We start from the raw sequence: 131,450 nt of genomic DNA, 5'->3' as shown, positions 1-131,450 counted from the left end.
TTGTGTTTGACTGACATCCTTGATTTTCCGCACCCCAGGTGGGAGGCGGTAGCCCAGGCCACAGCTCCTCCATCCTGCAGCTGTGACATGGACCTGATATCACGTAAGACCTCCCCACCAAACGGGGGGAGAGTTCTGGGTCCACCAAAGCCTAGACCTGCACTGTCCTCTAGTTCAGTGGTCCCCAACCTTTTTTGGGCCACGGACCGGTTTAATGTCAGAAAATATTTTCACAGACCGGCCTTTAGGGTGGGTGGATAAATGTATCACATGACCGAGACAAGTGTCAAGAGTGAGACTTAGATGGATTTAACAGAGGGAATCTGGTCATTTTAAAAAAATAAAACATCGTTCAGACTTAAATATAAATACAACAGAAATAATGTAAGTTATTTATTCTTTCTCTGTGGACCGGTACCAAATGGCCCATGGACCGGTACCAGTCCGCGACCCAGGGGTTGGGGACCACTGCTCTAGTTGGTGCCACGGTGCCCCTTATTAAGAGCAAGCAAAGGTCCCTGCTGCCCCCGACACACACAAGGCCATGCACACAGTCCCAGCCCCACCCCCGGTCAGCACCAGCCTCACCCACCCATCTCTGCATGTTCTCACCTTCTCATAAGTCGCTCTTGATGACGCTCCTACCATGTGCCAGACACTGCGACGATCTGAGGACACAGAGCAGGGGACAGGACAGATAGGGTCCTGGCCCTCGCTGAGGTGATATAGTAGAAGGGAGCCACTCACAGAGCAGACAGAAGCTGGGACCGAATGGTCTCCCCTTAGCCAGGTGGTCAAGGAGGGCTTCTCAGAGGAGGAGATGTTTAAGGGGGCCTGCCACAGGGGAGGCTGAGGAGGCGGCCAAGGCAGCCTGGGGCGGGGGGAGTTTTAGGCAGAGGGAAAGCAGTAACATAACCCTGAGGCAGGAACCTCTTCCAACCCCGGGGACCCAGGACGGGGCCAGGAAAGGAGGCAGCGCTGACCGACCGTGGCTGTGCCCACTGAGACGTCTCCAGGGGCTCACTAGTGGCACTTGTGCCACCCTTGTCTCCAGTAACAGGCTCGTCACAAGGTGAGCCAGGTGGGGAGCCTGAGTTTAGGGCACACAGACCCTTTTGGTGTCGAGAAAGTCAGGTTAATCCGACAAGGGAGGACCAGGTTGTCGGAAAAGCCCAGGGACAGTAGAACTTGAAGCCGGGCTGGGTCCAAGGACTCCGAACCTGTCCCCTAAGTCTCTGTTCCTCACTTTCACTTTCTCTGTTCCACTTCCCCTTCCCCGGCTTTGCCGTCTCTATCCTCCTGGGGACGGGGACGGGGACTGGGACGGGGACGGGGACGGGATGGCTGCAGCAGCCCCGGGCTCCCGGCTCCCTTCTCTGCAACCCCACAGGACCCCCTCCAGGGTTCTCATGAAGACTCACGTGCGGGAAATGCAGGAAACACCATGTGTCCCTTCCCGAGGAGCCTGGGCAGACAGCCCCCCCGCCCCACAGAGCAGCAAACACGACCAGCCCGCCCAGCCGACAGCAGAAATCGGTCTTCACGTAGTGTTCTGTAATCTGCTTTGTAAATTGAACATACTTTTGCTTTTAGAGCAGGCTTAGGTTCACAGCAAAAACTGAGGGAAAGCTGCCAGGATTTCACATTTAACCCCTCCCCCCTCTCCCCCGCCACACACAGCCTCCCCCATTGCCAACATCCCCCCCAGAGTGGTCCATGTGATGAGCCTGCACTGAGACATGGTTACCACCCAGACTCCACGGTTTCCATGGGGGTTCGTCCTTGCTGTTGTATCCACCATTTACACGGATCTAAGCACAAAAACTGAGTCTGATTAAACTCTCTCTCACTATACCATGAGCCCGTGACACATACTATTCTTCCCTGTTGTTGTTATTGGTGTCATCGCATCCTAATGTACGTGCCCTGGTTGTCTGAACCGTCCTGTAATGTTTCAAACCGTCCTTACTTTGAGGCAACAACCCCAGCAAACGCCTGACCCAACATCTCTTTTTGTATTTGCACACTCCTAAGGTAGTTTCTGACAGCGATATTTCTGAGTCAGGATCAAACAGCTTTAATGATTTTGATAATATTTCTCTCTCTCTCTCTCTCTCTCTCTCTCTCTCTCTCTCTCTCTCTCTCTCTCTCTCTCCACAGAGGCTAGTCTAACTAACCCACCAGCTTCAGTATGGCCATTCCCTCCAAACGTCCCTAACACTGGATGTTAACATTTTACAACCATCCTCCCATATGACCGATGAGAAGTGGTATCCACGGTTTAATGTGCGTTTCCTCCTTCCCAGTGAGTATGGGCATGGTTCACAGGCTGGTCATTTCTGTCGTACTTAAGGTGATAAAAATGTTTCTTTTTTTCCCTTTCCACCGGGCGCTTCTGCAGGGAGGCGGCCCCCGGGGAGGATCTAATCCTGCAATTTAAAAAGCGACCAGCAGATGGCGCTGCCGCACCGGAGGCTCTTCAAGCATCGCGCCGGCTGTGGCGGAGCCAAGGACCGAAACGGGAGGGGAATTGAGCATTTCCCGAAAAAGAAAAAGAAAAAAAGAAAAAAAAGACTTTGAAAAGCCGTTCAAAGGGGTTTGAAATAATGCTAGAAATAAAAAACAACAAAAAAGCTTTGGTGGGAAAGCGCTGATGTTTCGCTGACTGCTTAACCGCCCCACCCTGCCCCGCCACCACCAGTGTTGGTTGGGGTCCCAGGGAACCCCGTTTGGGGTTCAGGACTTCAGCGCCCGGCTCTCTGCTCCCCCAGCCTCTTCCCGCAGCCCCGAGGCCCCAGAGAGGGAAGGAGGCCTCACCTGGGCACCGCCACGGGCCCTCCACCGCCTCGGGCGGCAACCAGAAGGAGGCCAGTGAAACCCGCAACCCTAACAAAATAGGGCGCGCAAAAATAGTCAAGGGGGTGTGCAAAAATAGTCAAGGGAGCATGCAAAAATAGTCAAGGGGGCGTGCAGAGGCTCAGCCTCTGCACATTGTGGCCAGCTGGCTGGGGGGGGGGTTCAGGGGCTGGGGGAGGGTTTGATGGAACCTCCCTCGTTATGGGCGAGTGGCCCTTATTCCAAAGGAAAGGGGACTGGACGCCCCCAGAGCCCCCACCACATCGCTTTTCCGGAGGGAGGCTTTGGGTGCCACGCTCCTCCCTGGACCTCACCCCACGTCCAGCCGTTTGAGGACCCAGGTGGAGCTGGGGGTTTCCCATCCCTCTGCTCACTGGATGGGGGGTGGGGGAGGACCCCAGGGCCGCCCACCTGGACTTCTCATCACCATTTGGTACCAGGGCCCCCGCCAGACTGCACACTGTTGTTAAACTGTGAGCTGGGAGAGGAAGGGGGAGGGGGGGAGGGGAAAGAACAGAGAAATATCGCTTGCTTGGGAGAGTGTGAATTTGTACCACCACTTAGGAAAACCATGGGGCACCCGTAGCACCCTAAAAGCACAACCTCTCTCTGCATCCTCTCGCCTGTGCCAAGGAGGGGTCTGTTTTCTCCTAATCTCACCCGGGCAGGTGGGTCCACAGTGCACGCCTGTGCCGCCAGGTGAGTGACTGGCACCAGGCCTTGACTCGATCTGTGAATCCTTTTACTTCAGCCTCCAAGTATGCCTTGGCCCCCAGCCCTTCCCTGTGCCCCCCAAGTCCACCCTGGCCTCAGCACCATGAGCTCTCCCCTTCACGACTCTAACCACCACGCGGGTCTCCCCCGTGGGAGGTTCGCTGACCACCCGGCTTTTCCAAACGAGAAATGGGCCATCCCACCGCCCAGCTCAGAGCTCCCAGGCTGTCCGCTAGCTCGTTCTTACGGGGGGAACCCCACCCTCCTGCCCTCCCCACTCCCCTCCCCTGCACAGCCTCCTGATCCTCAGAACCACCGACCTCTTGCCCTTGGTACTTAGAAGAGTGGCCAGCAGGACCAGGGTCCTGGGTGCTTGTACAGGACACCACGCCTGGAAGGGCTGCACTCTTGGGTTAATGCTCTAGGGTCACCATCTTGAAACTCACAATCCTTTCTGAACCGAGGTGGGTCCCTCATTCTCCGTTTTGTCCCAGGCCTGGTGAGTAGCCAGTCCTGGTGCCTGGCTGAGAGAAGGCACGCAGCAAATGATTACTGAATGTTCTGCAGCACCCCTGGAGGGTGGCGGGAGGCAGACCCTGTGCCCTGCCCTCCCCTCAAATCTCCTTCTGAGAAGCTGGGTGAGGACCCAACCCAAGCTGCTGCAGGGGGGCGGAAAGGGGAGACTGCTGGGGCAGGTGGGGTGGGGAGAGAGAAACCGGAGGAGCCCATGATTCACCACCGATCAGAGTCCGGACCTCCCATTTCCCCCACCAAGTCCCCTTGGAGACGCCCTCCCCAACCACAGGACTCCTCGGCTGGCCCGCTAAAAAACCCAAGAGGCAGGTGACTCCTGGCCACCCTCTGACCAGCCAGTCTGGAGACTGGAAACCGTGCTTCTGCTTTGAACGCCGCCACGGGCTGCTCTCCCACCTGCGCGCTACAAACCTTCACAGGCCGAGCTTTAAATACTCCTCCTTTTGCTGTGATCAAAGGACTTGCTTGTTCCCCTGATAGGTGACAAGAGATGTCAGAGAAACTAATGAGAGTGTGACTGCCGCCCCTCCTTTCTCCTGGAGGAGGGAGGCTCGCAGGGCATCTGGGCTGGGTGGCCTTTATGCTTTGGGGTGGGGGGGGTGCGGAGGTGAGGGTGGAGGCTACGGGCAGGGGTGGGGACACTTCCAGGCAGGCTGAGAATTGACGCCAGGAGCCAGCACAGGTTGTGTGGGCCTCCCAGCATGCATTTCCTCTTCTTCTGGGCAGAGCACCCCAGTTTTGCCTTAGGAGTGAGCACCCTCCCTCCACCCTCATCCGGTTCAGGAGGGTGTTGACTCCAGCCCCCGCGAGGGGCTGCGCGTGTGACTCAGTCCCGGCAGAGTGGTATCTGCTAGCCTCCTGGCCCCAGCAATTGGTTGCCAGGTGGGCATGCGAGCCCAGCAGAACCACTGAGAACCAATCTCGGGGCTGGAAGATGGAGCAGACCCCTCATCACAGTTCTCCAGGCCCTGATTTCTGTGCCCCCCCCCCACTTTGTGACAACACCACCAATCCCTGCTGATTCACCCACTGAGTTCAGCCAGCTCTCACCCTTGAACGAACCTCGGTTTTCTCATCTGTGCAATGGGACAATGAGAGACTAACAGAAGCCATCCAGTAACAATGAGAATAGTGAGTCTCAGATCGGTGAAGCTTCGCAGCGGTGGGTACTTAAGAGCCAGGATTCGAACACCATCAGCCCGATTCCATTGTTCCAGCCCCTCTTCTTCTCCCCTCCGTCCCCTCTTCCCCGAGTGAGTGGCCTCTTGCTTTCCCTCAACCTTTTAAGCTTTCTATAAGAAGGAGAAGGTTGGAGAGCCCAACTTCCAGGCACAGCCAAGGTCACCCAGGCCTGGCTTGGAGCCAAGTTAGTAACCCCCAAAGACAACTTGAGCCACCCCAGCCAGACCTCCGAGGCATCCCAGAGCCGGCTCGGCTCCTGGCTCAGGTTGTCCCGGAAGGGCCAGCATCTCCCCCTCCCCGCACACACACCCAGGATGTGGGCAGGGTCCTCTGCAAGGACCAGCATCTCCCCCCTCCCCTGCACACACACACCCAGGATGTGAGAGGGGTCCTCTGCAAGCCCCCCACCCCCACCGCCCGCCCGTTCTCCAGAATTAGATGTGGTTGAAAAGCTTACCATGGGAGCAGCAAGGCCACCACGAGAAACCTGATCCCGAGTCGCTGATTGAAACCAGGAGGGGGCTTTAATCAGCCCGAGCCATATGCTATTTAACCGGAGATGAAAGTGGTAACGATAAGCGTCGTCTTGGAAAGGATGTCGTGAGAGGAAGAGCACAACAGAAGTGACATCTTTCATCATCACAGCAGCCCCTCGCTACACCCTCGTTAGGGGCTTTGAGGACCATCTGGGCCCCGTCTCTATCAGGCAGGGGTGTCATTGTGCTTGACGGCGGCTCAGCGCCCACGCCACGCTCAACTTCTCAATATACAATTAATGCCTATTAATTATAGTTTTCAAACCAGCCAAATGATCCTTCATTAACTTAATCGCCTCTTCTGTTTTATCAGGAAATTGTATTCTCTCTCCTCATAATTCCTGCATCTGAAGCCGCCCGTTGGCAAGCGTCACGTGATGCCCCCGGCTGAGTGCTCACGGGACGGCCTGCCTGTCCTCGGGCCATCCTGACGCGCCCCCACCCCTTCCTCACCGCTACCCCACCTTCCACCATGAGGTGGGAAGCCACCCCTGGCCTCCGGAGCATCCACGGGGTGTCTGAGTGGGCGTGGGGGCCAGAGGATGGTGGTGGAGGAGAGGCTGGGCCAGCTGCCAGCCTTGGAAACTGGTCCAGCCGGACCCCAGGTCAGATGGAACTGGATCTAATCCATGTGGGGGGTGGGGACGGAGGGGATACGGCGGTCAGTGCCTCTGACGTCCCTTGGAACTGTGTGCAGCAGCCCTGGGGACCCTGCCAGTCACGCTGGCCAGAGACTTCTGGGATCAGGGACCCCAGCGCAGAGATAAGGACACCGAGACCCACAGAGGGGAAACGATTTCCTCACGACCGTGGAGCAGGTGGGCGGCCACGCTGGGGCTCAAGCTCAGCTTGTCTAACGCCTCAAGACTGGGCGTCACCCCGAGTGCGCGTGTGTGTGACGGACGGCAACCTCGTCCCGCGGATCGTCACCTTCCTCACTCGCTTAGTGTGGGGGGTGCTCTCCTAACCCCATTGCCTCCGGGCTTGGCCATGTGACCTGCTTCCACCTGTGGGATGGGAGCGAGTGTGACGCCCACCACAGCCCGTTTCGTGGGAGGTCAGGAGATGCTCAGGGGAGGGAGGGAGGAAGGCAAGGAAGAGAGGTGGACAGACAGAGACAGGAGGATTGAATGCCGCATGGCACAAGCTTTGCAACCCGATTAGGTCAAATATCTTAAAGACATTATTAAATAAGCTCCCTGTCATCTGTAAAATGGACGTGATAGGAAGCCTGCCTCGTGAAGTCACTGTGAGGATCAAACAGGCAGTGCCGTGCCTGAAGGGCAGGGTGCCCGCCGTGGGAGCTCAGCTCCGTGGCATCGCAGAGGGCCCGGCGCAAGGAGGAGACTGCTTCCTCCCCGGTCCCCATGGTTCCCATGCCCGCCGGGACTCGGTGAAAGCCCCACAGCAGCTTTCTGTAAACCGAATGCGTCTCTGCAGCTCTGCCTCCTCCGCTCCGTGGTCTCCACAGCCTTCTTTTCAGCCCTATTATTGCATCTCGTTCATGCCGTAAGGGTGGTGTACCGCCATGCAGAGGAGACAGAGGGCAGTTGTGCTGGAGTGGCGGGGCACGCAGTAGGCACAGGAGGGACACCTGCCCCGGACTGGGGGGTCAGGGAGGGCTTCCTGGAGGAGCCGGTCTTGTAGGAGTCAGGCAGATGCATGCAGACCCAGTCTCAGCTGTGGCTTCCAGGGACAGTCCAGCGAGCACAGACTCGCCTCGCCCTAGCAGAATCACAACTCACACTGTCCCTGGTCTTCCTGCAAAATCTCAGGGCCATCCCCAGTCCTGCAGGGGCCCGACTGCCAGCTCCTGGCCCGGAAGTGAGGAGACGTCAGCGACCCTGGGAAAGTACCCCTGAGGCACACCTGGGGCCCCTGAACACGTTTCAGCCTGGAGTGCTCAGTACGCACCCCAAGAGGTCCCCTGCCTCCAAGCTTGGCCACACACACGTTAGTTGTCACCTTCCATCTCAGTCTCCTGCTCTACCAAAACACCATCTTCCCCGTGCCCTTGTCTCGGGCCCCACCACGGGGGACCCCGGCTAAGACCAGGAGGGGCGAGCACAGGCAATGCAGGATCTCTGGGACGGAAGGGGAAACAGAGCTCCCCCCCATTGTCCAAGGACCACGAGGAGGTGCAGAGTGGCAGGGCAGGTGTGGGGGGGATTACAGGGGTGAGGGGGAAGCAGGCAGGGGCTGCTCACCGGGGACCTGGTCTGTGGGGCTGGGAGTTGGCCCTCGCCCCGAGGATGACAGCAGGACGGTGGTGGTGTGGTCAGCCTGGCATCTGGAAAAGCACTTTCTGTCTGCAGTGTGGGAACCGATGGGAAGGACCAAGGCCGGGAGAGAAGCCGACCAGGCCAGGGGACAGCTGATAGCTCTCCACCGCTCAGGGCAGCTGGGACAGAGGGACAGGGGAGAGGTGAACTCTCTTCAGGAGGCAGAACCGCCAAATTCCCGGTAATTGGAGTCGAGGTGAGGGAGAACAGGGAGGTAAGGGGGCCAGCCAGCCTTCCGGCCTGGGCTACCTGGGACATTGTTTGGCTATTTACTTAGCCCAGAACAAATTTGGGGTTGGATGCCAAGTTTCGGCAGTGGAGGGCGGGGAGAGGCATGTAGTTAGAGCTCCTTGTCAGCAGCAACCTAGAGAGGGCCCCTGTGGCCATGGCAGTGGCTGAGACCCCAGGAAGATAGTCCCTGGAGAAGACAAGGGAGCCAGAACCACGACGGAAGCAATGCCACCATCTTGAAAACTTCCCGTTTTGAAATGCTTACACATTCACAGGAAGCGGGTGCAGCGAGGTCCCATGTGTCCAGCCTCCATATTGCAATTTTTACAGGGAGGCGCTTAGGCAAAGCGGCCGCTCAAAGTGCAAAACCTGATGAGGCTGGTGTCAGGAGAGCGACGTCCCTCACGCTTTAGCTCAGCTGTAAGTGAGAGCGGTTTGGACGACTGAGAAGTTGATTTCCTTTTTCCATCTCATAGTCTAAATACAAGTATCCAGGTCTGGAATAGAATCCCTGTCCCTCTACATCTTCAGAGACAAAGGTTTCTGTATCGCCATCTCTAGGGTACTCGTCCTGGTCCTCATAGTCCAAAATGGTGGCTAGAATTCCAGCCATCACATCTGCATTCCAGGCAGGAGAATAGAAGAAGGGATGGAGGAAAAAAAATGGGGGGGGGGGGCAATGGGAATAAACAAACTATTTTTTAAGGACTATTCCCAAGAGCTGCCACATAACACTTCTTACTGACCAGACTTGAGCCACAAAATTTAGGAGTTTGAGAACTGTTGTCTTTCTTCTTGAACTCAAAACTGGAGGTGCCAGCACCAAGAAGAAAGGGAGAATGGATATCGGGGAGCAACTAGCAGCCTGGATGAAGAATCCAAGGGCCGGGGAGTGTTTTGGAAAGGAGGATGTGGTCACCATCATAGAACACAGCCAAGAAGTCAAGAAAGGGAGTTACTGGGGGGAGGGAGGACATGGGAGGGAGGGAGGGAGAGAGTTGGGGGAGGGGGAGGGGCACAGAGAACTAGATAGAGGGTGACGGAGGACAATCTGACTTTGGGCGAGGGGTTTGCAACATAATTTGATGACAAAATAACCTAGACATGTTTTCTTTGAATATATGTACCCTGATTTATTAATGTCATCCCATTACCATTAATAAAAATTTATTAAAAAAAAAAAAAAGAAAGGGAGTTACTGAAATGCACGTTGGACGGAGGTACAAAAAAAAAAAAAAAAAAAAAAAGGTCAATAGCAACTTGGTAATATTAGTAACAATGGTCCTTCTGACCCCAGAGCCCTTGATCCTGAACTCTCTACTTTTTCCAGAGTTGGCCTTTGTCAAGTGGGAGGGGCAGAGCCCCAGAGGCGATGGAGAGGAGAGTATCCCACCCAGAGTGGTGGAAACGCAGGCCCCGGGCTGTCCGAGCAAGCGGAAGTGGCGAGGAGGGGTGAGTGGCGAGGAGGGGTGAGGGCGCGAGCAAGCAGAAGCGGCGAAGAGGGGTGAGGGCGGGGCATGTTGGGGAGAACCACGAGGGGGACTGTGAGCAGGACAGGAGTGAGGACAGAGGGAGGGGACAGGCTGAGACTAGACCAAAAATAACAATTAACAGAGATAGCCTCCTGCTTCTCTAGATTGGTTGAAGGTAAGGAGTAGGAAGAAGAGGCGGGAAGGAGAGGGGAGAAATAAAAAAAGAACAAAAAGGAGGGAAACCTCTCCTTGGTAATGCCTGCCCGACGAACTTGACAAGCTCACCCACTCATACTGGGTTCTGTTGTAAATGTTAAAACCAAACTGGAAGCTGGAAAACGGAGACTGGCTTGGACTCATTGCGTCGGCACAGAAGGGATATTGGGGTCCACCCCAAGGAGCCACACGTCCCTGTCTCCCCTTCCCGTCTGAATCGTCCACTGGAGACGTGGGAGGCAGTGAAGAGACAGAGTGGGTTAGCCCTCGTTCACTCATTCACTCATCCATTCATTCATTCGACAAGCACATCCTGAGTGTCTACTCTCTTTGCTGCAAGGAGTTCAGGGGCTGCTTGCTGGGGGTGGGGTGGGGGAGACAGGGAAGGCACAGAGGGCTGAGTGTGGGGCAGGGATGCCGGGTGGCAGAGGCCGAACCAAACCCAGGATCCCCCGGTCCAGTTGTTCTGCCATCTAGAATTCTCACACACACACACACACACACACACACACTCTCTCTCTCTCTCTCTCTCTCTCTCTCTCACACACACACACACACACACACACACACACACACACACACACCCGGCAGCCCCTCACCAGCCAGGGTCACGCCCACAGAGATTTCCTGAAGTTCCCCAGGCCTCTGGGCTCCATCCAACCCCTAAAGCACTCCAGGACATTGCCTGGAGGAAGCAGGCTCTGGGCTGACAATGTCCGTTTGTCTTGTCTTTTCCTTTCAGGGAGAGGGATCCTAGAAAGAGGGGGCCATGTCCCCAGGGCTGACCCCACAGCCTGGCCTGGCCCATGGCGCCGGTCACCACCACCACCACACCCCGCCCCCAGTCCCAGCCCCACACCTGCCTCATGGAGCTCCGCCCCCTCCTCTGCCTGGCCGGGGTCTCAGCCCCCACACCTGCCTCGTGGAGCTCCGCCCCCTCCTCTGCCTGGCCGGGGTCTCAGCCCCCACACCTGCCTCGTGGAGCTCCGCCCCCTCCTCTGCCTGCCTCTCCTGTCCATTTCTTATTTCATAAAAATCAATTTCTGTCCCGCTTGTGTCGTGTACATAAAAGACGATGGCGTCAATTACCCTCCGTTCTCTCTCTCCCCTTCTCTCTTTCTCTTCCTTGTCTTTTTTGGAAACCTCTTTGTAGGGGGAAAAAAATCTCGTATTTCAGCAATTTGCATTATCCACACACGCAGCTTTGAAGTTCTAAGTTATGGTAAGAAAAGGACCCACTTATCTGCCCATAAAAAATGTTCAAAGCTTATAAATTCCCTGAAACAGATGTACATTATCATTGGATTTGCCTTTCTTTTTGCTAGAGCATGCCTAATAGAGCTTCGCCGCCCCCTACCCCCCCCCCCCGCCCCCGCCCCTGTGAGCATCTTGTCTCCGCAGAAGCCCGCCCCCCACTGGGCCAGCCCGACTTCAAAGGTCCCAGGCTGTCTGTAAGAAGCAAAGCACAAAGTGGGAACACAGGGGTCTTTTAAATCCCCCCCGTTTAAGTCAATATCATGCCGGCCTTCTTCCCTTCTCCTGGCGGAGGGTCGTTCCCTCGGCCGTCCTAACTTTCTGCCTCCGCGAGCACAAGTCCAGCCAATTCAGGGAGGAAATGGAGGCCTCGCTCGCTCTCTGGCTCTCTGCCGTCGCCCTTTTCCCTTTCCAACTTGACTTTCTTCCCTTCCACCCACGTAAGAAGAATGGTATTCAGCTGCGGGCAAGGTATTCCTGACCCTCCTCGTGTTCTGAGCACTTCTAAGGATAGGAACAGCACAAGCAACTTGTGTTCAAAGGACCACCACTGGGAGCCCCCTCTCCAGGTTACTGTTTCCAATCCCTTCTCCACTAAGTGGCCAGACGGTCGTCATGTCCTGTCCTACTTGCCCTGCTGACCCTCTAACGTCTTGATGTTTCTCTAGAGTAATGAGTAAACTCTCCAGCATGTACCCCCCCCCAACCAGGCTCTGCTCACCTGGGCTCCCCTCCTTGCTGTCCATGTTCACGGGCCTCCATCAGTTCAGCCCTCCCGCCTCAGGACCTTTGCACGAGCTGTTTCCTCTAGCTTTTCACCTGGCTAATTCCTCCTCATCCTTGAGGTCTCCACCTAAACACAGCTTCCTGGAGAGGCTCTCCAAACCCCAATCTCAATCATGTCCTCCCTGTTACCCCCTCACACGTGTAACTATTTTGTGACAGCTGTCCCCTCACTGGGCTAAACGCTCTGTGGAGGGAGGGGGGGAGAATGGCTGTCTTGCTTAGTCCTGAGCACGGTCCCTGACATACGGCGAATGATCGGCAAATATTTGAAAGTATGGACGGCTCGAGGGATCTGAAGATGAACCTGGGACAGGTGTGGTCCAGGGAAAGGCTAGCGGGGTCTGAGCATGACCTCTTAGGGCAGTGAGTACCAGGCTAGGTCACCCTTTGCTCTTCCCAAGCCTTGAGCAAACTGCATTTGGGCAGCTCCCTGTCTCCAGGGACTGCTCAGACCCCAGAGACTGACTTGCAGTAACTAAGTGGCATAGCAAGGCTGAATGAGACACTCCAATCCTTTCTCCGCAAGGAAGGAAAGAAGAAGGAGGGAGGGAGGGAGGAGAGGTCATATGGACCACTCTAGAATATTCTGGCCAGGAATTCCTGAGCCAAATCACAATCAGATGCTGCTTTTTGAGGAGTCAGCGGAAATGGGGTCAGGTGACTTCGGTTAAGATGGCCAGGGGCCTCTCTCCATCTGGGAAGGATCTGGTCAGGGGACTGAGCCACGCAGAGTCACCCGGGTCCTGGACTGTGCTGGGAGCCCACAAGGCCAAGGCCAAGGGCACATCCCCTTTCCTCCACGCCCACGCCCCCGCCCCCACCCCCACCCCAGTGCATCCCCGGCACATTCCTGGTTCTCAGCCTGTCCAGATGCTTCTGGTCGTCACGAACCCCGTCCATGGAGCTGTGCCGAGTGCCGACAGCAGGCCGCGTGCCAGATCTGGCTCAGGGCCGGGTGGGAGGCCAGGAATTCACGTCGTTTAGTCGCTCAGCAGATAGTACTCGAGCACCTATCTGTGCTGAGCCTTTGGGATTACAAAATAATCTTTGGTGACCGCGTTAGGGCTTTGGTGGAAACAGATGTTCACCGAGCCATCAGAGGCACAAACAAGTAGTACATACAGGCAATCCTGATTAGTCACAGATTATTTATGGATTCGCCTGCTCACGCAAATGTGTTTGGAACCCCCCCCCCCCATCAATGCTCACGGCACGTCCGTGGTCATTGGGAGTCATGTGCATGGCAGCGGAAATTCTGAGCCACTTGATGTGCGTGTTCCCAGCTCCACTCTCCCTCTCTTACACCTTAACACACATACCCCATAAGATAGGGCCCCTGAGCTTCCACCCAGTTCACAAGGCTCAGCCCGCTGAGTTCTCAGCCTGTGGTCTATGGGCCCAGCCGAAACCTCACTTCCTGGGGTGGAGAGCCTGTGAGAAGCACTGGTCCCTGCTTCCACCTGCAGACCCACCTAATCTCACTCTCTGGGGGTAAGCCTGGGTACCTGCATTTAAGCTGCTCCCTGGGAGAGTCTTGGGACTCCTGAAGTTAGAGATTTCCTCAAAGGGCCCTCTGAGGTCACCTGGGGGAAACTCAAAGCTCTGGGTCCTCTCAGCCTGGCTGCCCAGGAAATCACCTGGGTGCCTGATGCATCACAATGCCTGGGCCACAGGCCAGACCAGTGAATCAGTGTCATTCAGAGGTGAGGCCCCGGTACAATCTTCCCAGGTGCTTCCGAAGCACTCAGAGGATGAGAGTTATTGCTCAGACGTCCCCCAGCCTCCCCACCACCAGACGGCTGTACGCCAGAGTCGTGTCTGGAGGGTCTCAGGTCCAGGTAGAGACTCTTGTCTCTGCCAAGTCCGTGGACTGAATACACCGGGATTCTCCCATGTTGTGGGGAGAGGGTGGAGAGAAGAGGGCATCCATGGGCTGGCAGTCAGCTGGTAGCAGGGGGTCTAGGCCAGTCTCTGCCATGTCCTCCCCAGGGTCACCTTCTGCACACCCACCCTCACCCTCCTTTCTCATGCTAAAGGAAGATGCTGGAGCAGAAAGGCCCTTTGCAGGGCAGTACACGACCCAGTAAAATGACTCAGGGACACGAGCCCCGGAGGACTCGGGTTCCATGGTCTGGCGGGAGAAGCTAACAAGACCAGGAGCCAGATCAGAGCCCCAAATAAGGGCGCGGCTGCAGGAAGTGACAAAACCTCCCTGACTAGGGAAGTGTGCCCTGGACACAAGACTTAGAAGTCAACCAAGCTTCTGGGTGAACCATCTGTATCAACCGTAAAACGCAGACACAGGCACGCGCGCACACACAGCAGGAGAAGCGGTGATGCTGGGGCTGATCCCACGAGCCTTGGGGACAAAGACAGGGGCTGGGTGGGCAGGGGCTGGGGCTGAACCGGAGCCGGGGCAAAGCCGCCTCAGGTCTGCAGAGCCGGCAGCGCCCCGGAAGCTGCTGGGTGGCAGGCAGCCCGACCTGCAGTGGCGGGGGGCGGGGGTGTCACAGCCCGCCGGCACGAAGCACACTTCAGGGCCCCTGTCATTCCCCCGAGCACTGACAGGTCTCGCGGAAGCCGGGTTATTAGTGCCGACGTCTGACAGAAATGGTTCTTGAGGTGCAGGCGGCCCTCCCCCTACTCCTGCCCCTGGAGGAAACCTTCCCTCTGGCCCAGTAATGATCTGACATCTAGACGCGGAGAAAAGAGGTGGGGGGGGGGGCAAAAGAAACAGCTCCTGGCTCTTTCCTGTGCCAAGATGTGTAATTGGCATGGCTGGGCGGGAAAGGCACCTCCCAGGCCCCCCAGGAGAGGAGAGCGGGCTCAGGCAGCTGCAAACCTCAGCCCGCTGGCTGTCTTCACACCGGGGACATCCTCAGTGCCCGCTGACAGGACAGCCAGGGCTTGTGTGCACGTGGGTAGGAGGCAGAAGCCCAGTCTCCCTGGAACTCCTCGGGGAGCCCCAGAGGAACCAGGAACCTCAGGGCACCCGGGCCAGGAAAACAGCAATAGCTCGTCTAGAATGGGGCAGGGGTGGGGTCGGAAAATTTGCAAAACGAGATCAGTCACTCACCCCAGCCTGCAGGAAACTGTGCTCACAGCCTCACCAAGGAGCATGATTGACTCCTGGCGGTCCCTCCTCCTCCCTCTTTTTTCTCTTCTTTCCTCAACTTCTAATTATTTGGTGCCACTCCTTCTAGAGGTCGTTTACAATAGCGTCAAAACTGAAATGCAAGAGCAAGACTGCATGCTCTTGAAGTCAGCAGTTCTGCATTGCTGCTCTCTGTCTCCTGCTGGTGGGCACCAAGGGCTGGCCGCGCACAAGGCCCCTCGTGGCCTAGGGGGAGACCCCCACGCCTGAGCAGCTGTTAGAGAGGAAGGGGCGGGCTACAGGACCCAGGGCGGTAGGTCTCCAAAGACACTAGGTAGCAGAGGCAAAGGGCCTCTGAGTGAACACTGTGCTACTCTTTGGGTAAAAATGAAAGGGGGGGGGGATGGGAGGGGGCGGATAGGGAAGTAACTGCAAATGTTTTCTCTCTTAAAAATAGATCTGAGCCTGACCAGGCGGTGGCGCAGTGGATAGAGCATCGAACTGGGATGCGGAAGGACCCAGGTTCGAGACCCCGGGGTTGCCAGCTTGAGCGCGGGCTCATCTGGCTTGAGCAAAAAAGCTCACTAGCATGGACCCAAGGTCACTGGCTCGAGCGGGGGGTTACTCAGTCTGCTGAAGGCCCGCGGTCAAGTCACATATGAGAGAGCAATCAATGAACAACTACGGTGTCGCAATGAAAAACTGATGATTGATGCTTCTCATCTCTCTCTGTTCCTGTCTGTCTGGCCCTATCTATCCCTCTATCTGACTCTCTCTCTGTCCCTGTAAAAAACTTAAAACTTAAAAAAAAAATAGATCTGAAATAAGTATTGCAAAATGTTAGCATTTGTAAACTCTGGAAAACTCACAGTTACTGTGAAACCATTTTGTTTTCAAATTGTGTTTGAAAGTATTTTTTAAATGAACCATGCACTGGGGGGGGGGGGGGGGTAGGGAGAGACGGACAGGCGGAGCCCAGAGGAGTTTTAGTATTTCGTGAGAATACTCTGTACGATATATATGAAGATAGGTACAAGTCATTACACATCTGTCCAAACCCACGGAATGTTCAACACCAAGAACGAACCCCAAGGCAGACTATGGACTCTGGGTGGTTACGATGTGTCAATGTAGGTTCATTCTTAGGGGAAAAAAAATGTACTATTCTAGGGAGTGATACTGATGGTTGGGGAGCTGAGGCATGTGTGGGCGCGGGGAGGTACATGGAGAATTTTGTACCTTCCTCCAATTTTTTTTTTTTTTTTTGCATTTTTCTGAAGCTGGAAACAGGGAGAGACAGTCAGACAGACTCCCGCATGCGCCCGACCGGGATCCACCCGGCACACCCACCATGGGGCGACGCTCTGCCCACCAGGGGGCGATGCTCTGCCCATCCTGGGCATCGCCATATTGCGACCAGAGCCACTCTAGCGCCTGAGGCAGAGGCCACAGAGCCATCCCCAGCGCCCAGGACATCCTTGCTCCAATGGAGCCTTGGCTGCGGGAGGGGAAGAGAGAGAGAGGAAAGCGCGGCGGAGGGGTGGAGAAGCAAATGGGCGCTTCTCCTGTGTGCCCTGGCCGGGAATCGAACCCGGGTCCTCCGCACGCTAGGCCGACGCTCTACCGCTGAGCCAACCGGCCAGGGCCCTTCCTCCAATTTTGTTGTAAATCTAAGACTGCTCTGAAAAAGAAAATAAAGTCCTTTTAAAAAAATTAAGAAAATTTCAATGGGGAGATGCCGGATATCAATGCGTGTATTCTTGTAAATAATGGCAGCTAACACTTCTAGAATGCACTCAAGGGCCAGGCAGTTTTAGCTCCTTGAATTCTCACCGTAACTCTGTGGCGTAGGTCTTTTACGATCCCCGTCTGCAAAGGGGAAACTGAGGCTGGAGAAGTACAGTAAACCACGTGAAACAGAGCACTGAGGGAGGAAGTCAGGATTCAAACCCCGGGCAGCCTGGTCCCACAGCCTGTGTTCCCAGCCACCAGGCCATCCTGAGTGACCCCAGAGAGTGCCCTCAAGGTACGGTAAGGGGTGCACACCTTTTTGTACTGTTTGCGTCCTTGACAAGTTCAGGTTACTATTTTTCAAAATGATTTTTAAAAACAAATCCCAGTTACCAAAAAGTAGACTTCTTATAGGCATGAGGGGCTGGGGGAGGTAACATAGGACCACCTCTCAGAGGCTGAGGAAATGCTCTGAAGCCACCAGGCCACAGAGAGTTTCCCTGTGTGGACCTAATTCCTGGTTTGTTTCCATGGTTGCAGCAATTCTGGGTCTCGGCTATTGGGCACCAATAGCTTCTATCTACTCAGCATCCCTCCTCTCCTTTCAGATGCAGACCCCGCCCCCCTTGCCACAGGTTGCCCATGTGACCCCAGTTGGCTATGATGATTGGTCCAAGGAGAGGTACCAGCTCTGAGCCCAGCCAATCAGAATCTTCCCCTGGGTTTCCCTTAGTGCAAGATCATTTCCTACTTGGTTGTGTAGCCCATGGAACCAGTAGCCCCCACAGTATGGGTTGGGAGGCCTCCCTTCTCCTTCCCTGCCTTGGTTACATTCCCATCAGTTTGAGTTGGATGCTGATTGTCAGAAGCTCAGATTCAGTGGTTAACCTTCAGTGGTTAAGAGACCATGGAGAAGACTAGAATCCCAGCTCTGCCACATGCTGTGTGACCTCAAGTGAGTTACTCAACCTCTCTGAGCCCAACATGCTTCCTGAACTTCCACTGGCTGCCTCGTAGGGCTGTCCTGAGGGTTAACTGTATTAATCCAGTCCCAGGCACACTGGTCACTAATGCAATATAGTGACAACTATTTTCAAAGACAACTCCTTACCAACCACACCAAACCCTAACCACAGGCTCTGGAAAAGGGGATGGCAGCTGGGAGACCATGCCACAGAAAGGCAGGCAACTGGAGTCAGTCTTCCTTCTTGGGTCCCTCCAAACTCACTCTCCTCCCTGCCCTGGAAGAATGGCCACTTGGGTGACTGTCAACAATGCTCCTGCCCTCAAGCTCCTGGTGGCTTCAGCCAATGAGGTCCCAACAGCAGGATGCAGGGCAGGCAGGAAAGTGACGCCAGAATTCCGTGTCCCTGCAGGGTCCCCAAAGGCTGGCTGCATCCCTACACTGAACGTCACTAACTGGTCCCCCTCCCCCCGCCCATCTCTGATCTCTGAGGATGCCTCCCCTCCCCCTCCATGGCAGGGCTGGGACACCCCAAAGCTCGCCCAGGATTCTGTACACCTTCAGGAGGCTTTGCCCACATGTTGTAGCAATTCCCTTTATTAAACGTTCCTCAAATTACACAATGGGAGCTGTGTCCCCGAGCAGTGAGCAGTCCTTTCCCTGGCCTCTCCAGCCCTCATCAGACAAAAGTCCGCTCTGCAGAGGACACTATGCCAGAGTCCAGCTCTGCCCACTGTCCCATTCCCCACTACCACCAAACTTCTCTGCTCCAGCAGGCCTGTCCAAGTCTGTCAAGACCCCAAACCACAGAAAGGACCCCTGATAACAGACAAGCGACCCTTCGCATCTGATGGACGGTGGCTCCAACAGGAGGCACGCGGGGCCACATCTGGGCTCAGGAGATGTTCAGAGAAGCAAACCACTGACTTCGGCACACCAGAAAAGGTACCTGAGAGTGTATATTTATAGAAAGATACATAGAAATGGACAGATGGCATCTAGCTATAGATACAGAAAGCTGTGAAGTTAGAACCACGTTGGTACGTATGTATCTGCCAAGGGTAGAACGCGAGGTTTCCACATCTTCCGTCACAACCAACACCGCACCACTGCCCGGCCTTGGAAAACCACGCTGGTGTCTGCGGCTGGCTCCCTCTCCCGAGGATTCCCAAACCGAGAAGTCTGGTTTCGGGGGCAGTCCTTAAATGTGTGTATCTTTCTAAAGAAGCGAGGAGAAAGGAGGGAAAGAAGTGTATTTCCACGTTGTGCACGGCAGAAGAGACGGGACTGGTTGTGGGCCAGGACGTGAGCCCACCGGAAAGGCATGAAGGATAACTCCAGAAAGGACAGCTAAGGTTTCTAGGTTGGGACATAGAAACACCACAGCCAGGAAGGTCGCACGCGCCTGCAGTCCGCTGAAATCCTTGTAGCACGTTACAATCAGTGAAGGGCAAAATAAAAATCAGAATAATACTAAGAGGTAGCAGCTGTTTATCTTCTCGGAGATTTCGAGGGTCTCTGGAAGCCGGGCCAGAAAAAGATATTCTCCTGGAAGAGATGGGGCGGAGCAGAGTTCTGGCCCAGGGGCTCCTGGGGAAATGGGGCGGGTGGGGGGGGGAGGCGGGTGGGGAGGGCTGGGAAGGGTGTGGGCCTGCGTGGAAACCACAGCTGGGAACCCGAGGGAGCCTCTGCCACCTCCAGGCCACTTCCAAACCCGGAGTCACTTCCTGGGTAAGGGATGCAGTCCCCACAACATATAAATAAAAGTTTAAGTCTGTGTTTCCATATATCATCTACATGGAGGCTAGCTGAATATTAGTGGAGTAACAATAATTATTAATAACAATAATCATCATAATAACAATAATTAATAGAATAATAATGCCTTGGGGACGTGGGGGCGGGGTCCTTCATATGGCGGGGCGGGGCTCCGGGAGGGCCCTATGTCTGGTAGAAGTGGTGATAATGGTGGTGGTGCTCGTGGTGGTGGTGGTGCTCGTGTCTCTGGACCGCCTGGCCGGCCTGGCTGTCGTACACCACCACGGCGGGCAGCTCCCTCACGTGGTCCCGCCCCACGACGGTGCTGCCCACGGCCAGGGGCGCCTGCAGGCCCCGGCATGCCTGCGGGCCCTCCTTGGCTCGGTGCTTGTGCTTCTTGTGCCCGAGGGGCGCCAGGGTGGGGAGGAGGGCTGGGCTGGCAGCCAGGTGGGCGGATGGGGACACCGAGGGGACGGTGGGTCCCAGAGGGGGCTTGCTTCTTGCCCCTCTGGCCAGGTGGCCCACACCCATGCTCCTGCCCTGGGCCTTGGGGGACCTCACAAAGTGCTTGCTCCCATCCTGGGCGCCCCGGAGCCGCTGCTGGGCTTCGGAGACCTTGGCGAACGGGGTGTCAAGGCAGTGGAAGGAGGCTAGGTCCGCGCCTTGGGGCTTTCGGTGTGGGACGTGCATGGCTTCTGGCTCCTGGGAGCGAGACCGCGTGGGGTTGGCAGTGCGGGGGGGCAGCTCTGACTTCTGGGCCACTGATGAGGAGCCTAGGGACCGATGCGACAGGTAGTTAAGGAACATCTACTACGGGCGGTGCTGCGCTCCTCCCCAGAAATCACCCCACCCCCCGTTCGCCAAGACGGACAGAGGCCAGCTGTGCTTTATCAGAGTGTCCCCTGCTCCCCCCACCTCCCCCCGGCCCTGGAGGAAACTGCTCTGGAATGGAACTTTGCTATCTGCTAAGTGGGAAGAACTATTTGTTGGGTCTTCACAAACAATTCTCCTTCCTAGAGAGAGTGACGAGAGAGGGAGACGGACACAGATGACTGTGTGAGGTGGAGGCACGAAGACCTGCAGACATCTTTCCTCGGCTTCCAGAGCTGACCCACAGGGAGCCACACCGAGGAGGGGGTGGAGAGGGCGCGGGGGTGGAGTCCCGTGAGCTCCGTCGTCAGTTATCTGAGCAAGAGCTAGGATGTCAGAGCTGACCAGGACAGAGGGCTCTTCGCTCAGGGGAGTGGGGGGCCCTCATGGGGAGAGACAGCTGAGAGAGGAGGGCAGGGGGAGGGGGCTGGGGGCTGGCACGGGACTGCCCGTCTCCATTGTGTTCTGAGATACTTTTTGATCCAGTTCACTGTGTGCATGTTCCTTTAATATTTTTTTAATGTTTTTAATGTCATCTCGTCCAATGACATCTTTAAGCTGTCCTGTCCAAGCTATGTCCTTCCCCCAGCCCAGGCGGGATGGTGACCACGACCCGCCTGACCAAACAGCCGGTCTGGCCACGCACCCCCTCTCCCCGCCTTACCAGGCCCAAACTGGGACGTGTAGTTTTCTATCCCAGCGAGATCTAAGTAGTGGTTTCTCCTCTCGATGTTCTCATCCACGCAGTGGTGGTAGCAGCCGGGCTGCTCCAGACGGCTGTCACCCTGGAACCTATCACGAGAAGGAGACTCAGTGGGGGTGCCCTGGCCCCAGGTGAGCAGCTCCACACCCCCCTGGGAAGCCACCGGACAAATCCTCTGGACCCTTTGTTGATGTCTTTCTGGGTCTTGGGAAGGTGTGAAGGAGAAAGGGAGGGGTCATCTCGGTACCCTGTGCCTCCATTCCTTCCATCCCTTCTCATCAATGGAGCTAGACTCCTGCCTGGCCCCCCTGGGCCTTCTGGGAGGCCTAGAGGAGGCGTTTGCTTTGAACAGGCCCAAAGCAAGGGACAGGGGTGACTGGTCAAAACTTAAGTATGCCCCAAAGGCAGGCTTCAAACCATGTGTGCCTGCTGTGGACAAGTGACCCTGTGCCTGCCTGGTTCCCCAGAGGGTGTGCGCAGTAGAAGCCCCCAAGACCGTGGAGTTGAGGTTAGCAGACTCTATATCCTGCTCCTAAGCCCAGAGCAGGCCTTCCTGGGTGTGCGTGTGTGTGCACGTGTGTGTGTTTGCGTACATAGTGGGCGGGGCAAAAGGCACTGCCAGAGGCCACCTTTCCTCCCGTGGGGGGTGAGGTGGTGGGGAGCGGGGATTCCCGGTCCCCTGCCCCTGCCCCTGCCCTTCCAGGCCTCCATGATCTGCCCACCCCCTCCCTGTCACCCCGTCACCCCAGCACAGCCCCCCATACTTGCAGCCAGCCTGGGTCCCTCCGACTGTTAGCCCCCTGCACACATCACGCTGCGTCCCTGCTTCTCTGTCCCCTACGCTGCTGCTTTTCAGAAGTCCAGGCAGAACTCCCATTTACAGCCCAGGCAGCGGCGCAGCAGGTGTCTCAGAGAGCACTGCTACTCTGTATCACTGTTTGCTTGTTTAAAAAGCCTCCTTCTTCCCTCCCTCCCTCCCTCCCTCCCTCCCTCCCTTCCTTCCTTGAAGTTAAAGCAGTGACACCAGGTGAAAGGTAACTGCAGCCTTACATCCCTTACCCACAATTCCAAAGTCCCCAAAGCCTGAAAACAAAGGTTTTTCATAACCCTTTGGGCAGCCACGCCTGCCCTCAACAATGACACGGTAGCTACAGTCTTTATTTATGTCACTTAGTGTGCATAGTCGCACATCTCCCTGCACAAACACCGGTGTGTTAAGTCCTGGGGTGCCACCCAGACTCCAAACATAACAACATGTAACAGATACACTATGTGCTCTTTTGCAAACCCAACACATGCTGAAGTCCAAAACATATCTAGCCTAAAGCGTTTGACTAAAGCAGGGGTAGTCAACCTTTTTATACCTACCGCCCACTCTTGTATCTCTGTTAGCAGTAAAATTTTCTAACCGGCCACTGGTCCCACAGTCGTGGTGATTTATAAAGTAGGGAAGTAACTTTATTTTATAAAATTTATAAAGCAGAGTTACAGCAAGTTAAAGCATATAATAATAATTATTTACCAAGTACTTTATGTTGGATTTTCGCTAAGTTTGGCAGAATAAATCTTTATAAAACAACTTACTATAGTTAAATCTATCTTTTTATTTATACTTTGGTTGCTCCGCTACCGTCCACCATGAAAGCTGGAACACCCACTGGTGGGCGGTAGGGACCAGGTTGACTACCACTGGGCTAAAGCAATGTAGACCTCTTTTTAGTTTTGTTTCTTTCAATCGACTTTTTTTTTAATTGAAATTTGGGAGCCTGTCTCCAGCCATCACTGTCTCCTGAAGAGAGCACAGGTGGGAGCCTCCTGCTCAGAGTCCCTCAGGCACAGGTACACAGCTGATGGTTAACGGGCCGCAGGTGCCCCGGCTGCCCCCCCCCCACCCGCACCCGCCGTACCTGAGGGGGGCTCGTTGCTTCTTCTCCCAGCTCCGCAGCTCCTCGATGGGCTTGGTCTCTGCTCGCGGCCTGGTGCTCTGCAGGTCTGAGCCCCGCCCCCCAAACAGACCAGTGAGCAGCTCGATCCTGTGCCCGCGGGCCCCTCCGACCTGCCCGGTGCCCAGCCCTTGAGAGCTGGCCCTAGCAGCTGCCCAGAGCCAGGACTAGATCGAGGGGGTCTCACAGTTACCTGTCCTGCTCACCTCCTCCCCACGCTCCTCAGGTGGGCTTCAAGACCCAGCCCGCCCCGCCCCGCCACACCCAGGCCTCTGCCACAGCTGCCTGGTACAGGTATGCCCACCCCGCGCCCTGCTCACTTGGGGGCCTTCTATCCGGAATCCCTTCTCGCCCAAATCCTACTCCTTCAAGGACCGACGCCAACCCCACCTGTCCACAAAGGAGCCCCCGAGAAAGCACCTGGGACCCCCCGCCCCTCACCGGGGTGATTGAGAAGGATGCTCTTCTTGCCCTGGCTGCCGTCGGGGGCCACAGTGAGCTTCACCCGCAGAGTCTTGCTGGACGTCGGGGAGTGGTTGACGGAGGAATCGACCACCTCATAGATGGTGTGCAGCAGGCTGGTGATGTCCTGGGGGTGGGGAGGGAAGCAGAAACAGCCGGCGGCTTCAGCCACAGAGCGGGCACAACAGGAGTCAGAGGGCCCACCGAGGCCGGGGCCTCTGGTTCCCCTAAGCCGAGCGCAGGAAGAAACGTGGATGTGGAGTTTTCGTTTGGGAGGGGATCTTAGGAGCAGGGAGCGTGAGGGGGAAGAGACCCGGACAACCTGAATGAGCAGGTCACAGTCGCAGCAGGGCCCTTGCAGGGGGCTCGCCTTGGATAAACCGCACCCCTTGGGGGTTGAGAGCCGCCCTGGGGTGCCCCATGGGCTGTCCAGTGAAGGCCGAGCCACCCTTCAGGCACCAGGGAAAGCTCTTAGAAGAGAATCTATTCTGTGAGAACTTGACCAAGTCTGGTGTTCCCTCTGGGCCTCGGCTACCCCTCCGCCCTCCACCAGGCCGTGGTCTCCAATCCATGTTCCACGAGCATCGCAGAGACTCTGACTAGGGGTGGGGGTGGGTGGGCCGGGGTCCCCTCCTAGGTCTCCCTTTGCTCTGGGCATATGCAAGGTCATTGTCTGAGGGGACGCTTCCTGCTTGACGTCATGTGGGAAATCTCAGGGAAAAGGTTTTGCTCTCCATCGGTGGCGGCCACGGATGGTCAATTATCTGCTCACGGCCACCGATGGTCACTTATCTGCCCAGTGACTCTTCCTGAACACACAGAGGCTCAGTCCTCCCTTCATCCCCCACCCACAAGCGCTTTAGGCAGAGGTGACGCCAGGCACCGGTACAGCCAGGCAGGTGTGTGCCCCGGCCCCGCCCACAGCAGGTGGCCCCCACCCACCTCAGCTGACTTGCCTGTGACAATGCGGCTGAGAGGCAGCTCCAGTCTCCGGTTAAATCTCCAGAACCTTTGATACTGAGCATCTAATTTATTTTTTAATCCCTCCCCCCCCCCGCCCCTGGCAACCTCTATTCTACCTTCTGTCTCTGTGTTACCTGACTCCTGTAAGTACCTTACAGAAGCAGAATCACACGGTATTTATCTTCTTATGACTGGCTTCTATCACTTAGCACGATGTCCTCAAGGCTCACCGTGCTGTCGCCTGGTTCAGAACCTCCTTCCTTTTCAAGGCTGACTAATATTCCACTTCGGGCACAGACCACATTTGGTTCCCCATTCATCTGTTGACGGACACCGGGGTTGCTTCCACTTTGGGGCCATTGTGAATAATGCTGCCATGAACATGGGTGTACAAGCATCTTTTCAAGATTTTCCATTTGGGGGGAAGGATGTGTACCGAGCGGAGGAATGGCTGGACCCCGTGTGGACGCTGCGTTTAACATTTGGAGGAACGTTCATACCGTTTTCCACAGCAGGTGCGCCATTGTACATCCCTACCCACAGTGCACCGGGGCTCCAGCCTTGCCGCCTCCTCACGCCCATTGTACGTCCCTACCCACAGTGCACCGGGGCTCCAGCCTCGCCGCTTCCTCACGCCCATTGTACGTCCCTACCCACAGTGCACCGGGGCTCCAGCCTTGCCGCTTCCTCACGCCCACTGTACGTCCCTACCCACAGTGCACTGGGGCTCCAGCCTTGCCGCTTCCTCACGCCCACTGTACGTCCCTACCCACAGTGCACCGGGGCTCCAGCCTTGCCGCTTCCTCTCGCCCACTGTACATCCCTACCCACAGTGCACCGGGGCTCCAGCCTTGCCGCTTCCTCACGCCCATTGTACGTCCCTACCCACAGTGCACCGGGGCTCCAGCCTTGCCACTTCCTCACGCCCACTGTACATCCCTACCCACAGTGCACCGGGGCTCCAGCCTTGCTGCTTCCTCACGCCCATTGTACGTCCCTACCCACAGTGCACCGGGGCTCCAGCCTTGCCGCCTCCTCACGCCCATTGTACGTCCCTACCCACAGTGCACCGGGGCTCCAGCCTCGCCGCTTCCTCACGCCCATTGTACGTCCCTACCCACAGTGCACCGGGGCTCCAGCCTTGCCGCTTCCTCACGCCCACTGTACGTCCCTACCCACAGTGCACCGGGGCTCCAGCCTTGCCGCTTCCTCACGCCCACTGTACGTCCCTACCCACAGTGCACCGGGGCTCCAGCCTTGCCGCTTCCTCTCGCCCACTGTACATCCCTACCCACAGTGCACCGGGGCTCCAGCCTTGCTGCTTCCTCACGCCCATTGTACGTCCCTACCCACAGTGCACCGGGGCTCCAGCCTTGCCACTTCCTCACGCCCACTGTACATCCCTACCCACAGTGCACCGGGGCTCCAGCCTTGCTGCTTCCTCACGCCCATTGTACGTCCCTACCCACAGTGCACCGGGGCTCCAGCCTTGCCACTTCCTCACGCCCACTGTACGTCCCTACCCACAGTGCACCGGGGCTCCAGCCTTGCCGCTTCCTCAAACACTCTCGGTATTTTCCGTTTGTCTTGAGAGTAGCCATCGTCCTGAGGGTGAGGTGGGATCTCGTCCTGGCTTGCCTTGACTGGCGTTTCTCTAATGATCAGTGACCTTGCTTTTCGTGTGCTTATTGGCCAGCCGTATAGCTTCTTTGGAGAAATGTTTATTCAAGTCCTCTGCCCATTTTTGATAAAATTATTTTTTTTTAATGCTAATTTTAGGAGTTCTCGATACACAGCAATGCTGGATATTAAACCTTGATCTGCTATCTAACTTGCTAATACTGTGTCCCGTTCCACAAGCTGCCCCTTCCTCTGCTGCACAGAGGTTTTAGGTCGGGTGTAGTCCCACTTACCTACTGTTACTTTTGTTCCCTGTGCTAATTTAATTTTTAACAAAATCCTCGGGGTGGGCGTGCTGGGCCAGAACGTCTCGGGGACAGACTGGGATTGCAGAGACTGCCCGTTTGCACTCGACCTCAGCCAAAAGGCCGAGAAGCGATAGGGGCTTCCCGTTTGAGATCCCGGGTCTCGCCCCTGACTTGCTGGCTCACTCAGTGATCCCAGCCCCTCTGGGAAGCCCACCAAGGACCCCTCTTCTCCCTCTGCCTTCTCCAGAGCTGCTCCGTCCAGCCACATTCGTTCCCCCCTCACCATCTCAGAAAAGCCCATGAAGGAGGTGGCTTTACCTCCATTCTACAGATGGGGAAACTGAGGTCCACCATCACCATCCCCCAAGCATTGTCCACCAGGCCCAGGACCCTGGTGTGTGATCCCAGAGGGTCCCCGGCTTATTCAGGGTCCAGAAACAAGCATGCCTTGGTCATCCCCAGCTGGAAAGTCGAGGCGGCTGGCTGCACGGGGCCTGGCACAAACGCACAGCAGCCTATGAGCGTTGACCGCACGGATTAAGGCTTGATGGATAAACAGGAGCTTCCTTCCGAGTTAGGAAGCGGGCCTGGCCTCCAGCTCCGGGCTGTGGTTGCAGATGGGAGCCCGCCAGAGAGCACGGAGGGGGACCAGTATCTACAGCCAGATCGGAGGAGTGGCTTTGGGGCTAAAAAAGAGACGGGGTAAACACCAGGCTGGGTCCTCCCCAGACAGGAAGCCAACCTCCTCGCTGCCCGGCAGGAGAAAGACACGGTCCCGTGAAGGTCTCTCCGGGGCTGGCCTGCACCCTCTGTGGAAACCGTCACCTCCCTCTGCTATGCCTCCCGTCACCGTCACCGAGCGGCCAAAGGGCACAGGACGCACAGTCAGAATGCTGCGCCTGCCCACAAGGCGTTGAGGTGGGGGGCCGACCTGTCCATGGCCAGCACTAGAACGGCAGCCACCAGGGGCCCCGTCATGCCAGCTGCCCGCCGGGGTGTCAGAAGACCGGGCCATGCCACCACACCCCTGAGGAGCCCAGCCCTGCCCAGCCCAGCTCGTGACCCAGGTTTCAGGCCTGTGAGGATAACTACACCACGGCTGCTGGTCCCGGACCAGCTCAGTGACCCAGGTTTCAGGCCTGTGAGGATAACTACACCACGGCTGCTGGTCCCGGACCAGCTCAGTGACCCAGGTTTCAGGCCTGTGAGGATAACTACACCACGGCTGCTGGTCCCGGACCAGCTCAGTGACCCAGGTTTCAGGCCTGTGAGGATAACTACACCACGGCTGCTGGTCCCGGACCAGCTCAGTGACCCAGGTTTCAGGCCTGTGAGGATAACTACACCACGGCTGCTGGTCCCAGCCCAGCTCCTTGCTCTGGAGAAACAGTCCCCCCTCACCCGAAGCAGTGCAACTGGAGGGGACTTGGGCGTCCCCTAAACCAGTCCCTGCGCCTCCATGGGGTCCAAACCAGGAAGTGTGTCCACTACTTCCCAGTGCCTGGGCCCCTCCGGGGGGGGGGCTTGGCTGGCTCAGCACGCACCCCCTTCCCTAACAACGGAGCCTCAATCTGACTCTGAGCGAAGCCCACCTGCGGCCCTCCTCCGGCCAGTGTGGCTGGTGTATCAGATGACTGCCCCGGGCTCCACAATGAGCACAGGGACCATGGACCGGGAAGCAGCCCCTGAAAGCATCACACACCCCGTGGCAAAAATGACTGGTTCGGGGCCAATCAGAGCCAGTGCATTTCGGTCCTAGAACTCGTGTGGACGTTCTGAATTTGGGAAGCCGCTGAAAGGATGGGGTGTAGATTAAAACGGTCGGCCGTCATCTCGTGACCACCACGGGGAAAGCCTGCCCTATAATAAAGGGCATATAATAATAAAGGAAATGGGACCATGATGACCACTCGTCCTGAAGACACTGAGGCCCTGGATCCAGCCATGCCTGAAGCCACTGCCCTAGGACCAAGTTTCCCTTCCAGGAGCCATTATGTTCTGTGTAGTTCGTGCTGAGATCCTGTCACTTACATCCCAAGACTCCTGAGTGACAAGTCTCTCATAGCTTCTGCCTCCCCTACCTGGTTCTAACGTCCCCCCAACACAGCCACAGGAAGGGGCAGTCTTTCTCCGCCCCGGTTCCCCCTCTGGGAGCTGCTCCTGCGCTGTGCGCAGAGGGGGAGAGACGCATCCCGGAACCAGGGCAGGGAGAGAAGACAGCAGAGCTTCCGTGCTCTCTGGGATCAGCCCTGAAGCTCGCATGCCAGGGAGCTGGGGGTGGGGTGGGGGTGCGGTGGGCTGGGACCAGCCATGCTCATCTCAGACCTCCACACAGCTCTGTGTGGGTCCCGCACCTGCACACCAGGGCCCCTGGGAAGGGAGAGCTGTCAGAGGGGGGCAGGGAGGAAAAGAAACATGGAGGCAGAAGGAGTGATACCAGGGGCCCAGGGCAGGAGGGCGGCAGCGGCCATCCGCAGTGGCTCAGGCCACATCCCTGGTTCCACCAGACCTCCGCGGGTTCCCAGATGGCTCGCCCGGGTCCCCAGGGTCCCCACGCCAGCTCCTGGGCTGCGCCCTGTCTCTCCCAGTAAGTGGCCGTGGCACCAGTGTCCCCCAGCTTGGCACACGGCACACAGCTCCGCCCCCGTGTCACCTCCCCCTTGAGGTTTCCTTGGCACCCCGTCCATCTGTCATCCTGCTCTGTTATTTCCTCCCCTGCACACGTCACACCTTACAATTTTCCTGTAATTGCTGGGATCTGCCTCCCTCGTCAGACGGTCAAGGCCGCAGGCCAGGAACTGCCAGCGCCACCCCCGCTGCGCCCTCACACCCAGCGCGTGGCAGGTGCACGCCGTAGGTGCTCAGGGTGCGGGCGCGGGCACAGGCACGGAGAAGGGGCGAGGGGACCGCAGGGAGGAGGGGTGTGGGAGGAGGGCTGAGTGGAGAGAGAGGACGCGGCAGGGAAGGGAGGGGAGGAAGGACAGGCCATGAGCGCAGCCTTCGCAGGGCCCTCGGGCGGTGCCCAGCCCTGTATCAGCGCAGGGAGGCCTTTGTGTGCTCCCCCGCCCCAGCTCCTGGGCAGACTGGCTGAGGTGGGATGTGGCCTGGGTGGTCCCAGCTGCGCCCTGGAGCTCTGCACCCAGGAAGGAAGCAGGACAGGACGTGCTGGCGCCCAGGGTCCTCCTCAGGGCTCTGCCCCTGCCTGCTGCCCTCCTCTCTGTCACCTCCCCCGCTGTTCAGACAGCTCGGGACACCCCGCCAGCCCCCCCCCCCATTCCCAGCAGCCTTGTTTCCACCACGCCCACAGCCCCGCTGCTCCTGGTATGTTCGCCCTGACGGACAGACTCACTCCAGCAGAAGGGGATGGGCACCGGAACCAAGCAAACGACCAATGTCCCTGTACCCACCCTGTACCCAAGGGCAGGGCCAGCGGCCAGAGTACTCACCTCGCGGGTGACCTTCCCGTTGTTGTCAAAGTCATACAGGGTGAAGGTCCACTCCTGGCGGCTGTCCTCCTCCACGGACACGTCACACTGTAGCTCCTGGACACAGACAGACAACATACGGGCATGGCTGGCCCCCTGGGGGCTGGAGCACCTGGCAGCCAGGCTGTGGGGCTGCCACCTCCCCACTGCAGAGTAATGACAAGTCATGAGTGCCCGGGAGAGAGGCCAGGCAAGCAGGGAAGGCTTGGCCCGGGGCGAGGTGCCCGCAGGGGTGCCCGCCAGTCTCTGGGTCCTCCCAGGAGAAGGAGACACGGCAGGCGGGGTGAGAGAGCACTCTGTGGCCTCAGAGTCTCGGACCAGGAACTGAAAGCTACGCTGCACATGTGTGCACGCACAAGCATGTCTGCACACATGCACCCACATGTACTCACATGCACTCTTGTGTGTGTACGCACATCCACATGTATACACATATATGCACACGTGTCCACGTACCTGCACGTGCGTGCACCCACACAGACACACACATGCACGCCTGCCTTCATGCATGCACACACACGGCACAGTTCAGCTGGGAAGCTGTGCAGCGACTCCCAGGTCAGGGGGGCTGCCTAGGCTGAAGGCACGTCCGGAGCTGGCCCGCCTGTGGCCTCCACAGCCGCATGTCCACTACCCTGGGCGTGTCTTCTCTGTGTCTCCGTTTCCTCTTGTGTAAATTATGGAAAATGACAGTATCACTCTCACAAAATTGTTGGGAGCATTAACTGCCCCTCCTCCCCTCAGTCCCCTCGGTCCCCTCAGTGGGAGACAGTCCCCAACCTCTCACCTCAGCTCCTGGCCTGTGCACCCCGGGCAGCCCTGACAGAGGGCCAGGGATCGCAGGCCCAGGGTGGTACCCCAGCCTCCTCTCTCCTCCGGGAGACAAACCTAAGGGCACTGTGCGCGACTCTGGGAGGGACCCCAGAGGGACTGGGCCCCAGCAGCCCTGATGGAGGGCCAGGGATCACAGACCCAGGGTGGGTGGTGAGCCAGGGTGGTACCCCAGCCTCCTCTCTCCTCCGGGAGACAAACCTAAGGGCACTGTGCGCGACTCTGGGAGGGACCCCAGAGGGACTGGGCCCCAGCAGCCCTGGCTGGGACCCCCACATTAACCCTTTCCTGGCTTCCCTCCTTCCCTGCTCCCTGGGACACTCCACGTCCTCATCCCGGGGTCTGCTTTGGGGGAACCGGAAACCAGTGTGGAAACTGGTTTGCACATAGAAACGTCCCATTAACGGTAGCAGCTGCTATTGTCTTTGTAATAGTTCATATAACAGTACTTATATGATTGCTCCGACAACCCCAGGTGTCCAGCCGCAGGGACCCTGAGCTGGGAAGAGGTAAGCTCTGTCACTGGCGGGAAGTCGGCAGGGGCCAGCTGAACACCACACAGAGAGTTCTAGGAAGGACGGCTGTTTGGGGAAAGAGAGTCCACAAGTGGCCCTTAAGACTCACAAGATTCTGTGAAAATAAGCAAAGATGCTCCCAGACTGTCCTGTTCCATGTCTTGCTTGAACTGGCATGGTGAGAGGGGTGGTACCTGGCCTGGGGACGCTGGCAAAAGAGTGACTGAGCACAGTGTCCCTGCCCCCAGCCACTGCAGCTCAAAGCCAGCTCCCTCCAGCAGTTTTGGGCAGCCCATGCTGAGTTCAAAGTCGGCCTTCCCTCAGCTGTGCACATCCGTCTGATACCTGCCAAGTGCCCGCTCTGCTGAGGAACCGTTTCAGGAAGCACGGCACTCAGCCCCCACACACCTGTGTGCACGCACACACATGTACACCCAGTGCACGCACACATGCATGCCTGTGGGCAGGCACACACATGCAGTCGTGCACAGACACTCACACCTGCACACACCTGCACACCCAGTGCACACAGACTCACATGCCTGCCTGCCTGCATGCACACCTAGTGTGTACACACATGCATGTCTGCACACACGTGCTCATACACAGACACACATGCACACACCTACATGCATGCACTCCCAGTGCACACAAACTCACATGCATGCACACCTAGTGTGCACACACAGTCACATATGCATGCCTGCATACACGTGTGTTCATGCACAGGCACTCACGCATGCACACACCTGCATGCACACACATACACTCATACACATGCATGTGCACAGGCACTCACACACATGACCCCTCCACTTCACTCCAAAGACAGCTCGGGTTTGAAGTTCAGAAACACGGGCTGAGTAACAGTCCCAACCTCCCACCTCTGTCTTGAGCATCTGCCCCCCACACGGGGACTTCTCTGGTCAGCCCTCCTCAAGGACCAAAGGCAGTTCCCGGCGGCCAGCCGGCCTCTGTCCAGAACCAGACCCACCCGAGCCTGCAAGGAAGCAGACGGCCAGGCCAGGGCATTCCCTCTTCTGTCCCTGTGGGAGGTGAGCGGCCTTCACACCTGGCCAGGCCTCGCCTTCCGCCTTGAGAAGCACCCCCGAGAAGGGAAGTTCCTTCTCTGCAGGCCCAGCTCCAGGAGAGGACACTTACTTCAAACTTCAGCTGCTTCTTGGAGCCCGGGCAGGACTCACTCGGCTTCTCCACCCTCTTCTCCTCTCCGCTGGCCAGCCCGTCCGTCTTCTCGGGAGGCAGGGCGACTGCGGGGGGAGGCGTGTGGGCACCCGTGAGGAGAGCCCTGGGCCCCCCATGTGCAGACGTGGGGCTGTGGGGCCGACGCACTCACTGCGGCTTTGTTCCGGGGCCCCGGAGCGGAGGACCGCTGGGTGCCGGGCCCCTTCCTGTCCTGCCCTTGTTTTCTGGAAACAAAGTCACTCTGCCCTCTGGGGCTGTCTGGGCTGCTCCGGGAGGGACCGTCCCTCCCAGGGTGCGTCCATGCCGGCCACCCAGGCCTCCACTCTGTTCTCCGCCCCAACACTAAGCCCACAGGAGCAGACGGTGGTCACCCAGGGATGTCAGGTGGATGGGGGCAGAGGGTGACCTGGGGCCCCGTGGATCATGGCCACAGTCTCTCTGCCCTGCATGCTGACATGTGTCCTCCTCAAAGATGCCACCTGTGTGGGCCCAGCATGCAGCCTGTTCACCGGTAGACAGATGACCAGAGGCAGCGGCAGGACGCCGTTCGACGGGTTTGGTAAAGCGCACACCAGCACACGCATGAACACGCATGAACACGCATGAACATGCACCCAATGTTATCTTCAGGAACAAGCTAGCCCTGTGCCTTTCATTCGGCCTCTGCTCACCTAGGTGGTTCAGCCCTCTGCCAAAGGTCATGGTCCTTTGTGTGTCCTTCCAGGAGCAGTGGGGAGGGCAGGCCTGAGAGCCCACGACCTAAGGACCCTACTGGCCTGTGTATACCCCCGGGAGGGACCAGGAGGGCAGTCCAGGGTAGCAGCCGTCGTCCCTGACCTGGATCCCAGCCCGCAAGGTTTCATTAAACCTTCGCCCTCCTGCCCAGCGCGTGTCTGCCCGAGGAAGGGGACGCGGGGGCACCTGGGGACGTGCTTTTCTAGAGCACGTGCAGGGCTCGTGTCATTAGACTCGCCCAGCTGCCCAGGGACAGAGACTCTGTGGTCCTGTTTTACCCCTCACAGCGCCAGGCCCAACAGCGCTAACTGGACACCGGGTGTCTGTGGACAGCAGTCCTCCCTGCAACCCTGGGAGCCAGTTACGATGATTAGCTCCACTTTCCAGATGGGGAAACTGAGGCACGGACAGGCTAAGTGCTTTGCGAATACACAGCAGGGCAAGCAATGTGGCTCATGTTCGGAGGCCCCTCCATGCTGTTCCTGGTTTGGTCCAGGAGGCCTGGGGCCCCTTGGCCACTGTGAGCAGAAGCGACACTGAGGTCAGGTTCTGAGCCTCCCTGCATGACCTGAGACCCAGGGCGGGTCATGGAACCTCTCTGGACGGCTCAGCTCCCCCAGCTGTACAATAGGGATGATAACAGTCCCATCCCCGGAGAAATCTAAGGTGGATTCGATGAGCTGTGACCGACCTTAGGGCCCAGGGCCCAGCACCTAGGGTCCCAGCCATTTGTCAGGGGAGTGATGTCCCCTCCCGTGTAATCTTTGAGGAATCAGCATAATTGGTAGCTAAGTGTTCTCAAAAGATAAAAGGATACAAAAGCATCATTTCAACAACCAGGGAGCCCAGGGCAGGAAGCAGGACAAGGAAGGAGGGGCTAAAGATAAGGGAGCCCCCGGTCACCAGTCCTGCAAAACGGGGACAGGAAGGCCATGGTGGCACTGATGTGACCAGCTTCATCTACAGCTCCCCCTTCCCCACCCAGGCTGGGCCGGGAACCGGGGAGGCCATGCCCAGGTGCCTTCTCCCTGCTCTGCCCAACCAGCAGGATGCAGGGGGCCCCCAGCTCGCAATGCCCCCCTCCCCAGCCAGGTAGCAACTCCCCAGAGCTGTCAGGGGCTCCGACGAGGGACCCCAAGGGCAGCGCACTGGGCATCCTCATGTTCAGAGTCATTAGGGAAGGTCACTGATACCGACCCCTTCTGGGAGAGGGGATCCAACCGAGCTTTTTCCTCCCTGCCCCTCCTCAGTGGCCAGGAGCTGTCCCCTGCCAGTGACACGGTGAGCCTGGGGAAGTCAGGTGGGCAATAGGCCCATGACTGAAGGACAGCCAAGCATACAGCCTGGACCACCATGACTCCTCCAGGTCAAGTCCCCCGGGGTCCTGCTGGGCCAGCGCTGCCCCCATCCCGGGACACGGCCACTTCTACCAGGCCACGAAGCAGCAGGCACTACTGTCCCCCCGTATAAGAGAAGGCAAGACGGTTCAGAGGCTCGTCCGAGGAAGTTGGGAGTGTCCCGCCCTGTCCTCGCCCTAAGGGAAGCTCTGAGCTCTAGACGCACCCAGCATCTCCAACAGGCACAGCTGAGCTCGGCAGGAGGGTCCAGGTGGAGAGGGCACAACTGGCCTCGTGTCCCGACCCCGCCGCTAACCCGGGCAACGTGGGGCCAGGCCCTCGGCTTGGCTGGGTCTCAGTCTCTTCATCTGTAACTTGGGGATGAAGCGGTCGCTCCCTCCCAGGGCTACAGGGAGGGGCAGGGAGTAAAGTGCCCGCTGAGCCCCGTGGCCTGCATACAGTAAGCGCTCAATAAATACATTCCGCCTTCGCAAAAGAGGGTCCCAGCTGAGAGCTCAGATCCAGACGAGCCCCCCACCCCAACACCGCCCCGCGGGAGACACCACCATGCTATCGTGACCTACAGCATCCTGTGTTCAACCTCCCACACTCCAGAGGGCGGGGATGGAGGGGGGGGGACTGTTGCAGAGGAGAGAAAGAAAAAGAAGAAAAACAAAAACCAGCCCCATCTTCAAAGCTGCTGCCTCCCTCCGCAGAGGTCCTGGCTGGAGATGTAAGCCGGCCAGGCTTATCGAAACCAAACTTCAAGTTCAAAGGGAAGTTATCAGAAAACCACCTTCAGGTTCAATGTTGCCTTTCAAGTTCCACTTGATAAAACCCGAAGAAAAGAAACCTCTGTCCCTGCTCTCTCCTTCTCTGGAGCCCCCTCCTCCCCACTGAACAGAAACAGCCTGTCACCCAGCGGGGCCCTTCCTGCCTCTCCCCCTCTCTCCTCTCCCAGGGAGGGGAGATACCGCCCACCTCTCGGCCTCTTCCTATGTCTTCTTCGAAGATCAGGGCGGTCTCTGGACTGTCCGCCCTTCATCAGCTGGTCCCTGACCCCATCCAGCTCAGAAAACCACCCAGACACCCACTGAAGGGGGCGGGGTGCTTCCCAGCATGGGGTAGAGGCAGGGTGGGTGGTAAGACTAGAGCCATCCCGACGTGGGGCCCTGGGGGCCAGGAATGAGGACAGTCGGCACCTCATTGCCCCCCACCCCAAGGCAGCCTTTAACCCTCTCACTGTTCCCTGAACAACAGCCAGAAGGGGTATCAGAGAGCTGACCAGAAAGCCTCACAGACCCCAACGCAGAGGGCTGGGGCAGGGGCGGGGCTCAGTGGCTGTGCTTCCACAGACCCCAATGCAGAGGGCTGGGGCAGGGGCGGGGCTCAGTGGCTGTGCTTCCACAGACCCCAATGCAGAGGGCTGGGGCAGGGGCGGGGCTCAGTGGCTGTGCTTCCACAGACCCCAACGCAGAGGGCTGGGGCAGGGGCGGGGCTCAGTGGCTGTGCTTCCACAGACCCCAACGCAGAGGGCTGGGGCAGGGGCGGGGCTCAGTGGCTGTGCTTCCACAGACCCCAATGCAGAGGGCTGGGGCAGGGGCGGGGCTCAGTGGCTGTGCTTCCACAGACCCCAATGCAGAGGGCTGGGGCAGGGGCGGGGCTCAGTGGCTGTGCTTCCACAGACCCCAACGCAGAGGGCTGGGGCAGGGGCGGGGCTGAGTGGCTGTGCTTCCACAGACCCCAACGCAGAGGGCTGGGGCAGGGGCGGGGCTCAGTGGCTGTGCTTCCACAGACCCCAATGCAGAGGGCTGGGGCAGGGGTGGGGCTGAGTGGCTGTGCTTCCACAGACCCCAATGCAGAGGGCTGGGGCAGGGGCGGGACTCAGTGGCTGTGCTTCCACAGACCCCAATGCAGAGGGCTGGGGCAGGGGTGGGGCTGAGTGGCTGTGCTTCCACAGACCCCAACGCAGAGGGCTGGGGCAGGGGCGGGGCTCAGTGGCTGTGCTTCCACAGACCCCAATGCAGAGGGCTGGGGCAGGGGTGGGGCTGAGTGGCTGTGCTTCCACAGACCCCAATGCAGAGGGCTGGGGCAGGGGCGGGACTCAGTGGCTGTGCTTCCACAGCCATAGTGGACCCTCTGGAACCAATCGACGCCAAACCAGCACCTGCTCCCAGCCTTCCCTGTGCAGAACAGATCCTCATCCCTCCATCCATCCCTCCCTCCTTCCCTCTATCCAGCCACCCATTGCTGTGCTCATGGGTGGGCTGGAGAAGGCAGCATGGTGCCCACTGCAGGTCGCTGGGGTCCCGCCTCAGGACAGAACGGTACCGTTATCGAGATGGCCTTTGGCACCAGATTCCAGGCCCTTTCTCCGTCTCTCACTCCCGTCCAGCCCAGTCATTTGTTCTCCTGGAGATGATGTCTGGGTGCGGGGGCATCACTGCAGGGCACTCTGATCCCTCCTCAGTGGCGAGTCACAGCCACTGTGCCAGGAGACACCGCTCATGCGGACGAGGAAGGGGAGCAGGGAGTGCAGGAGAGAAAGAGAGCAGGACAGAGCAGGAGAGCTGGGCACCTGCGAGGGACCACACCGCAAGAAGGCAAACACACCCTCTGTCAGCCAGCGCCAGCCCACCTGTGCGTTTCCTGTGGGGGTTTTTTTTTAAATAAAAGTCTTACTGGGACAGCGTCGCGCTGACGCACTGTGAACGGCAGCTTCACTCGACAACGGGCAGAGTTCAGTAGTCGCAACAGAGACAGGAGGGTCCCCAGAGCCCAGAGTACGTGCTCCCCTGGCCCCTCACGGGAAAGTCTGTGAACTGCACTTGAGGTACACGCAGCCCTCAGCCCTGCACCGGGGCACCCTGACCGGCGGGGTGCGGGCTGGGGTCCGCCACACGCAGCCCTCGGCCCCGCACCGGGGCACCCTGACCGGCGGGGTGCAGGCTGGGGTCCACCACACGCAGCCCTCGGCCCCGCACCGGGGCACCCTGACCGGCGGGGTGCGGGCTGGGGTCCGCCACACGCAGCCCTCGGCCCCGCACCGGGGCACCCTGACCGGCGGGGTGCGGGCTGGGGTCCACCTGCCGCTCCCTCTCACCTCTCGTCTGGGAACCCTCCGGCAGTCCACAGCCTGCCCATCATCCACTCCGCTTTCCTAAACCCCTTCTCAGCTCAAAGGAGTCGGGGGGGGGGGCAGGGGGTGGAGCGCCTTCTCTTTGTAAACGCCCCCCCCACCCCTGTCCCTGCTCACGGCCTGGCCCCCGGGAGCCGGCTGGCTGTCTTGACCAGAGGATGGCTCTCCCCACATGAGCGCCAGCCTGGCATGGCTCCGCCCCCAGCAACTGCCAGATTAAATGCATTACTTGACCATCTTCACCCGGCTCCCTTTGATGTCCCCTTCTCAAGCTTCCAAATACCTTTTGGAGGGAGATCAGACAGCATTAAACAGAATTACTAATTAATTAAGCAAAGTTAAATTTTAAACACTGTTTGTTGTGTTAGCCAAAAGCCTGAACAGAACAGACTTTATTCCTCTGCTGAGATCAAAGACAGTCTCTTCCCTCTCCCCTCCCCCACTTAAAAAAAAAAAAAGGGAGGGGGTGGGGAGGAAAAGAGAGAGAGAGAGAGAGAAGAGAGTGCTTGCGGAACAGTGGGGACAGCAAGGACAGAGCTGAGTGGAGGCGACATGACTCCTGGTCTAGACTCCAGTTCCCCCCCCCACCCGAGGGCCCAACAGGAGGAGGCATCCTGGGCTCATGTGGGCCAACGGCAGGCTGGGCAGAGCCACGGTCACTTTCTCGGGACTGTTTACCCTGGCAAAGAGCAGGGACTCAGGCAGCAGGATGGCACGGCCCACCCAGCACGAGCCCCCGACAGCTGGCGCCATCCAAACAGCAGAAGGAGGGCTGACATAAAACAGACCCGCCTGCCTCACCCTCCCTCCCAAGCAGGGGGAGCACCTCAGGGCTCTTCCCCCCTCCCCAGAGTCACTCGGGGTCCCTGGGAGACCGGCTGTGAGAAGCAGGCTGGGCACTGTACAACTAACTCTTAGGCGGCGGCGTGCCCGTGCGGGCAGCAGAGGACTGTGTGTGGCATGTGACACTTCTTGGATAGATGGAGGAAAAGGTACCTTGGGGAGAGTCCTCTTTTTTTCTAACGTGCACCAAAGTATCTGTTGCTTGCAGAATGCTGTCCCAACCCACTCCATCCGGCACCTTATTCCGTGCCATCCTGCTTGGGCTCCTCTGATGGCTTCGCAGGGAGCCTGCCACGATGCACGCTTCCTGAGAGCTGGGGCCCTGCAGGCCTGGCCCCGGGCCACCCTCTATGGATGGCATATACCGTCCGCGCACAGAGCAGACGGCACGCCAGGGTGCACCGGGCTACACCAAACCCCACGGGTGAACTTGAGGGCCGTGTAACAAAACACCACGAACTCTGCTTTGATTGAGCTGGGGACCGGGGCAGGGGACTGAAAAGGGGGAGATTAGCCCTGAATCCTCAGGGACTTAGGCTAAAATCCAAACCCTGGACGGTACCCAGCAGACGCCCGCTCACGGGAACACAACCCGGAAAGGCCCGGTGGATGTTCAACTCCGGAAGACGAGAGGCATCTGAAGGGACGGCCAGGATGACATCGGCCCCACCCGAGGCCAGACGCGGAGAGGACACTCAGAGGCATGGCAGACACCTCCGTCAGCCCAGTGCCCTGGCCAGCGGTCCGTTACCACGTTGAGATTGAACACCGGCCACAAGTCCCTCGCTGGATGGCGACACCGGCCCTCACGCCGTAACATACCCACCACCCTTTCTCAGCGGTGCACGTACAGACGTACAGACGGACAGAGGTGGGCCGCGAATAGTTTCGTCTCGGGGTTGGCTCACCAGGTCGTTTCTGACTCCCCAAACCGCACCCCCCCACAGCAGCTGTTAGAGGGGAGGCAGATGAATTTTAATATTAGCCTATGCCAAATATAATTAGGCGGGTTAATCTGCTGCGCTTAAAAAGAGAAAGCTATCGTGTGTGCATTCCAGACCAAATGGTTTCTTGCGTTTACGGGAGGCTCTCTCCGGGGAGCGCGGGTCCCAGAGGCGCACGGATCCGCCCAGCAGTGGGTGGTGTGGGGGTGCCGAGAGGTGAGGTGGGGGGGACACACACATTCCTTCATGAACTCCTCTCTTAGTAACACCGCGCAGGGCAGGGCGGGATACTGCTTGTGTTTAGCAATGGAGGAGGGCGCTAAGCTTAGAAAGCAAACTCAATCAAGCCCATTTCCCTTCTGAAAAGGACCGACTGGCCTCTCAGCCCCGTCCCCTCCCCCACCAGAACCGCTGCCATCGTTGGACCCCGCCATGCCCTGGCGCGGTGACCCCCGCCAAGAACACTTTTTCTGTCTCTCCAACTCCTGCTCATCCTTCCCGTCCTGTCCTCAGCATAGGCCTCCCCGCCTCTGGGGAGCGTCCCTGCACGTCCTGGGGACACCGTTCTTCACCATCCACTGAATCCTCCTCCTGTGGCCCGGAGAGACCGCCCAGGGCCTGTTCCACTCGGGAGACAGTTCACCACCGTCAGCAAAACGAAACGAGTATGGCAGGACTAGGAGCTGACCCCCGGAAGGGGTAGAAACAGAAGAACTAACACCCCATTTTCTCCATTCCCCCGACCCTGGTCTCTCCGTCCTCGTTACACCGCAGCCGTTGACACCTGCTCCCGCCTGTCCTGCCACCATGCTCCTGAGCATAGCATCCAGGCTTCCTCCAGTGGGAGGCAGCCTCACCCCCCAACCCCCGTGGTCCACGGGGGACAATGCCACTCTGGCTTCAGGGGCTCACTCGGTACCCAGACCCGACCCAGAGAGGTCACGGTCAAGCGAATGGGCTGAGCTTCTGGACCCTGCACGTGCACAGGCCCCTTCCAACAGGTGCTCACATGGCTGTTTCTATGACACTTTCGAAATCAGGTATTTTATCCTCAATCCGTTCAGATCGCCATGTCTCTTTCTATTCTGACCACCCATACCTCCCCCTGACGTCCTGTGTGACGTTGGAGTGGCGCCTCTGGAATCCAGCGAAGGGGAGGGTGAGCTGAGAATGTGTGTTTTTAGGTTTCGTGTATATATATATACACAGTTTGCCGTTATAAAAGAATCGTGTGTCCTTTTTCTTGAGGAAGGCGCCCCCCGCCACCTCCCCAGGACTGGATGAGCTGTGGGTACCATAAAGTGTACAGTAGATGCAGCTTGGTCAGAAAAGTGAGCATCACACTCCTGCAAGAAGTATTGAACTCGGCAGCTCTCCCGGGTGGTGGCGGAGCTCCTAGGACGTGAGTGCCCAGAGCTGGGTGGTCACCTTTGCCACCTTCGGGGAGGGGGGTGGATGAGGGCGGGGGGGGCGCTCACAGAGGATGGAGGGAGAGATGTCAGGGAGGGACAGAGAGCCAGTGAGCGAGTGCAGCATGCGTGCGTGCGTGCGTGCGGGACGTGGCTGGAGCTCCCCACAGCCCGCAGCCCTTCTCAGGGACAGTCTACCCCAGGAGTTTTCAATTTCATGAACCAAAGCTTGAGCGAATTTGGGTAAAAGAGACACCCGAAATAACCGAAAGAAGCCAAAATGAACACTCCATCCCTCCATCCCTGAGTGGAGAGCACCCTCTGCTTCTCAGGAAAAGCCACCACCACTAAAACAGCGACGTACCCCATGCAGGGTGCGCTGTGCTGACTTCCGGCCACGCCCACCCCGGACGGCTGCCCGCCCGTCCGTCCTGAGACCAGCGATGCCCGCGGCGTCTCTCCCCCCTCCCCCGTCCTCTGCCTCCCCATGCAGGGTACGCTGTGCTGACTTCCAACCACGCCCACCCACCCAGGATGGCCGCCCACCCATCCTAAGACCAGCGATGCCCGCGGCGTCTCTCCCCCGTCCTCTGCCTCCCCGGGCTGCATTTTACCAAAAGTAGATTTTATTTACTATAGAAATATAGAAAGAAGAAAGGAAAAAAGAGGGGCGCGGGACACCTGTCCCAACAAATAGCCCTTCAGCCATTTTTTCTCATCAGAGCCTAATGCTGACGACCACGCTACTTGATGGTTCAAATAGGACGGAGATGAAATATCTGTTCAAGGGGGGAGGGGGAAACACTGGGAGAGGGACAGGGCGGGGGGCGGGGCAGGAAAAAAGTCTTCTTTGGGCTAAAAATACCATGTCCCTTCCACTTTCCTCTGTCTCCGCCCAAGTTACAACATGTGATGAAATTCAACTTTTAAAATCTAACCCCGAGCGACCCGAAACTACTAAAGCCTCCTGGGTATCTGACACAAGTCAGGATCTGCGCTGTTCCAGCTGGGTTTTTATGGAGAACAGACTTGAGGGGAACTGCTGTCACCGCTGAAGCCGGGCTTCTGGGACTGCAGAGGAGTGGGGTCCGGCAGGACAGGCTCTGAGCTGAGGGAGAGGAGCAGCGGGGACAGCCCACCCGCCCTCCCTGGGGGGCCGCCAGCTGCTCTCCAGTGAATTCCCTTCCTCTCAGACTCCCAGGGACCACCGGTCGGCCCCTCTGACGGGCCAGCCTTGCCCAGGGGTCATGTGAAGCCAAGGACAAGACCTATCTATGTATCTATCTATCATCTATCTACTATCTATCGATCTATCTAATCTATCTATCATCTATCTACTATCTATCTATCTATCTATCACAGTGGTTCTCAACCTTTCTAATGCTGTGACCCCGCAATACAGTTCCTCATGTTGCGGTGACCCCAAACCAAAAAATAATTTTGCTGGCTACTTCATAACTGTAATTTTGCTACAGTTATGATTCGGAATGTAAATAACTGATATGCATTATGTATTTTCCGATGGCTTTAGGTGACCCTGCCGGGGTTCAACCGCTGATCTATCATCTATCTACTATCTATTGATCTATCTATCATCTATCTACTATCTATCAATCTATCTATCTATCATCTATCTACTATCTATCTATCTAATCTATCATCTATCTATCATCTATCTACTATTTATCTATCAATCATCTATCTACTATTTATCTATCTATCATCTATCTATCATTGATCTACTATCAATCATCTATCTACTATCTATCAATCATCTATTTATCTACTATCTATCTATCATCTATCTACTATCTATCTATCATCTATCTACTATCTATCTATCATCTATTTATCTACTATCTATCATCTATCTACTATCTATATATTATCTATCTATCTATCATCTATCTACTATCTACTATCTATCACCTATCTATCACCTATCTATCTATCTATCTATCTACTATCTATCATCTATCTATCTATCTATCTATCATCTATCTATCTATCTACTATCTATCATCTATCTACTATCTATCACCTATCTATCTATCTATCTACTATCTATCATCTATCTATCTATCTATCTATCTATCTATCATCTATCATCTATCTACTATCTATCATCTATCTATCTATCTATCTACTATCTATATATTATCTATCTATCTATCTATCTACTATCATCTATCTATCATCTATCTATCTATCACCTATCTATCTATCTATCTATCTATCATCTATCTATCTACTATCTATCTACTATCTATCACCTATCTATCACCTATCTATCTACCATCTATCTACTATCTATCACCTATCTATCTACTATCTATCTATCTATCTATCTATCTATCTATCTATCTACTATCTATCATGTATCTATCATCTATCTCTCTGTCTCTCCCAGCTGCTCCCTGAACTCCAGACTCAGCGACCACCTGCCTACTCAGCATCTCTACTTAAATGTCCAACAGTCGTCTGGACCCCAACATGTCCAAAAACAAAAGCCTGGACTGTCACTTGTGAAAAAGTCCACATTAAGGAGCTCAGAAACTGCCAGCGCCATTTTCTGAGCTCCTTAATTAAGCTAAGCGTCTAAAGTGCATCCAAGAGCCCTTTCTCTCCCTCCCTCCCTCCCTCCCTCCCTCCTCCTCCTCCTCCTCCTCCTCCTTCTCACCTGCTCCCCACCCCCCACATCCACCACGACTGCCTCCTTGCAGGGAATCTGCATCTCAGCTAAAATGTCACCTCCACAGAGAGGCGCTGTCACACCGACCCGGCACGGGGCCGGCCTTCTTCGCAGAGTGCCACTGCTAGAAACACGCGTGCTGGCTCCCTGGCTTCTTCACCCCTACCTGCCTCCCCCAGTGACCGCCCTGACACCTACCTGCCTTGTTCGCGGCCCCACGCGCTCAGCAGATGCTGGCCCAACACTCGCGGGACGAGCCCCTGGAGGCCTGAGTTCTGCCCTCGGTCTGCTGTCCGCCTTGGACAGGTGACATCCCCTCTCCGGCCTCAGCTTGCCGACTACCAGGAAGGGTAGGAATGGCCCTTGGAGGGCTCCTGAGCTCCGAGAGAATGGCGGACACCTCACACCTAGGTGGCTGGATCAACTGGCCTGGGCCCGCGGGGAAGACACAGGACCAGCCCGGGGGGGCCTGAGGGAGAGGGTCATCTGACCTCAGTGACTTCATGGTGTTGACTTCATTCTCCTAGTGAGTATTTATTGAGCACTTACGTCATGACAGACCCTGGGCCACACACTGGGAGTCTGACACACTCAGAGATTCTTTCCAATAGGATTAGAGAAGCGTTGGAAACAGGCCTTGGTTGGCCTGGACCAGTGCGTGATCGTAAACACCGGTCAGCCCCGTGTCAAGAAAGATGGACCATGAAATGACCTGAGTCACGACAGCTCACTCACGCTGGGCACCTTCTCTGGGCTCCTGTGGATGACCTCACCATCTTCACAGGAACCCCGAGGAGGAAGTGCCCCCAGTGAGGACACTGAAGCACAGAGAGGTCAAGCAGCTCACCCAAGGTCACAAAGCACATCACAGAAAAGCCAGGCTGGAACTAGGGTCCAACTCACAGGTCCCCAGAAAGTCAGAATAAAGTGGGGGGCTCTGCTGGGGGAGGCAGTGTTCGGGGCCCCTGCACTTTGGGACGGGCCCCCCGTCTCAGTCCCAACACGACTGCCCGGCTTGGTGGGACCAGTTCCTGCAGATACGTCCCCCCTCGGGGACTGGGGAGGCAGAGATGCCACAGTCCCTGACACGGCCCAGCCCAGGCTGGGAGGTGAGAAGCGGCTAGACCCCCAGGGAGAGGGGCTGTCTAACACCAGGGGGCTAGAGGGCTCCTTTCTGAACGAGACCACACGCTGGACTGGGCTCTATGAAGTCAGCTTCCTACAGAAAATGCCAAGCGGGGTGCACCCGGCCTGCTTTCAGCCCCACGGGAGAGGTGGGGAGACAAGGACGGGCACCTGGGGGTGCTGAGGTGCGTGGGCAGAGGCCGAGGGTGAAGCCAGGAGTGAGCGAGAGGCCGGGCAGGGCTGGGACAGCACTGGGGGGCGGGGACCCACGGACAGGTCTTTCCCTCGGATGGGCACAGACCCAGCACGTCCAGGCGGCTGCTCAGCGTGGCACGGGGCTGCCCAGCGGGCCGGGCACCAATCTTCCCGTCAGCTCCCGCTGGGGAGGCTGGGACATCCGGTGGGTGCTGGAGTGAAGCCTGGGGCTGACCGGCTCCCATCCTCACTGCCCCTTGCTGGGTCAGCGGAGGGAAACTTCCTCTCCCCTTCTCCCCACTCAAGCCACGCGGCCCGCCCCCGCCACGCCCGGCCAGCTCTGAGCTCAGGACTTTTTGATGTTGACTTCGTTTTCGCCACAGTTCAAAAGGAGCTGGGCCGCCGCTGCCCTCCGCAGGCCTCAGCCTTCATCCCCGGCCCGCACGCTCCCAGCTGGCCAGTTAAGGCGGCTAAGACGCCGGATTAGGGCCGGCTTTACATAACAACGCATCCCTCTCCGGGGATGGTTAAAAGACTTCTTTTTATCTTTACGCCTCAGATGGCCTTTCCCCCCTCCCTTAAACAGCCCTCCAGCCCGCCAAGAGGCAATGAACTTGGCCAACAGGAAGACAAAGAGGAGATTCAGGACCCGCTGGCTCTCCCCCCCGCCGGCTGGCTCTCCCTGGCCCGCGCACAGAGGGAGGGACGCCCGCACACCCCCACCCCCGCCTCCGGGCCAGGTGGACGCTCCCCCGAGGCCGGGACTCACGGCACCTGTGCTCACCAGCCCGGCGGCGCCATGGCCTGCCGGTTATGGCCACCACGTCCCCCGGCCAGAGAGCCACCGACCATCACTGGGCCCGGCCTCCCCTGGGCAGGCAGGGCCAGACTGGAGCCAGAGCCGCCACTCTTACTGTTTTATTGACTTATTAGTTTCACTTTTTAATTCTCTTGTTAGCCTTTCCTTTCAGGAGGAATATATGGTTACATTCTTGTAAAAGTTAAAACGTTAATTACAGTTAACAGAACAGCCCTCTTGGGCCGCTCCTTCCAATTTTAGGCTCCTCTGCCCGTGTCCAGGAGCCACCGTGTCTGTCTGTCTAGACCTCTAGCCACACAATAATACACATTAGTGGTCTGTACACACACACGCACACACACACACACACACACACTCACACTCACACAGAAACCGTGTTGCCTGGTGCCGTTTTGACATAACAGAGAACATGCTATCTATAACGCAGCGTACCTTCCTGCAACCTACCCCGAATGCTCTATGTTTTGTGCTTCTCTGTCAGCTTTTGATTGAAGAAAGGGGCTGAGCAACTTGACCACCAACAGCCTAGTTGTCCAACCGCCCCCCCTCCCCTCGCATTAGGAAACTGAGGCAGGCTAGTGCCTCCCAATCCCCTCCCCTGGACGGTGCTGCCACGGATGTGCCTGAACGGCGTCGATGACTGGCAAGGTGCCCAGGCTGCCCTCCAAGCCGGACGTGCAGCCGGCGGCGGGCTGAGGGTCAGACCGAGTGCCACCAAGCTCACACCCTGTTTCACTCAGGAGCTGGGACCCTCGGGCACCTCACGTTGATCCCTCCTCTGTCACCCAGTGTGTGTAAGAACCGACCCCACAGCGGTTCACCCTCCCTGGAAGGTGCCTGCATCCTCTTAGCAACCACCGAGTCCAGCTCCAGGTCCCCCGCTCATGATGTCGGAGGCGGAGGAGGGGCCCCGGGATGGGGGGTAGGGAGGACGGAGGGGGAAGGGACAGGACCTGGCCCGGATCCCGAGTCGCTGCAGGAGCTGGGAGGGAGCCGGGTGGCCGGGTTCCTGGGCCAGGGTCCCTTCTGCTTCCCGGCATCAGGCTCGTGATCCGAACCCAGACACTGAACAGAGCGAACGCCCCTTTCAGAGGGAGGTGGATTCCGGGGGCCGGCCATTTCACGCCGGTGTGGTGAGGAGCAGACGTGTCGTTTAAAGTCAGTTCCATGGTTTCAGACGGAGCCTCAACAGACAGAGAGGTGCCACGTTTTGGACATTCACCCGGGACCCCATAAAGGATGGGTAGCCACAAAGCCAGACGGAGAGATGGATGATAGCTGGAGGGTGGTTAAGTGGATTAAGGGATGACCGAGGAGGGATAAGTGGATAGACAGAGTGAACAGGTGGGTGGTTGGACGGATAGTAACGGGTGATAGATGGAATGGACAGAGAAACGGACGTACAACACAACGGGCTTGCTAGTAAGTTACCCCGTGAATGAACAAGTGAAGAGATAAGTGGAATACTGCTGCAGCCCGGGTCATCCACGTCCGAGGCCACCTCCGTCCCCAGGGCCTGCATTCTGCTGGCCTTTGCCTGACTCCCCAGATCTCCCCTAGGCTCCAAGTCCCGTCCACAGAGTCCAGGATGACCACTGAGGCTGGGGGCAGCCCCTAAGCACAGCCGCCAGATCCACAGGCACACACGGTCCAGGAAAACAGCCCCCAGCCTGGACAAGGCTGTCTGTCCATGAGACTCCCCCACCCTGGATGCAGGACCCGCTCACACCTGAGCAAAGCTTGATAGATACCCGGTCCCCGGCCCGCGGGGTCCGTGACCGAGTGCGTCTCCTACAACCGTGCTCCTCAGAGTGCCGTGGGCCTGCATGTCCCCCGGAGCCTCGGGAAGTGCAGGCTGGACTCGGGGGCCTGGGACTGGCCCTTTGTAATAGCTCTCAGGCCAGAGGTGCCCACTGCTCTCAGGTGGCCTTTCAGAAGCTGCTGGGACTGTCTGCTCTCCTCTCAAGACCCCCCCAGGCCTAGAGACCCCTGGGCCCCCAGCCTTCCTGCCAGCTGCCTGACCTTCCCCGCACAGAGGGCCTCACTGGCGTAAGGCGGCCTCAGTCCAGCGGGTCTCCCCTCTGAGTCCGTGTAAGAAGCGGAAACGCCATCCCGTTCGGCAAACGCCTGCAGGTGCCGTCGGCTCCTTGCGCCAACTCGGGGAGCCCCTGGCGAACGGCCCTCACTCCCTCTCTGCAAACGTGGAAGAAAGGCCCAGAAAGGCCCGTGGCCCAAAGTCAAGGGAGCGTGCCAGGCTGGCGGCTGCTCCGCAAGTGTCCTAGTTCTTTCTCCGACACGGAGCTGCCCCTTGAAGAAATTCCCCTTGAAGGAAGACGATGTGACGGGGGTGTGTGGGTGCCACACGCTTGTGCTCCAGGGCAGTGAATGAACAAGGGGGACACATACCAGCTACCTTAGGGAGTGCTTACTACATGCCTGAGACTGTGTGTGTGTACGCGATGGGGCACATGAGTAGCCATGGTGACCGCCTCCCAGTAGAGAAGCTACGGTCAACCTGTCCAAGGTCCCCCGGCTGATACAGAGCCAGGCTGGGAGGTGAACCCAGGTGGCCTGGCTCCACTCAGCGTGCACCGTGGAAGCCACCCTCCCCCCCTGCCCCTCAGCCCTGCCCACCCTCCTGGAGGACAGGCCTGTCCTCCTCCTGGTCTGCAGGTTTCCCGGAGGGCACGCAGGGCATGCGGCAGACCAGACGGCCCCTTCCCCACCTCCTTGCCCTTCTGGGAAGAAAGTAACGGGTTCCGGTACCTTCTAGTCGAAAGTCTTCCTCTTCCTCCTCGCTGAGCGTCTCTCTGAAGACCTCACCCATGAGCTCCTAGAGGAAGACAGGACAGGGACGGTAAGGATGCATGGGATCAGGTAGGCACCTGGCACGGGGGCAGAAGAGGAGGCATCGCCAACCTGTGCCTGGCTGCTTGCAGGAGAGCAGGGAGCCTGTTCTGATGGCTCTGAGGGGGGCTTGGGCCACCTGAAGTCGGGCCCGTCACCCTCGGGAAGTTGGATTAGCACACTGCTTTCTAGGAGGTGAGTTTTCTCAGCCTCCAACCCCCATAACTCACCACACAGGGCCACACTTCCCCCTCCGAAAGTGAGTTCCACCCTCCACCCCGGAAAAAGCCAAAGACAGATCGTCTACCCCTCTGAGCAGACCAACGGGCCTGCCCCGGGGGCCTCGAGGCAAGAGCTCACTGGGGGTCCTTCCTCCACAGACGGGGCCAGGCGGGCAGTCTCGGCGGTTTAGACAGAGAGGCTGGTGCCCTCCAGGGCGGCTGCTCCCACCCTGAGCGTGAATCCAGACTCACTAATCACGCCCACATCTCCTGGACACACACATCTCCTGGTCACTAGCCCGATGCCTGCACACACCTTGCCTGGTCCCCTTGTGTGAGCTAGCGATGTCTGTCTGGTGTCTCATCCCAGAGGGCAGAGTGGCTCCCCCCCCCCCCCACCCCGCCTCGGCCAGGTCAGGCTGCCTTGGGGGGCAGGGGGCTGTCGGGTTGGCTGGGGAGCTGACTGAGTCAACAGGCTGGGAAATTTCTGGGCTGTCCACCAAGGTCCCTTCTCTTTGACCGCCAGCTCAGCTGGATGACTCCAGACCAGAGGCTAAGACGAGCTGTCAAGCTGTCTTCTGTATGTGTTGGTTTTCTGCCAAGAAGAGTTCTATGATCAAAAAAAGATGATTTTAAACAAAGCCGAACAAGGTCCCTTCCTGCAGGACCGGCTATGGCAACGGACACTGTGACTGCCCAAACAGTGCGGTAGCTCGCGCCACATTCCTCGAACCCAGAGAGACCACGGGGTCTTATTTCTCAGAAGCACGGCGTGGGACCCGCGTCCCAGGAAGCCACCCGGAGACACGCCCCTCTCTGCGGGCAGCCGTGAGTGCTGGGGGGAGGGGAGGCCGCCCTGCTTTACCTCTCCTGATGCCCACAGCGACACCGTGGCCGAGTTCTCAAACCACAAAATGACAAGCGGTATAAAAACAACAACAACAACAACAAAAAACTCGCAGTTGTCACCGTCTCTTTCTGGGGGAAAATTAAAAAAAGTAATATGGAGAAGGGAAAGGACCCTGTTCTAGAAAAATTATGCACCTCGGCCGCTTAAAAGAAAAGCTGCTGTTCCTCTTAACAACAACAAAACATTCATTACATTAAAATGGCCAAACTGCTTTGTATCCTCCCCTGGCCACAGCTGGGAGTGACTCTCCCGTTCTTGTTTGTTTTCAAGACACACAGTGGACGCTGAGGGTCAGAGCTGGTCTGACCCTCCTCCTTTCGAGTCCTTCTGGGGCGTGGCAGTGGCATCCTTCACGGCGGCTGAAAGGTGGTCCTTCCGCCTCCTGCTGTCCCCACGACCTCCACAGCGGGCTGTGTGGGATTCCTCGCGTCAGTCACGGCAGCTCCTCTCTCCTCCGCCGCCGCCAATTATTAAAATCACCGAACATTTCCTGGGCTTGTAAACTGGCTGTTTGTGTTAACAGAGCGGGAGTTGACAGGGGAGCCGGCAGACGGTGACAGGTGAGGGACACGCTCAGGGGGCATCATTAGATGGCTGGGACGCCCGAGCAGCCAATTAGAGCGACTCTTTCATGCCAGAGGAATACGCATAGCGCCTCTGCGGAAAGGCGGGCGGGCGGGCGGCACTGCCTCCCGGGAGCAGGGGGCTGTCTTCAAGGGAACCACAGACGTCCAGGTGCTGAGGTTTTTCCGGAGAGCGGGATGCCGAGCCTGACCTTGGCTGCCGCCACACCGCCCCCCACACGGCCGGCAGGGTCTGCTGTTAACTGGCACACTTGGAGGAGTTGAAAGACTCCGGATGTCACCACCGACAAGGCAGCCGCCTCGGACCCCGTAATGATGCTTCGCGGTGCGTGTGACGCACCCCTAAGGCATCACCCCTGATGACAGCTTCCGAACTCTCCGGGCAGAACCGTCCGCTGGGAGGACCAAGCTCTCGGACATTGTGAAAACAGGGTCCCGCACGTTCTGGCAAGTTCTGGGGTCGGTCTCGTCCTGCTAAAGCTAAACCATGCTCTGTTCCCTGTAACACTTCAAAAGCCCCTCAGTACCCCGGTCTATCGACACACTGCAGAAAATTCATTTCGACCACGGAGCCGGATGGCCCAGGGCCGGTGCAGAGCCGCGTCTGCGGGCCTCACGCTCTGAACCGTGAGGCCAGAGGCCCTGGGGGATGTTGAACCAGACCCAGGCTCATGTCCGGCTCTGCTGCCTCCCTCGGCCCTGGACCTGGGGCCAGCCACCGCCTCCTCAGAACCTCAGTCCGCTGGTCTGCTAAATGGGCACAGTGATAAACCACAACAACAGTACACAACAGCTGACACCTCCTGTGCGTCTCCTCTGCGCCAGTCACCGGGCTAGGCGCCTTCTCTACATATGAAGTCCTGTAACTGTCACCTGGCTCTGCTCTCGATCCATGTCTCAAGGAATCAGTGCTCATAAAAATGTTTCACAAATTGTCAAGTGACCGGTGTAATTGTTATTAGGTGTGTTTGGTTTTTCTTTTCCCTACAAAGAAAGTGCCCTCTACCCTCAAAGACCAGATGAGACAGGAAAATAATGCTCATGACAGCCACTCACGTCACTTACACCAAGCTCTCACGGCCCCCTCACCAGACCCTCCAGAGAAAGGGGTTCCCACTAGCTCTGTGTTTAAATGAGAAGGCTTCAAGAGGCCAGGTGGCAGGCTCTGGGTCCCCAGCAATGAGGGGCAGGACCACGATTCATCCAGCTCCCCTGATGCCTGAGCACAGAGGTGGCCAAGGGCCCTGGCACTGGCCAGGGACCAAGGATCACACTTCAAGAAGTGCAAGAAAACTAACCAGCCTGGCCAGTAGTTCTGGTGGGTCAGGGACCATGCCGTCCCTCCATCCAAAGAGTCTCAAAGGTCCCCACAGCCCTTACCCACCAGGTGTGGGGACCTGGCAGAGCCCAGACCTGCCTTCCTCCAGCACTGCCCTCCTCTGCCCCACACGGGGCCCCAGGAGGAGAGGCCAGCTCCTCTGGGCGCTGAGTGTACAGCCAGCACCAGCCCGGGCCCACAATCACAGGCGCAATGCCTTATAAGGCCTCCGGGGACGTGAAACCACATCAAAGCAGGGCCTTGGGGAGCGGGCCCGAGTTCAGTTGGGGTTTTTCCTCTTTGTCTCTGCGACTTCATACCCCTGAGCTTAATGCCTCCCCCTCCCACCCTGCCTGCCCCAGCCATTCTCTGTCAATCTCTCTGTGCTCTAAGAGCTAACAGATGTTGGTGGCACGGGTTTCAAAGCAAACTCCTGGTACCCACAGAACCCGGCACAACGGAAGAGATTCCCAGGAATGCGCAGGGCTGGGACCGGCCGGCCGGCCGGGAAGCGGAGGCTGGGAGGCAGGACCCGGCCACCCTGAAATCCTTCTGTCCAAGCAGCCTGCCCTGGAAACCTCCCCAGGACATTCCTGGCGCGCTCTCTCTTCCCGGCACGCTGTCCGGAGCAGCCCGGCCTGTAGCCCGGGGAACCGGCACCGCCGCGGGCAGCCCTCGCTGGGAGCAAGCCTCCGCTGTCGGGGCAGGGTGCTCCGTTACCAGAACCCACCAGAGCCAAGGGACAGTGGACGCCCGGCTCAACCCCGCTGACCTCCACCTTGCTCCTTGGTAAAAGGGGGGGTGTAGGTGTCAGAGACAAAATGCCGAGCAGGGTGTCAGACAGACGCAAAGATGGGGACACGGAGGAGGAGCCTCCGTCCCCTCCCCGCAGGGCCCGACTTTGCCCCGTGCTCAGGACACTCTTGCGCTCATCCCTGCAAAATGCCTAACGTCCTGTGGTTGGACGTCTCGGTGTCCACGCTGGTCCCACACTCACACGTGTGCACCAGGGAGGCACATTCAAGTTCAGAGATGCTGAGGGCAACGCTGTTCCTAGAAGCCAAGGGTCCGAAACGGGCCGAACGCCCGTCAGAGGAAACCGCCGCGTCCACAGGGAGGAACGCCACGCAGCGGTTCCAAAGAACCGGGCAGATCCGTGCACACCGACACGCAGAGCGCACGCCACACGGAAGACGGAATGGGAGCTGCTGCGTGAACATCAAAGAAAACCTCAAACACAGGCCTGGACCGTGAGATCACCCACCTGTGTTCGCGAGAGTCACGGTCGCCCCCCAGCAGGGGAGGGACGTGGGTGGGGATGGGGGTCGGAAACTTCAGCCTTACCAGAGCTGTTCTAATTTTAAGGATGAGTACAGTCATGGGACACTTGGGTCATGAAAACCTAATTTAACAAAATCGCACACAATGATCCACTTTACAGAAGAGGGTCCGGAGGCTCAGCCAGGGGACCGAGGGACTGGTGCGAGGGGACAGGGTGCTCTGTTACCAGAACCCACCGGAGCCAAGGGACAGTGGACGCCCGGCTCAACCCCGCTGACCCCCACCTTGCTCCTTGGTGCGAGGTCACTTCAGGAGAGAAGGCAGAGAAAGCGGCCTGGCTGGGTTAGCGCCTTCTGAGCCTGGGTTCCTTGGCTCTGGAACGGGGCGGTGGGCCCTGATGATGCCCGTGGTCCCCTTGAGTACTGAGCTGAGCCTCCAGACCCCCGCCCAGCCCTGCTCCGGGGCGAGGGTGGGAGGGAAGCCAGGGTCTCTCTGGGCCTCAATGTCCCTGCTGCCAACCTCTAACCTGGGCACCTTGGCTATTTCTGTCCCCCACCCTCTACCCCCAGGGCTTTCTCTGGCTTCTAGAACCCACTCGACCCACCAGCAGGGCAGCAAAAAGTTCGGTAATCACCCACTCGACCCCAGTCCATGTCACATGCAAGCCAGTGCTGCCCAGGCAATCACAGAGAAGGGGGAAGAGGAGGCTGGTGACCGTACTGGGAAGGAGTCCTGTGGGCCCCGGCTCCAGGGACAGGCCGGGAGGGGCTGGGGACCCCCTCCTCCCCAAGGAGGGGAGGGAAACAGACTCACTCCCCCCACTGCCAGCAGAACCTAGACCTCAAGGGGAAAACACATCTCTTTTCTCTGAGGAGCAGGAAGTCAGGCAGAACCCTCGGCCACTCCCCTGAGGACACCGCAGCCTCCCATGGACGCATGTCACCCAGTGGGTCTGTGGGTTCTGCCTGCACAGCACCTGTCCCTGGGCCGCAGCTAAACCAACTGGGGCTGTGCCCCGGGGCCCTTATCCCGGAAGCTGGCAGGACAGAAATCGTCTCTGGTGCCAAGGCTGCGTCTAACCCAGCTGCTGGGGTCGGCTGGCTCTAGGAGGGAGCTCACGGGGACAGAGACAGAGGCCGACGCCCGGGACAGGACACTCGTTCAAGGCCTCAGGCCCCGTCTTCTCCACAAGCGAAGGGCGGGGATCTGGGTCTGTTTTGCTCTAGAACAGCACCTGACACACAGTAGGCACGCAGAGTGTGTTTTGCTCTAGAACAGCACCTGACACACAGTAGGCACGCAGGGTCTGTTTTGCTCTAGAACAGCACCTGACACACAGTAGGCACGCAATAAATGTCTGATGGATGAAACCCGTGGCCAAGTCCACCCCCGCCTGCCTTTCCTGGGAACGGGACAGTCACAGAAGCCCCTAAACTGCCCTCACTGCTCCCGGCAATGCAGGTCAGGCTTCCGTTAAGCGCAAAGCCCCCGGGACCAGGCCACAGTCCCCTAGAACCCGAGCCAGGATCCCCAGCCACGCCAGGAGGCCGGAGGGAGGAGGCTGCCCCTGCCACCTGCTATGCTGCGCCCACTTCACAGGTGTCAGCCTGAGGGAGCGAGCTGAGTGGAGGAGAAGCAGGCGGCTGCACAGAGCAGGCCTTCAAGACTCAGATGCGCGGCAGTAATTCACACTCCTCCAGTTCCCCTGATTCTATCTGCTCAGGACACCACCAAGTCCCCTGCCTCTGCGCCCCAGGCTCTACACCCTCCACGGTGCAGAGAACCTCCCAGGACGGGTGGGTCACCGTGCCCACGGGCGGGGCAGCAACGAGCCAGCGAAGTCGACCGCGGGGGCCGTCGCCCCAGCAAGCCAACGGCATGCACACACCTCGGTTCCAACTCCCCCCAGAACGGGGTCCCACTCAGGCTGCCGTAAGTGCTCAACACTTGTCTTTACATCGGGTCTCTCTCTCTCTCTCTCTCTCTCTCTCTCTCTTTCTTAAACCTACTCTTGCAATACACAGTACGATCAGTGAAATCATGAGCTTTAAAAAAAGAATGTATAACGCGCCTGACCAGGCAGTGGTCAGTGGATAGTGCAGGGGTCCCCAAACTTTTTACACAGGGGGCCAGTTCACTGTCCCTCAGACTGTTGGAGGGCCAGACTATAAAAAAAACTATGAACAAATCTCTATGCACACTGCACATATCTTATTTTAAAGTAAAAAAACAAAACGGGAACAAATACAATATTTAAAATAAAGAACAAATAAATTTAAATCAACAAACTAACCAGTATTTCAATGGGAACTATGGGCCTGCTTTTGGCTAATGAGATGGTCAATGTCCGGTTCCATATTTGTCACTGCTAGCCGTGACAAGTGATATGACGCGTTTCCGGAGCCGTGATGCGTGTGTCCCGCGTCACCGGAAGTAGTACTGTACGTGAGTGATGCCGCATCCTGTGCTCCTCTCACTGACCACCAATGAAAGAGATGCCCCTTCTGGAAGTGCAGTGGGGGCCGGATAAATGGGCTCAGGGGGCCGCATGTGGCCTGCAGGCTGTAGTTTGGGGACCCTCGGGATAGAGCGTGGGACTGGGATGCGAAGGACCCAGGTTCGAGACCCTGAGATCGCCAGCTTGAGCGCGGGCTCATCTGGTTTGAGCAAAAAGCTCACCAGCTTGAGCCCAAGGTCGCTGGCTCGAGCAAGGGGTCACTCAGTCTGCTGTAGCCCCCTGGTCAAGGCACATATATGAGAAAGCAATCAATGAACAACTAAGGTGCCGCAAGGAGGAATTGATGCTTCTCATCTCTTTCTTTTCTTTTCTTGTCTGTCTGTCCTATCTGTCCCTCTCTCTGTCTTGGTCAAAGAAAAAATGTATAATGCATATTATACAAATAAAGAACCGTTAAAACACGAGGTGTCGGCCCTGGCCGGTTGGCTCAGCGGTAGAGCGTCGGCCTGGTGTGCGGGGGACCCCGGTTCAATTTCCGGCCAGGGCACACAGGAGAAGCGCCCATTTGCTTCTCCACCCCCTCCCTTCCTCTCTGTCTCTCTCTTCCCCTCCCGCAACCAAGGCTCCATTGGAGCAAAGATGGCCCGGGCGCTGGGGATGGCTCCTTGGCCTCTGCCCCAGGCGCTAGAGTGGCTCTGGTCACAGCAGAGCAACGCCCCGGAGGGGCAGAGCATCGCCCCCTGGTGGGCAGAGCGTTGCCCCTGGTGGGCGTGCCGGGTGGATCCCGGTCGGGCGCATGCGGGAGTCTGTCTGACTGTCTCTCCCCGTTTCCAGCTTCAGAAAAATACAAAAAAAAACCCAAAAAAACCACGAGGTGTCCGTCACTCACGCCACATCGCACCTCCCAGCACAATGTGAATCCGATGGTGCTTTGGGAACAACAAGCTTTAAAGAGCCCAAGGCCGAGGTCCTCTCCCCCACCCCCACCCTGAGCCACCAGGCTGGTGCCACCAGCTGGGAGGGGGTGGGGGGAGAAAGGAGAGGCAGCAGGGAGGGCAAGCACCTGCGAGGACGGGTGAGGAACACGCCCACAGTCCAGCGGACGCTCCCCGCCCCGCACCACCGGCCCTCCTAGAAGGCTCGTGTTTCTGGGCTGTGGTTTCTGGGCACGGAGAAAAACGGCTTATGCCAACGGGAAAGCGGCAAAGTCGGCATTGCCCAGAATCCTCCAGCCTCTGGGATTCCTGAGCTCTTTCAGGGAGAGGACCCGACGCAAGGCGGATTGTCAGGAACTGGGTGGCCCCTGGGGCTCTGAGAGCGCACTGTCGGCATCGCGGGAACTCTCCTCCTGGCGTTCAAAGGGGTTTCGACAGTGGAAACCAGGGTCCGATGGACTCATCAGGGTGTGGAGTGACGGAGGTCACGAACACCAAGGACCCGGTGGCAATGATAACCAGCACTTCTTCAGCAGAGCCTGGCCCGTGCCGAGTGCCCCACTTAGCATGTTAGGGACACTGCTCAACTCTCGGGCCACCCACGAGCTGGGGCATTAGCTCCAGGGAAACTGAGGCTCAGAGAAGGTGGTGACTCACCTGAGGGTCTGATGGGAAGCCCTAGCTCGTCCACTTGATGCTGTGTGACCCGTACAAGTGACTCCACCTGTCTGTGCCTCAGTTTCCCCCCCTGAACACGGACGGGACAGCACCGTGGTGGGGCTGCCGGGAAGGGAAACAGGAGCTAACGGGAAGCGCTCCGCACGCCGCTGGGCAGCCGGCACGGCAGACGTGGAGCTGCGGCTTCTCCTCTCCGGCCTGTCCATTCTCTGCCCTCCCACCCCCTCTCCTACCCCACTGTGTTCAGGGATGCCGAACACCTGGCCCCGGGAGGGCCCAGCAGAGCCTCCACCTCCCCGTGAGGCCTCACGTGACTCCTCCAGTGCTGCCTGCACTCAGCTGCCCCCGGTCTGCCATGTCACTGCCCGCCACACGGCTGAGCCTGCCAGCCCCTGACCCACACACCACTGACCCCACCATGCCACTGACTGCCCTACAGCCAGCCTGCCACACGGCTGAGCCTGCCAGCCCCTGACCCACACACCACTGACCCCACCATGCCACTGACTGCCCTACAGCCAGCCCGCCACACCGCTGACCCTGCCAGCCCCTGACCCACACACCACTGACCCCACCATGCCACTGACTGCCCTACAGCCAGCCCGCCACACGGCTGAGCCTGCCAGCCCCTGACCCACACACCACTGACCCCACCATGCCACTGACTGCCCTACAGCCAGCCCGCCACACGGCTGAGCCTGCCAGCCCCTGACCCACACACCACTGACCCCACCATGCCACTGACTGCCCTACAGCCAGCCCGCCACACGGCTGAGCCTGCCAGCCCCTGACCCACACACCACTGACCCCACCATGCCACTGACTGCCCTACAGCCAGCCCGCCACACCGCTGACCGGCCACACCACTGGCCACACCACTGGCCTACCACGCTGCACAGCCAAGTGCTGATAACAGGGGAGGCCAAAGAGGCTGCGACGTGCCTCTGATCATCGAGCAGCTGGGCCGGCCTCTGCCAGCAGCTCCTGGCCTGGGGACAGGCTCTGGGTCCGCTGCCAGGGTCCAGCGCATGTGCCCTGCTGAGCAGAGTGGCTATGAGCCAGGCAGCTTATGACAGACAGCACTATCATCTGTCGACCAGAGGACGGTGTCCCCACAGACCACGGCCACTGCACTGTGGGGGGGGGGTGCACCCCTGCCCTCATCAAGCCAGCCCTGGGGGGGGGGGGGCTCCACGCCACCTGGAGCCCCAGGGACGGGCGACATTTTCTCTGCTCCAGAATGAGGGGTTTGGGCTTCTCACTTCTCCTGAGCAGGCAGAACAAGATCCTCTCATTTCTATACCCCAGGAGTCCTCACGTCCCTGAGCGGACAAGAGAACAGGGGCTGGGCCAGACTCTGGGACCCTCCTGCTGTGGATACACACACACAACACACACCCTGTACACACAGTCTCACACACACAAAACACACAACACAAACACACACCACACATACACACTCACACACTCAGACATACATAAACACATTTCACACATTCTCAAATACACACTCTCAGACACACATACACACACAATACACACTCACACACATTCACATACACAACACCAACACACAACACACATTCTCAAATACACTCTCTCTCTCTCTCTCTCTCTCTCTCACACACACACACACACACACACACAGAGTCCACCCCATCTGGCCCTCCGCTCTTGCGGAAGCCATCTTCCTGCCCTCGCCGGGCCCCGCCCCCACAACCCAACCTTGGGGACCCCGGGCATCCCTCTCACAGGCTGAACACCTGCTGAGGGTCGCGGAAACCCCACCTATGCTGCGTCCCCTGCCTGGAGCGCCATCAGGCGTCTCCCTCCCCCACAGCAGGGACTGCTGACCCCCAGCGTCCCCCCCACCACCCCAGAGTCTGGGCGGAACTGAGGGTCGCACTCCGGGGAGCCAGGGAACTCGGGGGGTCGGAATGCCCGCTGTTTCTGTGTCCCGGGCTCCACACCTGTGAACCTGCGTCTGCACCTGTAACAGGACAGGAGCCTGCGGCACAGGCAGGCTGTGCCCTGAGGGCCACAGGAGCAGGGGGGGTGACAGGACAAGGGAGACACAGGCTCCAGTCCTCCGAGTGACAGCAGGGGAGGAGCCACCTGGAGTCAGATTCCCAAGATGAATAAACAAAAGAGGCACATTTTCCAGAACACTCTGAAGGATCCGGGAGGCTACCAGCCAGCACGGGACTGCCCTTGGGGAACGTGACTGCCAGGATGGGGGGCCGTTCCCCTCTGTTGTCCAGCTCGCTGGACTCTGGACTTGTGGTGTCCTGTCTCTTCTCTTCTCTCTCTCTCTCTCTCTCTCTCAACCAAACTGGTAATAGTTTTATACCAGAAAGAAAGGAAGCCATTCAAAGCGGCTGCCCGCTCACCACGAGCACCGAGCTGTTCCACGGGCGTCTCAGACTCGTGTCCAAACGTGAGTCCTGTCGTCCCAGACCGGTCCTCCCCTTTCCCTCCCTGTAGCCGCGCAGGGCGGCTCCTTCCTCGGTGCTGCTCTCAAGCGGGACACCCAGGGGTCCTCCTGCAGCCTCGACCCTCCGTTCACCACCCCGTCCCCGGGTACCTGGTTGGTGAGCTTTGCTTTCAGAACTCGGACCCTGGAGCCAGCAAATGCTCCCCTCCTCCACGTCTACTGCACGCTCCAGCCATAAAGAGACCATCCCCTCTGACCTGGACGGTGGCATTCCATTTCTAGTCTCTGTCCCCGCATTAGTCTCCAAAGTCCTACGAGTGCCCTTTAAAGCCCTGCCCGCCTGTCTGCCCCAGCCCGCCCTGTCCCCGTCCCCGTCTGCCAACACCTTCACCTGCTGGCTGCAGACACACTAGGTCCTCTGTACCCGCCCTTCCCCTCTTTCAGGTGTGGGCTCGCCGCTGTCACCTCCTCCCCACGGTGAGGCCTTCCAACCCCCCCCCCCATTAGGAACTGCAGGTCCTCCCTCACCTCCCTCACCCCTTCTCGGCCTTAGTTTCCTCTGGGGCACGGAGCACCATCTGACACGACACGTATCGATGCCCGATGGAGGAGGCACTCCACCCAGACGTGTTGAACGACTGACTAAACGCGGCTCTGTATTTCCTGACTCAGGAAAACGCCCCCCACGTTTTCCAGCTGCCAAAGAGCAGGCAGAACCCCACGGCTCTCGCTAAATTCTCTGCACGCATTTCACGCAGTCCGAGGTGCCCTGGGGAGACGGCTCCGAAGCGTTTCCCGAGGCTGCACCAAGCGCCAGGCACCGGGCGCTGGGGTCCAGGCTGTGGAATCGCTCGCCATGAACAGGCAGACCGCTTCTACAATCAGAAATAACAGCTAAGCCTTCCGAAGGCCCGTTAGAGCAGACGGAAACCAACCCAAGTTGGTTCTAGAAGTCGGCCGGAAGGGGTTTTGGTGGTGAGGTCTGCAACTTCCCAGCGAAACGGGTGCTTTTCCCTTTTTCTTTCTTTCTTTTTTTTTTTAAGAGAGCAGAAGTGGGGGGGGGGGAGAGAAAGAGAAGAGAGAACGAGAAACATCACTATGTTGTTCTGCTGATGTACACATTCATTGGTTGATTCTTGTATTTGCCCTGACCGGGGATCAAACCCACAACCTTAACATATCGGAAAGATGCTCTAACCCACCGAGCTACCCGGCCAGGGTGAAATGGGCGATTTTCTGACTCCAGCTGGGAAGGGAGGTGGAAGCGATGGGCTTCTCGGCCCGTGGACCCCACCACTCCCGCCCACCGCAGCGCCGTGCACACAGGCCCCCAGGAGAGCAACGGCCAGAAACGAGCTGCTTCTCACTCCTCTTGGCTGTGCACGAATAGGAAGCCGGGGGGCTGGCAAGACCCTTTCTTGTGGTTGTGTGACGCAGACGAGGCTTTGATTCCAGAAATGGCAGGAGGCCAGCTGAGCATGTCAAACCAGGCTGTCACCGGGAGCGGGAAGGATGGCCGCTCTCGCCTCTCCAGTCCAGTGGCTGCACACCAAATTCAACCGTTTCCCCTCTCAAGCAAGCAAAGATCCAATAAAAAAAAAAAATTTTTTTTTTTTTTTAGAAAGAGACCTTCCTTGCCACAGAGTGGTCCCCTGGGAAGTCCATAAAAGTCTGGGAGATGCTGAGAGCCCAGCACCTGAGGTCTGAGGATGCTCTTGAGCCCAGCACCTGAGGTCTGAGGATGCTCTTGAGCCCAAGAACAAGAAGTCATTCATGACAGGGACCCATTCACACACCTGCACCTTCTCCACTGCGTGCCCAACCACCCTCTACGAGGTCAACAAGGAAACGGTCACCCCCTCTACAGATGAGGAGTCTGAGGCCCCGGAGGGGAGGCAGGAACCTAGTGCAGTTGGGAGGGAGGGACCAAGAGGTCCCTTCCTCCTGAGAGGAAAGCAGGGCTCTCGGGATGTACAGCTGATGTGTGGCGGGACGTCGGGATCGGACCGGAGCCCTGGTTCTGAGGTTCTGACCCGCGGGAAGTCGAAACCCCTCTGAGACTCTCCCCCCAGAGAAAAACTGCCGCGCAAATAAAATCGCACATGGACCCTCTTTGCGAACTTAAGGTGAAGAACCTCTCAGAGTACAATTGAGGAAAACTAAGACCTCAGAAGGGGACAAAGGATTGGCCAGGGTCGCAAAGCCAAAGCGTGGCGGGACACGATCAGGGAGGGCATCCGTTCTCTTCTGCTGACGTTCACGAGATGGGAGGGTGGGAATGTGACACAGAGGAGAGCATTTTCATTCCTTACAGAGAGAGTCTGTCTAAGGGGGGGGGGGGGAAAGCCAACATAGAAGAAAAAAGACCCAGGAGGGAAAGCAAGAAAAAAGAAGGAAGGAAGGAAGGAAGGAAGGAAGGAAGGAAGGAAGGAAGGAAGGAAGGAAGGAAGGAAGGGAGGGAGGGAGGAAGGGAGGAAGGAAGGAAGGAAGGAAGAAAGGGGAAGGGGAAGGGGAAGGGGAAGGGGAAGGGGAAGGGGAAGGGGAAGGGGAAGGGGAAGGGGAAGGGGAAGGGGAAGGGAAAGGAAGGAAAGGAAAGAAAAGGAAAGAAAGGAACGAGTCCTAACAACACAGTCTGAGCACCTGGATCAAACTATACCTGAAGCTGGTCTTTCCCTAGACGTTTCAATTAAATGAACCACTAAATTGTCCCCTTTGGGTAAGACAGTTTGGGCCTATTTTCTGTATGAACTGCTGAATGAGTCCTTCTCAATCCAGCCTCCTATCACCCCACCTGCCCCTGGCACGATGCTAGGCACAGGGTGCAGAACGCAGACAGCGGCCAAAAAAGTACGCAGCTAACCCCTCCTGTCCACTGCCTGGGAGGTCCCGTATTTTCTCTGCATTGATAAAAACATCCCGGGTGAGCTGTCCAACAGGGACCCCGAATCACGAAGTGGGGCTGGGGAGGTACAGGGCAGGGGAGGGACCGCCCCTGGCAAGCCAGGACATCCTGATAATGTTCTCAGAGCTAGCGAGTGACTCTGGGGACAGCAACCCCGAGAGGCCCCGCCCACCCAGCTCAGCGGTCCCAGGCGGTGGTGGTGGCAATGCGCTGGCCTTGCGATGACTTTCATTGATCTGGGGCCAACACTGGCTGGACGGGGGCCGCTCGTCTCTCCCAGAATGCAGCCCTGGCTCCTGCTCAAACACAGGCCTGGCGTCTCCCGGGGCCTTGGCCAGCTCGGTTGTCCGCGGCGGCCAAGTCCCTGCCCAGAAGGCAGATGGGACAGGTGCACAAGGCCTCTCCAACCTGAGACCTAGGCCGTGACAGCCCACACACAGCCCTGCTGGGTCCAGTGGTGAGCAGACAGCATCCCCTTGGGCTGCTCAGCCCTGAACTACACCACCTCCCTGACCTGCCCCCGGGGCGGGGGGCAGCCTGTCCCCCGGATTTCTAGGCTCGGCCAGGCTCCCAGCCTGAGGTTGGATACCTGAAGAACCCTTTGCCACCCGGCTCCCTGGCTCAAGCCCCAACCCGGAAGGCACCCTACACTTCCTGATTTTCACAGGGTCCCTCCCCTGCTCTGCAGCCTTCCGTGGCTCCCCATTTCCAACCAACTCAAAACCTGCTGTAGTCTGGCCCGACCTTCCCGGTCCTGCTCACGGGAGACAGGTGGTTATGGTGAGGGAAAATGCTAGCCTGGGAGCCTCGCCTGCTGCCTCAGTTTCCCCATTTGGAAACAGGGAGGAGGCAAGGCAAGGAGGTATCTGCAAAGGCGTTCCTGCAGCAGCAGCCCGAGTCATTCCATGAGCTCAGGAGAGGGTCAGCTCAGCCAGGCCCTGACCTCTGTCCCTCTGCTGCTGTCTCAGGCCACCCCAAAGGGCCACCGCCCGTGCATAGAACCACGGGGCAGTCGCTCAGAAGCAGAAGTGCTGAAGGGAGCAGGAAGGTGAGCTGAGGGTCTGAGTGGGCCCCCCCCAACCAGCCTCTGGATCAGCCCCAAACTCCTGCCCCCAGGTCCTGCAGTGACCACGGAAAGACATGCGGCTCGGATTCAGACACCGGCACCCGAGTGTCACCGCCAGGAAGGACCCCAGCGGCCTCCGCCTCACAAAACAGTAACTATCAGGTTAATTTCACAGTAGGGTGACTGCTCACAGTGCTGTCACAGGAGCCAGCAGCTTCGCCGAGTGGCATGCGGCCAGATTCTGCCCCCGGCTGCCTGGTGTCCAGGTCTTGGCTCTGTCACCTACCACCTGCGTGATGCTGGGCAAGGTATGAAGCGTCTCTGTGCCTCAGTTTCCTCCTTTGGAGCACAGAGAAATGATATCCACTTCATGAAGCTGCTGTGAGGATTAAACTAGGCGATGCTTGCAAAGCACCGAGAACACAGTGCCTGGCTCATCAGACGCTCTGCAGGAATGTTTGTTCAGTAAATAAAAACGGCCCTGGTTGGATAGCTCGGTTGGCTAGAGCATCGTCTGGAAATTCCAAGGTTGCAAGTTCAATCCCCAGTGAGGGCACATACAGGCTAGATCGACATTCTTATCTTTCTCTCTCTCTCTCTCTCCCTTCCTTTCTCTCTAAAATCAATAAAGATATTTAAAAAATTTTTTTTAAATAAGTAAGAATGAAGGTTAATATAAAGTCTATGAAGATGTGCTTGTAACAGAAAAGAAGGACGACCCATCCCACCCCCTCCCCACAAAAGGGACGACCGCTTGGGAGTGTCTTTAGCACCTGCAGGTGTGACAGGTAGGAGGTAGGAATGGGTGCGGGTGTTTCTGCTTCTCCTACTGGGCACAGGCCAGACAGACCTGTCGGAGGCGTTACGTTCTGGTGTCTGACCGGGGGGCGGGGGTTAGGAATCGCGGTGCCACGTGCAAACTGAGCCCTCTGGATGCTCGTGCGGACGTGAAGGGGGCAGTAGCCAGGCACACAGCGGGCTCTGTATCTGACACACACACACACACACACACACACACACACACACACGGTGGACAAGAGCATCCTCGTCCTACCGAGGAAGCGCGGCCCTCCTGGGTGTGGTTGTCGCATAGCCAAAGACTCGGTGAAACACTGGACGTAAGAGGCTCGGCTCCGCACCTCGGTGGCACACGGGAGCGTCCCTATCAACGGTGGACGGGGGCTACCGTGATGTCTCTGGCTGCTACAGGCTCCCTTGGGCCGGAGGGGAAGGACCTGAACACACTGTGCAGCCCAGGGGGCTGCCGCACAGCGGGTGGGGGCGGCGCTGGGAGGGGGGGGACGGCCCTGCCCCAGCGAAAGCTTGGCGGCTGGACCTCGGAGGCAGAGGCCTCTGGAGAGCCGGCTCCGCGGGCCTCAGAAGTCAGGCCAGCTCCCAGTTCCCGGCATCCTGGCCCTGAGTCCCCGGTCGGGCCCGCTGCCCAGGGCGCTCGGATCCTTCCAGGGCCCGGGATGCACGTCCAAAGCTGCTTCATCTCAGACGCGGCCCGGAATTCCTTGGCCGGCAGGGACCACGTCTCCACGTGGTTGACACGGCCCAGCTGCTGGGGCGCCTTCTCCCGCGCCCCCGCCGATGCCCCTTCCAGCTCCTCAGCAGACGAACCTGGAGCTGCCTGGGTCCCAGCCCGGGTCCAAGCTGCATATTCGGTACAAATGTCAGCGAGGGGCTCTGGCCATCCCGCTGGGCCCCTCGGTGCCTGAATGGTGGCAGGTGCCATGTGGTCCAAATCTGAATATACTGACAGGTTTTCCCCACCCTGGAACAAGACCCCTCGAAAGGCCAAGTTCTGAGGGAAGAGTAACAAGAACGAACAAGAACGCACGCTATCTGTTCTCCAAAGCAGCACACTCCCAGTGCAGCAGCGCCCTTGACCCTCCGGGGCAGCCAGGGAGATGCTACCACAAGCCCCACGGAAGGCCCCTTCCTCAGGAGGCTCTGGGAAGCCATGTCTGGGACCCTTGGTCTGGGTGTCTGGGACTGGTCCCCATTTACAGATGACAGCCAGAGCCCTCAGGGACACTGGGGCTGCAGGATGGGGCTGGGATGTCACCCAAGGCCCCTGCTGGCCCCTGTCAGGGGAAGACAGGCTGGGTGGGGCTCCCCTAGATGGAACAGACCCCTTGTTTATCCATGGAGGCCAAACAAGAGAAACCAGCCAGCCCCCGTCGCTACCAATGACCAAGGGCCTGTGACCTTGGGTCACGTATAAGTAGGCTGGCGTTTGCCAAGTGCTTACTCTGTGCCAGGCACTGGCCACATGCCTTCCACCTGTCTTCTTTTTATACCCTTGCAACATCCCTTCTAATCCTGTGCCCGTGATACAGATGAGGGAACAGACAGGCTGAATAATGACACAAGTTCCACCTTTGGAAAGTGGCCATTCCCAGGCCTGTGGACAGAAACAAAGACCCCTCAGCTCCCCACGGCAGGCCGATGGCATTCACGGCCCCGTCTGTTCACACCCTTCGGTGGTGGGACCCCCACCACCACCCATACTGACACTGGCCTTAGCCATGTGACCTGCTCCCAGCCAATGGGATCAGAGCAAATGTGATGCAAGCCAAGACCTGATAAGCCACTTGGGTGTTCTACTTCCTCTCTCAGATGTCGTCACTGACGGGAAATGCCTGGGCTGGCCGGCTGGAGGGATGTGACATGCTCGTGAAGGCTTCAACTTGTCCCAGACAATTCTTTTCTAGACCAGGACCTGCAAACTATCCTCAGAAGCAGAGCAAACCCAACCCAGGGCAGCCCAGCCCGGCCCACGTCAATAAAAATGCCCAACCAATCTGCCGATGTGGGAGGAAGAACTACTCTACACTCAGACACACACTTTCTCTGACTGCCCGTTCTCCTCTGGCATGGGAAACACCCCGCCGAAACAAACAGGGGGAACAAAGACTCTCCCTGCAATGGGAAACCCGTTTAATTCAACAGGTGTGCTTTGCACGAGCGGGCGTATCTAGCTCAGGCTCTGACTCGTAGACGGCACCCGTGACGGGAGGGAGGCCCATCTGGAATAAGGACTCCCGTCGCTCTGCCATACCTGCGTCCTGTGCCCCATAAATCAGTGGTCCCCAACCTTTTTTGGGCCACAGACTGGTTTAATGTCAGAAAATATTTTCACGGACCGGCCTTTAGGGTGGGACGGATAAATGTATCACGTGACCGAGACAAGCGTCAAGAGTGAGTCTTAGACGGATGTAACAGAGGGAATCTGGCCATTTTTAAAAAATAAAACATCGTTCAGACTTAAATATAAATAAAACGAAAATAATGTAAGTTATTTATTCTTCCTCTGCGGACTGGTACCAAATGGCCCACTGACCGGTACCGGTCCGTGGCCCGGGGGTTGGGGACCACTGCTGTAAATGACACCATCTCTTGCTCTGCCCCTGCTCTCTTCTAGACGCCTGAGGCGAGGCTCTACAGTGGGCCGGCCCGGCCATCTTTCTCCAGGCCATTTTTCTCTGGTGCAGGCTGACGTGAAGCTACACCTCTGTTTTGGTTACCTATTGTTGGTGTAACAAACAGCCCCCAGGCTTAGTGGCTTTATTACCCCTCTATTACCTCCACATGGTTACGTCTCAGGACACTACAGGTGGACCGACTCAGCGGGTCGGCTCTGCGGGTGGTGCAGGAGTCTCTGCGGCTGCCGGCATATGGAAGTTGGGGCTCAGTTGGGCCGGAGCACCCAAAATGGCTCCCTCCGTTGCTGGGACTTGGCAGGGCAGGCTGAAAGGCCAAGCTCGGCTGAGATCCTGGGCACACCAGGCCTCCCTCTCTCTCCTTTCCGTCTCACTCTCTCCCTGTGACCTCCCCACGTGGTCTCTCCCGCCAGGTCACTACTGGACTTCTCACATGGCAGCTCAGGGCTCTCCAAAGCACAGAAGCAGAAGCTTCTAGAAATAAACTCCCCTCTCAGTGGGAGGGCGACAAAGAAGATGCAGCCACTTTACCACCTCCTACAGGCAGCCCACCCAGCCCAGCACAGAGCCTGGGGCAGGGCAGAAACGCACCTTATACACCTTAATCCACAGCACGTACACTGACCACGCAAATGTGCGTTCCCACCAGAACCACAGGCGGTTCTGGGATGAACACCAAAGTAAAGGCAGCAGCTCTGGACCCCAGAACCCCTGCAGGGTCCCCAGAGGCCACCGAGGCCCCGTCCGGAATGACTGTGCGGACTGACCAGTGAATGGCACTGTTCCCATCAGTGCACACACGCAGGGACCTCTGGGAGGTGTGAGGCCACCACCACGTTCTCCGCAAAGACCCTGGTCTGGAAATGGCCACCTGTAAGATCTGGCCTCCCTCGGGCCCTGGGATGGAGCAGGTCTCTCCCAGGACAGAACAGAATCTCCTCTGGGCAAGAGCTCCAGACAGAGGCCCGAGGGACGGCTGAAGGGAGAGCAGCCCTGGGAGGGCCCTTAATTGTTTAACTAAAATCACATTCAAGGCATAATTAGCAGACAGCTCCAAATTCATGATCTGAGGCCCATCGGCTCTAATGGACTAATTAGCTGAGACACCCTTGGGCGGGCAATGCACTCTGGCCTTCTCAGAAACATCCCCGGAGCTCCGCAGATCAAGGCTGGCATCTGGTCCAGGAGCTGCCTTGCGGTGGCTGGGCAGAGAGACAAATGCATGGCCGGGCCAGGAACGCACCTTCCAGCCCGCACTGCGCGGGAGACCGCGCAGGCCATCTCCTGGCACCCGGCCCCGCCCTCCCAGGAGGGAGGGGGGTTGCCAAAGAGCCCAACATCATCTCGGATCAGAAACACCAGCTCTGTGGAAGCCCACAAAGTACCCAGAGCCACAGACCAACCACAGAGAGCCGGGCATGGGCTCTTCGACCAGCCCTCTCGACCCAGCTGCTTCTGAGCAAGTAGCAGGGAACCCCACAGAGCGAGGAGGACTCGGAGTCCAGGGAGGAGCTGGCAGAAGACCAAACCTCTGCAAAGGCGAAGCCTGCGTCTTCGAGCGGCCCTCAAGGCATCTTGCAGGAGAGCGGGTACACGCACGAAGGCGGCACACAGACCCGGTTGACCGCCAGAGACGGACGGGCACCTGAGGCAGCCACAGCACCCAACCCTCCAGCCCAGTGTCACCAGGGCTCCCCGGCCAGATAAGCTTGGGAAAAACTGGTCACCAAACGAACAGAACACTGAGTTATACCAAAAAAAACCCCATATTCCAGACCCCCAGTGCACCTTAGTGCAGTCAAGGCACTGACAAGTCTCGCAATCGAGTCACTGCGTTTGAGCTGGTTGCTGTCTCTACTGCTTTCCAGACTGGTTGGAGTGGAGGATCTTTTTCCTCCCGGAATTCCTGGTAGGATACGCCATCCGGAAAATGCTGTCCTGGGAGAAGCAATACGCCGGCGTGGGGCAGACGTCGTGAGCCACGCTCCTCTAGGTGACATGGGCCGGTGTTCGCGTAGGAAGCTTAACAGAGGCTTCCATCTGCACGGAGAAAGGAGCTCTCCCTCATGTTCCTTAAAACAAAGGGCCGTCTTAGCTCATCTTCCCGCCCTCCCCCACACCCTGGCCGCTGTCTCCACCCCAACCTTTGATATAATATTATTTTTCTATGAGAGAAATACAGATAGTTACTGAAAATGAACCTATCTCTGCAGGCAAACAAAGGCGACAACAATGATGAAAGAACACAAAGAGAGAAACAGGACTGGGGTGGGGGCACCGCAGGGCTCTGTGGGGGGCACCGCAGGGCTCTGTCCGAAGGCAAGGCTATGCTTAGGCTCTAGGCGGACGGACGCTGCCAGGCTGGGGAGCCATTACCAGCTTTGCAAATTTCAACAAGAAGCCAGAAATATAGAGTTCTAAGTAAAAATCCCCCACACACACTTTTTAAAATGCTGGGTCAATTTTTTTAAATGAGTGGATAAAAAAAAAATTAAAAAGAAAAAGAAAAGCAACATTCCTGGGAGCCAGATCCAGGCCATCGGTTCTCCATCTCCGCCGAAAGGCAGAGCGCCACACTGCTCAGGAACCCGTCCCCCCAGCTCGTCCGTCCAGGGCAGCCGGACGCTGGGTGGAGGGTGTGGAGCCCTCGTCCTCCCAGGCGCCTTCCCTTGCATTCATCCGCATGCCTGTGACATTCACGCGTGCACCCACTCTCACGCCAGGTGCACCGAAGGCCTCCCCAAGACGCAAACTTTGGCCCTGGCCGGTTGGCTCAGCGGTAGAGCGTCGGCCTGGCATGTGGGGGACCCAGGTTCGATTCCCGGCCAAGGCACATAGGAGAAGCGCTCATTTGCTTCTCCACAACCCCCCCTCCTTCCTCTCTGTCTCTCTCTTCCCCTCCTGCAGCCAAGGCTCCATTGGAGCAAAGATGGCCCGGGCGCTGGGTATGGCTCCTTGGCCTCTGCCCCAGGCGCTAGAGTGGCTCTGGTCGCGGCAGAGCGACGCCCCGGAGGGGCAGAGCATCGCCCTCTGGTGGGCAGAGCGTCGCCCCTGGTGGGCGTGCTGGGTGGATCCTGGTCGGGTGCATGCGGGAGTCTGTCTGGCTGTCTCTCCCCGTTTCCAGCTTCAGAAAAATACAAAAAAAAAAAAAAAAAAAAGACACAAACTTTGTCTCTGCAAAGGCCCCACCCCAAGCACTAGTCCCCCGGCTCTCCTTGGGCTCGCCCTCGCTCACACAGGCAGGAGAGAGCCCGTAGCCTGGGAAACCAGAGTGGGCAGGCCATGAGGGGCACCCATCATGGTGTCATAACCCTAAGGGGCCTTCCAGACATCGGCTCTGTTCTCAAATCGATAATAATAATAATAAAAACTCACCTGGAAAGGCGTACGGAGGAGGGCACAGCCCTGGGACAGCCAGGATGCCGAGTGCGCAGGTTAGACCGCAGGGGTGTGCGGGCCTCTGCCTCCCCGGGCTCGGGACAGCCTCACAACAAACAGCCGTGGGGCATGCGCCCGGGGCTCCCTGTGATCTCTATTGATTCTCGAGGTCCCTGGATGAACACCTACACCCCAGGGACGAGCGCAGCCTCTCACAACAGGAGGCGTCCTGGGAGCAGTGACCCCGATGCAACAGGCCTGTCCACACTGCCCGGGGCCAGAGCCCGCAGCAGGCCTCCTGGGTATTTCAGAACCACAAGAAAAGGGTTGCTGGTGTCACACATTTCTCAGAATCATCGGCCCAACAGCCACAGCTGTGGGAGAAAACTGAAACCTGGCTGTGAGTCGCTCCGGCCAGGGGCAACACTACTCACATGGGAAAAGAGGCAGAAGCTTCTAGAACATTAAGCTAGATCTGGCCAGCGGAGGAAGCTGGCAGAAAAGGAGGTCCAGGCACCAGCAGCCCAGCAGCCCTTGCAAAGTGCATGGTGACTTGAGTTGGGGCAGGGGCAGAGCTAGATTCCTGTACCCAAGTACTCACGCTCTCCCCTCCACAGTGAGGGTTGTCATGAGGAGGTGGCTGCCCAGATAGAACTACATTTCCCAGCACCCCTTGCATCGTGGGGTCATTTGATTATAGACTATGTGCCATCTGGCACCCAGGGAGTCATTCCCCTTCCATCAGCTGGAAGCAGACAAATCGAAAGGAAGCCCCAGTAGATGAATGAGCCAAAAGATGGCAGGAACCCGGGCCACTCTATCACCACATGGGTGACAGTCACCTTTCAACCAACATACCTGTTTCAGACTGGTACATGAGTGATTAATTCTAGTGTGCTAAGCCACTTTAGACTCAAGGTGCATTTGCTGCAACAACTAGGGTTACCCAATCCAAATCAGGACTACAGAGAAAGGAAAATGCTGTGGGTCTAGAGAGAACAAATGTTCAGCAAGGTGGGCCGCTCAGGGCAAAAGCAATGCAGGAAAAACCCACCTTCTCCATCAGATCATCCACCACCTCCTACATGCAGCCCACCAGAAAACCTCCAACTAGAGGTCAACTTTTAAGACCCCTAGGTGCTTAGTTATGCCTACTACCTTGATCAAGAATGAGTTATAACAACTTATTTCGGAAAACATAAGAAGTTCTTCACCAAGTGGATTCTTCACGCCCACACACCCACCCACCCAACGAGCTGCTGGGAGGGGTGAGAGTCAATTAGTACCAACTTTCAACAACAGGCAGGAATAAGCCAAGGAGCTAGTAACCAATCTTGGAAACTCAGAATCTTCTAGAAACCAGGAGTAGGCCTGGAGAGCTCTGAAGCCAAGGGGAGCCCGCTGGCTCCCCACAGCAGGGCTTCTCCGCCTTGGCACTACCAGTGTGGGGGCTGTCCGAGCACCTAGCCTCTGCCCAGCGGGTACCAGCAGCAGCTCAGCCCTGGGATTGTGAACACCGAGAATGTCTCCACTGGCCGATGTCCCCTGCTCCCCCAGAGAAGCCCAGCTCTGCCGGTGTACCCCAGGGTGGCCATGCCCAAACGCAGACCTGGTGCATGCAGAGCGCCCATTCTCTCATATCTGAGTTTATATGTCAAATGTCCAATTTTTAATGCTGGCAACTAATGAACTAAAATGTGTGTCTGTGTGTGTGTGAAAATACACATATATATTTTCTTCCATGAGTGAGAGGAGGAGAGGTGGAGAGACAGACTCCTGCATGCGGCCCACCCAGAATCTGCCCAGCAACCCCCATCTGGGGTCATGCTCACAACCAAGCTATTTTTAGTGCCTGAGGCAGAGGCTCCATGGAGCCATCCTCAGCTTCCGGTGCTGATATGCTCAAATCAATCAAGCCATGGCTGTGGGACAGGAAGAGAGAGAGAGAGAGAGAGAGAGAGAAGGGGTAGGAGAAGGGTGGTCGCTTCTCCTGTGTGCCCTGACCAGGAATCAAACTTGGGACATCCACACACCGAGCCGACGCTTTACCACTGAGCCAACCGGCCAGGGCTATATATCTATTTTTTTTAATGTTGTAAGAGCCAAAAACACAGATGCAGGTCACCAACGGAGCCCCCACTACAGCCGGAAGGGAAAGAGATTAGGACATAGCCCCCTTTCCCAACGCTGGAGCCCCTGAGCTCCCCTCCAGGATACACTCGACCCCACAGCTCTGGGAGGGCGCCCTCCAAGGTGAGACCCACCTACAGAGGTAAAGCCAGATACGGGGGACCCCAAGTCAGTCCTGGGGGAACACTGTCAGAACGTCGCTGCTGTTCAAACGCCCTCTCTCCCAGGAACACAGGCCGACCAGCCCACAGCAGCACCCTTTGTCACAGGAACCCTGATTTTCGGCCCCCGACGTCCCCACCCCCACTCGGCCCCCTCTCCCCAAGACATAATTACCCTCCCTGCTGCCGTTCCTCAGGCCCAGGCCTTGAGTTTTCCGGTCTAGGAAGACAACACTCATGAACCCGGCCCCTGGGCACCGCTGAGTCTTTCAGAGCCAACGTCTCCCCGAGGACTGGTCCCCGAATCCTCTATCTAGCCCCTAGTTAAAGAACTTGTTCTGAGCAAGCTTCCTTTACTTCCAGCGAAAATCTGGGTTACTAGGGGGAGGGCAGTGGAGAATCTAATAAATCTTAGAATATACTTCTTGGCTAAAGGGGAGAAGAAGAAAAAAAAAAACCCCTACTTACTGGTGTCATGAAACAACTTTCCATGTCTCTCTGAAGAGAGCAGGGTTCAGAAGTTACTATTGTATTCGAGCTGTATTAAATCAAGCTGTGAGCAGCACCGGGGTTATGCTTCTAAAGAATGCCCTGAGCCAATTCTGATGTTTAAAGGGAAAAAGAAAAGTTTCCAAGCCTTCCATAAATTCCGACGAGAGGAAGTTTCAACCTTGGGTGTTCAGTCCTGTGGCCCCCACATGGAAACAGCTTGGTTTCATGTATTTGGTTTTACTGTTCAAACTTGAGGGTCTTTTAACTTTTTATTTTTACAGGGCTCAGAAGAAAAGGGAGAGGGAGCCATTTGCTCAGTGAGTGCCAAAGAAAACCCAGGGTCTCCGTCAGAGGGCCTCTGCCTGTGGCGCGGCGGGGAGGGGACCCCCCCGGCTCCTGGCACCCCCCCTCCTGAGCGCAGGCCCTCCTACGGGGGGGGGGGGCGGCCAGCGGGGCCTGCGGGGCCAGCTGCTAATTGACTCGGACAGGATGAAGTCAGGCCAGAGCGTGTGAGCGGGGACCGGGAGGGACAGATCTGAGGCCAGGCCTGAGTGGTGGGAGGAACAAAATGGAGACTCTTTCTAAAAACAAGACGAGCCCCAGCCACCAGCCTAAGAATCCTAAATTTAGTCCCTAGGGGAAGATGGCTGTGTTGGCTCAGCCAGGGCACCCGCGAGGCCCAGCATCGCTCAGAAATGTCAACCAAACCAAACAGGCCCTCCCAGGACACCTCGGCCCTGAGCCCTGCCTTCAAGGAGCCCCCCTCCGTCGGGAGGGGTGACTCACACACCCCCATTCCCGGTCCCCAGCTTTGCTCTCTAGTGCTGTCTGCCCGGGAGGTGGTCAGGGTAAGTATGGTGTACCCATCCAACAGGCAGGAAAACTGAGTCCCGAGGGAGACAGTGAGGAGGCAGAGGGGGGACACAGGCAGTCCTGAGTTAGGATCCAACATCAGGTTCCAAGCACTCGATACCCACAGCCTGGAAGAAGGCGTGTTGACACTCGGGGCCTCACTTTTACCATCTGCAAAATGGGAGTGAGAATGTTTACTTCAAAAAGCTGTGATAAGGCACAAGTGGAATTTAGAAATATAGCGGTCTGTATACACATGTAACATACGCATATACATATATGAACATATACATATATATTCCAATGTATATGTGTGTGTGTTAAAAAGAGACTCCTGGCCGCACCCCAGATATAGATAGTTAACAGCTGTTGTGGGTGCAGCTGGGGACCCCTCCCCCATCTGTGGTGATGACCCCCTGACACTCTTCTGGTTGTCACCCCTCCCCTCTCCATCACGGTGGCTACAGTGGGCCTGACCCATTTCCGTAAGGGACCTTGGGTCTCTACTGAACCAGAACCGCCAGGGGTCGAACCCAGCAGTTCCATGTTTAATTTCCCCAGGCCACTCTGAGGCACAAGAGGCGGTCTTGGGGACAGCTGCTAAAGAAAGTCCAGAGGGCTCAGAGGCCGTGTTCGGAGAGGGTGTGGATCCACTCCCCCCACCCCCCGATGCTGCACATCTGAAGGTCTCAGATGCCCAAGGGCTGCCAGGACAGGACCCCCTCCCAACCCTGAGCCGAGATGACAGTCCACCCGGGGAGTCCTGGGCAGCGGGGACCCCAGAAAGCGCTCACTGGCTCTGCAAGGCAACTCCAGGGGAGGATGGAGGCCCAGCCTCCAAACTGAGCCTCCCCGTCCCCTTCACCCTCGGCCGCAGCCCCTGGACATAAGGGCGGGAACAGGACATGCACCCGCCCACAGGGAAAGTTCAGCAGAACTCCTTGCCTGAACTTCACCCTCGGCCGCAGCCCCTGGAGGCCCAGCCGCAGCCCCTGGAGGCCCAGCCTCCAAACTGAGCCTCCCCGTCCCCTTCACCCTCGGCCGCAGCCCCTGGACGTAAGGGCGGGAACAGGACATGCACCCGCCCACAGGGAAAGTTCAGCAGAACTCCTTGCCTGAACTCCATAGCAACTCCATAGCAACCCTCCAACCAGAGACACTAATGGGTTACCTGGTGACCAGAGGAGAGCAGGAGGGACAATGGAGGCACAGGTGGTGCCCAGAGGAGGGGGTTTCCAGAAGGAAGAAAATCACAAAGACCTTTCCAGTGGGGGTGGGGGGGGACCCAGAAAGACTTCTCTCTCCTACTGCCTCACAAGAAGCGATCTCGAAGCAGTAATTACTCGTCGTAACAAGAGCAGCCACATTGAGGACTGGGTCTACACCAGGCCACGGGGGGTTCACAAGCAAGGTCTACCAAATTCAAACACTACTCCCAAAATGGGGGTCCGAGGCGAGCCCCATTTTTACAGTTGAGGAGGCTGAGGTCTCAGGAAAATTAGGAAAGTTGTTTAAGGTCACAGAACTAAGGGGTAGGTAGCAGGGTTCCGACTCACCCAGTTCCAGAGCCACTGTCCTACCCTCGTGGGAACGAGCAGGTGAGCTCGCCATCAGGCTACAGCATTCTCTGGGCTCAGCGGGGACTAGCTCTGGACTCAGGTCTGCCCGACACAGGCGCGCTCGAGCCCCAGGGCCATGCTGCCTACGAGCTGGTTAATGAGAGGAACCCTGGGGTCCTGAGCAGGCACACTCAGAGAAGGGCTAGCAGGAGTACAGAGGATGTCTGTCTCCCAGGGACCCCCAGCAGACTCCCAAGCCCCTGCCGAACATGACCCTGCAACACTCAGCCTTCCAAGTAACAGATGAGGTCCAAGAAAAAGCACAGGTGAATTCCTAAAAGAGTCCAAGATGGAAGCAACTTAGACGTAACTGAGTCATACTACCCGCCCCCCCCCCCAACTACAAACAAGACGGTTGAAGCCACGAGAGGGGAAGAGGCCCTGTCCAAAGCATACAGCAACACAATTTCATTCTGCAAAGATCCACAGGCCCTACCATGTGCCCCACACAGTGCCAGGCCCTGCAGCTCCGGGGCTATCTGCCCCCCACCACAGGGATGATGCTCCCGAGGGAGGTAAGCAGCCACTCAACTATCCCACAAATAAATCACTAATGAGCACTGGTGGTGAGCGCCCCGAGCACAAGGACGATATAGAAAGAGCAGGAACAGCAAGCGATAAGGAAGGAAATTCGTTCTGCGTCAGGCCTCTGGAAAGCCTGCTCTGTGGAAGTTGAGTCCTGAAGGGTGAGTAGGGGAGAACCAGGCAAAGCGTATGGGGAAGAGCATCTCAAGCAGGAGGGACAGCATGTGCAAAGGCCCTGAGGTGGGGGTGTGCGATGGGTAGGGAGGAAGGCAGTGGGGATGAGAAGTGAGACAGATCATGCTCAGTCTCATCGACTATGGGAAGAACGATGTATCTTCCCTAAACGTCGCAGGAAGCCGGAGCAGGGATTTGAGTAGAAGCATGAGTCTGTAAAACCCCATTCGCACCATACAGGCAGCCTGGCTGAAATACTGAAGATAAATCAGAGGCTGTTGGAGTCCTCCGGGTGTGACATGGCCGGGGGCTTGGACCAGGACGGGGGCTGCGGAGAGCGGGAGACCAACCTGAGATTCATTTAGTCCTGGAGCTGGCCGAAGTCACCCAACTGTTGGCTCTTGAGTCGAGGGAGGGGAGGCTGAGGCGCCTCCAGGTTCTCACCCGGGCAGCAGGTGCGTGTGGGGGGCCGGTCACCGGGCCCGCGAGGCCTGCAGTGCTCCCGGGTTCCCCAGGAAGACGAGGAGGGCAGGTTTAGATAGGTTACGCTCGAGTGTGTGAGCGGCCTCAGGAGGGGGCATCGAGGAGTGCGGACCCAGGTCTCCAGGCCCCCTGAAACGCCCAAGACCCCTGCCCAACCACCAAAGCCGCCGTGCGCGTCAACCCTCGGTGCACCAGGCTGGGCGGCCCGCTGCGCTGCTGACCAGCCTTTCTCTGTCACCTCCTCCCAGGGGAGGAAGAGCCTCCCTACCTGTAGCTCTCAAACTGTGATCTCAGGGGACAGAAGGACTTTGGTTCTGTTATATGAAGGTGGCCGTCTGTAGTCCCCATTGCACTGACTACTTCCAAGTCCTTGAAAGGCACCTTTAATCCAATTGTCTGTGTCGGACAGCCCCTCTGTCCCCTGCCACCTTCCTCCTGGCTCTCCCTTTGAAGGTGGCCCCAGGGAGGCACTGCCCAGCGTAGCTCAGCCCGGCCCTGACAGCTGGCCACCCGCACAGCCAGGAGGGTCCGCCCTGAGCCCAGCAAAGGCCACCACGACCAGCTCTCGAACCCCACTCCCCCGTCCCCGGTACGGTGCCTTCTGGCCACATCCGTGCTCTGCACACAGAGCCGCACCAACATCCAGTTGTCCCAGCAACACGTTCCCAGATGGAAAAACCAAGGCTAGGAGACATCGATTGCGGTCACTCTGTAAACCCTGGAAGTGGAAGCCCTACCCTGTTAGGCCTCCAGATGCCGAATATTAATTACATTTCTATTAAATGCATACTAATAGGAATAACAGTAACAACCATCCTATTTATTACCCACTTTCCGCATGCCGGGTACGGAGCGAAGTGTTTCACAGGCGTTCTTAATCGGCCCAACAGCTCGGGGAGGTGTGTGTGGGGGGATGTACCATTTCTACTCCCATGAACAAGTGAGGAAACAGAGGCACAGAGAGGTTAAGGACCTCAGCCAGGGTCACACAGCGAATCAGAGGCACAGCCAGCATCTCACTCACGTCTGGCTCTCATTCTCCATTATCTGCCCCCAGCCCCATACAGACCTTATTTAGGCTGTTTGTCCGAATCACCGACCATAAAATTTTAATACCACAGACACACTGTGCGTCTACTTATATAAATACAGATCTATAAGTATATCTGTGCTTTACACCTAAAAATAGATTTGTGGGGTTTTTTTTTTTGTCCCCAAGAACTAATTTTTGCCTCATTGGGGGACCCTTCCAGACTGGTCTGGAATCTAGACCCAGGACTGCCTACTAGAAAGAAAAGGAAAGCCCTACGCAGGACTCTCGTTTTCCCAGTAGCTTCATTAGCTAGACTACTGCCATTTAAAGTATGATTATATATTATCGGTGTAAAAATTATTGATGACAGATTTTATATTCTGTGTTTGCGTACGAAAGCCTCTGAAATCAGCCCTATTTCAAATGCTCCCTGACTGTGTGACACTGGTGGCCCGTGTCCCCTGCGCTCTAAGCACTCCGCGAAAGCAAATCGTGTCTGTCTTCTTCCCCGAGCCTTAAAAAAACCAAGCTTGAGAGACTTTCTCCGGCCAGGGAACCCTCCTCCTAACCGGCAGCGGGAACACCCATCGCCGATGTTCTCAGGGCCTGCGGACAAGACACCGCGTTCTCGGGAGGACGCAAAGAGGAGTAAAAGCCAGCCCCTGACCCCACGCTGCTTATCACGGGTGGACGGGGAGCCTTTACCAAACCCTCCTGCCTGTCAGACCCCGAGGCTTCCCGCCTTTTATCTTGTCACCCCTGCCCTGGAGAGGGGGTTCTGCTATTTCTGTCCCAGTTTACTGATGAGGCACAAAAACACGGCCCTCATCCTGCCAGGGCCCACCTATCTGACTCGGTCAGCCCAGGACAGAGCACAGGGGGTGTCAGCCAAGCCACGTGAAGGCCTTTAGGAATCAAGGCGGGCAGCCTCAGGGGAGGGGCCCTGGGGACGGGGAGGGGGGTGCTCAGTGGACGTTAGATACCGCATGAGAAGGAAGAAGGGGAACTCGATCGAGAGTCAAGAGCGGGCAGGTGCATTTGCAGGGAGCGAGGAAGCCATAGGCCCGGATTCCCGGATGGAGGGCGGCGGGGGTGGGGGTAGGTGGGCAGCACGGCAGGAAGGGGTCCCTCAGAGGCAGGAGTTCTGGGCACGAAGACGCCTCCGCACGTAGCCCACGTGCAAGGCATTCTACGTGCGGAGTCCAAGTTCAGCCGTCCAGTCATGGAAAAGCACCCACAGCCCAGCCCATAGGCCCTAATGCCACTGGAATCCAACTTCCCAAAATATTTACCCAAAGGCTCTGGGCACCAGACTCCGTTCTGTAAACTTGGACGCCGTTCCAAAGCTGAAACGATAGATCTCCCGGAGAACAAGATAAACTCTCCCTCGCCGCCCAGAGAATGAAAGGGAGGTGAGGAAGAGAGCGGAATAAATCAACCCCCTCCGATGGCCCGGCTGCAAAGGGACCGTGGTCTGAAGCGAGAAGGGGGCAAGGGTGCCGCCTGCTTATCGGGCACACGGCTGCTCCAGAGACAAACAAAACTCCTGGCAGGCATCCTTCCTCCACAGCGAAGGGCGGGGGGTGGACGGAATCTCAGTCCGCACAGGTCAAGCCCACCCTCCCGGAGTACAATCAAGCCCCTCTCCTCCCCACCCCCCACCCCCAACTTCCGGGAGAGAACAGTCCCTTCCAGGAGCTGAAGTACGAATGGCGGGGTAAGGACAGAGGTCCGGAATCCCCCCTTGCGGGGAGGGGTCCAGATCTCCCATCCCCATTGCGTGATCGGACCAGACGTCTTCCCGGGGACGCAGGAAACAGCCCGTGACACTGGAAGGCTGGCTCCCGCAAAGGAAGCCGCGGGACAAGCTGGTTCCGGGCAGCGGATGAGGGAAGGCCTCCCGGCCATCAGCACGGACAGCAGGACCGGAGTCCACGAGGAGGAGCTTGACACGGATGAGCTCAATTACCGCCGGCAAGCCCGTGCGGCGGAGAACTGAGTTATCCCCATCGTACAGATGGAACACCAAAGCCCAGACAGCTGAGGGCCCAGAGTCACACCGGGAAGTGGCAAAGCCAGCTCTGACCCCAGGCCTGCTGTCTCCCCAGTGAGGAGGCCTCCCATACTGGGGGGAGCCTCCCAGTTTTTGCCTCTCCACCCTGCACCCCTGGTCCAAGCCCAGCTCTGTCCACCTCCCCTCCCTGCTCTGTGACCTTAGGCTTCCTCTGTCAGCCAAACAAGCCTGGATTCCCCGGGGGCGGGGAGGGGTTCAGGGAAAGCGGGCGCATGCTCGGGGTCCCCCAGGTCCCCGCCCCATCTCGCATCACCCACTCCCAACTCCAGAAACGCATGGCCTGGCCTCTCAGACAGCCTGTCCAAGAGGCGGGCCTTCCTCGCGTAACATTTCCCTCCCACAGAACGTGAGAATAAAGGGCCCTTTGCTCGTCTCCTGAAATAACTGGCTCTCGCCATAAAGCCATCTTCTGCCCAGTAAAAATATTGCTGTAAAGCTCGGTAACTCTATCTGTGGTTCCTTCTCTGAAAGTCAAAAATCTTGGAGAGCGAGAGGTGGCAGGGGCAGACTACACGACACACTCATGAAGTCATGTCTAACCCAGACGGTCCCTCCTCAACCTCGTGATTAATTTGCTGCTAACCACAGAGACTTTGTGTCTTAATAATACTCTCAAAGCAAAGCACCAGTTCGTATTTCTGCAGAACAATGCCCCCCGCCCTGGACCTGGTGTCCAGCCAGGCAGGCCGTGCAGCCACTGGCTGGGGCTCAGGAACGGAGAAGGACTCCACTGAGCCCGAGGATCTCCGTCAGTGGACATCACGCACAGGTGAGCTGTCACCTGTGGATCAGATGTGAGGGGTGCCCCACCATCAAGAGTGTTAAGGCACTCACACTCACCCAAACTAACCCTGAGACACCTGGATAAGTTACTGAAACCTCCCAGGCCTCAGTTTCCCCATCTGGAAGTAGGAGGGGGGGGTGGATATCATCACATGGCTACTCCTGAGCAGACAAAGACGGTCTCTCTTCATCCATCAAATAGCATCCAAGCTCTGCCCAGGTGCTGTCCTGGACCCGGACGGACAGACGGAGCGGACTGAGGATTATGCAGACATGCCAGCGGCTCCCAAGGGTGCTGAGCACGTTAACTGAGCGCTCCCTGCAGGTTAAGCTGTAGATCACTGGATGCCTGGTCTCACTTCATCCTTGACATGACTCTCAGAGGTGGGTGTTCTTTCCCTCATTTCACAGGTGGGGAAACTAAGGCCCACAATCAACACAGTTCAGTATAAACCAGATCTGAAGCCCAGGTTCAAAGCTCTGTATCAGGAGAAGACTAGAGAGGGGGGGAAGGAGCTAATAAAGTAAGGTTTAAAAATAATAATAATGATACAAACTAAGGCAGGGGTTCTGAACGTTGAGGCTATAGGTGCCTGAAATGGGAATTAAAGGTGTACGACTATTTATTTGAGAGGGACCCCATTAGATTTAGTGGCCTTCTCAAAGAGTTTATCACCTTCCCGCTGAGGGTTAAGAATCATAGCTCTATAATCCTCATGGAGAGCCCAAGAGCTTGAAAGCAAGGCTGTAATCCATGTGGGCTGCATGAGGAGGTGGCAAAACACCCAGGCTCTTCCAAGATCCAATATCAAGGACTAGTTCTCCCAAGATGGTCAGCTAACTGTTGGGCTGCCTGGTCCCTATGCATGCTCCCCAGCTGCTGACCGGAGCGGCGGTCAGTGAGTCTACCCCCAGGGGCCAGGCTGTACACAGATGTCCGTTCCATCTGCCAGCGTGCATTCCGCAGACTTCTCCTCACCAGTGAGTTTTCTTCAGGGAACCACCCACCCCTATCCTCCCTGACCTTGAGGTCTGAGGTGGGGGTAGCTAATCCCAGTCCCCACATCATGATGGGGGCCATGCGACCCAGGACCATCAGAGGCACATAGATTGGTTCTGGAATGGGTATGTGACCCATCAAAACAGCAGGAGCCCAGAACTGTCTTCCAGCTGGAGACAGAAACCCAGGCTGGTGGGAGCCAAACTACCACCACCTGGGGGCGTCTGTCTGGGAAGGAAGCCGACCCCAAAGAAACCAAAACGGTTCAAGGAGCCACGGCCATGGGGAAGGAAGGGCACAGAAGGAGACAGAGCCATTGACCGAGAGCTTGTCACGAGCCAGGAATGGTGCCACTTCTCCAAAGGACCACTCTCTTGATCCCCAGGGCTCTGGAGATGGGGCGTGCCCTCCCCGCCTCAGCCCGCCCCCATCCTGCACTCCCACCCCCCAGTTCTCCTACAGGGTCCCCGTCAGCACAGTGGTCACCCAGTACGGAGGGGCTCTGATTCCGAGGGCTTCGGGAGACAGGGACCCAATGTCTGTGCACGGATGAGTTTCAGATGTAGGTGGTCCTCAGTGCGGACGCTGGGCCCTTCCCCAACCCCCAGGCCCCTCCTCTCTCCAGCCCTGCCAGGAAACCCTCTCTATAGAGCTGCCTATATAGGCTAGTGGCTCATCTCTTGGAAAAGGTATTAATTAGCTTTGGAAAGAATACAAACATAGGACATGCTCACCGAGAAAAAAAAAAAAAAAGTCAACAATGTAAAAATATATAGTGAGAAAAGCAAAATCCCTTCTCTGCTCACCACCTCCCACCACGCCGCCCCTCAGGGAGACAGCCTTTGAGAGCGCAATCTTCTGGGTCCCGCCCGGTACACCGGCAAACGCAGAGATCCTCAGGCCCGCGGACGTTTCCACGGGATGCAAACAGCAGGACCACGGCGCCCTTGGGTTGCGCCCTTGCTTTGCTCATGCAACAGCTCGCCGGGGCCTCCTTCCCGTCGGTGAGTAAGAGCCTCACTCACCCGCCGCAGAGACGGCCGTGAAGCGGCTCATAGCCCTGCTCGTTAGCCCGGCCCCTGTGACGGATATCTGAGCCATTAGGAAGTTTTCATTCTTCCGAATAATGTAGCCATGGATGCTTCCCTGGTGACCGGCTCTGGTCTGGCCTCTGATGCCACTCCGTCCAGGCAGCCCCTGCAACTCAGTTGTGGCCACCAGGATCCGACATCCACCCGACACCGGTCAGTGCTCTGTCTTCCTTGGCCTCTCGCAGCTTCTCTGCAGGACAGCACAGCCTCTCGAGTTGAGGACTCTGATGGCCCCCAAAGAACCCCACCTGCCAGTATTGATGCCCCTGGGTAGGTCCCTCCTCTACCCACATCTGGGCTGGACCCAGGACCGGCTTTAACCAAGAGAAGGCAGCATTACCAGTTCTTGTCCTAACCTTACGAAGGCCGGGTAGTTGTTACTTCTTTGCCCTTGTGGAAGCAAGCCACCACGATAGAAGTCTGATTACCCTGAGGACGCCATGCAGTGAGGAAGCCCAAGCTAACCACGTGTTGAGGCCACCTGGAGGAAAACCGAAGCCCCAGACGCACGACCGACCGCCGTGGAGCTGCTGCAGTTGGCCCCGAGCTATCTGAGCCACCCCAACGATGTCACATGGAGCCACAGACGAGTCTCCTCTGCCAAACCCTTCAAAAATTGCATAACCTTAAGTGAATCATAAAATCATTAAGCCAACTACGTCTGGGAGTAATCTGTTATACAGCAAAGCATACCTAAACACCCTCGCTTTCTGCACTGCGTTCTGAGAGGGGGAAGCAAAGAAGTCACAATAGATACCTGCTAGCTAAGCCGCCGCGGCCACCACCAGCCCCCAGGCTTGGGCTTCCCAACACGGTGCTCCGTCCAGTCCCCAAAGGCTCAGCCACATCCTCCTCCCGGAGACAGCCACTGCGATTCATGCTCAGAGGCTGGTTCCTCAGGCAAGGGGACACGGAGACCCACAAAGGACTCCTCGTTCACAAAGACAAGTCTGGCACAGGGAGGGTCGGGAACTGGCCCGAGGTCACACAGCCAGTGAGAGGTAGAGCCAGGGCTGGAAACCAGCTCTCAGGCTGAGAGCCGGCCCCACTGACCAGACACCAGGATTCTGCGACACTCTGATCGTGACCCACCACACCACATGCGTTAGGGTTTACAATCAGCCTCCGTTCACATGGGTTGGGGTAGGTATGTGCGTGTAGATATTGACAATCTAGATCAGGGGTCCCCAAACTACGGCCCGCGGGCCACATGCGGCCCCCTGAGGCCATTTATCCGGCCCCCGCCGCACTTCCGGAAGGGGTACCTCTTTCATTGGTGGTCAGTGAGAGACGCAAAGCATGGCATCGCTCACATACAGTACTACTTCCAGTGACGTGGGATGCACGCCTCACGGCTCCGGAAGCACGTCACATCACTTGTTACATCTAGCAGTGACAAATATGGAACCGGACATTGACCATCTCATTAGCCAAAAGCAGGCCCGTAGTTCCCATTGAAATATTGGTCAGTTTATTGATTTAAATTTACTTGTTCTTTACTTTAAATATTGTATTTGTTCCTGTTTTGTTTTTTTACTTTAAAATAAGATATGTGCAGTGTGCATAGGGATTTGTTCATAGATTTTTTTATAGTCCGGCCCTCCAATGGTCTGAGGGACAGTGAACTGGCCCCCTGTGTAAAAAGTTTGGGGACCCCTGATCTAGATCGATCCGGCCAGCTAGCTACAAACACGGATGTCCGTGCCTACAGTCCACGGCTACGAGCCAAAAGAGAAGTTACACAAAGCAACACTTACTCTGACGGCATGCGACGTTCTGCCACAATTTTATTCTTTACTATTTCATTTCCTAATGCAGGTCACTCGACTGATTTTATGAGGCAAAAATGGGGAGTTTTGTCACAGTTTTAAAGGGGGGAAAAAAGTGTCATCCGTACAGACTGAAGGTGGCTCTCAAATCAGACTGACCTTCCAAGTCAGGTGAGTTCGATAAGGGGTAGACTTCTTTGCAGCCTCAGTTTCCCTGTCAGTAAAATAGGGATAACGACAGCACACCACCACCGCCGCCGCCGCCCGTCCCATTATGACGCGTTGAGCACGCAGCGGGGTGGACAGCGCTCAGCCCCGGCCCGGCGTGCACCAGACGCTCAGAGCCGCTCCCGGGGGGGGGCCTCAGCTCCGCAGGGGGCACTCACGCCACAGCGAGCTGCAGCCACGGAACCCAGAGGAAGGAGGCGCACGCCTGGGGCTGGCGGAGGCGGGGCACCCCTCTGGATTTCCGGGGGACAGGGGAGCAGGAAGAGAAACCCCAATGCCCACCGGAAAGGCAACTCTGTCCCTGGTTGGTAGTCGTTTTCTTACATCATCTCTCGGTTCCTGAAATCTATCTCGATCACCGGGGGAAAGAAGGGTGAAACCACAAAGTCAAGGTCCAACGGCCCCGTCACGAGGCTCCCTGGAAACCAGGCACGGAGAGGCACCCCTAACCGGCACCCCCAAGCACGCTCAAGGGAGCCGCCATAGGCCAGAGCTTCTGTTCCAGGGGACAGCCCACTCAGCTCTCTTTCAGGAGTTAGAAAAACATCCTGGGAGGCCGCGGTCTTCCCCAGCCCTCACCTGCGGCCCGAGGGTGGACAGCCCGGTCCTGCTCACAGGGCTCCTTTATGCTCGGCCCGGCCCTCCCCAGGCCTCCAGCTCCTACCCAAGGCCAAGGGGCTTGGGCCGCACATGGCAGGCCAATCAGCTCCCGGTGGACACTGCCTGCTGCCCCACCCTCCCACCCACCCAGAAAGGAGAGAAGCCGGAGTGGACAGACAACAACAACAACAACAACCAGCCGCCCCACAGAGGAAGAGGGCAGCGGTGAGGACTCACGACAGGTTACAACAGGAAATGGCACCCCACCCCCAGGCGCGACCCAGCCCCTCTGCAGCCCCAAGCATTTCTGCCTTAACTTCTCGGAGACCGCAGTCCCGTCCTCAGTCAGACACTGGGACGGGGACCCACGGTAAGAACCGTGTGGGTGGAAGACATTCTCTAAGCACCAAACGTGCCTCCGGGCCTTTGCACTTCCCAACCCCTTGGTCTGAGATGCTGTGACCAAACCCTTCAATCACCCGGGTAGTTTATTCCTTGCAGCTTGACAACTTAACTGTTACTCCCCACTCCAACCAAAGCAGCACCCCCTCTTTACTCTCTTTCACTGCACCCCATTCTTTTCCTGGCTGACACAGAGGTTCAGCATTATGCCCAAGGTCCCATAGTTAGAAAAATGGGACAGCCAGGATTTGAACCTGGACATCAAACTCCAGAGTCCTTGCTCTTTAACCAGCACCCTGTTCTGCTTTATGTCCTATTCTACCTCTGTGGTCCTTCACCTGTAGCTATCTCAAGGGTCCCCTGGGTGACCGCTAAGAATGAAGTACTGTGCCTGGACCACTGCAAACATTCCAGAACGTTCCTCCCACTGAGCCCACAGAATACAGTCACTGGATTCCTCTTCATCCTCCAAAGTATTTTTATAACTGAGAGCCCATCCCCACATTCCTTCCTCCCTGCACAAGAGCTCCCCCAGATGACGGGGCTCACCTCTGCCCAGCTGGCCCCTCACCCGGGGCCTGACACTCGTCTCTCCTGCAGACAAAGACCACACTGTGTAACACAGCTGAGAAAGCCCCCCAGGCCCAGGCCGTGACCCCTCTTCGGCCAACGCAACTTCAATCGGCACCTCAAATGAACTGCCGGCTTTGCCACATGCGGCTGGTCCCTCCGCCGAACACTCACACAGCTATTCTGTGTCCCCTCCCCTTGCCGCGCTCACCACCACCCTTTTTCCCATTCACCTTTGGGCTTAAATCACAGCCCCTCCGAGACCACCTCTGACCCTAGACCAGTTGGCAGTTGCTGCTCTTAGACGCTCAACGTCCCCTGAGGGTCCTCTAACACTCCCTTAACATTGTCTCCATCGTCCCCTCTCCACCTTCTCCAGTGTCCCCGAACGATGAGCCGAACGATCTAACACGAATAGCGATACAAACATCCAAAATAAAATATGAGGAAACCAAAGGCAGAAACATATTAAACAGCTCTCCGTCACGACAAGGATTTGGCTTTAGGAGTCCAAAGAAAGCTGAGCACCAGGAAATCTAGCAAAGACAAACTGTGCCTACAAATCACACATCCGCACGAAGAATGACCCGCTCCATCGACACCCTAACAGCCAATGATAAAATCCAATCATCATCCCGGGTTTTAAACATCTTAGCAAGCCAGGAGTTAAAGAAAGCTTTCTTAACTAGATCCAACAATGAACACCATCCTTAATGGCTACTGAACAGTGTAGGAGATTGTAACCAATGCAATAAGATAAGAAAAGTCAACAAGAGACAAAGATGAGGGTCTAGCCCCACTGAATGCTAAGTGCTGTGAGGCGGGGACTACGCCCCATTCCTCGTGGTTTTCGCAACACCCAAAGCACACTCAGTGACTTGTGGAATGAATAGACAGCCAGATTAGGTCTGATCCCCATGAAACGTTCTCAAAGCACCCAGTATTTCTCCTTTGAGGCACACGTCACAACTGAGAGCGTGCAATTTGTTTTTAAAAACAGTTCCGACTAGCGTGTAAGCTCCATGAGAACAAGGACCATGCTCGACTGACAGAGCAGATGTGCCCCTGGCCTGAAGTAGATAGAGTCTGGACTTGGTATGTACTGCACAGATGTGGAAATGACTCGAATGGAATGGATCCAACAGGCAGTTGCTAAACGATAATAAATGCTTTAGCCGGCTTCTCAGCTGGAAAATCCAAGACCCAAAGAAGGGAGGGACCCTTCAGCTGATGACACACCACCGTGAAGCCCACCCAAGCTCCCGGGGGTCCTCTGAAAGGCCGTCAGCCACACAGCAGGCCACACACACAGGCCACAGCCCACGTGGCTCGCCAAGTATGGAAAGTAAAGCCTAGACCAATTTCACGGAGCCCTCTGAGCAAACACACGCCCAGGGCGCACCCCGGCGGGCAGAGCCCCTGGCGAGAGCTCGTGCGTGCCACCTCTCCAGGGCCGGGGATGACTTCAGTGGAGAGACTTGAGGCTTCCCTCGCAAAGCCCCGTGACTGGTGCCCACATGGATAAACAGCCCCCTCTGCTTTCCCGGGAAGTTATCAAAGAATTACTTATGTCTCTGGAAACGCTTGTTTGGAAAAGGTTCTCCGCCCCACCTGGGCTTGGCGGGAGCGGCAGCATCACCAGGCCTGGCCTTTGGGGAGTGAGCAGGCTTTTCCTCCGCCCTGGAGGAAGCCGGCCACTCTGCATGCGGAGAGCCCGAAGCCAGCCGTCAAGGAGCGGGCAGCCTCCCAGGATAAACGGAGCCCGGTGACATCAAAGACCGCCTTCCAGATTCAACAACTGGGGCCTTCAGCTCTCGCTGGCCTTTCTTCCAGGATATTCTGGGCTCCTGCCTCAGTTCTCCCTCGGATGGAATGGCAGATATTTTGTTTGTGAGAGTCTGAATTTTTTCCTTCCTCGGGGAGAGGGGGGAGAGGAGAGGGGGCAGGGAGGGGTAACTGAGAGTGAGAGGAAGAGAAAGAATGTCTGTGAGAGACAAGAGCCACAAAAAGAACATGTGTGAGTGAAAAGAGAGAGAGAGAGGGAAGTCAGGGAGGCAGCCAGAAGCTGCCTCTGGAATTCGATGAGCGATCTAAAAATTCCAAAAGTTTCTAAACCAAAGCACATTGTAAACCCACAGCCAGGGAGCGAGGCTGCAAGAACCACTCCCCAAAACTAGGGGGACTGCGGGGGGCCGGACACCAGAGCCAGCAGGGCTCACGGACCGCTGCGTGGCCCACCAGTGGACACGGGGGTCACTCCGGGCTCCCTTCTCGGCGCATCTGTTACACTACACCAAGGCCAGGGACCCACAGGCACAGGCTCACAGCAGTCTAAGGGCAAGACAACCTCTGTCTCTCGGACTGGCTTGTCACTCCCTCTTGTCCCCTGGCCCTTAGGAAGCCAATCCCATCCGTCAGCCCCCCCCCCCACACACACACACATCCCACCACGGCCAGGCTTCTGGTTCTCAGCTGCCCCTCTGCCCCTCCCCACAGGGCAGCGGGGGCCACCAATCCCTGCAAACAGCTGAAGGCATGCCCCCAAGCACACGACACTCAACAGTGATGAGCTCTAAGGTGCACGCTGGTGGCTGGGCGGCATGCTGACTGCCCACCAACTCCACCCCGCACACCTGTCCAGGGGGACAGGTAGCGCGAGGTGCCATGAGCCATGAACGGGGAGGGCTTTTCAGAAAGACTGAGCACCAGGAGAGACATCCAGTCCCCACCGGCTGCGGAGCCCCTAGGAGCCCACAGTCCCTTCTGGACTGCTGGACCCGATAACCCCCATTTCCCAGGACCTCCCTGCACACCTGCCGTGTGCTCTGCCCGCACCCTCCTCCTCACTGGCTTTCAGGTCTCGGTTTCAATGCGGCCTCGCTCAGCTTCTCGCGAGCGTCACTGCGGGTCGACATGCCCGTTGACCCGCTTTGTTCCTTCAGACTGGAGGCCATAGGAGGACAGGGGACCCCATCTCTTTTATTTGCTCCTGTATCTTCCGTGCCTGGCACAGCTAGAGAATCCATAATGAATAACAAACAAGTCATTACTGATTGTCATTAATTAGCAGCTGAGTGCCTGAGAGAAAAGGCCTAATCCATTTATACTCCTGGATCCGGTTCCATCCATCCGGCTGGGGAAAGGGGCGGGGAAGGAGGAGGCAGGACGGTCGGTGACCTCTACTCATTCATTCATTCTTCCATCCATCCATGCCTTCGTTCACTTAGCAAATATCTCACGAGCACCCACGACATGCCCTGGGGCTACCATAGGGAAGACACATTATCCAGAAAGTGATTCTTCTGATACACTGCTCGGAGCCACCACCAGAGACACACCACAGAGATGCATCAAAGCACTCAGCATGTGACCTCGCCTACCACGCACCATCCCGAGGGACGGAGACCTATCGGAAACCAGAAGCCCCGCCTGGCACTCTGCCCAGCTCAGGCTGCCTCCCACCCCCACCCCCCGCCATCTCTCCTCCCTACTCCCCTGGGGTACAGCAAATGCCCAGCTGGGGCCACGAAGCTAGCCTGGGTGCCACAGGCAGAGAAGACCCTCGGTGGAGACCTCAGGGATGCCAGGGAATGGAGGCCCAAATGCCTCCGCCAGCCTCAAAGCAAATCTTCTTTTAATTCTAAAACACCAAATATTTAATTTATGCTTTACCTCAAATGTCAAGTCCACCTCCTGGCACATAGCTTTGAAACCACGTCAGGAGGCCTAACACTTTCCATATGGCGAAGACACAGGGCCTTTTAACTGTGCCAACCGGTATCATTCAGGGGTAATTCCCCGGGAATCCAGCGCTCGGGCAGCAGCCGGGCCAGTGTCCAATCTCATCACCCAGCCCCATCGGGACCCATGGGCTCCACGCCGGCCTGCGCCCTCCCAATCGTCCCCAAATAGCAACACACACTAACTAGGGGGTCCCCCGATCAAATTTCCAAACTGCCTGGAAGCAACCTTTGCTCCACAGGCAGGTGTGCTTGCACGGGATTCAGATCCCTTTGGGTATCTCTGGAGAAAAGGACAAAAGGGCCACACAGGGGAGGGGGATGGGCGGTGGGGAGGCAGCTGAGATGCGTCTGGACACACACGTACACGCCGCATGAGCGCGCGCAGACAGGCGCACGCGCCCCGATTCTCCGCGGATTGTTCTATCGCTGTCTGTGCCGCCAAGCTTTCTTAGTTCACCCACTATACTTTCCAGAACCGAAACATCCAATTGGTTTTCATTTGTTAACTGCCTGATGCTGCTTCGTGCTCCCAAGACCACCGCCTTCACTGAGATTACGAGGCTCATTTTCATGCCTCGTTGTTGTCGGGCACATGAACTGTTGACTTTCTACTGTCCTATCGTAGTACGCGTACGGCTCGCATCCCTCGTTACCTTTCTCCCCGAGCTCGTCTTCTCTCGGAGTTCACCTTGAACCCACACAGAGAGGACAGAAGCCACAACCTTAGCCTGTGTCCCTGCACTTGAGAAGACAGTGTATGGGGTGGGGAGAGACTCTGCTTTCATAATCTGCCCTCCCCCGTCTCCACCGCTGCCAGGGCCTCGGAGAACCTCCCAGCTTTGACGAGTTATCTGCTGTAACCCTGCCAGGGATGAGAATGGCCTTACACCCATTTTACAGATGAGCTAACAAAGGCACACAAAGGTAAAATGGCTTGGACAAGGTGACAAGCTCCTGTGGCAGAGCCTGATCTTATGTTATTTTTGGATTCAGGAAGACAGGCTTAATTAAGTTAGTGCCAGCGAGGTCACCCTGACACCCCAGGACCTTGCGTGTGACTTAGAACCACCCTGAACATGTACTAGGCTATTCAGACCCCATCAGGGAAGACGAGGCAAACAGGGGGACCCTTCTGCTTCTGTGAACCCCCAAACCTGCCTCATGCCGAAGCACTCCCAGCTGGTAGCTGCCACCTCTCTGGGAAGCAGGAAGTGCGCATCCCCCTCCCCCCCAGGCAGGTGCCGGGCACAGGGTCTGGCCACACGTGGCTCCCACTGTCCTAGGAAGTGCTCCAGAAAGGGAGAGAAAGAGTCCCCAGTAGCTGGCTGGTAACTTTACAGGGTTATGACAAGATTAAAATAATGCAAGCAAAGTGTTTGACACATACAGGCACTTAATAAATAGTAATAATCATTGCAATGATGACAATAATAACAATAATGATAATAATAATTGGTGAGCCCCGAACCTGTCCTCAGCCACTTCAGTGAAAGGCCAGTGAAGGAAATGAAGCAGAGGCCGCCCCCAAGCAGGCCTGGGACATGTGGGAGCACCCCTGCCAGCCCCCCAAACCAACAGACTGCGGAGCGCACGCCTCCCCCCGCCCTGCAACCCATCGGGAGGACCTGCAGCCGCCCGGCCCCCGCCCCTGGAGGCCGACTGAACCGAGGGTCCCCGCGGCGGTCCCGACCAGGGCCTCAGTGCTTCCCGGACGTCAGGCATTCCGTTCCCCCGTTCACCAGTTTGACCAGAGGCACTTAATTCTTTTCCTTGGAGTCCACCCGAGACTATCTTTCGACTCAGTTTCATCCTAAGCAGTAATATCCGTGAGATCACAGGTGTGATATCCTAGTTACTTTTCTTCTGATGAAAGAAAAACAGTAACTAGTAGCATTAAAAATATCCCCCCAGGTACCATCTGCAATCACCTTGCAGTCCCCCCCCCGCCGCTTGGGCTCAGCTGACCTCTCCCAAGGTGCACCAGCCACCCCTACCCTGCAGACTCAGGAGCTGGGCCAGGGCTGTTAGGGACCCAGGTGTCCAGCTCCTGGTCACCAAGCACAACTCCAAGGAAGCAGAGGTCCCCTCCCCTTCATAGCCTGGAGGGCAGGGCCCACCCTTCTCCACCCCACATATGTCACGCTGATGGCTCTGTGTCTCACATCTTCAAACGTGCTTTGAACGAACATAAACGACCCCTCAGTGTTTCGCTGAGACAGGGGGCGAGGGAGGGGCGAGCACATCCCATGCTGTCCTCAGCTGGAGGGAGAAACCAGGCAACACGATTTCGTGACTGCACCAAAGCCACCGACGTGGGCTGGGGCCCCCTCCCCACCCTCCCTCACTTCCCCCCATGGCGACTTTTACTGGCTCACATTCCTTTCGCTGGGAACACTACTATTTAATTAAAAACGACAGACTTTTGTTTTTCTCTCCTTCCTTCCTCCTCCCTCCCATCCTCCAGGACTGGATGCCAAGGAGACCCACCAAAAACATGCGGGTAACATTTGTTCCGGCTTTGAAGATAAAAGTCACTTGAAGTAAGCCTTCGCTGTATTTCAAGTTTTCCCTAAAGCATGGAGCAAGCTGCCTGGCAGTTTAGGAAAGGGGAAAAAAAAGAAGGGGGGACTGCAAAAAGAAAAAAATGTCATTCTGCAGGAATACTTTGTAAAAATAAACAGGCTGGAAAAAAAAAAACAACCCAAACTTGATTAATGGAAATCCACTCAGTTGGCCTCTGTCTTGGGCCACAAACGCATTTGTTCATGTGGCTGAAGCGGATCATTTTTGTTGGGCTTTAAAAGAAGACGCAGATCACAAACTAAAAAGGCCGGGGGGAAGACAGGGAAGTTTGTAGGTCTGCTTTTAAAGGGCCCTAACTCCAGTGCTCCCACCCACCAAGTTTTGACCTGTGCTAGGGGACAGCAGCTCCAGTTCCAACCCAACCTCCAGAAGAAGAGAAACATGGGGGAGAAAGCCCCAGCTAAGGAAGCGGAAGCAGTGGAGGAGCAGATGGGAGCTTCTCCCAGATGCACAGGTGATGTCGCACGTGCACAAGCGTCGGCTCTATCGATGGGCTCCCCTCCCAACACTGGCCCCTGCCACTGAACTGCACCCAGCCCAAGTCCCAGCACTCAAATACACGCCTGCATCTGATAACTGCACCGGCCCTTCTCCAACCCACGGACAAGACCAAAGAACTAACCAGACCTGAGACTCAGTCTGTTCCCCTCTAAGTTAAAAAAAAAAAAAAAAATTAAATGTCACATCAAAAGTTGATTCATCCTTTGATCCTTGGCTTGCTTGAGTTCCACGCAGACCATCTGAAAGCCCGTGCAGAGTTCCGGAGCTCAGAGGACATCTGTGAACACCAGTGCCAGGCCAGGAGCTGGGGCTGGACTCACTCACTCCCCTGTCACACTGACTGCTCCCCCAGGAACAACTCCAACCTCGGGGACCCTCAGAAAGAGGCCCAGGTTGTAGCAGAATGAGAGGCTCTCTTTCCTTGTGGGCCAAGCTTTGGGGGTCTACCAGGTCTCATGGCCCCCCCAAGCTCTGTCACCCAGATGGCAGCCTGGTCCGCCGGGGTTCCCGGGCAGATGGAACTGAGGAATGCCACAGACACACGGAACACATTCGGAGGCCCGAGCAGTCCCGCGCTCCACCCAGACACCCCTCCATGCCTGCTCTCTCTCCCAGCCCCACCTCCAGATCCACCTCTGAGTGCTGGCCACAAAAACAAGGCAGTCAGGCCAGGTCCCCACACCTTCCTAACACAGACAAGCTTCCCCCTGGACCCGACCTGCACCGCCTCCTCACCTAGGATCTTTCCCCCCGAGGCAGAAAGCCCTCTGTCCCCAACCAGATGGGAAACTGCCACCGGTGTCCTCTCTAAGGTCCCTCTACGGGGGCACAGGGTCCTTGTTGGTGAGGCAGGAGCAGCTGAGAAGGGATTTTTGGACTTAGAAGAGAGTGCTAAAAGTTGCGGTGGCTGGGTATGAAGACCCGTCTCTGAGGCTGAAAGAGGGGTGTGTGGGGATCGTACCCGGGTTCCTCTGCCAACGGTGCCCGCCGCTCGCAGCTGTCGGGGTCCCGAGCTGCCTCCCGGGCAGCGCTGCCTCCCGATCCACTCCTCGATGCCTTTCCGAGCCCAGGCAGCGCTCACCGCGAAGCTGTCACCTAGGGCGGGGCGACACGAGCCCCTGAGTCTGGCCCCTAGGCCGAAAGTTACCCGCGAGAGGAGGGAGAGAGTGGGCGCCGCAGAGGCAGCGGGACCGGGAGGGGGTTGAGAGCCTGGGCTCAAACCGAGAGACCGACGCAGGCCATCAGAAGGGGGTTCAGCGAAGCCCTAAGAGCAGGGACCCGGAGAGAAGCGTGAAGAGGGAGCAATACCCACGGAGGAAGGGTGTGGGGTTCAGAAGAGCGAGCCCCGGAGGCCAGAACCGCTGAGGAAGCGGAGTGGGGGTCCGAAGACGGGTGCACTGGACACGAAGTGAGGAGAGGGGACCTGGGGGTCAGGAGAAGGGGTGCAGTGAGCGCAGGAGCCGGTATCTCGGGAGAGAGGGTTAGGGGACAGAAAGAGAGGGGACAGAATCTTGGGGTAAGAGGCTTGGGAGTTTGAAGAGGGGGCGCAGCGAGCGCGGAGGGCGGGGACCGCGATAGGAGGGGTCGAGGATCAGAAGAGGGAGCACAGGACCGCGGGGAGGGGGGAGGTGGGACCGAGAGGGGGCACGAAGGCTGCTCCAGGCGCGGGTCTGAGGAACCAGTGGCAGAGCTACGGGTGGGGGTGGCCCTGGTAACGAGATCCCGCGGGCTAGGCCGTTCCATCCATTCCCCCGGTCCGTGCCCCGCGCGCCCCTACCTTCCGGGCTCTCCCTGCGCTTGCACACGGCGGCTGCAGGCACATCGCGCGCGGCGGCGGTGGCGGCGGGAGCCGGAAAGAAAGGAGAGGCAGAGAGTTAGCAGTCGCGGGGGCGAGGGCGGCAGGGGCCCGGGGGCCGGCGCGCGGGCGGGGACACTGACCCGGCTTGGAGTGAAGTTTCCCCATACTGGGGGCGCGGCGGGCGGGGGCGTCCCTAAGCCATGCGCCCGGCCCGCGGACCCCGCGGCTCGCCGCCCCTCGCCTGGCTCTCCTCCTCCGGGAGCAGCCCCCGAGCCGAGCGGAGCCCGAGGCGGCGCCGGGACTAGCTCCTGCCGCCGTCGCCGCGGCCCGACTGACGCCCGGGCGCGCCGAGCCCCCAGCCCGCCGCCGCGGCCCGCGCCTCCCCGCGCGCCCATTGGCCGGGCGCGGCGCATCAAAGGCGAGGCGGGCCGCGGAGGGGGCAGGATGGGGGTGTGGCCGGCGGGCTGGGGGCGGGGCGCAGCGAGGCGCCGCCGGCCTGACACAGCGCCCCCTCCAGGCAGCTGTTCCCGTTCCGGAGCCGGGGGCCGGGGGCTAGGGACCCGGGGCTGGGGTCCTGGGTTGGGGGCTCTGGCCAGTAGGCATTTTGGGACAGCCACCCTATAGTTCCTGCCCTCTCTAGGACAACTGCTCCTGTCGCTATCAGATCTGTGCCTTCACTCCGCTCTATTTTTCCTTGAAGCGGGCTGGGCGGGACTCAGGGGCTCCAATTTACAGGTGATGAAACTGAGATCAGGAGAGGGCCGCTGCTGGGCGCTAGCGCCTGCTGCGCGCCTGCTGCATAGCCTCTTCCCAGTCTTCCCACGACCTGCCTTCCGATAAAGTGATCGTTTATTAGTCAACGTTTGCCCCCCCCCCCCCCCCGCCTCTCCCTCTTGGTTTTGATTTGAGAGTTCAAGAGAAGCCCCCACCTCGCTTCCAGCCAGTTGTGGACCCAGCCCACTCCTGGCGGCGACAAGTGTCCTAAAGCCATGAGTTGCTAGCCAGTCGCTCGGATCTCCTCACCAGGAGTCCTGCGGGTGCCCGCTTGAGGTCGGGGCGCGCTGCCAGCAGCGCAGCCCGGAAGGGGGTAACCGCTGGGTCTTTGATCTTCCTTGCTTTCCGCTCCCCGCTGCAGTTCGCCAGACCTAAGGGCTTGTTTGTTTTGTCTGGGGAGGTCTCTGCAGAGGGGAGGGAGACATCAAGGGGTTCCACCCCACCTTTGTGGTTCTGAGAGAGAATGTCTGCTCTGCTGGGGACATCGTGGGCCTGTTGTTAAGCTCGTCCTGGTACTGGGCAGCCTGGGCGTGGGAAAGAATACCCTGTGCTGTGAGTGAGACCAGCTTGGCCCCTTGGACTGAATTCTTTTTGCCAGCCTCAGTTGTAGCATCTGTCCAATGAAGCCTCACCGCCTTCCCTTTTTGCTGACTCATAGAGTGGCCCTGTCCAATAGAAAGATAACGTGCGGGTAAAGGTAATTCTAAATTTTCTAATTAGCCACATTAAAAAAAAAAAGTTAAAAAAGAAACAGGAAATTCATTTCAATAATATATTTTACTTAATCTACTTTTATCAAAACTATTGTAGTTTCAATATGTAGTAAGTTGACAATCTTTGTTTCCCGCTAAGTGTTTGAAAGTTATAGTACTCAACCCAGACTCGCCACCTTGCAAGTGACCAAAAGCACACCTGCCTAGTGGCTACTGTACTGAACACCCCAGCCCTTGGAGCATCTACGCGTCTCAAAAGGACTTGGGGAGCTGCATGGCCTGCCAGAGTCATAAATATCTTCACCCAATGGTGTTTTAGTTCCAGCCTTTAAAACTCCTTTTACACACCCTTTTTGGTACGTTATTACCCATTTTATATTGCAATTCCTTATCCAGTACCTACCATGTACCAACCATTGTCTCAGAGATTTTCAACCCATGTACCACGGCACACCGGCGTGCTGCAAGACTTTTTAAAACATGCAATACCTGACTACTCAGTCAAGGGCACTGACCCCTTATCCCTTAGACCAGCGGTTCTCAACCTGTGGGTCGAGACCCCGGCGGGGGTCGAACGACCAAAACACAGGGGTCGCCTAAAGCCATCAGAAAATACATATTTATTATACAATACATTTTTAAAATAAAATATGTATTTCCGATGGCTTTAGGCGACCCCTGTGTTTTGGTCGTTCGACCCCTTCCGGGGCCGCAACCCACAGGTTGAGAACCGCTGCCTTAGACTGTCAAATTAGAAAAAAAAAAATGATAGCAGCCAATACAACAATAAGCCTCCAGTATGAATGATTAAAAATTATACCTATTTTTTGTCAGATTGGCAAAAAAAAGTAAAGTATTTATTTTTTGTTGTGCTGCAGAATTTTAGTTAATCAGTTTATGTATGTCATGAGATAAAAAGGTTGAAAATCGCCGGTCTAAGTCACATGTAGTCCTCACAACCAACCCCTCTTCGATGCAAGCTTGTATTTATTTAGTCTACAAAAGAGGGAGCCTACTAGGCTCAGAGAGGTGAAGTCACTTGTCCAAGCTCACACAGTAGCTGATGACCTGGTTAGGGACTAAACCCAAGCCTGTTGGTCCCATTGCCATGCCTCTGGTCCTACATCAGGCTGTCCTAACACAGTCCAAAGTTCCCATTCCACTAATAGAGAACAAATACTGATTCAGTGACAAGCACGTGACAAGCAGTGTTTCAGGCATTTATGCTACATAAGTGAACAAAACAGACAATCCCGCTCTCATGGAGCTCATGAGAGGAAGACAGATAAGAAACAGTCCATGGGATGCATGGGCAAGCAGTGTGGTAGATTAGAAGGCAGCACCAGCTCTAGCCACGGTTCTCAACCAAGGGACATTTGCCTCCCTTCCCCAGGTACATCTGACAATGTCTGAAGGGACCCAGGAAGGAGGCCAGGGCTGCTGCGAAGCATCCTACAGTGCACAAGACAGCCCCCAAAAGAAGGAAGCACCTAGCCCCAAATGTCAATAGAGTCAAAGTGAGAACCCCTGATCTATGGGAAAAGGCGAGAGCCAGCCCAGGATGGACAGGTTCCAGGTGGCAGGGAGGCGGGGGTTCGGGCATCTGAGTCAGAGTGGAGAACTTCCTGCAGACCCTCCTCCGAAGGAAATGTCATTGCGCTGGGGTTGCCGTCTGTCTCTCTCACCCTACCCCCTACCAGTGCCGGGGTGCCTGGAAATCAAAGCAAAACTCGCAGTGTCCTTTCTCACAGTGCTCGAAAAGTTGCTTACTTCCTTAAACCGGCCATGGCTTTCTTCTTTCATGAGAAAAAATATCCCCCCACCCCTTCCCCTCGGGAATTTCTTTTTACAGTTCAAAAAGAGATAAAAGCAACAACTAAAACTCCGCAGTTACTGGTTTGAGTCCTGGGGGAAGTGGATCCCAAACGTCCAGCCCAGACATGAAGTCTCCCCTCCACCTTCCGCCCGGCCCTCCCCAGCCCGGCAGGCGCCCGGGACTCGCGGTACCAGAGTCAGGACCCCCACCACCTCCACCAACCTGGCCCTTGGCAAGACACCAGAGAGGTGACCTTGCGGCGAATCCTTAGCCTGTCCAGGGCTCTGAAGAGGGGCTCCCCAGGGGCCAGCAGCCCACCCTCCACCTGGGGTGGCTATTTGGTCTCCGCTGGCTTCCCAAGCCACGACTCACTGTCTTTTTATGTGTTTTAATAATTTATCTGGCCCACTTCTTGGGCTGTATACTTACAGTGACACATCTTTTTCTTTGAAGATTTCCCATCCTTTGGGGGAGGAGAATGGGGAAGGAAGGCAAGGAAGAGATAAGAGAGAGAGATTATAACAGAAATGGGTTTCCTGGGGCCTGAGATTTAGCAAGGCTGGTTTAGGTGAAATCCATCAGATGTGGAGCAGGGACATTTGGGGGGGGAATACCATTTCACCCCGGTTGTCCACACCACACTTGTCCCCCCCATTAAGCCATCTATCTGATCTGGCCCCTCAAGAGCCACTTCCTATAGGAAGCCCTCCTTGACCTTCTCACCATTCTGAATAGCCAAGGTCCCCTCCCCTCTTTCTCCAAATGAGGCTCCTTATTTTTTAATGCTGGGGCTAAATTTCCCTCCTAGAGTCTCAGCTTCTCTGGGTGGGAGGGGGTGAGGGGGGTCTTGCCTGACTAGCATCTCTAGATGCAGTACCAGAACTGCCTGTAGGAGGTGCTCTGTGTGGAAGGAGAGGAGCCCACCCAGCTTTGTGTCCTGCTCCTGGGGGTGTGGTGGTCGGTAAGAGTGGGAAGGGCCCTGGCCAGTTGGCTCAGCGGTAGAGCATCGGCCTGGCGCGCGGGGGACCCGGGTTCGATTCCCGGCCAGGGCACATAGGGGAAGTGCCCATTTGCTTCTCCACTCCCACCCCCTCCTTCCTCTCTGTCTCTCTCTTCCCCTCCCGCAGCCAAGACTCCATTGGAGCAAGGATGGCCCGAGCGCTGGGGATGGCTCCTTGGCCTCTGCCCCAGGCGCTAGAGTGGTTCTGGTCGCAACAGAGCGACGCCCCGGAGGGGCAGAGCATCGCCCCCTGGTGGGCAGAGCGTCGCCCCTGGTGGGTGTGCCAGGTGGATCCCAGTCCAGCACATGCGGGAGTCTGTCTGACTGTCTCTCCCCGTTTCCAGCTTCAGAAAAATACAAAAAAAAAAAAAAAAAAAAAAAAAAAAAGAGTGGGAAGGCTGCAAGACTGTGACCTGGGGGTTACTGAAGAAAAATGTAATGTCCAGGTCTCTGCTGGTCCCTCCTCGGCGCCTAGAGTCGCTTCTTTCCACCGTGCTCTGGTGAGTTTAGGCATTGCTCAGTGGCCTGGAAACCTGGGTTGGGGTGGGGGGAGCGAGGAGGGCAGGAGGGGCGGAATGCAATTGTCCTGCATGAGAAAGTCACAGGGACCTTTTTGGAGATGACAACCAGGAAAGGGAAGAAAGGGGTCTGGAGTCTGAGAGGAGAGAAATAAACTCAGGCTTTGGAAGGGTCCCCGGCAGTGAGGAGGCGGGGGTGGGGGGAAGGCAGCCCATTCACTGCCAGGACAGTGAGGAGGAATACGTGGCTGGCAGCTGTCACCTGCTTCGTTCTATGCTAGACTTGCCCTCTCAGTTGTTCCAAACCTCGGCAAAGATGGCCCGGCACAGAGCTCATCAGCAGGGCAATGAACCACGGGCAGCCCTGAAGAAAGCTGTCCATCAGGGGAACAGACGGAAGGCAGGGGCAGCCCGCAGGAACACCAGCCCTCAGCGCGCCAGGCCGTGGAGGTGATGGGGGCGGGGAGGGGGACAGCTGGGCTTCCCCCAGAGCAAGGGGTGAGGTCCTCAAGCCACTCCCTGCTGGTGTTAGAGCAAGCAAGCCCCGCAGGCAGTTACGAGAGCCTGAATGTTGGCTGAACGGATTTAAACTTTTGTGCCAACAGCTCCTCCCGGGTCTAGGGTGCTTTAGCAAATCCAGAGGGCACCCAGGCTTCCCAGGTGCCACTGAAGGAAGGAGAGAGCCTGCCCAAGACCACCATGCCCGACGCCATCACGCCCCTGCCCTCCTGCGTGCCTGTCCCAGCTGCCTTTCTCGGGGCTCGTCTGGGAAGCCCTTCCGGTCACGGCACCAGTCTGCCCGTCTCCAGACTCCTCTTACAAAAAGGAGAAAGTGACTCCCATGCTTGTGAGCTTTCCTTTTCCAGTCATGCCCAGTCCACCTACACGGAATCACCACACTCAGCCTCCCCATCTGCAAACTAGAAAGGAGGGTTGGGCAGACGAGCGTTTCCCAAAACGGCTTCTGCCGAACGCGGGTTCGGTGTGAAAAGGCCCCATGGGAAACTCTGGGCAGCCCCGGCTTGGTCAAAGGGAGACACGCTTCTTTCCCCGCAGGACTCGTCAGAACCTTCGCTGGCAGCTGAACTTTGCACCCAGAGGAGGTTCATCCTAAGCAGGGGTGTTTTGTTTTGTTTTTTAACTCACCAGTCCAGCGAACCCTATTGAGGAAGTTCAAGTAAAAACAAGGGGAACAACACACTTGGGAAAATGCTGGGCTAGTCTGAGATTCCAGGTACTAAACCCAGGGGCCTAGCCTAAGAGGATGGCAGGACAGAGCAGGGTGGGAAGGCTTCCCAAAGGGGGACACCCACGCGTGTCTATGGTGGACATGAGGACATAGTTGGTGCACCTCCAGGCCTCTGAGAAATCAAATACATACTACACACAAGGCTCTGTGTAGGTCCAGGGGCTTCTTAAAGCCATAGGAACCATGGTAGCGATGTTCATGGAAAATTTTCCTGTCTCACCTGCCTTCCCTTCTAGCTTAACCTCCTCCTCCTCCTTTTCCTCCTCCTCGTCTTCCCTATCTTTCACCTGTCCCCCACCCCTGACCACACAGAACACAACTTCAGGGTGGCTTTGTGACCATGTTGGTACCACAGGACTCCTTCCCTCCTTGGCCACGGTTGATTGGATGTCTGACCCATAAGCCTGACTAATCAGCATCTCTCTGCAAAGGCTTGAAAATGAGAAAGGGAGTCATAAAGGCACCAGGGGAAAGCGGGTCCAGACAGAGAGAACAGCAAGTGCAAAGGCCCTGAGGTGGGGACATGTGTGACGATTTGTGGAACAAGGAGGCCACTGGCTTTGATGCAGAGAGAGGGAGAGGGGCTTTCAAGGAGGAGGAGATGGTGAGGTTGGATGGTGACAAGTCTCAGCGGTGAGACCCTCCTGGGCCTCGGTGAAGGCTTCAGCTCTCACGGAGGGAGGCGGGAGCCATTAGAGAAGACCCATGTGGCCAGAAAGGACCGGGCTGCTGTGTTGAGAACTGAGTGTGGATTAGGGTGTGGCAGCCAGAGACCGGGCGGAAGCTACGAGACACGTGGAGAAGTGACTGTAGCATCTCAGGCATGACTTGATAGGGGCTCAGACCAGGGTGATGGCCACGGAGGAGGTGAGAAGTCCGATACTGAATGCACCTGGCAGTTAGAGGGAATGCGGTTAGCCGATACAGTGGCTGGCAGGGGGGAGAGAGAGCGGGGAGTTAGGGAAGATGCTAAGGTTTCTGGCCGGGGCCTCTGAAGGAGGGAGCTGCCGTGAACCAAGTGGAGGAAGCAGGTGGGTGGGGCTGGTCCACGGGGCAGCGGCGCAGGGCCTGGTCTGGCACAGGCCACTCTGAAAGGCCTGTTGAATGTGGGCACAGCGAGCTCAAGGAGGCAGCTGAGGCCGTGGGGCTCGAGTTCAGACGCGAGCTGCAGGCTGGAGAGATGTGTCCGGGAATCCTAAGCATGGAGACGGGATCCAAAACCTGACATTGAATGGGCTGCCCTGGGAGGTGCGTGTAGATGGGGAGCCCAGGACAGCGGCTGAGGAGTCAGCAGGTATCTGTCCATCTCCTCCGAGTCTCCGCACCACCATGACCTCTTGACCTCCATTCAGTCCTCAGGGGTTCCCTCCTAGAGAACCCCCTTCTCTAAGAGTAAATCCTTCTCAAACCTGCGCCCCCCCCCCCCGCCGCCCGCCCTTCCCACCCCCCCCCCACCCCCATCAGGCAGGATTCCTGGCTCAGCAGCTGAACTCTCAAAGCACCTCTTTGTTCAAACCAGCACTAGAGATAAATGAGACAATGTGTGGGAAACGCTCAGGGTGACCAGTCCAGCCGCAGGACCCGGGGATGCCACTGCCCCCGGACGAGTGGGCACGGCAGGCTGCCCCGCCCGACCTGAGCCCGAGTTGGCCATGCCTGCACCTGCCCCTCGCACCACTGGGTGCCTGGCACACGGTAGGGCTTTAGAAATGTTTGCCGCAGGCAGGAACGGCTGAGCAAATGGGCCATCTGACCAGAGGTGACACTGTCCCCCACGGCATCTCCGGCCTTCTCCATGTCATTTTTGTCCCTCACGCCCGCTGGCTCCACGCGGCTTTGTCCGCAGCACACCCGTGGCCAGCCAGGGCAGACAGAGGCCGCTGCTCACGAACCTTGCCGCTGCCGTCCCTTCCACTGAAACCACACGCAGGACGTGCTTTCTTCTCCCGCAGAACTGAGAAGGTTCCATTTGCATCTTCCAACAGCGAGCCCGGGTACCCCCGCCACCTGGCGCCGCTTTTAACATCATCGTCTGCGGGCTTCTCTGGGTGACAAGTACCTTTGTACTGAGGTACCCCTTCCCTGGCCCTCCCTCTCAGCCTGGGTCCTAACTCCTCACAGGCTTCCATCTGCACAAAGGGACCATTGAGAGGCAGGACGTGGGATGCCGCCTTTGATCTGGGGTTCTAATAACGTGTGTATGTTTGCGTCCCAAAACAATGCCGCAGCCCGGCTGGCTGGCTGGCTGGCTGGCTGGCCAGAGGCAGAGGGAGGAAGGGAGGGTCGGGAGAGGGAGCGAGGGAGAGTTGGCAGGAGGGTGCCCATGCAGTGCAGCTGGGCCACGAGCGCTGGCCTGCAGGCTGGCACACTGGAGGACACCTCTACGGGTTCCCTCTGGTGAGCACACTCAGCCCACAGACGAAAGCCCTGGCACGGCCATGGTTTGCCAGACTGAGACTTGAAAGGTCACCAGGACTGCTCACGGGCTCCGTAGAGCCACACGTCACAACCTCACGAACCAGGTAGACCTGGGGACACAGGCCCGGGCCTAAAGGAACAGCTGCAGCTCAATGCCGGTGACTGCCCGAGGGCCCACGGTGGCTGGATCTTTTGATTTTTTCAAGAGTAGCCGGAAATCCAGGTTTCTAGGTGAAATCTCCAAATTTTCATGTTGGCAGCTAATTTAAAAAAATTTTAAGTCACATTTCAGGCCAAAAGAAACATGTGTCCCTGCTGGAACCCAGCCTGCGGTCACCAGTTTTGCCCTCCGCTTGGGTAAACTCATCCCAGAGAAAATGCACACAGGAGGGAGGGAGGCAGGGAGGGGAGGGGAGGCCAGAATCAGACCAGACCTGCGTCCCTCCCCAGGAGGGAAGAAGACGGGGTTCTAGACTGACGCCTGCTGTCCCAGGTCTCCCAAATACCCTCAGCGTCCTCAGCATCGTTGCCCCAGTCCTTTGGCAGATGGGTGCCAAGCCCCTCCGATGTGCCAGTCCCGGGCCGGGCACAGAGGACACAGGAATGAACCAGGCAGGGGCCCCGCCTGCCCTGCAGCCCAGGCAAAGGAGGCAGAGCATGAGAAGCTAAACCGTGCTGAGGGCCCACGTGGCCAGGCTCCTGGTGAGTAGGGTGTGCACCTGGCTGTCTCCCGCACTGCACCTGTCTTAGCCCCCGGCTGGAGCCCTTACCTTCAGCCCAAGTGGCCTAGCACAAACGGTCCCTTGTCCCCCAACTCCACGCGGCCCGTGGAACCCATACGGTAGCTAACAGGCTGTCTGCATGTCATTTCCTCGCTCACCTCACACTAGACGCTAAGTCCAAGGTGACCGATGGCGGGGTATCATCAGGCTGCCCTACATCCATCTAGTACGGCGGTGGTCCCCAACCTTTTTTGGGCCGCAGACCGGTTTAATGTCAGAAAATATTTTCACGGACCGGCATTTAGGGTGGGACGGATCAATGTATCACGTGACCGAGACAAGCGTCAAGAGTGAGTCTTAGACGGATGTAACAGAGGGAATCTGGTCATTTTTTAAAAATAAAACATCGTTCAGATTTAAATATAAATAAGACAGAAATAATGTAAGTTATTTATTCTTTCTCTGCGGACCAGTACCAAATGGCCCACGAACCGGTACCAGTCCGCGGCCCCGGGGGTTGGGGACCACTGGCCTAGATCACATGTACAGACTGACAAGGTGAGGACAGGTAGCAGTGCTCGAGTGCTGAGTTCATGTCAGCCTTTCTGGGCTTTCCCCTGAGAAGCTCTTTGAAGTTGAGAGCCTCCAGCTGCCATGTGCTTTCTGACCCTGCCCCCATTTTTCTCTCCTGATCCGACACCACTCTCCCTGTAGCAGAGACAGTTATCTGTACCCCAGTATCCCTTTACCCCCTTATTTATTATAGTAATAGAAGAGTCACAAAGACGGTCCATTTTCCAGCCTCCCTTGCAGCTATGCATGGCCACGTGTAGAGGGGATGCGAGCAGGGATGTGGGTTCACCCTTCCCCTTGTCCTTCCCTCCTTTGTGCAGGCTGGGGCCTAGGCATGGTGCAGAGCTTTAGAATCAGCTGTGGGGGTGGACGGAGGACAAGATGGAAGTTGCTTGGGCCCTGAGCCACTTCGTGGATTCACACTGCTCCCCACTCCCAGGTGGCCATGTAACTTGGAGATTTACAGAAGAAAGAAAAAAAAAACTCTTCTCTTGTTTGGGTTGTTGTATTTGGAGAAACAGATCTTACAGCAGCTTACCCTGTGCCCTGATACCTCCTGCCCCAGCTCATGCTAAATTCTCAGGTGCTTCGCCAGCTGGGACCCAGCAGCTAACCTCCACCACGAAGAGAGAGAAAGCAGGTGAGAAATTGGGGGTGCAGGGAAGAGAGAAGGATAGAATTTATCGAATGCTCATTCTGTCCCAGGCATTTATCGCCATTATTTTGAAAGCTTAAATTTTATCATTGGCAATAAATACTTACCATTATTTCCCTTGAGGTGCCAGGCACATTTTATTCCTTTTCAAGAAAATGTCTGTCCAGTCTGAATAACCATAATTTCTCTGTGAGTCTTTTTTTTTTTTTCCTCTCTCCAAGTTAAAAAAAAAAAAATGGTCTTCAGTTAGGTCAGCTCACAACTCAAACAATGGCCCAGGCATTTTCCTAAGATAACTATTGTATCTCGACATGCCAGAGAAATGCTTTATACGTTTGGTCACACATAGTATGGAGATGGCTGTATTCAAGGATGGAGGAATTAGCAAACCAATCCATGTTCCTTCGTTAAGGACATTCTTAAGTGATGGTGCCTCTTTTTTCTGGTTTTCATCCTGCTAGTGCATCACAGACTGACTACAGGCACACCCACTAGCTCCTGCAACGTCGGTGCAAATGTCCAAACGGCAAAATGGGCGCCTAACATCTCATGGTCATTAGAAAATATCTCTGATTTTGTGGACCTCCCGAGAGGGCCCGGGGCCGCCCGGCATTCTCAGACCACACTCTGGTCACCGTTCTGCCTTTTTCAGCCATAAGCGTACCAACATGCACACACGCACGCAAAGCATCTATCGTTTGATTTTTTTTAAAGAGCATTTGAATATCAAAAAGAAGAAAGACGTCATCTCAGAAGAAAGGGTGGCCCGTCACACTGAACGCCCTCAAGACTCATGAACAACTCAAGGCATTGTCTTCCCGTTTCTGGTTTTGCCAAGACGGGGGGGCAGATGTTGGCATGAAAGACGATGTTTAAAAACCGCCTCCAGCCTGGCACGGTCCTTCCTGTCCAGGGGGCAGGAGTTATGTCCTGAAGCACCGAGCGTGAGCAGGGCACACAGCTAGAAACGGCTCAACGGAGCTGGACCCTGGGGTCACCTGGCACCAGGTGGCAGGAAGACCCTGGGCAAGTTTTCACACCCACACCCACCCATCAGGGAGAGCTGGGGACAGAGCAACCTCACTGCAAACCCCCGTGAGGTGTGGGCTTGGGTGTGGGCTGTGTCTAAACGGCGCGGAGCTCTCGCGGCCTTATGAAGACCCCAGAGAAGCGGTTCTATTCATTCACGAGCTGACTCTGCTCGGCCCCAGCCCAGCTCCCTTGCCCTCACCTCCCCCCACCCCGCACTTCAACATCCTCTGCCTGGGTCATTCTGTAGGAGCCAGGCGTACTCACGTACACGTGCACAGCACGCACATGTCTGCCACACACACACACTCCCCCACCCCCATCCCATTACCTACACCCTGTCCCTCCACCGTGCTCACTGTCCTTGGGGACACACAGAAAGACCAGGGCCTGAGGGCCAGGGCAGCCACTTCCGACAAATCTCTTCTCTCCAGCTGTAAGGGGGATGTGGGGTGGGGGCTGGAAAAGATGCCCCATCTCTAAAGCCCCACCCTCCAGCATCCTATGCACCTGTGATGAAAGGAGGGCATTCTGAAGGGCACCCAGCACCTGCGGTGGGCCGGACAGAGCATGGTCTGTGGGAGGAAGAGGGGACGGGCTGTGTGCCCTGAGGTGCAAGTACTGAGACCACCCAGGATGGGAGGGGCGGGGGAGAGGGGAGACACGGAGGTAGTGGGTGTGGTGGGTGGGTGAGCACGGCTCGGGGTGCGTGGGATGCCGACTAGCACTCATCGGCAAGTATGGGCAATGGGGTGCAGTCAGATTTACCCGGGGAAGTCCTACAGTGACTCCCAGAGGGACCTGTGACTTTCTGTTGCAGACCTCGTCCCAGAAACGCCGAGCCTCGGGCTGCACGACACACCTCCGTCTCTTCTTCAAGGACTTGGCTTCCGTGGGAGGCGGCATGGTGGATTTTATGTCTCCACTTGACTCGGCTGCGGGGTGCCCAGACACTTGGTCAAACATGGTCCTGGGTGTGTCCGCGAGGGTGTGTCCGGATGGACGAGACGAGCCCCAGAATCTGTAGACTGAGTGAAGCACACAGCCCTCCCTAAGCTGGGTGGGAAAGCCATCTGAAATTCATGGACAAAGGAACCCTCAGCTCCCCACAATGCTCCTCATGGCGCTCTGGGTCCTAGTTGGACGTACCCATAGTAATAGAGTTGGCCCGTTAACGGACAGAGGCAGGACTTCATGAATGTAACTCAGACGTCCAATGCATTTCAAAAGTCTGTGACCAGTGAGAAGAAAAATACACAGGTGTCTCCACAGCTGCCTCCAGAGTGGCCTCCTGGATTGGCTTGTCCAGGAACTGGTTTAGCCTCTCAGGCTTGGTGATCTCCTCTGTATCGAGAGCTAAATCAGTCACCGCTGTGGAACCATGTTCCCGGGATCCGCCCCCTCCTCCACCGCTGGGAGGATGGGAGACCGCCCCGGAGTCGCCCTGTCTCTCGTGTCCCTGTGCAGACAGGAGCAAGGCTAATATCCCCATTACATCTATGCGCAGATAGATGATTCAGAAGCAAGGGATGTCAAATCATACCAAATTAGGTGAAGCTAAGACTTAGAAAAAGAAAGAAAAAAGAAAAGAAAAGAAAAGCTAAAGGAATTCTATGTCAAGGAAAGGACTGCCCTCTATTCATATATTCTAGATAAATCCAGACGGTGGTACTTACAGTTTCCCCAGACCCCCCGTGCAGGGAGGGAGGGAGGGAGGGAGGGAGACTGGGAATTTCTCCCGCTGCCCCTGGATGGAGCCCAGAGAGCCAGCTAGGTGATTTAGGTCCTTGTCACCCCAGGGGTCCCTGCCCATGTGGAAGTAACCATCACAGATGGAAACAGAATAAATCTTTCCCTGGGCTTTCTCAAGTGAATGGAATCACCAATTTAAAAGGAGGGGGGGACCCAGATCAGACTGAGTAGCCAGAATAAAGAAATAATGAGGGAAAGACAGGGAAGTAGGTAACCTCATGGACTTGGAGGGCCCCCGGGGGGGCCCTGACTTCAAATTCCCGCAACTCTGCTCACTAAATGTCTTTGGGCAAGTTACCCCAATCAGCTTCTGCATTTGTAAAACAGAGATGACAATCACTGCAGCCACCCCATCGGGATGTGCAAGGATTCAATGGGTTAATGTACGTAAAATAGTGTCTACTCAATATCTACTCCAGGCTGTCACCTTCGGGGTCCCATCCGGATGTGATAACACAAGGGCTTCAGGGACCAGCAGGATCCACACTCCTAGCTTAGTCGTCTTGCTGGAGGGATATTATTCAACCCCTCTAAGCCTCAGTTTCTTCGTTTGAGAACCAACGTGACTGCCTTGCCACATGACCATGAGGAAAAATGGAATTATGGGAAGAGCTAACCCCCTAAGCGGACACGGCATCCCACAGGGTTGTGCTGTGCACATTCTGAGCAGCCGTGGACAAGAGCCCTGAGCGTGGACGGAAAGCAGCTGGCGCGCTGGAGGCGCCACACTGAGCCTCCTTCTGCGGAAACTTCCACAGCACACCGCTGACTTCAGCTCAGCGCCTTCCCTGTGACCCTTCCTCCATGCTGAGCACCTGTCCACGCTGGGAAGACCTGTCATATCCCCAGTGCACGAGGGTTCCTGCCTTTGAGGGACAGAGTTTCTAGTAGGAAATAGCCCAGGCCCTGCTGTAAGGCAGGACCGAACTCAGGGGTCAGGATCTGGAGTGACGCACTCTAGCAGGGGGGTGAGGACAAAGGCCGGGACAGAAGGGCATCTTCCCTGCAGAGGGGCGCGGGGAAGGTCTTGGCATCTTCCCTGCAGAGGGGCGCGGGGAAGGTCTTGGCATCTTCCCTGCAGAGGGGCGCGGGGAAGGAAGGTCTTGACTCGCTTGCGTTGAATGAAGGAGGGTGGTCACTCTGGCAGGAAGGGGCAGCATCTACAGAGGTGAGGAGGGGCAGGCTTCAGGAAACGGGGGTCATGTTGTCTCTGCTGGGCACCCAGGATGAGGGCGACGGCCTCTGGTCCCCTCTCCCGTACCAGTCGGTTAATCCACTTCAAATGGGACAGCTCAGAGAGAACCCCGAGTGACACCATTTTGCTATTACCCTTCATTACCGCCACTTAGATCTTTTATTTTATTACAAACATTCTTTAGCCCAGTCACGGGCTGATCTCCTAATTGGAGCTGCTGCCACCACCCCCGCCCAGATCAAAGCCGCCCTGTTTGTTTGTGGAGGACAGAGGATGAACCGTCTTGCTGGCCTTTGAACATGAAGGCCCCTTTGTCTTCCAGCTGAAGTCATCCCTGGCACCAGCCAGGGAGGAGGCTGGGGGCGGGGGAGGGCTCTGTAGCCTGGCCAGAGGCTCGGACCAAAGCTGGAGTGGGGGACAGCTTTCAGAGTAAGACCCCAAACCTCTCTGCCAGCCTCAGGGGAGGGGGCCTCATGCTGGCATCTCCTGGGGTGATTTGACCCTGGGATGATTTTTTATGTGAATTCTAATGCAAATATGAAAAGATTTTTAAAATTACATCAGATAACTTAAGTATTTCTTAAAGAAATTAAATATTTTCTCTTTAAAAATTGGACTATCTGGCAGTACTGGGCTTCCATAGAGGGAAAGAACGAAATGGTTTTTTGAAGGTTTTTTTGTGTGTGCGTGGTTGTTGTTTTTTTATGATCCTTGGGGCATTTGAGTTTTCAACCCTCTTCAGTACCTTCTTCTTCTTTCTAACAAATCCTATAAACGATTGTTTTCCTTAAAGTCCCTGCTTTTATATGCCTGGGCCCACCAGAACCTCAACCCTGCATTGGAGAAGGTAAGGGATAGTGAGGGAATGGTTGCACCCATTTTACAGGTGGGAAAACTGAGGCCTTGTGGCATTCAAATAACCAGCCTGAGGTCATGCAGAAATAAATGATAGACCCGAGAAATAAGAATTACAGGACAAAAGGGATTACCATGGATTTACCCTCTCCTATATGGATATTCTGATCCACACGGCTATTTTGGAGAAAGTGCACAGCGAGGGGCCCTCCCATGACCTAGGGACACCTGATGTTAACACTGGGGGTCTGTTATGTGCACATTGCTGATTAGGCACTACTTACAGTTCACAACAATCCTATGAGGTGGGTTATAGTTTTTCCTTTCACAAAATGGAGAAAACCAAGGCTTATAGAAGCTCAAGGACTTGCCCAGGGTTCCATAGTGGCGCCAAGAGTTAGACCTAGGTCTGCTGGCTCCGACCCTGGCCAAGCCGTTCCACTCTAGGTTCATCGTAGGCAGCGCAATTACTTCTCAGAGCCCAGGTGTGTCCAGCCTGCTCAGAGAACACCCTTCCACCGGGGCTGGACCTCCCTCCGTCCCTCCCTCCGTCCCTCCCTCCGTCCCTCCCTCCGTCCCTCCCTCCGTCCCTCCCTCCGTCCCTCCCCGACACACCCTCTGCCTCATTCATCCCCTGCACCTTCCCTTGAAGCAGCCCGTTGGACCAACTGTGGACACGTGACCCAAGCTGAGCCAATCAGCTTCTTCCTCCTAGCAGTGGTTTTGGGATCCAGTCTGGAAAGCTGTGCTGTGGTGGCCAAAACCGGCCCAAAGACAAGCAGGGTGGCGAAGTGTCTGAAGGGCAAGGAGGGGGAGGCTGATATGCAGAGAGAAACAGAGACGCAAAGACCTGAGAGCCCCAAGGAGCTGGGAAGAAGAAGCCTTAACTCTTCTGGTCCAGGCTTTCCTGAGGTCCAACCTCTCCCTCCACCACTGCCCATTGGCTGCTCCTTGTACCTTCTCATTTCAGAGATTATCTGCCTTTACAGCCCTGTTGTCTCCCATCTACACAGAGGAAGACAGGCCTGGGTTCTAATCCTGACGTTTTATTAACCCCAGTTTCTCCTATCTATAAAGCGGGAGGAATAAATTCCTACCACATAGGGAATCTGGGAGATTCAAAATAAATACTCTAATTGGAGATGCTTGTACGTGGTACCAGATAGGGTAGCTGCTCAGCACCTGGCAGGAGCTTTTCTCGTCTTTGGGGTTATCAGTATCGTCACAAAGCCTTAGCGACAGGGAAAACTAGCAGTCATTTCCACCCACTCTCGACTCTTCTGCTTCACAGATTATCCCCAGACTAAGTTGTATCATCTGTTGACTTTGTTCACCACCAGTTCTCCGTGCTCAAGAAAGAGAACTATTGTATTTTACTGTCGGCCGAGCCGCTGCAGGAGTGAAAACGAAGGTGCTTACCACTGAAATCAGGTAGAGCAGGTATGAATTTTACTCCATGACCTTAGACAGGTTAAAAAATTAAGTCATTATTTTATTTTTCTAAAATCAAATCAAGCACAACGCCAAGCATCCTCCCAGCAACGTGACTAGAATTTGTTCCTGGTCGTTGTTGATGGGTCCCCAGGCCAAGGCAGAGCTGACAACCCCATAGGGTCCCTGCAAGGCCCGGGTCTCAATCCAGCCACACTAGGCACTATCCAGCCTCAGCCACTATTGCCACGTGGGATGCTGGGCTCAACCTTACCAGAGCTTCCAGTTTATTTTTTAACCAGAAATCCAACTTTTACTTGAAATCTCTTTAAATATTATAAACAGATTCTGATTTAAAACACACACACACACACACACACACACACACACACACACATTGTCTTGCATCCAGAACATATACGTCACTTTCAAAGCCTGATTAAAAACAAACAAAACAAAAGATTTGGACACTCCCTGAAAGAAGAGATACAGAGGGCAAATAACCAAGTGAAAAAAATGTCTACCATCATTCGTCATGAGGGAAACGCAAATTAAAGCCACAGTAAGATAACACGATGCTCCTAGGAGAATGGCTAATTTTTTTCAAATTTGACAATAGCAAGTGCTGACAAATACAGGGAGCAGCTGGAACTCTCTTACATTAATGATGGGAATGAAAATGCAGCCACCACATTGGCAACAATTTATCAGTTTCTTCTCTACTTAAACATACACTTACTATGCAGCCCAGCCATCCCGTGCCTAGGTACAATTCAAGTGCAATAAAAACGGATGTTCACACAAAAATCTGTAAGTGTGTGTTTACGATGGCATTATTTATACTCACCAGAGGCTGGAGACAATCCAAACATCCCTCAGCTCTGAATGGACAAACTGTGGAATACCCACGGTAATGGGATATTAGTCAGCAACAGAAGAAATGAATTGCCCTACACCTGCACCAAAATTGCCGCGTCTCTCATGCATTCTGCTAAGTTGAAGACCTCAGAAGGCTCCATAGTGTAGATAGACTCCATTTCCATAACATTCTGGAAGAGGCAAAACTAGAGGAACAGAACACTGATCATGGTGGGGACAGGGATAAACTAAAAGCAGTGGGCGGGGAATATTTGGATTGACAGAGACAAGCTGTATGTTGCTTATGGTGGTGGTTGACCAGAATTCACAGAACTGTATAAAGTAGTTTTCCTTCTCCCTGGGATCCCACAAAGCTGGTGACAGCCGAGTGAATACCTGCTCAGCCCCCATGCCACAGGTCACCCGGGCCTTGCCCCTGAGGTGGCCAGGTAAGGGGAGGAACAAGACAATGGGACTTTAGCCCCGGGCCTGGGGGGTTCAGGCTGGGTGGATGCACAGCATTCATTCAAAGGAAAGCAGTTCTGGCAAACTGGACCTCAGTTTCCTCGTCTGTAAAATGGCAATAAATAACATTCACTTCACAGGGCTTTCGTGAGGCCATACAATTACTACAAAATACCAGGCACGTGGTTGGTGCAGAGAAATGCTGGTGTCCTGGCAGACTCCTCACCCTCTCAGCAGCCACGGACCCAGGTGACAAGTCACCAAGACCCCTGGGGAGTTATGCTCCTTCTCTCCTTAGCTGATCTGCCATGTCTGGAACTGGAAGAAAGTCCTTTGTCCCCGATGTGGGGTCTAGAAGGGCAACCACAAAGAATGGAGGTGAGAATGGGGAGCCAGGCTTGTCCTCCACTGGGAAAGGGGGAACCAGCCAAGGGGGCAGGGGAAGCATACGTGTCCCCAAGAAGCTGATGGAGGAGCTGGGGGGAGGACGCAGGAGGTCAGGGAGGGCCTGGGAGGTACAAGCAGGAGCGTGGAGACTGGGTTGAGGAGTCAGTTATAAGTGGCCCCTGGCTCCTGCACCAGCTCCTTGGGGAATCCGTGTCCATCTCCATTATTCAGGGGGAGAAGCGGAGTCCCTGCCAGGCACGAAAACCCGGGTTTCCAGAGTCCCCTGGACTGAGGACGCCGCTCTGCTGCTAAGTCATCAAGGGGGCTCGGGAGAGTTTTTGCTCCTCTTTGGGCCTCAGTTTCCCTTTGTTGTTGATGACTGAAAGGCCCCCAGATCTTAAGCCCCCGGGGGGCCGAACTACCTAGCATGGCAGCCCGGCACTCTGGGCCTGCCCGTTCCTGCCACGAACCCCCCGCTGCACTTTGGCACTGCCTCCCAGGCCGCCCTGCCCTGCAAACAGTGGCCGGGACTCCCTCCCTCCGAGAGTTACCCCAGCTCTTCACGCTCCGCTTTCCAGAGGAATGACCCCATTCTTCTTGCTCATCTCTGTCCCCAGCTAGCCCAGGCTACTTCCTCCCTCCACGCTGCTGCAGACGATGCCCTCAGCCCAGGCTGAACCCCCTGCTCACTGCCCTAGTGTACCCCACACCCCGTACATACACTCTCTGTCCGCAGCCCTCAGCATCAGGCATCCGCTGCCCTGCTGGAATCAGTGTCGGGCAGAGCAGGTGGGCAGAGACCTCCAACCTCAGAGACCCAGGGCCCCCGAACACCCTCTGGACCCCACAGGGTCTGCCCAGGTGGCTTGGGGAACCATTTCAGGTCATTTACATAGTTGGAAGTCTTAGCTCTGTTTTGAGCTGAACAACAGGAAGAAACAAACCCCTGTCTAAGTCCACCCCCCCCCACCCTAGTTGTCCTGGGGGCCCGAGAGCAGCCACACACCTCGAGCTGGCTTTCCTGTGCTGCCATGCCACAGAGATGGGTCAGGAGAGCGCCCACTGGGCTGGCATCCTTGTCTGCCAGGGAGATGGGCGTGGACAGGCGGGCACGTGGCAGAGAGGGGCACCCCCAGAGGGAGCGGGCTGAGTCCCCGCCCCCAGGCCCTCTCAAAGCAGAGGTGTCTGATACCCACACTACCCAGCCTGTGTCCTTCTGTTCTAAGTGTCCTCAGGAAGGAAAGCCACGTCCCAACCTGCCCGCAGTCCTTTCCTCAGGGGAGCGAGACGTCCTCAGTCCTTCCCTGGGTTTCCAAGGTAGCGCGTGAGCAATTCTCACCCTTAAGGTTGGAGAGCAAAGCTTTACAGACTTACATTTTTTTTCAATACAAAGATGATTTATTGGAAGTGGCTATAAAAGTTATTCTGCACACTGTAAAAGTTCAGACAATAGCAAAGAAAGTGAAAAAAGGCCCTCGTCATCATGTCCTTCCTTTCCTGACCCACAGCGATGTCAGGCTTTGGGAGAGTGACTGGGGGTGCTGTGAACTTGGTCTCAAGGTGGGGCTCTGGGTTCACCTTCAGACTCAGCCTGGGTGGGGGTGGGGGTGGGGGGCTGTGAGCTCCGGCCACAGAGGCAGGCCAAGCTAGAAAGGGAGTGGCAGGAGGGAGAGAGAAGGTGATAAGCAGGGGGACAGGCAGAACCCCTCAGGGCAAGGTCTCCATGCTGTTCTAGAAAGGGCTGGAAGTGTAGAAGGGCAGTGAGAACACGCCCAGCGGTAGAGTCATCTAGAGATGGTCTCTCTGAGCACAAGTGCCGTGTTCTGTCCACCAGCGGGGTAGTTCCCAGGAGGGGCCCTGCTAGGAGCCCCAGATGGAGGGAGGGAAGGAAGGACAGACCCTCCCGCTTGCCCTGCTCTCCCCTGCATGCTGCTTCTCCAGGGACCCCGTGGGACATGCTCTGAAGCCCCCAGCTGAGACCTGTCTTCCTAAGGCTGAGGACTCAGTCAGATCATGTGACGGAAGCAAAGGAGGCTGCAGCACCTGCTTGTCCTTCCGGAACCCCCAGACCCCTCACCCTGTCCCGGGTCTCCCCACCTGAAACACCCAGCCACACATTGAAAGGGGGGAGCCATCGGTGGCGGACATCAGGGCTCAGGTGGGTGTAGATCATCTCATTCAGTCATTCCTCACTGCACAGAGGGGAAACTGAGGCCGGAGGAGTGACGCCATCCCAAGTCAACGAGTTAGCAATTGAGCTGAGTCAGTAACAATAATTCTATCGAGAATAATAATGACGATACTCAATGTTGGTGAATTCCCGTCTCCCATCCCCGCACTCCTGGATTCGAGCCGGAGGCGTGGATATCAGAGCAGATGGGATTTCAGACGCTGTCGGCCGAGGTGGGAAGGACCTGGGGAGAGAGGGGCCTCCCGGGGCCTCTCGGGCCATCCCACGTGGGCGTCCCGCACGGGCGGGCACCGTCGTGGAGGAGCGGAACCGCTGGGCGAGAACAGTCTGAGCGCCTCCCGGTGGGGGCACTTCTAGGCCGTTCGGTTTTCTCTTCTCCCCAGCCCCTCTCCCCACCCGCACCCCTCCCAGCACCGGGAGGACAGGAAACAGCCCAAGCTTCTGAACTTGTCTTTAATCTTCCCCTCTCTGGCAAACTGAAAAATCAAACGATAATTGTCTGGGTGATCTCATTATTGTCAACAAAATCCGAGCCTTGAAGTCCGAATCCACTGAAACGCTGACACATGAAACACAAAGGGAAACCGCGCCTGCGTGCGGCTCAATAAATAAATACGGCGGCGGGAGCTCGGCGGCCGCGCACGCGGCGGGGCCGGGCCGGCGGAAGTGCTGGGGGGCCGGCACCACCACGCGCCCGGGGAGCCGCGACCTCTGGGAAAGATGAGGTCCCGGCATTGACGTCCCATCCTTCCTGTTTGTGTCAGTCCGGGTCCCAGCAGGAAACAGATGGCATCTTCCAAAGGGTAACTGAGGGGAGTTGACGATGGGGGCGTTTGCAGGGGAGGGGGAGTCGGACAGAAAGGGGCAGTGGTCACCCCGAGATGAGCACCCGTGGAGAGCCTGGAAGGACGAGGGACAGGGCAGGTACCAGAAGTGGGGAGGGTGGCATCCGGAGAGGCTAGGAGCTGTGGTCTGACAGGGGGAGACGCAGGAATGAACAGCCCACCTGCTTTCTCCCGCCGCCTTCGGAGCTCCCACTGGCCAAACCCAAGCAGAAGCCAGAGGGCAGAGCAGGCAGGGGGGTCTGGGAGACTCAGGTGAAGCTGCCCACAGCACAGACAGGACCTGTCCACGTGGGACACCCCTGCAGCACGCTGCACCCACAAGCCTCGGCTAGTGCACGCCCAGCGATGGGAAGCTCACCCCACCTCCACCTGCAGGCCGCCTGTCCACGTGGGAATGTTCCTCACTGCAGCTCCTGGCAATGTCAAGTTCAGGGTTTGGGGAGCAGGTGTGCCCACTAAGCAGCAGGCTCTAGCTCCATGCCGGGAGGGCAAAGCTGGGGAGGGCTGGGGCGGAGCCAGGAAGACCGACTTCCTCTGCGTGTGGCTGCACAGGGACAGGACACGCAGAGAGCAAGGTGTCTGCACTTTATGCCTCTCGGTCTTGATTTTTCTGACATCTTATCAGAGTTCTAACACATGCCGTGACAACATATTACTGATCACCTCATGGGAAGTGAGACTTCAGGGGACTGAAGTGTGATGGGATCACTTGCCGGCTTTGTGTCTCTCTGCCCCTGAGACAGCTGTGTAGGGGGTTGAGAGAGGGACAAGGCATCAGGACACCCGAGTCCTTACCTGCCTCTGCCACTTCCTGCCTGTGTGACCCTGAGCAAACCCTTCCCTGCTCTGGGTCTCAGTTTCCCCATCGTACCAAGGAAAGGAGACTTTGACCCTGATCTTGACCAGCCTAAGATCCCAACATAGAGAAGACCTCCCCACATTACTCTGCAGAATCACCCCCTACCTTCCCCAAATCCCTTTCGTTCAAAAGGGACCAATGGCTGCTTCTACTCTGAAAAGTTCAATCTTATTTTTTTATTTATTTATTTTTTTGGTATTTTTCTGAAGCTGGAAACGGGGAGAGACAGTCAGACAGACTCCCACATGCGCCCGACCGGGATCCACCCGGCACGCCAACCAGGGGGCGACGCTCTGCCCACCAGGGGGCGATACTCTGCCCCTCCGGGGCATCACTCTGTCGCGACCAGAGCCACTCTAGCGCCTGGGGCAGAGGCCAAGGAGCCATCCCCAGTGCCTGGGCCATCTTTGCTCCAATGGAGCCTCGGCTGCAGGAGGGGAAGAGAGAGACAGAGAGGAAGGAGAGGGGGAGGGGTGGAGAAGCAGATGGGTGCTTCTCCTGTGTGCCCTGGCCAGGAATTGAACTCGGGACTTCTGCACGCCAGGCCAACGCTCTACCACTGAGCCAACCGGCCAGGGCCTCAATCTTATTTTTTAATTGCAAGAAACCCCCGTGAGCACCCTGGATTTTCGCAAGGAGCCTGTCTCGGGCTGGCACTCTGGGTATTCGGCAGACAATGGCCTCTGTTCTGCCTGCTCAGCCATAATGTGAGCAGAAAGGATAAGGAAACACCAGACGTCCCTGACCCTCTCCCCAGGCCAGCACTGCCCCCGCCACATCTCCTCCCTCCTTGGGCCATGGCTGCATGACTTCAGCAAAAGAGGTCACCTCCCTGAGCCCCAGTTTCCTCATCTGTAAAACCAGGGTGCTAATAATAACTAGGTGAGTGTCAGCACACAGGAAGGTCCTCCTTCCTGACCACAAAGGACTGCTGAAGGTCCAGCCTCATGCCTGTCCTCCTTGGAGGCTTGGTGCAGGGGGATTCCTCTGCACGGTCAGATGGTTCTGACACTTGCCTGTCCGGCCACCAAGTAGGTCCCTGGCACTTTATTCCCATCTTCCCTCTGCTCACACTCCAGGGGGAAACATCTTCCCCAGGAGACTATGGAAATGAGGTTGAGGAAGCCTTCGGCCGAATGCACAGGGCCGCCTGCTCCTAAGGAGTTAAGAAAATATGTTTATCTTTTCATCTATCTATGCCAGGGGTCAGGAACCTTTTTGGCTAAGAGAGCTGTGAATGCCACATATTTTAAAATATAATTCCATGAGAGCCATACAATATGTTTAACACTAAACACAAGCAAATGTGTGTATTTTATGTAAGACCAACACTTTTAAAGTACAATAAGTCTCTGAATTCTTTTTAATAACGTTGTTATGCTATTGCTAACCAATGATGAATAAAGTACTTCTTACCATTAATGTGACTTCTGGTGCTGCATGGTTTTGCTGATGGCTTTGTAGCCTGGTTGATACGTGGTGAGGTTAAGCTTCATGTAGGTGTTGAGACTTCCATCCTTTAAACGTGATTGTAGGTTGGTCTTAATGTTCTTTAGATGTGAGAAAGACTGCTCACATGCATACATAGAGCCAAACATTGTCAGTACAGCAATACTCACATGCTGCAGTGTGGTATGTGACGGGAAGCGCGTTTCAAGTTTTGACAATCAGCTGGTCCGCAGGTTGAAGTTTTTTCATTTCTTCCCACTTGCGTTTGCTCACCAACTCTGCTTGCTGTCGTGCGAGTCTTTCCAAATCTTCATTCAGTGACTTGGACTTATTCACCCACATGTCTGAGGCCTTCAGGTCAGCAGCTTGTAGCTCAAAATCTCTGACGGAGACACCGGGGATGTAACTCAGGCCGGCACTGTCCACTGCACACTCGTGTGGATGGGTGATGAACTTAAAAAGACAAGTGCACTCACAAAATTCTCCAAAGCACACTTTGAATGACTGCAGGAGATTAGATGTGAAGCCCGCTAGCTGCTGGAGATCAAGATATTGAGCAGGGTCACTTGCTGTGCATGTACTTTTAAACTCTCCCAGTTTTTTCAAAGTGTAGTAAATGACCTGTTTCAATGTCAGCGATGAAGAGTTCCAGCTTGTTTTCAAATGCAAACACTGCTTATTGAAGGGATTAGACTGTATTTCCAAAGCCTTGCATTTTCACATTGAGCTGGTCAAATGTTCAGTCATGTCCATGAGATAGTAGAACTTCAGGAACCACTCAGTGTTAGCTAACTCAGGATGCTCGGTGTTTTTCATTTCAAGAAAAGTCCGGATTTTGCTCAGACAAGCCGTGAAATGGCTGAGCACCTTCCCTCTTGACAACCAATGCACATTGCTATGCAGAAGAAGACCAGGATAATTATTTCCAACTTTATCCAGCAGTGTTTTAAACTGGCAATCATTTAAAGCTCGGGCAACAATAAAGCTGATCACCCGAATGACCATCAACATCAGCTCACCAAGCTGCTCGCCACACATCTGAGCACAAAGCGCCCCTGATGTAGGATGCAGTGAAAACTTAGGATGGGTCTCTTTTCATGTTCACAAGGAAGCGCTACAAATCCTCTGTTTTTCCCCACCATGCACGGAGCACCATCAGTACACACCGAAATAAGTTTATCCATCGGTAGATTTTTTTCTTTAGCGAACTCAGTGAAAGACTTGAATAAATCCTCCCCTCTTGTTGTCTCTTTCATAGGCAAAACAGCAAGACTTTCCTGATGTAGTGTGTCACCGACAGCATACCTTGCAATCACACTGAACTGGGATAAATGGCTTACGTCTGTTGACTCATCCAAAGCAAGAGAAAAGAATGGTGCTGCATTTATGTCCTTCACTTGTGTTGCCTCAATTTGATTTGCTATCACAATGGTACAATTAGGAACAGTTCTTGCTGACGGAGGCATGTCTTTTATTCATTTGATTATCTTGTCTTTATCCAAAAAATCATCCAAAAGTTCATTGACAACATCAAGCATGAATGTTTTGGCATACTCCCCATCTGTGAATGGCTTTCCGTTTCTCACAATTGCTAAAGCACCAGCAAAGCTAGCTGAATTCCAGTCACCTTGTTGGGTCCAAACATGCTGACTAGCTTGCACTCTGCACAGTAGCTCTTGACATGCTTTCTTCCTGCTGTCCCCCACTGGATATTTTGATGCAAATATAGTATGGCGTGTGTCGAAGTGCCGCTTTATATTTGACAGTTTCATTGATGCAATTTTATCATTGCATATTAGACACACTGCAGAACCTGCTCTCTCCACAAAGGCGAATTCCTCTGTCCATTCCTGCTGAAAAGTATGATACTTATATTTTTTCTTTTAGCCATCTTCTTTGTCAAAAGGGTTTCTGCAATTAGCTGACTACTTGATTAAAGGAGAAAAGTTTACTTCTTGACCTCACAATGGCCTGTGTATGTTATGCATTATCCAATAAAAATTTGGTGTTGTCCCAGAGGACAGCTGTGATTGGCTCCAGCCACCCACAATCATGAACATGAGCAGTAGGAAATGAATGGATTGTAATACATGAGAATGTTTTATATTTTTAACATCATTATTTTTTTATTAAAGATTTGTCTGCAAGCCAGATGCAGCCATCAAAAGAGCCGTATCAAGAGCTGGCTCACGAGCCATAGAATCCCAACCCCTGATCTATGCCTTGTAAAAATAAAGCCTGACTGGGTGGTGGTGCAGTGGATAGAGCATCAAACTGGGATACAGAGGACCCAGGTTCGAGACCCCGACGTTGCCAGCTTGAGCGCGGGCTCATCTGGTTTGAGCAAAGCTCACCAGCTTGGACCCAAGGTTGCTGCCTCAAGCAAGGGGTTACTAGGTCTATTGAAGGCCCATAGTCAAAGCACATATGAGAAAGCAATCAATGAACAACTAAGGTGTAGCAATGAAAAACTAATGATTGATGCTTCTCATCTCTCTCCATTTTTGTCTGTCTATCCCTCTCTCTGACTCTCTCTATGTCTCTGTAAAAAAATTTAAAAAAAAATTAAGGCAGGAAGCTATGTTAATTGAACACAGTCAGAGACATTATAAGTTCCTCAATATCTGGTCCACTTTTCCTTCCTGGACATAAAAAAAAACTAGATATTCCAACTCCCCTGCTGTGAGATGGAAACAAGTGATCATTCTCACCAAAACTTGAGAGCAAGAATGTCCTCCCCAATTCTTTACCTGATCTCTTTCTCTGCCACAGTGAACAGGGAGGCTACTTGTTGACCCGGAGGCTTCTTATTGACATGGTAGAATCATAATACAATCTTCTGGATCATGTGTCCCATGTCACGTAAAAGCCACCCTGAGATGTAGCCCGGACCTTCAACAAACTTCACAAGAGCAAAACAAACTTCTGTTGTGGCATGCCCCTGAGCTCAGGGGGATGTTTGTTACTGCAACATAGCCTCTCTGGACTGACAGATACAAGCACTAGCATGTGCAAATAGTCTCATATGCATCATGATCTTGCCTGGTCCTCACCACAACTCTTGAGGTAGCTATGAATATCACCTCTACTGCCCAGGTGAGGAAACAGACACCCTCACGGTAGGTAACTGGCCCATGATCAATAAGAGGAGGCCGGGTTGACTTGCCTCCTCCGCTATGAATCTCACCAAGTATGCAGGTTCCACCACCCAGACAGGAAAATTTGGGAAGCAGACGTGTAAATGGTCAACTCAGTGTACAGATATGCCCCTGGTCAGTTTGGGGTCTTTGTTGAGTCAATCTCAATCCTTCAAGTGTGGCCTTCTAGCGTCTGGGAAAGAAAAAATGTTCCCAGCTAAAAGTAGCTACAGTAAAAGGTCTCCGCCAAAGTGCAGCTCTAGGCTGGCAGACTCTGTGGATGGCTTGGAATTCCTGCTGGCCGGGGCCCCACCGGCACGGAAGTGTTTACACTCGCCTCAGCCCAGTTCTCCCACGCCGGCCTGAGCCCCAGCCCGTATTTGGGATGGAAAAGGGGAAATGACTCCCCGTGGAGATGCAAGAGCATCAGAAAAATGCCACAGGATCCACAGCCTCTCCTCACGTGGGCCAGGGCTCTGAGCAGTCGTGTCTGTGGTCCCTTCCACCTGGACCCTGTGCCCAGCAGAGCCGCCGGGTCAGGAGGACAGGAACCCCCTTCCACACTCGCATTCAGAAGGGAGGCATTTCTGGAAGGATTCTATGAGGTCCAGCGCACCTCCACCGACAAATGAAGTCCAAGAAATGAGAGGGAAGAAAAGGAAAAGTTCCCACTTTGTTTCTTATCTGTTGAAAGTGGGCTTTTATTTCTCCCTCCAGGAAGCACTCTGTGATGAGACGGCCTTCGGCCTCAAGGAGCAGAAACCCCAAATCAAAGTGTCTTCCCAGAAAGGAAAACTCCCAGCAGCCCATGCAGTGTGTATGTATCCTTGTGCCCTTTTCGCAGGCGAGGCTGCAGGGACACAGCCCAAGTGTCATCAGAAAATCCCTTAAAGTCCAAACCCTTGAAAACTCTCACTTTGCAATCCTGATTCCCAGTCCCCCCTGGCAGCTTGGTTTTGAGTTTTGTGGGTGTCTCCTCTCTCTCACCTACCCAATTCTGATTTTCGGCTTTTTTCCAGCCCCAGCCCCTCCAACATTGCCTGTCTGCAGGGCCTAACTCAGAGTATCCCTCTGACATCCAGGCAAGGATGGCAACAATTTGGCAAAGGTATCACCACGCCCGCTCCTGTGCCCATGGTAGGCATGATTAATTGACCAAGAGTCTGTTCCCTGCTGAAGCAAGATTAAGGTCTCAGAACCATCTTTCCACCATCCAATCATTCAGCACTGGCCCTCAAGGTGACATCTGTCGGCCAGCTATCGTCTGTACCAATCTACCACACGCTGGGGGTCTCAGGAACATCATTTCTTCGATGGCCTCATTGTCTTCACATAGAGTATGGGATGAATTTTATGTCCCCACCAGCTCTGTGATCCAGTGAACTCTATAATAATGGACTGGGCAATTCTACATTGTGAAGAGTAGAGAGAAATTCTGTTGGTTTCCAAAGAAATTCTATGGTGTTTTTAATATACTTTTTGGCAGCAGATCTGCCCTCCCTGCTTTATTTCCGTCATGGGGGTCATGAAGGCCAGACATCGGGAACTGACTGTGCTCCTGGCTAGTCATGTCACCAGTGCCATCTGGGGGCCATTTCCCACTTCCTGGAAGGCCTCCAAGCCAAAAGAGTCCCAATACTTTTCTTCCACGACAGATACTGCCCCCACCCACCCACCCATCGCCTCCCAGAAGGAAAGAGCCAAGATGAACATGGCTGCCTCTCACACTGCCCCCTCACCTGTCCACTCCCCTGTCCCAGCAGGGCCGCTCCGACCCTCCACGGCAGTCTAGATGGCCCTTCTTGTTCGCCTGCCAGCCAGCCAGGCTGCCCTGTCCACCCGGCCCTCCGCCAGCCAGACGGGATGCAGCAGAGGGAGGGGAGAAGACAAGGCCGCCTACTTGCCACCAAGCACTATAAGGGAGAGAGAGCATTAAATCTTGGCCCCCACAGGGAACGGCCTTAATTAGAGTGGCGCCAAGCAGGACGCCATAATTGACTGCGTGTCTGTGTTTCCATCCCAAACAGCCTTTCCAGGGCTTTGTGATCCAGTCTTCTAAGGGGAGCTCAGCCAGAGACTCGGCATGAGCAGCTCCAGGGGGGGAGGGCTGGCCGGTTTTCCCTGCTGCTTCCTCTGGAAGCCCCACTCCGGCGGAGCGTGTGGAGGCGGGAGCTGTGTGGGTCCTTCGATACGGGGGTGACTTATGGGCTCAGAGCTACTGGCTCTGTCTGGTCCCCCAAGCCAGGGAAACCCAAAGGTATGGTGTCAGGGCAGGTGGGCACCTCTTAGCTTTATTTGGACAACAACCGTTACTTCCATCACTTTCCCTTTCTCTGGGGAAGCAGCCTCGGCCACCTGCGGCTCTCAGGCGGGCTGTCCCGTGCTCCAGGCTAGCCAATCAGAGCGTTCATCTCCCGGCCACAGGGATCGATGGGCCAATAAGAGTCTGGATGGACGTGTTGGGAAACGGGTACTTGCTTTCCACTGGCTGGGATGCTGAGCGGGTGGGACGTCAGCCGGGAGCTGCTGAGAACCACGGTGGCCACCTCTTGCGGGGAGTCTGCCTAGAAATAAGGCCAAACTGAAGAAAGCATTTTAAAAAGATGGCAGATGCCAGAGAGAGAGAGAGAGAGAGACCTGATGATGTTCTGTACGCAGATGAATGCGGCCGTACAGAAGCCAAGTACGCCCGCAGGCTTTAATGACGGGAGAGGCAGCACCTTCCCCGGTTTTGTTTACGACGATGACAACTGTGTGCACTGGCGCTGCGACATTGGGACTAAGGGTCTGTGGAAACAGTGTCCCACAGCAACCTGGCTCTCCCTCTCCAGGGATTTAGGCCACAGCCCAGTGTGAGCCCAGCCGAGCCTCGTGAGCCCCAGACCCGGGTGAGTGCCTGGCACACCAGTCCTGCACTCTGCCGAGCCTGCCCCCTGCCTCCTGGGACAGTTCTATATCAGAGGCCTCTGCATGCTTCACGGCACCAGCCTTCGCTGGAAGCCACTCCTGCCCGCTTTGACAAGCTTTAATAACTTTGCACATCAGGAAGGTGGTCCTTCCAGGAAACATCGAGAGTGTTTTATAAAATGTCCCACACTCTTCATGTTAACCTTCAAGCTCCGCATAGTCTGTCTTGAAAATACTGTCGAGTTCTCCTCACCAGGTTATCTCTCACACACACACACACACACACACACACGCATGTATCCACACACGCATGCAGGCACACAGGTTAGGAATGACTCAAAACTCTGGAATCTTGCTTTGCACCTCATCTGCTGTGAAACCTTCAGCACGTAGCTTAGCCACTCTGTGCCTATGTTTCTTTATTCCTAAGAAGAGGGGAATGGAGTCTGTGTCTTTGGATTACTGAGGATGACATGAGGAAGTGTCAAGTCACTCCTCGTCAAGAACTCAGAAATGGTCAGTCGTCAAATGATCGTTGAATCTGAGCATCTGTACTGTGTTTCATTTTCATTGTCTGAGATTCTCAGCACCCGAGGGGGTCAGCAGGGCAAGGCTATGTATGCCCTGTGCCCCAGGTGGGGCACTTGAGGGCCAGCATCACAGAGGCAGACCAGAACAGGTCTGATAGTCAGGTTCTCAGATTCCAAGCTCAGAGCCCCCACCCAGGTTCACATTGCCCCCCCCACCCCAGCCTTCATCACCAGACTGCTTGCTCAGCTACCAAAAATACAGAAAGTTTTGTAGGAATCAGGGCTAAGCCCTTGGTCTTCTCACGGCCAGGAGTAGCTGGGTGGCTGCAAACACCCAGGAGAAGGGAGAGGCACTCCAGCTCACAGCCCGTGAAGGGAACACGGCTTCAGAAAGCACCCCACCGGGGGCAGACCTTCGCAAGTGCACACGCAGACCACAGAATCTAAAGACAGGCACACTTGACCACTTCAAAATGTTCCTCTTCAGTGAGGCGAAAAAGACCAGGAGCAAAGTTAACAGACAAACAGTCCATTCGGAAAAAAATATTTGTGGTGCAGTGGACAGAGGAGGACCATCTATACTATACAAAGGGCTCTCACAAATTGGAGAGAAAAGGGCAAACAACCCAAAAGAAAATTATGGCAAAGGACATGAATAGGCAATTCACAAAAGAATGAAGGCAAATGGCCACAAACAAACGGAAAGATGCTCACACTCATTAGCGGTCCGGGAAATGCAAATTAAACAGACAATGAGATATTACAGAGGAAAATTGAAAAGAACAATCACGCGATTGGTGGCAGGGACTTGGGGAAAGGCTACGTTCCCCTGTGATGGCTGACAATGCAAATGATGACCGTCCTTCTGAGAAGAAACCCCACAACACCAAGGAAAGCTTCAGGAGTTACAGTAAAACTCTGCACTTAAAAAAATAAGTGTGTAGTTAGGATTTGCCCCAGCAGTCCTAACCCTGATAGAAATTAAACTACCATGTCCCAAAAAAGGGTTATTGAATTATTATTCATAATGGGGGTGGGGGGGATACTCATACAAACTGTTACGCAGGGAAGACCTTGCTTCCCAGCCTCCCTCGTAGCTGGGTTGGGACCATGTGACGGGGTTCTGGCTAATGGGCTGGGGGAAGAAGCCATATGTGGCCATACATCCCACTGCATAATCTCCCTTCTGTCTTCCCCCGGACGATGGAGCTGGCAGGATCCCAGCCCCCTAGCCTTTGTCTGGAAAGCACCCCCGAGGTTGCCTGGCCACACATGCTAGACAGGAACAGGAAATAAACTGTTGTGTTAAGATGCTCCAGTTTCTGGGCTTCCTCATGGCCTTGCATAGCCTACCTAGCTCACCTGAATTAACAGGCAGGCGGAATGGGAAGTGAAAGGTTGATGGCACTGCACACGCCAGGCTGTGACTCAGCCTGTACAAAGAATGGGTTAGAGTGAGAGCGAGGGGTCTCCACAGCGCCCAAGGAGAAGAGAGAAAGGCTGAGACACATACCTAATATCTCATTCGGGTAACAGACTCAACAACCACGAAGACCCCTAACAGAGTGCCTGTGCTGTGTCTATGTGTGATATGCGTCTAGGGTTCTAGGAGCATGGGACACTGCCAGCTTGCAAGGATAGCAACATGGGATGCTACCAGCTTGCAAGCATGGCTCAGAAGTGAAAGGCAGAAAAGAAGGTAGGAAACACCAAACGATAAAGTGGGAAAAGCACCTCAACACACGTGTTTACAAAAGCGCATTTTTGCATTTATGAGTGTGCAGATGTAAATGTAAGATGTTTTCCTATTAGAGTAGAAAATCCGCCCTCTTTAGTGCAAGAGAAAGAGGCACTCACATGACTGGTGCATGCCAGCAAGAGGGCGCACCAAGAGTGGACACGGAAAATCGAGTCCCTGCCTCTAATCCCGTCAAGCGTCTTCATCTGCCTGAGTCAGGGAAGGACAAACAAATGAAGAGATGCTCACACTCATTAGTGGTCTCCCCCACTGAGACGTGGGTAAAACAAAGAGAAAGGAAGGCAACCGGGCTCATGATCTCATACGGGTTTAGGGGGCTAGAGGCAGAGGATGAGGCTGCCTCCCAGTCTCCTAAGAAAATGGTGGAGGAGCCTTCAGCCAGCAGCTCAAGAGCTAAGCCAACCAGTTGGGAAGAATCTGCCAAGTAGAAGGGTTCTTGGACATCATCACCCGGGTCAAAGATCAGAAACTGAGAGCCCAGAGGCCAAATCCGATCCTTAGCCAGATCTTGACTAGCACAGTGTTGTCTGAATAATTCAAATTGGTTGGTAACATACTCAAATGGGCAGATTTTACACACACACACACACACACACACACGCACACACATACACACACAGACTCCAAATTTAATATCTCCAGCTTATAGTGAAACCAATGAACTGTACACTTTAAAATGGTGACAATGGTAAATTTTATAGTATGTACATTTTACCACAATAAAATAAAAGATTTGAAAACAAGAGGAAAAAAAAATCCCCTTTACAGCAACATACAAGGCACCTTGGAATGAACTCAACCAGAAATCCACAGGACTCCACAGAAAACTGTGAAACTTTGGGAGGAGGTATAAACAATACAAACAAGAGAAGACATACCATGTTCATGGAGGGACAGAACCACAGTCATCAAGAAGGCAAATCTTCCCAAATTAATCTATAATATAAAGCAATCCCAACCGAGACCCCAACAGTATTTTTCACGGAAACTCAATAAGCTGACCCTAAAAATCCTTGAAGAACTAGAATACAAAAATAGCAGTCCACTCAGTAAAGCGTACAAATTAGCAGTGTACAGCTCAATGAAGTTTTACACAATGACCGTACCCCAGTCTCCGAGACCCAGATCAAGGAGAATATTTTCCCAGAAACCCTCTATACCTCCTCTGCAGTCACTACCACCTTCAGAGTACTAAAATTTTTTTTTAAAGATTTCATTTATTGATTTTAGAGAGAGGAGAGAAAGAGAGAGAGAGAGAAGTAGGGGAGGAGCAGGAAGCATCAACCTGAAGTAGTTGCCTCGCATATGTGCCTTGACTGGACAAGCCTGGGGTTTCGAACCAGCAACCTCAGCATCCGACGACCACCTTTCAAAGTAACCACTCTCCTGGCCTCTGTCTTGATCAGCTAGCTGTGCCTGCTTTTGAACTTTCTCTACACGGAGTCATACCATCTGTATCCTTTCTATGATCTGGTTCCTTCCACTCAGCATCATGACTGTGCAGCTCCTTCATGTTGTTGCCCGACTTGTCGGTGGTTTGTCCTCGTTTCTTGAGTCTCAACATCTCTATGTAGGACCATCTGAGTATATATTTATCCAGGCTACTTACTGTTCACAGGAATTTGGGTAGTTTCCAGCTTGGAGACGTTACAAATAGCTTTCTGGTACTTGTCCTTTGATCCACACTTATGCACAAATTTGTTGGGCATATTCCTAAGAATGCAACTATTGGATCATCCAAAAAATAATAAATTTTTTTTTTTTTTTAAAGAACAGAGGATGTTTGTGTGGGAATGCGGCAGTCTTGCCCTGCTGGAGATCAAAATAGATGATCAAGCTATAGTAATTAAAAGGTACACATCCCCAAATCTATACACACACACACACGCACACACACGCACACACAGGCAGACACAGGCATGCACACGGTACTCGTCCGCACACACATCCACACACAGGCACACACACACACACGCACACACAGGCAGACACAGGCATTCACACAGTACTCGTCCACACACACATCCACACACAGGCGTGCCCACCCGCCCCCGCCCCACGAACTCCACCAGTCAGCACAGACAACTCAAGGCTGGACTTCCCAGACCAGATAACAGTGTCGCGGTCCCTTTCATGTGGTATCAGAGCACAGGCCAGTGAGTATCCAGGAGACGGCTGCTGGGGAAGGGGAAGAAGAGAGAGAGCCCCCCACACCCACCCACTGGCTTTAAAGGGAGAACAAAGTAAGCGGGCCCAGAGGGTGCAAGGTGACGGCGGCAAAGCTGAAGTCATTTATCACTGCGAGATGTGTGCAGAGTCAGGCTGCGGGGCACGCCAGGAGTGCCACAGGGTGCCTGAACCCCAGACACTGCGAGAAATAGCCTGTCCTGTCCGGTCGGCAAGGGACCAAGGAGGGGCTGCCAGGACCCTCTTCTTAACAAAATGACAATGTTCTTTCTTTTCTGTCCAGGCCAGAAGGGGCTGGGGGGGGCCAGGGCAGAGGCAGAGACAGCTTAATAAAGGGCTGTCAGTCAAAGCACTAAAAATACCCTCTCGCTGCCAGCAGGCTCACTCCTGCGCCCGCCCTCGGGCTTACTGCCGCCTGAATGGTCCCTTGGTGACACAAAAGGACAAATGTTTGCCCAGAGAGGCCTGGTGTCAGGCAGTACACACAGTCCCACTACGGCATCTGCCCTCTCCGCCCCAGCCCCCCCCCCTCCGTCCCAGGACCCTCTGACAGGCACACCCTGGGCCAGGAAGCAGGCCACAAGGATCCCAGAATGAGGGCACCCCTCCACCCTGGGCTTCTCTATCCTCTGGGGGAGCGTAGACACCAGACACCTCTCCCTGCAGGTGGCTGCTGACCCCACAGGGAGCCACGTTTCCTAGGGAACACAGGAAACTCCCAGTCGGACAGGGGAGGCATCACAAGCCTTCAGCAAGTCTGGGACCAGGAACCATCTCTTTTTCTGCTACGTTCCCAGTCCAGCAGGGAGGACCGACACCTGTCCTTGGGAAGATCCCAGTCCGTTGAGGGAAGCATGGTCCCCGGCCACGGAAACACTTCCTCCGGTCTGACAGCCACGGCTCAGCTCTTGTCACGAGGAGCTCCTAGTCTGATGAGGAAGGCAGAGCTTCCCAAGGACAGGTCCCCACACAGTGACAACAGCAGACTTTTAGCCAAACTGTCCTGATGGGCCAGTGCTCCTCAAACTTGAATGCACTGGGAATCTTTCCAAATACAGATTTCATTCTGCGGCCTGGGGAGGGAGGACCCTGAGGTCCGCATTTCTAACAAAATCCCCTGGGATGCCCGCGCTGCTGGTGCCTGGTGGCAGGAAGCAATGGTTGGAGGGGGCAGCTAACCGGGCTCTATCTGCTGTTCTGCTGATGCACAGCGCTCCCAGCCCCAGCTACCTGGGAGGGCTCTTTGGAGGGAGTGGAGCAGAGGGCAGAGAGAGAACTCGGAGCTAAGTGCCTGCCGACCCCACCCCTGGCACATGGCTCAAGACATGCCAGCCACTGCCTTTATAATAAACTGTCACCATGGGCCCACCTCCGGGAGGACCAGCCTCAGACAGAGTTGGAAGGGCTGCTGGGAAAGGCAGGGATACAGGGATGCAGGGAGGCCTAGGGTTATTGGGTAATTCTCTGACCAGTCTGAGCCTCCGTTTCCTCACCTGTAAAATGGGAGACATAGCAAGGCCTGTCTCTCTAAATACAGTGAGAGGTCAAAAGATCATACAGGCAACAGCTGTGGAGTTTGGCGCCTGGCACACAGTAGGCGCTCGATAACGCGTCTCCCAGGAGTGGGAGACAGCGGTGCAAGGCGGGAGGGACCCCGCGGGCCTGGGACCCGGCTGAGCGCAGGAAGCCAGCATGCCCACCCCGCCCCCCACCCATCCCGAGGCCGCCTTTGAGCCTACGCTGCGCTTTGAAGTCCCAGATGGGCCGGGAGGAAAGAGGATCCCCGCGCCCAGCCCCCAGCCCGCACCTGGATAAACACGCGCCGCCAGCCCGGCCGCCAGCCCCGGACCGACGGGATGGCGGCAGGGACTGCCAGGCGGCCGGAGCGGCCCGGCAGCGGCTCACTTCAAAGCGCCAGCGGCCGCCCGCGGGAGGGGCCCTAATCAGGCCCGGCTGCCGCTGCCCCCGCCATCTGCTCCGCGTTAGAGCGCGCACCAATGGGGGCAGGGGCGGAGGGGATTGAATGGCACCGTCACAGGCTGTCGGAGCTCTGAGCGAGGCAGTCGTCTTCCCCAACCTAATTCCATTACATCACCACTTCATTAATTCATGCGTTCGCTCAGCGGACAGTTATAAAGTGCCTGCTACGTGCCAAGCATTGTGCCAGGCAAGGGACACAGTTCGTTCGGTTGTTCGGTCACTTGCTGAACAATTATTTATTGAACTCCCAGTTATAGGAAAAGACGCTGGGGATACAAGTCATTCATTCATTCATGCATTCATCCATTCATTCATTCATGTAAACAACCTTTGAGCTTCTACACTGTGCTACAGGCTGTCCCCAACTGCGTC

General features: G+C 56.2%; 1 protein-coding gene across 1 annotated transcript; it reads right to left on the bottom strand.

Moving 5' to 3' along the window:
- Window positions 1-19,484: 19,484 nt before the first annotated feature.
- On the bottom strand, window positions 19,485-95,151 carry NKD1 (NKD inhibitor of WNT signaling pathway 1). Its single transcript, XM_066242620.1, has 10 exons — window positions 94,965-95,151; window positions 94,804-94,836; window positions 93,988-94,121; window positions 48,519-48,585; window positions 32,472-32,578; window positions 29,926-30,021; window positions 23,568-23,715; window positions 23,091-23,175; window positions 21,145-21,272; window positions 19,485-20,383 (listed from the first exon to the last, which is right to left on the bottom strand). The coding sequence occupies exons 1-10, from the start codon at window positions 94,987-94,989 to the stop codon at window positions 19,794-19,796; spliced, it is 1,413 nt and encodes a 470-aa protein (XP_066098717.1). The 5' UTR covers window positions 94,990-95,151; the 3' UTR covers window positions 19,485-19,793.
- Window positions 95,152-131,450: the final 36,299 nt, after the last annotated feature.

Source organism: Saccopteryx bilineata, chromosome 9 (assembly GCF_036850765.1).
Source record: "Saccopteryx bilineata isolate mSacBil1 chromosome 9, mSacBil1_pri_phased_curated, whole genome shotgun sequence".
In the NCBI taxonomy this organism is placed as follows: Eukaryota; Metazoa; Chordata; class Mammalia; order Chiroptera; family Emballonuridae; genus Saccopteryx; species Saccopteryx bilineata.
The sequence above is the reverse complement of the archived record's forward strand: the minus strand, read 5'-3'. Positions and strand labels throughout refer to the sequence as shown.

Excerpts from the sequence above, each read along its gene's own strand:
- NKD1 (XM_066242620.1), bottom strand. The coding sequence starts at position 94,989 with ATGGGGAAACTTCACTCCAAGCCGG. Across the intron at positions 23,716-29,925 it reads ACGGGAAGGTCACCCGCGAG|GACATCACCAGCCTGCTGCA; the intron begins GTGAGTACTCTG and ends CCCCACCCCCAG. Across the intron at positions 21,273-23,090 it reads AAGCAACGAGCCCCCCTCAG|GTTCCAGGGTGACAGCCGTC; the intron begins GTACGGCGGGTG and ends TTCTCGTGATAG.